Source organism: Diceros bicornis, chromosome 3 (genome assembly GCF_020826845.1).
Source record: "Diceros bicornis minor isolate mBicDic1 chromosome 3, mDicBic1.mat.cur, whole genome shotgun sequence".
NCBI classification, from domain to species: domain Eukaryota; kingdom Metazoa; phylum Chordata; class Mammalia; order Perissodactyla; family Rhinocerotidae; genus Diceros; species Diceros bicornis.
The window spans coordinates 51,248,219-51,392,397 of NC_080742.1; the positions used below are offsets into that span (position 1 = coordinate 51,248,219).

The window sequence follows — 144,179 nt, forward strand, 5'->3', positions numbered from 1 at the left end:
TATCTTAGATAAATTATTAATTTTATTATTATAATAAAGATTTTTCACATAGTTTGTCTTCTATTGACAGTAATGATCTAAAGAATGAAAAATAAGATGTACCTATAGTCAAAACGAACAAAATTTGAATATATTTTTATCAAAAGTTTCAGGGTTTTCCAAAAGTTATGCTTCTTCTAAAACATTCAATATCGCCTATTAAAATTAAAAAGCAAAAATAAATATATTTAATAAACAAAATTTGTTAAATTATTTCAATAAACAATTTTTAATTAGATTTTTTTGAAAAATTAATGAAATATTACTTAATATTTTCATATAAACAAAATTCTTCACAATTCTAACGTTCAATGTCAATTTACTTGCCAGTATAAAGAATCAGTTTCACATTTCACCCATGTTATGTCTAAACCCACAGAGATAGAAATTTAACAGTACTTTGAATTGTTTAATATTGCAAAAATGTTCTAAGCTGCCATGAGCAATTGCTGCAAATACTTTACCAATTCCCGGTGCCTCCAAAACATGATTTGAAATGTAAAAAGAAGCAAGAAAATGGATGTCTGGTACTACTGAGAAGTGATACCTTGTTATACAAGAATTTATTGCATTCCTGCCATCTGAAAGAAAGGATTTGAGAGGTAATTAATTTGTCTCGTCTGGTACCCGAGCGTTGCTGCTGCTCATGTCCTCTCTTCACTTGGCAGCAGTAAGTCTCTGCTGTTGGCAGTGACATAGCCCCCAAACCTCACTGCAATGGCCTTTGTGCACTGAAATGTGTTACAGTGAAAACTAACTGATGTTTACCCATGTGGCCAAGTTAACTTATTTTGTATAGACCTCAGAATAAAACTCGACCTTGGGGCCAGCCTGTGGCGCATTGGTTAAGTCACGCGCTCTGCTTCGGTGGCCCGCGGTTCGCAGGTTGGGATGCAGGGCGCGCACTGAGGCACTGCTTGTCCAGCCATGCTGTGGCAGCATCCCATATAAAGTAGAGGAAGATGGGCATGGATATTAGCCCAGGGCCAGTCTTCCTCAGCAAAAAGAGGAGAATTGGCATCGGATGTTAGCTCAGGGCCAATCTTCCTCACACACACAAAAAAAAGAATAAAACTTGACCTCACTCTCACTGTAAAAAGTTCAGTGTTACACATAAAGGGCGTCTCCTGGAGGGCTGCAAAGCACTAGTGTCCCCTTAGGGGGCACTATTCACAGAGTAGTAAGTTTTTACTTTTTTTTGTGTGTGTGTGAGGAGGATCGGCCCTGAACGAACATCTGCCAATCCTCCTCTTTTTGCTGAGGAAGACTGGCTCTGGGCTAACATCCATGCCCATCTTCTTCCACTTTATATGGGACGCAGCCACAGCATGGCTTGACAAGTGGTACATCAGTGCGTGCCCGGGATCCGAACCGGCGAACCCCCGGCCGCTGCAGCGGAGCGCGCGCACTTAAGCACTTGCGCCACCAGGCCGGCCCAGTTTTTACATTTTTTTTAATGATAATTTTCCAGCAGATGACAGTAAGTTATCTGGAAGAAAGGGAGCCTTTAAAAAATTCTCAAAAAGATGTCATATGGGCCAGTAGCAGTGCTGGGTCGTTCTTCTCCAGGTAACATCTGTTAAAAGTTTGAGGTTGTCCCTCTTGACCACATATTCACATACATAAATATAAGTACATATAGAAACAGAGCAAGTTTTATAAGTTTAAAACTTCTTTTATATAAGTATAGCACACTACATTATTTTCTATTTTGCTTTTTTCACTAATATGTCTTGAAAATCTTTCGATGTCAATGTACATAGACTTACCTCATTCTTTTGTTTGATGCATAGTATTCCATGCTATGGATGTATTAGAGATTATTTAAACATTCCTGTATTGGTGGATATTGAGCTTGCTGCCAGTTTTTTGCTGTTACCAACAATGCTGCAATACCCATCCTTGTACATATGTATTCTTAGTCACGTGTGTGAGGGTTTCCGTAGGAGAGATGCTGAGATGTGGTATTGCTGGCCTATAGGGTATGCACAATTTTAGTTTTGATAGGATGCTGCCAACTTGCTTTCCAAAAGTGCATTTCCAATTTGTACTCTCATGAGCAGAGCATGAAAATACCTGTCGTCAAATGTGATACTCTCAACCCAAAATTTTTTACTAACCGAACTGTTGAAAAATGGATTCTCCATTTATGGTTCATTAACTATTGATACTTCCTCTTTTGTGACTTGTCTGTTCATATCTTTAGTGCTTGTCTATTGCTTTGTTTATATATTTTTGGATGCACTCTACAATATTTGAAAGGTTCAGAAGGATGTAGAATGAAAAGTAATCCTGCTCCCCCTCTTGCTTCTCCTCACCAAAGTGTATCCCCTCAGAGATATTTCATACTATATACAAGCTGGTTATTTAAAAAAATTTAGGCCCGTACATGTTCATTCACAGAAAATTGTATGAGTGAGTATAAGCATGTCCTCTTCTGCAAGAGTTGTCACTATGAGATTTGGGTATTAGGCAGCTATTTATTCAGGAAAGATGAGATGCGCCCTAGAGACAATAACGTCTAATATTTATGAAGCTCTTTCTTACTCTACTGCAGAACTGGGCTAAGTTATTTGTATACATTGTCTCCTAACTCCAACCCTGTTGGATATGTACTATTTCATAGATAAGAAAACTAAGGCTTGGAGAGATGAAATGAGTTGCCCAAGGTCATCTGGCTGTTAAGCAGAAGCTTTGGGATTAGACTGGAGCTTTAGGCTCTGGAGCCTTAACCACTGCACTCTACTACCTCCACATGGCCATTAACTGTAATGCACCATGATCCAGAACTAGTACCACCGTGCATAACCACGTGTATAAAATAAAGGCTACAGCACATGCAGAGCAGGAACCCCCAGCTGCTCCATCCAAGAGCATAGCTTCTCCACTGGTCTCTTGTTCTTTGGTTGACTGCTGTTGCTAATTATACTATACTGCAATTTATATCAAAGGCTTAGACGTTAGATGACTTGGGACTGGGCTTATGTTCAAGATATGCTCAATAATGCTAAACTTTGTTTTTGGTCAGTTTTAGCCAACCAATTTATTATTTTTAGTTTGTAATAATAAAATAAAATTAGCCATTGAAACCAGTTCTTTTAAAATGCAGTTTTTGATAATGAAAAGGTTTTTTGGTCTTTTCTTTCATTTCCTTTTTTTAAGAGAATGAAGCTATTTTGATAGAGCAGAATAATGGACAGGACATAACCGCAGCATGCATCCTGTGGGTGGGTCTTATGGAATACTAGGCAAGATGCCTGCCTCTCTGCTTGGTGTGTGCTCTGGTCAATTGTTGTGAAAAAATAGGGAAAAGATAAAAAAAAATATATATATATATATATATATCTCTGCCCCGGTTCCTGACACAGAGCTTCTGAAATCCTCATAATTTCCTAAGTGATAAGAACACTAGGAGATCTTTTGTTCTACTATTTGGTCTTGACCCTGGTTCCTGACACAGAGCACCTAAATCCCTTGGAATTTCCAAGATCGTTGGAGCGATCCCTAATGAGGCGACTTTTGGTGGGCTCCTGGATAGCTTCCGGATGGAGGCTGGTCACCAGAAAGACCAAGCCATGATTAGAAGCTTGGAACTTTCCACCTCACCCTCTATCCTCCAGGAAGGGGAGAGGGACTGGAGACTGAATTAACAATTGATCATGCCTGTGTGAAGAAGCTTCCATAAAAATCCTGAAAGTAGGGGTTCAGAGAACTTCTGAGTTGGTGGCACATCTACATGCCGAGAAGGTGGCACACTCCAGCTTCATGGGGACAGAAGCTCCTGTGCTTGGGACCCTTCCAGACCTCACCCTAGGTACCTCTCCATCTGTATCCTTTATCATATCCTTTATTATATAATAAGCTGGTAAATGTAAGTGTTTCCCTGCGTTTTGTGAGCCATTCTAGCAAATTATTATACCCAAGGACGGGGTCATGGGAGCTCCAACCAATAGCTGCTGGATCAGAAGTACAGGTGACAACCTGGAACTTGTGATTGGCATCTGAACTGTGCACAGTCTTGTGGACTGAACACTTAGCCTGTGAGATCTGATGCTAACTCCAGGTAGATAGTGTCAGAACTGAATTGAATCATAGGACAGCCAGCTAGTGTCACAGAACCGCTTGATATGTGGAAAATCCACACTTCTGGTGCCAGAAGTGTTGTGAGTGTGGTAGTAGTGTGAGAGTAAAGCAGAAAGATGGGAGTTTTTTTCTTATACGGTTGTGTAACGACGAGTGAACACATAGCATGTCACGTGGTGATAATTCTCATTATGGACATGTTAGCACTTATTGTAAATATTGGTCTCCTTACCTGCTTTTCTACTTGTGATAAAGCACGAGGATGTATTATTCTTAGTGCTTCACCTTTGAAATAAAAATTTCAACTACTCGTCTTTCAAACTTCTGAATAGTTTAAATTGAAGAAAATCTTAAACTGTTGACAAACTGTTACTATTTACAAATACTTCTCTGAGTAGATTAGGATTTTTCTCAATACTGAATAATCAAATAGAGAAATAGATTGGATGTGGACACTGATAGGACATTCTAACAATCACTCACAAACCCCTGATTTCAAATGTTGGTGTTCAACAAAGCAACTTCCCGTGGTCATGTATTTCTTTATGATAACAAATGTTACAAAATCAAATTCTTTAAATAAATGTATAGTAATAAAACACTGTTTTTCTCTATTTTATAAATGGGGTTCATTTGAAGAAAGGATCCCATTGTTAAAAACATTTGAAAACCACTAAATTGGACCATTGTAAAGAGGCTATTGTAGGATTCTGAGGGAGTTGAGAATTTGGACAGGAGGAAAGCAGAAAGTGAGTAACACCAAGATCTGACCATGAAGAAATGTATGGGACTTGGATTTGAGCGGATTGGAGGAATGCAGCAGGTCAAAGGCAGTGCTGAAGTTAGTAGGTTTGGGGTATTAACTGAGAGAACAGAAGTCCACTAACGAAAGTAAGGAAGATGGAGGGGTAGGTAGATGGATGAGAAGTCTCAACCCCTTTATCTTACAAATAGCTAATCAGGCTCAAAACTTTTCTCTAGTCTTTTTTTGGGAGAGGTGCATAAGAGAGATATTACATTAGATTGACAGTCAAGAATGGTTATTTTTATTCACCTTGATCTGTATGTGTTCGTACTATTGAAAAAAGATTATGATTCTAAGATCAGAAATCGAAAATCCAAATTATTTGTCATTTGTTTAAATTTTTTGCTCACATCCCATTATTGGTTGGTTGATGAATGATAAAAACCATTTTCCGTACATTATGAATATCTGCCGCGACAGTGTTTCTCAAGAAGGCAGGACCATTTATGTAAATTTAAAGATAAAGAGTTTTTGATGTAATGTTATGTAGTATAGTATCAGTTAATTACAATTTCTGAACACCAAGTCCACACAACTTCCTTTTTAAGCGTCTGTGAATTTTGCAATTTTCCCAGGAGATGGAGGATGGACTCAGTGTCTTCTTACTGACTTTTGAGTTAGAGGCAGGGGCTGGAGGTGGCTTTCCTTAATATGACTAACTAAGGAGATGAGGATCAAGTTATAATAAAAAAAGTTATAATAATGTTATAATAAAAAATAAAATTTATTGAGTACTTACTATGTACCCAGCACAGTTCCAAGAGCTTCCCCTGAGTCATTTCATTTAACCCCCTCAACAACCCTATGAGGCTGGTGCTATTATTATTATCCCCCTGTTTAAGATGGGAAAATGAGGCCCAGAGAGTTGAAGTTATTTTCTCAGGATCACATAGTGAGAGGTGGTAAAGCTAGAATTTGAACCCAGTTAACCTGACCCTAGAAACCACCTTTGAGGCAGGATTTGTGTAGGTGAAAGAATTTCCTCTTAAAAGCAATTTTATGGTGATTTTATCAGCAATTTAGGGTTTCTTAAGCACGAGAGAGTCCCAGGTTTTTACCTGCCCACTAATGGTATAAAAGATGGCAATCACTTAGCTTAGCCCCTTGGATTCAGGTTGCACATTACAATTCTTAAAGCCAGAAACACACCCAGCTGCTACACTGCTGGATTGGATTAAAATAATCCATTATTGCTTCATTCTAGTCTGAATTCTTTTCATAGTCTTCCTTTCTGTTAGGGCCATACTCTTAACATATTTAAATGACCTCCTATAGACTACCCAAAGGTTATCAGCTGCTCTGTCCACAGTTTAAGGTCGTGCTCTTGAGGATAATAAATTCAGAAAGATTTTAATTTTGCAGAATCTCTTAGGATCTTAGACACATACCGCATTTTGCTTTCCAGTCAATGCTTTTCTTTGTGGAGCATAAGGACAAGAATTTGAAAAATACACTTTGATTTGATTTTCAAAAGTGAAATTTTCAGAATTTTCAAAAGTGATTCACTTATGTATTATGAGTTGGGTGCAATTTTAGGAAATTAAGTCCCAGGGATTCAAGATTCAGCGATGCAAGTTCCGGATCCAAGATGTTAAGACACAACATTGTAGACTTAGAAGTTTTGTTATGCAAGGCCAAAATTTAGGAGTGGAGGATAGAGAGGTACATTTTCAGGTAGGCCTGGAATGGCCCTGAATGGTAATTGGCAGCCGCCTGTCTATTGGGAAAATTCATCCTTGAAAAATGAAAAAATTAGGCTACGTTTATTATTCTGTCGTGTAATCGTGCATTAGCAGTAAGTGATTATTGCATTTCTCCATACTGTTAAAAAGGAGACAACAGGCCCAAAACCGAGTCACCAAACAGAGACTTAATAACGAACTTAATTATACTTTCTGCCTCTCCCAGGAATAGAAGCTTAAACCAGTCAATCTGGAATTACCTGGTCAGCGCTAGTGAGGTGATCTGCCTGATAGACCCTGCCATCCCCTAAAGGAAAGTGACCTTGCCACCACCAATCCGAATTTTGCTAGTGTGACTTCCTTGTCCCACTCCCTTCTGCCTATAAAAGTCTTTCTTTTGTACAGCCACTCAGAGCTCGTTCTATCTGCTAGATGGGATGCTGCCCGATTCATGAATCATTGAATACAGCCAAACAGATTTTTGAAATTGACTCACTTGAATTTCGTTTTTTAACAATGCAAACAGGTGGGTCAGACTCAGCTCAAGATGCCATTTGGGAAATGGCTTACTGATTCAGGCTCCTTGGAAGATCTCATTTCTTTTCCCCAAACGTTTTATTATGAAAGATTTCAAACATACAGAAAAACTGAAAGATTTTACAGTGCACACCCATATGCCCACCACCTAGATTCTACCATTAATATTCTACTATTCTTGTTGATCACCCTGTCTATCCATCCCTCTCCCGATTCAGCAATCCTCCCCATAACTAAGCGGGCGGGGTTAGCAAGCTCATGGTGGCTTTCTAGGGGTTATTCCAGAGGGTGCCGCTTGCACACCTTCAGCCTCAGCGACCGGGCAAGCGGGGGTATTTCCTCGCTAGCCCGATCTGCGGACGCGGGGGGCGGAATCCGTGCTGCCGAGCGCCCCTCGGCGGTGGCGCCGGAGGTGCGCCTCGTCTTCCGCGGGCGGGAGGGCCGGGCGCGGCCAGCGGCGCGGCCCGCACCTGTGCTGGTTGGTGCGGTGGCGGAAGCAGGAGGCCCGGCGGCGGGCTGAGCGCCGGCGCGGGGCCGCTACGTGCGCGAGGAGCGCGGGGCTGCGCTCGGGTGCGCTCCTGGGCGCTCGCTGCCGCCGCCGCCGCGCCTTTGAGTCAGCAAACTCCGCCGCCTGCCGGTCCGCTGGCCCTGCCCTGCCCGGCCCTGCCCGGAGGAGCCGCCTGTAAGTGACAGGAGACCTGCCGGGGAGGCCTTGCCCACGCCGCCGGAGTGGGGGCCGCGGCCGGGCGGCGAGCCGGCAGCCCTTTCCTTTCCAGGGGCGCGGGGCACTTCCCGCAGCGCCCAGCTCCCTGCGGGCGGGGAAGAGGTTTGGGTCTCCTGGGAGTGGAGCCGGAGCTGCCTCCTTTGCAGCCGAGGTGTGCGGGCGAGGACGGAAGGGACGGGGTGTGCTTGCCGGGGAGGGCAAGGAACGTATTGATCCAGGGGGTCACGGCTAAAAAGACACCGCGGGGAGAGGGTGGGGCAGAGGTGGAATCCTGGATGCCAGGAAAAGTGCTGTGGCACCTTACGCCAGGCCAGGTTTGGGTAGGTATTTTTTTATTCACGGAAGGGTAGCTTTGAGTTTAGAAATCGGGAGGGGTGGGCAGGGGTTTTTTTGTGGGTTTGTGGGATTGAGGGAAAAGGCCCGGGAGAAAATCCACGTTGACTGATTACCAGGTTTGGTGCCACCGGAAAGCAACAGCCTGTTTTTCAGTTCTGATGCATCATATTCTGTAAGATTACACACAGGTTATTGAGGGAATGGTCACAGGGACGGAAGAGCTTGAAAGGAAGGGCTTCTATTTCTGCAAGACACGTTTCCATGTAAGAATAATGGGTTTAGAAATTTAGAGCAGGAAGGAGGCTTTCACGTGATCCCGTAGGACAGGGAAACTAAGGCCCGGGAGGGGAGTCAGTCAGCCAGACGCCCGCAGAAGCAGGCCCAGATTCTGGTGGGCTTCTGACTTCCGCTGCAGAGTTCTCCCCACGGTTGGGGACGTGCGGCGGGGGTGGGCTTGGAATGCAAAACTCCCTCTCCGCGCCTGGGCCTGAGGTGGACGCCAGTGAGAACCGGCAAGCTCTGCTGGGGCTCCTCAGTCCCACAACGGAGGTGAGGTGGGGTGGGGGTCTCCTGCCTCTTCTTCCATCATCCAGGGATGCCTGTTCCTAAGGCCTTTCTATTTTCTTTTTAAGGAATGGCAGATTTAAGATTGACTAATGGGACTGTTTTGAATATACAAAAATAAAATACGTTTAGAAGTAAATACATGAAGGTGTGAGGTAGGGTGATTAGCACTGACTTGTGTTTAACTGCTCATCCTGTTTCTTCTGCCAGTCCATTTCGTTCTCACTTCCGACGTTACTATTTCACCCCTGAGGAAATTGATGTTGCAAGAGTGGGGTCTTGCTCGGATGACACTGCTTCTCGCCAGGGCTGTCTTGTCTGGCAGTCTGCTTCTCTCCCCGCCGCTCTGGGTTGTGGTACCAACTTCCTCTTGTTTTACTTATGGGAAGGCCACCTGGAGCTTGGTATCGAAAAATAGAAATAAACACCTTCATTCTTTTCCATATGAAAGTGTATTAATTAAAGACTAATGTTTGTGTTCTTCTACAGCAATTTTCCATGCCCTTGGAGCACTCTTAGTAGATTTTCTCAGCCTTAGGATCTCTACCTTCATTTTAAAGGGTTCATTCTGTTAATTAAGCTATTGTGGGAAATGGCTTCTCTTTCCTCTTTTGGTGTCTGGTCTGTGAACCACTGGTGAAGGGCTTAGAACTGGTTGGACCACAGTCTAACCTCTGCAGACTTTCATTTCTAAGAGTGGCAAAGAAGGGCTTTTGGCCAAAGTGACGTTGACCTCCATGGGGAATACCGCAAATTTGGGACTATTTTTACTGACCTCTTTCTTTCTCTTGTATGAATAGTGGGTATGAATCAGCTCTTCTGTTCGCTAAGCCCTGTTCAAATAAGAGATTGTACGAGGTAGTGGTTACAACTTCTGGTTTTGGACTTATCAGAGTTGAAATCTTGGCACTGTGATTTGACCTCTTGGCTGAGGTACTGTCAGCAGGGCACTTAACCTCTCTTAAGTCTGATTTATCCTTTATTCAGGAGTAAAAAAAGGTAGTGATAATCATTGTCTGTCAGAATTGTTGGTAATAATAGCCGACGTTTATTGAACACATATTATGAGCTAGGCATTGTGAAAAGAGTTTTTATGTGGCAGTCTCATTAATCCTCCCAACTAACTTATGAAGCAGATCCTATTTACATCTGAGGAAACTAAGGCATCAAGATATTTATGACTTCTCTAAACTCTTCATAATTTTAACCACCCAGCAAATGTGTCTCAGATTTCTAATATAGCTAATAATTATTTAGGGCTTGGTGTGTGCCAGGCCCTGTTTCAAGGACCCTATGGATATTAACAATCCTTGAGATAGGTCCTGTTTTTATCCCCAACCCCCCTTTTTTTAATATACAAATGAAGAAACTGAGGCACAGAGCCTAAGTCAGACAATCTAGTAAATGATGGAGCCAAGATTTGCACTAGGCAGCCTGGCTCTGGAATGGGTACTCTCAGCCACTCCCCTGTGAAGGTGTGTAAAGGGCTCAGCCGGGCGTCAGTCAAGGGCAACTCTGAACTGGCACTTTATTTTGTTTTTCTCTAAGTAGCCACTCCCTCTTTCTGGTCTCTGCAGAGGAAATGCTTTTAGTTCTGTAAATGATGCAACTTTGCTTAGGATTTTGTGATTCTGTATACATTTCTGTTGTATTCTCTTATTTTTAAAAGCTTGTGATAAGTGTCAGTGATCTTGACCCTGGGAATACAGAGGGAGACCTTAGGAAGTCTATGAACCCCCTGAAAATGTATGGTTTCATTCTCATGTGCAAAAGTGCATTGTTCTGAGGGAGAGAGTCCGCAGCTTACTTTAGAGTCACCCACGGTGGAAAGAAAGGTTAGTACTGACTGTTCTATTCCGATAATCTCATTTGACAAATGAGGCAACTGAAGCCCAGTGGAGAGGCAGAATAACTTAATTTGAACTACAGAGCTAATTAGAAGTAGAAAGAGGACTAAAACTCAGGTCTGTTGACTTCCAGACTCATATTCTTTGCATCATACCCCAATATTTCCCTTTGGAATAAGTGGTACCAAGTGAATAAGTTATGAAATGCCAGAAGACTCCCGACTTTCCCACTAGGCTGCCACAGTGTGTGAGAGACCAGCAAAGCTTCCTCGAAGTGCCTGTCAAAATACAACATCCTTTGGCATGTCCTCTTGTTAGCCGAACCACCTTACTATGATTTAGGGTCAGAATCTACAACTCTGAAAGATATGAGCCAGGGGGATAAAAATTGTTTGGGGAGAAAATGAAGAAAGATTCAGAACATTCATTGCTTGCAGCACAAGGGGGCCGTTCACGCCTCTTGGTAGAGTTGTAGTGTTGGAAGGCTTTTGCTGAGACATTTGTAAATTCAAACAAAATTCCTTGAAGTCTGAAATTTCTTGTGTAGTGTATGGATCGCTGGGAAGCCAGGCTACTTCCTGGCCAATGGTGGATACTCCAATGACTAAACAAGACTAATAGGTTATGAGACCTTTATTAGTTTAGGCAGCCTTTTAACTTCGCTTAATTTTTACAAACTGATACAGTTTACCTGGAAAAACAGATTTGTACTAATAGGCATTTCATACATTTTGAAATGTATGAAAATATGTCACTTAAGACTAGGAATAGGAAGTCCAGAAATGGTTCCATTGTAAAGATAGGAATTGAGTGTATGATAAAATTGACTGTGGTAAAGTGTTGGGACAGTTGGCCGTCCACTTAGGAAAAAATGAGACCCATGCTTCACACCATTCACAAAAGTAAATTCCATTTAGATTAAAGTTTAAATGTCAAAACCAAAATTATAGATATTAGAATATGTATACATATATAAGATGGTTTTTAAAAATAACTCTGGAGTAGGCAAGACCTTGCCAAGTTTAATGAAACTCAGAAACCGTAAAGGAAAATAGTGACTGAACTTCATGAAACATTATATTTCTATAAGGAAGGAGATGCCATATACAAAGTTAAAAGGCAGATGGCAAAGTAGTAAAGCAAAGAGTTGCAATATTTATAAGAGACATGAACTCTTAGAAATCAATGGGAAAAAAAAATAGTCCAATGGAAATATGGGCAAAGGCTATTAATAGGTAATTCATATATGTATATAAAAATGCTTGACCTCATTAATAATCAGATAAGTGTGGATTAAAAACAACCATGAGACCATTTTTGCTTAAGCTGATAATATCCAGTGTTGGTAAGGGTGTAGCAAAATAGACTGTCACCATATACTTTTGTAGGGAGTGTAAATTGGTACAGCCTTTTGGAAGAGCACTTTTGGCAGTATTTATAACACTTTTGCGTTCTTTCTGATGCATCAGTTCCATTTCTAGGACTTCATCCCTCAGAAATACTTGCCTACCTGAACAAAGGAGGAAGTTGCTATAAATGGGCTGATATGGAGAATGTCTATTATACATTAATGAAAGCAAAGTGCAAAGCAGTAGGTATAGTAGGGTCTCATTTTCTGGAAAAAAAAAAAGTTTGGAAGGATATGCCCCTAGTTGTAGACAGTCATTACCTTTAGGGAGTGGGGTGAGAAAGGGGATGGTAGTATGGAGGATTTCATCAATAGATTCCTTTTTTTTTAACTTTTAACTTTTGAAATTATTTTAAACTTACAGAAAAAGTACCAAAATAATAAATCTTTTATTTTTAAAAATAATGAGTAGGTAGTACTGAAAAAAAGCAATAATTAAGAATGCCTGTGCTTAAAAAAATGACATAAAATGACTTAAAGTGTTAATAGGGTCCTCCTGCCTGGTAGGGGATGGTCTCTCCTGGCATGGAGGACCCAGTCCTCTGGATTTCCAGTTGAGTATTCCCAGCCACACTTTCCTACTTGTTCCAAAGATTTGCCACAGCGTCCATTCCTGAAAGCAGGAGTAGTATGTAGCAAGAAAATTACTCGGTTTAGAAGTACATTTACCCTAGATGATGTGGTCTTTAAGCGTTGAAAAAAATATCAGCATTCATCTCTCAGTTTTGTTTCCTGGATATGGGGCAAAACTAGTTCTGTTACCCTTTCATTGTATTTTCTCAGCATACCCTGCCCCCACCCGCCCTGGTAAATGTCTAACCTGGGCTTTCTGGCTTTGACAGTCCAGATCCCATATTATGCACCTGTGCAGTTAAAAACTGCACTCATGGGGCCGGCTCCGTGGCTTAGCGGTTAAGTGCACGCGCTCCGCTGCTGGTGGCCCGGGTTCGGATCCCAGGCGCACACCGACACACTGCTTCTCCGGCCATGCTGAGGCCGCGTCCCACATACAGCAACTAGAAGGATGTGCAGCTATGACATACAACTATCTACTGGGGCTTTGGGGGGAAAAAAACAAAACAAAACACTGCACTCAAGAAATATATTCTGTGACTTTAAACCACTAATTCCTTGATGCAGATGTCCAGCTCTCTCTTGTGAGCTTTAGGTTTATACATTTAACGTTTAATTTGACTGTGGCTCCTTGGATGTGGTGTCCCAGACATTTTAAATTAACTTGCCCAGTGTTATTGATCATGCCCTCCCCAGTTTTGTAGGGCCTAACACTTAGGCAGTTTGGGGGCCCTCTTTAAGAAAAAGAACACAGCATTGTGAATGCAAAATGAGGTCAGGACCACAGAGGTAGTCTGTGCAGATGCGAGCTTGGAAACTTGAGCTTCTTTAGCTTCTTAGTCGTTTGTCCTCTGCTCCCCACTCTCCCTCCCAACAGGTTCTCCTCCAGCCCTCCCCATCTGAATAAACTCTTACCCATCCACTCATTTGTCCAGGTCAGAAACCTGGGAGCGATTTCTCGTCTTCATCCCACATCAGTGCCATCTCAAGGACTTGGTTGATTGTCCTATTCTGTCGACCCCCGCAACTCCCCCTTAGCTCAGGTTGCTGTCTTGCACTTTCACATTAGCTTCTGATCAAGTCTCTCTTGTTCCACTTTGCTCCCCTCCAATCCAGTTTCCCAAAGGCAGCCAGAGTAATCTTTTAAAGAACATAAATTGGAACATGTCGGTCCCTCGATTTGCTCAGCCCCACCATGTGGACTGGATTGTCCGTATCAGTGGCTGAGACTGGTGTATGGCCACAAGTGTGGGGTGGATGGGAGAGGGTCAGGGTGGGGGTCACGTGCACGAGTGTGACCTTCTGGGGACCAGTTTGAAAGAAGTGGGGTATATCTGGGGAGGCCCACCTGCATTGTCCACTGCTGCTTGTTTGTTTCAGTCATGGTTGACCACCTTTCACGGGTAGAACGTGGGTGCCGTGAAAGACCTGCGAAGTGCAAGCAAAATGGGGGTGGATGTCCCTTCATTCTTTGCTTTTCAATGCGGTGTTTAGATGTTAAATAGTAAAATCAGACTATGTTCACTAGTTTTGGGGAAGAAAGACACATTTTCTTTTAACCCAGGTGTCACCTGGGAGCCTCTTGTTCCTTAGCGAACTAATTAACCTTGTGAGAACCCACAAGCCCATGGCCCAGGGAATTCCAAAGCCCTCTCAGGCGCTCTGCGAATTCCCTGGGGTGTGGGTGGGGGAGGACTTGGTGCTGTTTTGTTTTACCAGGGTGTCAGCCCTGACATACTGATGGAGAAATCCTCTCATCGATGGAGAAATCCACCCCACCCCATGCTTTGCTGGTTCAGTGGACTTTGCTAGGTTAGTGGAGAAGTCACTGTGTGGGACTCCCAACCTTCCACCCTCCTGGGTCTCTCTCTCCGCCTCTCAGCCCTGCCCCTCCCTCCCTCCTTACTTTCCAATGAGCTCCAGAGTCTTTTCCCTCTATGACTATGGAGACTCCCCCCTTCTTCTCTTAAACTTGCAAACCCAAAGTGTTCAAAGTGCAGAGCAGAACAAGGGGCTTTGTATGTAGGGAGTCTATGCTCCTTACAAATTATAAATACAAACACACAGAAAAGAATTTTCTGTTACATGATAATTATCTTCCCTTTCTTACGGACACAGCAGCCCTTCTTATTGTAGAGAGGTGTTTGGAGGAGCTGGGAAGAAGGCAGTTGTTCCCCCAGCACCCCAGGTCGCTGCCTGGGTTGGGGGGGTGGTATTACCCTAGCTCTGGATTCTGGTGTCTCAGAGCAGAAGACATGGAGCCTTTTTATCAGCTATCTGGGGATGATCAGACTTGGATCTAGGCTCCTTCTACCTAAACATGGAAATTCTTATACCAGGAAATCAATGTAATGGTTCCAAGGAGGGGCAGACCGGATGCTGGCTTTTGCTAGTTGACTCATTTCCCCGACGGTTGGGAAACCTTGAAAAACCGTGACCTCTGTTTTGAGAACTTTGCCAAACTGAGTCTGTCGACAAACATGTGTCACATGCCCTTGGATGACAGTCAGTGCTTTGGGCAAATAGTTTAAGGAATAATAACTGGCATTTTACTCACTTTTTAAAGGACTTTCCATATGTCTTATCCTAGCCTTCCTGGGTCTAGGCCAGGCACTGGACATCCATGGGTAAATGATTTGCCGCAAGGAATGGCCAGGGTGTGCATTTCACAAGCATGGGCTGATTTCAGAGCATATAGGTTTAAAGTATTCTGCTCCCCCGTCAATATTACTATCCCTTCTGACGGAACAGATACTTGAAGAGAAAAAATTTTTTAAAGGAACAAGTGCTCTGTGATCATGAGGATGAGACCTCAGCATTTTTCCTTTCAGGGGTCTTGGAAAAGTCTAGGACAGATAACGAACAGTGACAGTAGCTGACACAGTGAGCTCCAGGGCCATGCCTCTGTGTTTGCTCATTTGGTCTTTACAGCAGATTTATGAAGTAGCCACTTATCCCCTTTTTACAGAGGAGGAAACTGAGGCACTGAGAGGTTAAATAATTTCCCTTGGCAAAGGGCAGAATAAGAATTCCCAGCCAGGCTGTTCGGTGTTGAACAGCTACGCTGCCTTTCCCCTTTACTTCCTGCTTCTTTTAGGAGGCACTCCTTGCTCAAAAGTGAAATCCCCTTTCTTGTTTGTCCCTCAGATTACTTGCCAGTTCTTCATATCTGGACTGATGTCACTTTGGCAGATTTGAACCTGACCAGTAGATCACAATTTCTGGTGTTGCTGTTCTCACAAGTAACTGAAATGGCCTCCCCAGGGGCTGTTCCTAGAGACAGAGGCGGCGAGCTTGGTAGGAAGGGTGTTATTTCCAGTGTGTTGCAAAGCTTTTCCTTTTTGAAAAGGAATTTATCACTCAGTTTCAAAGAAGAACATTTAATGCCGACTTTTGTCTCTAATTTGCATACCTGTACCCTTTTCTTATCTCAGCCCCAAAATGTTCTCCAAATGCCTGAAGACTGGTCCGTGTGGATGTCCTACATCATCCCAGCTTCTTCCCAACTGAACTCACCTTCTTTTTCTCTTACCTCTAAAATCAGGCCCCTCGTTCCAACTTCCTCATTCTGTCGGTGACTCCGTCTTCTTCCAGTCACCCGGCCCGTGAGTCACCCTTGACTCCCTGTTCCCCATCATGTGCTGTGTCCAAATATTTCTCGTTATATATATCTTTTCAAAAGACTTGATTTTTTAGACCAGTTTCACAGCAAAATTGAGGGAAAGTACAGAGAGATCCTATGCACTGCCTGCCTCCCCTCCCCCATGATCAACCTCAGCGTCAGAATGGTACATATGATATTACAGTCAATGAATCTACACTGGCACATCATCATTACCCAAAGTCCACACTACATTAAGGTTCACTCATGGTGTTGTACACTCTATGGGTTTTGACAAATACATGATGTGTCCACCATTTTAGTATCATACAGAATAATTTCACTGCCCCCAAAATGCTCTGTGCTCTGCTTCTCGTTATTTTCAAGTGTGCTTTTTCTGTCCCCCCTGCCCACCTTGAGTGATCTCTTCTGCTGGCTGGTGTATTCCAGCAGCCCCCTGATGAAGCTCACTGCGTATGATTTCTTTCCCTGTCAATCCATCCTCCACCCCATCCCCAGATGAGTCAGCCTTCCACTTACTACCTTCCTGCCTTCCAACAGGATAGAAGTCCATATTATCTCTCCTCTCACCATTCAGAGACTTCCCCATCCTAGAATGCCCATTGGAGCCCTTCCAGACTTACGTCCTTGTGATATTCTGCCAACACAGGCCCTCCACTCCTGGGGGCCTGGACTCCTAGATCTCCTGAAAGTGGTACTTCTTAACTACCCCAGGTTGGTCCTGTTTTCTCTGCTTGTCCTAATACAAGCGTGAAGACTTGTCGAGCCCTACCTTCTCTGTGATGCCTCTCCCTCTCTGTTCTCTTCCTTCCTATAGCCCTGTTATCAGTGCTGTTTCTTTTGGCACATACAGTGAGCTTTGCATTACAAGTGAACTGTTTCATATCCATGTCTGGGCATCCTTAGGTCTTAGAATTCAGAGAGATGTTACTTAACCGTTAAAAAAAATACCCCTCACCAGGACCAAACCTTGAACTATCACACAGTAGGCTCTCAGTCATTACTATTGAATCTAATTGTCATTGTCCTCTACTTATTCTTAGGGGGTATTTTATAGCTAATGACCCTAAAGAGGTCTATCATGTGAATGCACTACACTTCTCTCAGTATTACCTCCTTTCAGAGGATGAGAAAGTCATTTCCAGATGTTTGGATGTTGGCTCTCCCAGGTTCCTGTACAGGCAGAACCCTGCCCCCACCTTACATCCCTAGCATTTGAGACATTAATAACTCAATTTATTGGTTGGCATTTGTCACTTATTGCTGTCTTTTAAGCATTTATTTTTAAGGAGGTAGCTTGGATGCCGTGTTAGATGTAGAGGGTGCCGTGTGGCGGGTAAGAGTGAGGGCTTTCCTGCGTCTGGATGTGTGGCTTCGGATCCTGGCTCCTTCGCTGAGTAGCTGCGTGACCTTGGGTGCTCTTTCCTTACTTGTAAAGTTGGGGTGATAATACTTGGCTTGTGGGGCTATCTTAAGGATTAGGTGAGATAATTCATGTTACAAGCTTCGCACAGTGTCTGGCACATAGTTAACAAAGTTATTTTTAGTTTGATTGCTATTTTTGATTATTAATGGCCTAACTTTCACATTATTCCCCAATCTCATTCTCCGCATTCCAGGGGAGTTAGGTCAGGAGGAAAGATAGAAAACAATAGAGGAAGACACGTGGCCTTCAAGACATTCCATTCTGGGCTGTTGCTGGCTAAAAGCATTCCCGAGGCGAATGATTAACCATGAGTGAGAGGAGGTGGGCTGGCGAGAGGGGCAGGGCACCTTGTTCTTGTGCCCATCCTCCCAGCCCACGTGGTTGGGCTGCTTAGAAGCTTGCTGGTGATGCAGAAATGGAGAAAATTAGCTGGGACTAATGCAATCAAATTTAATTGACCCAATATTTGTTGGGCACTTCCTATATGCCAGGCACTCTGCTAAGTGCTAGGGTTATAAAGCCTGAATGATGTGGACAAGGTCCTTGCCCTCATGGGACTTTTGAGAGGACAGACAATAAACAAGAAAGTAGATTAATAGATAAAAGAATGCAGACTGTGATAAATTCTAAGGAGAAGATAAAAGGATAGAGCATTACTGGGGGAGTTTGCTCTGGTGGGTGGTAAGGGAAGGCCTCTCTGAGGAGGTGGCATTTAAACCAAGACCCGCAGGATGGGAAGGAGCTACCTTGGTGGGTCGGGTGAGGGAGGCGGGGGGAACGTTGGAGGGAACAAGAGGCACAGAAGACCTGAGGTGGGGATTTCAGAACCTCCCTGGTTAGGGTGACTGGACAACGAGATTGTGCAGAAGACTTGCAACAAGGGGTTGGTTGGAGAACCAAAGGAGTGTGATTTATAGGGAATGTGCAAATATAGACCCTCTCCTCTGGAACAGTGGGTTTCCAAAATTTTCTATCATCAATACACTTGAGGGGGTGTGTGATGTACTCCAGGGTTGGGACTGTTGGAGGGTAAGTGATGGGGAAGGCTGGGGTATGTGTGATCTGAAAAGAGCCCTCTGTAATTTGGATATACCTCACCTTCTTCCCCTCCTCAAACTGAGGAGCACTGCTCTTCATGATCCACTCAGAAGCCTTAGGATCTGGAACATTGACATCTCCTACTTTCAATTAAATTATGCAGGGTGTATAGGCACACTGTAGGAACATGGAATTCTATCAATTGGTGAGAACGTTGGCATGAGCATTTGAGGATGAGTCACTGTTTGATTGGATCGCTGTGTGACCCACTTAAATAAATAAATACTGTTTTTTGAATAGAAAAATTATTATTCACATTCCTTTGAAGTTATGTGGAAATGACTTTGGAGATGTTCTTCAAGACTTGAATGCGTGTGGATGTTGTCCTTTTGTTAAGAGAGGCAGTGTCGGGGAGAGGAGAGAACAACTTCTGGCATTCAGGGGGCCTCAGTTTGAGTCTGGAGCACACTGTGTGGCTTTGGGTGGTCATTTAACCTCTCTGTGTATTGGTGTCCTCTTCTGTAAAGTAAGACAAGTCCTGTGCTGCTTGCCTCACCGACTGTCATGCGACAGTGCTTTATAAACTGCAGAGTATCAGAAAATAAAAGTTGCTTTAGAAAACTTAAATTTTGTTTGCATACGTCATAGCCAATAGAACCTTATGGCCAGGATGTAATTCATGACCATAGAAGAGAACTTTTCACTGCTCGTGGGTAACTGGTCTCTAGAATATTCCAAAGGAGTATATTTTTACAATTTTGCTGTAGGAATGGGCTTTCTGGGTATGGTGCAAAACCTGGAAGCCATGAGGAAAAGATTGATACAATTCATTACCTAAAAACAATTGGCATAGCAAAACCCCTGTAAGCAAAACAAAAGACAGATGACAAGCTGGAAAAATATGCTTGTACTTCATGTTGTGTGTTAAGGATTAATTTCTCTAATACATAAAGAACTCCTACAAATCAATAAGGAAAAGAACAAGAACTCTGTAGGAAAATGGTCAAAGGATACGAACAGACAGTCCATATAAAATAAATCAGTGGCTCTTAAACATATGAAAAATACTTGACCTCACACATAATTTTTAAAATACCAATTAAATTACACTGAAATATACTACATTTCACTCATCTGGGATTGGCAAAGATAAAAAATTTTGAAAACTGTCCACATTAGGAAGGATGTGGGAAAACAAACTCACACATACATGCTTGGGAAATGTGTATTAGTTCCCTACGGAGAGCACCTTCCCAATGTCTGTCCGAGTTAAGAATTCACGTGATTTTGCTTGACTCAGAAATTCCACGTATAGAAATTTATCCTTCAGATAAATTCACAGGTATTCACTGAACACTTTATAATAGCAAGAGAGTGTCTATCACCAGGCGCTGGTGAAATGAATTATGCTGTATCTGCACTGTGGAATAGTATACAGCCACAAAAAGAGAATCAGGACAGGGAAAGAGGGGTTTTTATTCCACACTCTTTTGTATTTTTTACATTTTGAAATGTGTTAAATTTTAAAAATTAATAAAAATAAAATACAAAACAAAAAAATAGAAACTAAAATAGTAGTTGAGGTAGGGACTGAACTCAATGCTGTAGATTCATTAGCATTGTGTTTGATCCCCAGATTATTAAACACTTTTATGTGTCCACCATATACTATCTCTATCACAATTTGGGGCTCTTAAAAGGGGGGGCACTTTCCTTCAAGAACTCTTGGTCAGTTTGGTGACACAAGACTAACATACACTACAATCAGAGGCTAGTGGCAGGATGATATAATCAAGCATTTAGGGGCTGGTGCAGCCGAAGTATGATGGGGATTCAGTTCCATACTGAACGCTGTGTGCAAGGTTTATATACAAAGATTGTGGTAGGTAGAATAATGGCCCCCAAAGATGTCCATGTCCTAATTCCTGGAACATGTGGATATGTTTCCTTGCATGGTGAAAAGGACTTTGCAGATGTGATTTAAGTTAAGGGGCTTGAGATGGGGAGATTATTTAGGTGGACCCAATCTAATCACAGGGGTCCTTGAGAGCAGAGAGCCTTTCCTGGCTACAGTCCGAGGGAGATGTGACCACAGAAGAAGGGTCAAAGAGAATGATATGTTGCTGATTTTGAAGATGGAGAAAGGGCCCATGAGCCAAGGAATGCAGGTAGCCTCTAGAAGCTGGAAACGGCAAGGAAACAGATTCTCTTCCAGAGCCTCCAGAAGGAACGCAGCCCTGCAGTCTTTATTTCAGCCTACAGAGATCTGTGTTGGATTCCTGACCTACAGAACTGTAAGATAATAAATTTGTGTTGATTTAAGCCACTGAGTCGATGGCAATTTGTTACACCAGCAATAGAAAACTGATACAAAGATGATGTAGAAATAACCCCGAAGGCTTGCTCTCATGGGCTTTCTAATCTAGGAGGGGAGAGAAGACAACCTAGCAATCAACACACCAAGTGAATTTGGAAAGTGGCGCGGAGATTTGCAAGGACCTGTCCACGCGGGGTCAGGGGAGACTTGGGGAGGAGGCAGCAGTCTGAGTTGTGCTGTGGGAGGCAGTGCAGCTCGCTGGTTGGGAGCAGGGACTCTGGTGCTGATGGTGGGTTTGAATCTTGGCTGGCTCTGCCTCTTACTAGCTGTGGGGCCTTGAGAAAGCCACTTAATCTCTCTGTGCCTCAGTTTTCTAATCTGTAAAGTGGGGATACCAATAATGCCTCCTCAAAGGGCTGTTGTGTAGAGTAAGTCACTACATGTACAGGGCTTAGAGTAGTTCCTGGCCATCCTCAGGGCTATGGGAGTGTTTGCTGTCGAGATGTTGCCCTAATGGATGGGAAAGGCAGAGGGAGGCGGTGGAGCATCCGGGGACAGCAGCTTACTGCATGGGAGAGGAAGAGGAGGTCTCTCACTTGAATGGTGGGAGCACTGGGGTAGTGAGGGGAAGCAGAATAGAAGGCTGTTGAGGAGCTTGGAGCCAGATGATGGTCGACTTGTAGGCTGGACTGAAGAGTGTTGACTTACTGCCCTAGAGGATTCAGCAGGGAGGATGACACTGCATACAGTAAGGGCGCTGATCAGGTTTCTTTAAGTGGGGAGGTGGGTTAAGTTTTTGAGCCCTGACCCCAGAATCTTCTTTCCATTTGCCTTGTCTTCTCCACCCCCTCACCTGAGCAGCCTGACCTCTAACTGAGATGGTCACTCCTCATTCCGCCTCTGTGCTCCCTGTCCACCCTGCAGGCGAGTTTGGATTCAGGGGCTACCACCTAGTACCTTATCAGTACTAGATCACCACAGCTCAGTGTCCCTAGAGAGAGAACACTCTGGTATCTGTAGCTGGCTCTCATGTGTGGACACTCATAGTTACCTGCTTCTTCAAAGCCCGTTTTCAGCCTCTTCTGTGTCCCTTCAGAGAGAGAAGCAGAAACCTCAACTGTGTGGCTCTGGCAGGTCCCCACAGGCTGATGGCTAGGCCCAGGGGGGATCATGGCTTATCCCTGTTGTCTTTCAGAAGCCAGCTGCTTTCCAGCTTTGGCCACTTGGGGTCTGTGGCTTCTCAACATATAGAACTGGTTCTTGAGCAATTGAGCTACCAGAATCTTCTGGGTTCTTGGAGAGAAAGATCTTGAGATAGGGGCCCTTTAAGCAGAAAGGGAATCTGGGTTTTCCAGACCAGCTGCTTCTTCCCTTGTGTTCTCCCTCTGCCTTTTGGAAATCCCTCTTCCCTCACAGCTGCTCAGATCCCTCCTGCTGACTCTGGGATGCCCAGGGCCTCTCAGGGGTCCATCCATTAAATAGGGAACCCTCAGCCAGGCCTTCCCCTCCCCCAAGAGCTTTGTGCTCCTGGCTCTTCTCCTCCTTCTGCCCCTCCTCTTACTTCTGCTTTTATGCCCTAACAATTTAGATGATAGAGTGTCAGTCTTTCAAGGCCTCTTCTCTGCTACATTATCTAAAAGTGAAATTGTGCAAAGGGACAGGTCGGTGATAACGAGTGGATTTATTATAGTCATAGGAGGAAATGCCCAGGCCTGTTTGTCCTTGGGCAAGTCATCCCCTCCGTTAAATGTCTCTTCTCAACTGAGAAACAGAGACCATAATACTTTCCCTGCCTCATAGGGTTGTTGTGACTAGGATATCATTCATTCATTCGTTCATTCATTTATCCATTCATCCTTTACATATTCATTGAGTACCTACATAGTGGCAGGTACTGTGCCAAGCAACCAGTAAAAACTAGTGATAAAACAGACACAGTGCCCGCTCTGCTCTTGTGGGGACAGATAACAAGAAACAAAAGCTTATGTGATGACAGCTTGTGGGTTCATGGTAATGTCTGTGACAGGGCCGAGTTGTGATTTTAAATGGTGGCCTTTGGTTTACCAGGACAGAGGCCTTCCTGGGAAGCAGCAGCCTGGTCTCTTGGTCTCCTTGGTTCTGGGTGGTGGGTGGGGAGATCTGAGAGCACTTTGCTTTTCCTTTCCCTTCGTCACACGGTGGGGGTTCTCTTTCCCCTGCCAGGGCTTACAGCTGGCGTCTGGGTGGTGCTTGTATGCGCACCTGGTCTTTCCCGTCAGTGCTTTCTCAGAATGAGGCCAGGAGGAATCACTCTCCCGACAGGTGAGCGTGGCGCCCAGGTGTGCTCCCTGGACGTGAGGCTGCTGCGCAGTCCCGTGCACAGGAAGGGGGTGAGGAACTTCGGGTTTTGCGGCAAACGACAGAGGCTTTGGTCACTGTTGACTTTATTATAGTCACCAGGAGGAGTAACTGGAGATTTAGGACCATTGTGAAGAAGTTTGAGTTGCTCAAAATTATATTCTGAAGAAACTCGAGATGCCAGTGGTCACGTGTGGCTCTGGCTGTGGATTTACTTCATTTAAAGTGTAGGCCACACATAATCCTTAGAACTTCACTTTAGACGCGTGCAGGGCCCTTGAGATCACTATGGTAGCTTAATGCCTGTTGCTCTCCCTGTGCCATTTTCTAGCTGAGGGAACAGACATGGCCAGCTCTACGCACGGGGGGTAGCTGACTCGGGAACAGAACCTCATTTTCTTCTTTTATACACTATGCGGCATCTCTCAGGGAAGGACGGAACATCTCCATTTAAAAAATCACATGAAGCACACACAGGAATTAAGATGTAGAGGTTGACTGGCAGAAGGTGGAAGAAGCTAGCGGTGTGCGTGTGTGTGTAGAAGAGGCGTGAAGGGCCGTCTATGTTTGCAGCTTTGTAGGGATCCTGGAATTTCTCTCTCTCAGTCCTTTCTATAGGGCTAAGAAGAAAACCACTTAGCAGATATCTGATCATTTTATTTTTATTTATTTATTTATTTTTTAAAGATTTTATTTATTTATTTTTCCCCCAAAGTCCCAGTAGATAGTTGTCTGTCATAGCTGCACATCCTTCTAGTTGCTGTATGTGGGACGCGGCCTCAGCATGGCCGGAGGAGCGGTGTGTCGGTGCGCACCCGGGATCCGCACCCGGGCCGCCGGCAGCAGAGCGTGCGCGCTTAACCGCTAAGCCACGGGACCGGCCCGTATCTGATCATTTTAAAAAAAATTTTATTTTATTGTGGTAAGAACACTTAACATGAGATCTACCCTCTTAACAAATTTTTAGGTATACGATCCAGTATTGTTAACTATAGGTACAGTGTTGTACAGCAGGTCTCTAGAATTTATTCATCTAGTAGATACTTGATCTTGTTAGAACCTGTAAACTGATATCTTTCCTCCTGTTGCACTCGCCTGAAGCACTCTTCTTGGTTAAGAGGTTCCTTAACTGGGCTTTTCACAATTGTTCTGCCAGCCTGGGGGGACCTGCTATATCTGAGACTAGCTGAAAAGAATATTCGGAGGAATTATGTACCTGTAAAGACTGCATGTTAAAAAAGGGTTAAATAGTTTAGGCATTACATGAGTTTGGGGCTCTGCTCAATCAATATGATGGCTGTTTGTTTTTCCCCTTTTCTCCGGAACATTCGTGTAACAAAACCCCCACCACCTGCTTGTCTCCACCTTCTCTCTTCTCTTAAAGCTCATTGTTTACTTGTGGCGTAAAAATAAAAAACATTGTGAAATCGAGCCTGTCATCACACTGATAATCAAATCTTGAGCCCTTAAGAACTTGAATTTTTGACAGGTAGCAAATATAATTTTCTTTTTAAAAAGTTATTTCTTTTTTGTCTTTTTAGACCAAAATAGCTTGCCTATGGATGTGTTTTCAATGGATAGTCCACTCTCATGAAGGACTTGATGCTTCTACTGGGTTAATATTTTTATATTCTGAATGAGTATAATATGGGATGGTGCTCTATGGCTTGTTTAAAATATGTTGCTCTGACGCCCTTGGGCTTTTCCTGTGACAGTGACTTGTGAAGAAGTGCTGAGATTTAACAACTATAGTTTGTTGCGTAGTTTCCCTTATTTCCAATTACTTTCAGTTTCATAGTTGAGTGTTAAGAAAATAGCCTGTGAACAGCATGTGATTCTGCTTAAAGTATTTTAAGAAAAAAGATATTTGAGGAAGGGACTAGAAAGCAGATTAAAATATCAGGAAAAATTATCAAGACAGAAATAATCCATATACAGTGGAAAGAGTCAACCAAAATGAATCGGAAAGGTGATTTATTATTAATAAGTATTAACTGGGTTGATGAAGAGTCTATACTGCCCTCCTTCAGATGCAAAGATGCTGCTGTCTCAGCACGGCAAGGTCGTGTGCTTGAGATCCTCTTCTGGTTCCGAGGAAGACCTTGGCCTCGGCGTTTTCTTGCCCCTCAGAGTGGGCAGCTGGCACTGTGGTGCCCACACGTGGATGAACACTGGGCTGCCTGTGCTTCCTTAGTGCAGTGCCCAAGCGGCTGGGTGATTTCTGAGCGTTTTTTCCCCCATTTATTCATTCAATCAGTGTAAATGTGTACAGAGAACCCATTATGTGACTGGTCCTGTGAGAGAGGCCAGAGATCCTAAATAAACAAGAACTGTGAGGAGCTGTGTGTGCCCAAGCCTAGAGTTTGGTGGGGAGGCAGACATGAATTCAATATTTACATGAATACAGGTACAAATATCACTATGATCAGAACTACAGAGGAAGACGATGGTGCAAGGGAAGAGTAACTAGGGGGATTTGCCCTTTCTGGAGGGAGTTAGGGCAAGTTGCCCTGAGTTAGTGAGATTGGAACCCAGATCTGAAAAGTGAGTAGTGGTTAACTGGTGACAGATGGGTTTGAATTCCAGCATTGCCCTTGGGCAGGTTGGTGACCTTGAGCAAGTTGCTTTAGCTCTCTGAGACTTAGTGTCTTCATCTATAAAATGGGTGGTTGTGAGGATGAAATGAGAAGATGCACAGAATATCCTCAGCACCATGTCAGCACGTAGTTGACACTCGTAAATGGTAGTTGTTTTTACTGCTATCTGTGCTTTCTGTTCATTTTACTGGAAACTTTGAAAAGACACTTATTTAAATCTTTCCTTATTCTGGTTAGCAAGAGCCATTACGTACCTGAGAATAGTTAACTTGGAAAATGGAAGCCTAAAGGGAGATTTAATGATGGTCTCCAAATAGGCCAAGTGTCCTCAGCATCTAAGTTGTGGGAAAGGCTCTCATAACCGTTGGCGTGAAGTCACATTCAGAATGGGGCTGCCTTGGGAGCAGTTGTAATATACTAGGATTTTAAGACACAGGTATTATTAGATCACATCTCCTGCATTTCCCATGGCAGTCAATCATTAATAGCTAGGCTAATGCACATTTTCTGTGTCAACACCATCTTCTATTTGCCCAGTGATTTTTGCTGCAGTGTTTGTAGTTATGTATGGATATTTCTTCTAGCTAAATGTACGGGGATCCCTGTGCATCCTTTGAGAAAGGCAAGTCTTGCTTTTCCCTCTCTGATCTGTGGAGATATACATGTATAAGCAAATATCCAATCCAGCTTTTTGCTGGAGTAATACGATTTTTTTGCACCTTCCATTGTTCTTACATTTTAAAGAAAAATGTACCAAGAGTTCAGCCAGTGGTCATACTTAATTTTTATTGAACACTTGCTAAGTGCTTTAAATACATTATCTGATTTAATCCTCATAGTAACTCTAGGAAATAGGCACTATTAAGAACCTTTTTTTCCCCTACAAGAAAACGGAGACTCAGAGAGATTAAGTAATTTGTCCAAGATCACACAGCTGTGAGTGGCATAGTTGGGGTTTGAACCCAGATGTGAATGGCTTGAAATCTGAGCTCTAAACACATTGATGCTGACTTTCCAGCTAGTTATTGAAGATTATCAAACCCCTGTGTCAGCAAGGTAGGTATGTATCAAAGATTTTTATATTTATACAGTCATGAGAACAGCTTATGAAAAAATTGGTGGCCTCTGAAGAGCATGGGGAAGCTTGTTGAATTTAGATTTATTCACTGAATCAGAAGTAGATATTGTAGCAATGTCTTTCTGGATTATTTGTCTGATTGTTATAAACCTTGGTTTAACAGTATAGACCTTAGGGAACATTAGTTTATATCAACACAAAATTAAATATGCTTATGAGTGTTAGGAGTTAATACTTCAAAAACATTTGTACTTCTTCCTCATTCTTACCGTTTCTGTACCTCAATTCCTATGTTAATAATTTTACCATCTTCAAGTCAAATGTTGTTCACTGCCTTAAATCTATTGGAGAACTGCTTCAATCCATTTGGAAGCAAGGGGAGGATGAATTATAAATAAATGATATATTCAGAGATGGGCGTAGACAAAATGGGTGGCATTGGAAAGACACATCCGTGAGACCTTGGGCCAATAAAGCTGTTGCCTGTCAGTACCTGGTACCACCCCGCACTTACATGGAGCCTGTTGGGCTGGGCTGGGCTGCGCTTGCTTTGGAACCATCTGGATTTGCTCTGCAGTTCTTGTTTTGTTTTTCTGCTAATGCAAATCCTGCTTCAAAAATTAAGTGTTGTTTTTGACTGATCAGAACTGAATAAAAATAGAACCTGATGTGTCACCTAAGGGCGGGTGAAACATCCAACAATGCTAGAGAGAGGAAGTCGAGCGTTTGCTGCTCCAGGCCTGGTTTCCTTTCCTAGGAATTGGTTTCTCCTGATTCAGCAAAAGAGGAATAAAGATGACTGTGGGGCTTTTGCTTATTTTATGTATTTATATTTGTTATATGTATTTACATATTTATTTTATCTATATTTTCAAATTGCAAAAGTAATATATTAAAAAAAATAAAAGTCGTTAACAATCCAGGAGTTATAAGTAAAAAAACTGAAGCCTCCCTCCCCCACCCCAATTGCATTCACTTTGGCGTGTATCCTTCTGGAATCTTTTTCTATGCATCTCCAAGCATATAAATGTATACACATGTCTGTACACACTTGAACAACAGAGTCACACTACAGACTGTTCTGCAATTTGTTATTTCTCCTCTGTGTATCGTGGACATCCCCCCATCTCAGCACTTACAGATTTCCCTCTTTTTGAACAACAAGGTATTCCATGAATGCGTCTTACTTTACTTAATCATTCCCTTACAAATGGGCGTTCGGGTTGTCTCAACTTTTTTCAGTTATAAACAGGGCTACAGCGAGCAGCCTCACACACGTGGCTTTGCACCTGGGTGCTGGTCTTTCTCAAGGAGCCCTTCCTAGAAGTGGCGATGCAGGGCGGAAGGGTGTGCGAGGTTCAGACTTGGGAGTCAGTGACCCTGTATTCCTGTGAGGGCTGAGGTGTGAACACTGGCCTGACTCAGGTGGAAGGAGTCTTGTTGCTGTTTTCTGTTTCCACGGGGTGGGCAGAGCAGCAACAGCCCAAGCCACGTGCCCAGAGAGAGCTGGTTCCTGGGCACGATGATCCTCCCAGCTCTCTCACCCTCTTCACATTGCCGAAGGCCACAATTTTTAAATCTTGACTTTTGCTTCAATCCGGATGTACTCACAGAGAACTCGAATATGTCAAGTCTGCTCCTAGAATAAAGCCCCTCTTGGTTTCTTTTCCACTCTCTAACCGCCTGCACTTGTTTTCCTTCTTGGTATTTTGTTAATCTTTGGACTTTAAATCGCTGACAAGATCACAAGATTGGCTTTCTTTGAAAAAGACTCCCACTGGCTTTGTTTAATTTGCTCAGTTTTGTGACTCCTTCCCCCTGAGCCCTTTCCTGGCCAAACTGCCTTGGCCAGGTTCCTTTCCAGGTGTGCCGCAGACCTGAGAAGTCACGGATTCAGGACTGACAGCTTCCCCCAAGGTTTTGTTGAGGCGGGAAATGAATCCTGTACCAGGAGGTAGTGAGTGAGGCCGGCTCACCGTTGGGCACCCTCGTGACTTCATTGTCCTCTACTTCTCTGTGTCAGCAACCACTTACGTTAAGGGGCAGAACAAGCGACTTAAATCTCTCAGCTATAGTTTACCAAGTAGTTTTCATATTGGGCTCTGACACGTCTTAGGGGAGGGGTTATTTTGTCATATGTGTTTGCTCATGTCCCTCTCCCTCCACTTCATCTCCCATCTCCTCTCCCTACCACGGCCGACGTCTAATTGATTGATCTCGCCTCTTTCCCATAGAGCCGGACCAGAGCTTGAGATCTTTCTTAAACACTCCAGGCAGCAGGTACTCCTAGAGTAGAGTTAGTACAACTGTTGGCCTAGTAAAACCTTCAAGGGCCACACTTGAGAAGGAGTGTGGGAAATGCAGAGATGAGTGGTACCCAGATTTGTGGAACTCTTGGATTACTAAAATTTAAAAAAGAAAATTGGGATCTTGTACAGGATTGTTGACTTTTTGTTTTTTATATAAAAGACATACAAACCTCCCCCAAACCTATCAGATACAATCCTTGTCATTGTATAAAAGAGAGTATTTTGATACCTTCAAAGTAAGACACATATAATTTAAGAATAAAGGAGAGTTCTTTAAATTGAAAGATTTTAGCTTTATAAAAATGCATTGTTTTCTTTTTCCCATTTTGTTGTGGACCATTAAAAACTTGGTTATGGACCTAAGTGCCATTTAGGGACCTCTGTTGTAAATATTAGACTGCTAGAGGTTTTTTCTTTATATTTTGGGGGGGTCCTACAGAGCAAGAAGTTAATTCCTTTAATGTAGGTGATGTTGCTTATTAGAGTTGATGATGTGTACTTGGATGAACATTTTATTTTCTTATTTTCACATAATAGTACTAGTTGATCATTTTGCAGAATAATAGAAAAGGTTTTATAAAACTTTGAGGATTAAATAAAGATCTGTTCTCGTAGTGACTCTCCTGTCCTCTCTTCATTCATTCATTCCAGTTATTTGTTGTCTGTCTGCTAGTAGGTGCTGGGCACTGGGGTGTAGCAGTGAACTGGTCAGAGTCTCTGTCCTCTTAGAGCTCACATTACAGGGAAAAAAATACATATAAACAAATAAATAATGTAGAATCAGATTGTGTTAAGTGCCATAAAGAAAATAAAATAGTGTAATTGGAAAGAGAATGACTTAGGGGTGGAAACTTTAGTTACAGTATTGTAGCAGAGATAACTTTGGTGACATTTGAGCTGAGTACACAGCCTGAAAAGATCTAGGGAAAGACAATCTAGAGAAAGGGAATAGTAGTGCAGAGGCCCTGGGATGGAATGAAGTTGGTGTGTAGGACAGATAGAGAGAAGGCCAGGTGGCAGAGCATAAAGAGGAGAGTGGAAGGAGGTGAAGCAGGAAGGTAGGCTGGGACCAGACCACATGGGGCTTATAAGTCGCGGCAAAGGATCTGGAGTTTATTCTTATTGCAGTGGGAAGCCATGGGAGGATTTTATGCACGACAGATGTTTTTTGTATTTTTCTGAATTTTTGTATTGAGACCATCACTCTGGATGTATGGAGAATGCATTGTATGGGGCAAGAATGGAAAGTCATTTGGGAGGCTGTGTCAGCAGCCTAGCTGAGAGATGATGGTGACCAAACTAGGGTTTACCAGCACAGATGGTGAGGAGATCTAGGATACATTAGGACGTAGTGCAAACAAGATGTGTATCTCTATACAGCTCCTGCTGTGGTACCTGGAGATAGTGGATGCTCAATAAATATTTGTTAAAGGGAAGAGTGAAGAAGTTAGTTGGTCTAGAAGGGAATAGGAGACTACCCTGTTCATAAAAATGATATTTTTAAAATTTTCTCCTAATTATTATTTTTTACCTCTTCCTCACTTAGGTTGGAGTTTCTCTTGAGGTTTATACACAGGTCCTCAAAGTACCCCACAAATTCATTTCCTTTAAAACTATCTTGAAGCAACCTAAATGTTCAACACTCGAGGAAAGCTAACATCTGCTCAGTGGAATGTGATGACCTATTATCTAGAAACATAGAATGATATTTTTTTGTAATGAAAATTGAAGAAGATATAGGCTTGTGGAAACACTTATGATTATAGCGATAAAAAATGTACACATGAGAAAAAGACAGCAAAGAAATACACCAAATTGTGATAATGATTGTTTATAGTGGTGGATTATGGGTAGGGTGACCAGAAATAATTTATCATTTAAACCATGAGGCTTTTAAATGCTCTTAAAGTGTTTGTGTGTGTGTGCGTGTATATGTGTGTGCTATTAATAATTACAACATGACAAGTATATAAACCAGGACTGTTCTGAGCAACACAGGCTATATGGTCACCCTAGTTATGGATAATATTTTCACTTTTTTGTTTTTCAAACTCCCGAATTTTATTATTTTAAATTTAATTTAAATAAAAAATATGTGAAAAGAATTATTTTGCTTTAGAATATTTACTTTCAGAGGTCAGAGAACATTTCTTTGGGCTCTTTCATTTAGTACTTAGGTTTCTCTTGCTTAGGTCTCTCCCCTTGACCATGGGCAATGACCATGTTGGTCTCCTTCAAGCTGGGAGGCCTTGAAGTTGTGATCATTGTTCCCCCCCTAGATTCTCATGAAGGAAGGAACTAGAATAGCACTTACAGATTCCAAGATGACCTTTTCCTGCAACTGATGAGATTAGGATCCTGGTCAGTTCAAAATGACCTAAGGGCTTGTTTCAGTTGCTGCTTGACGGGCCTGTTCTCCTTTTCCTTTCCCAAAGCAGTATTAGAGTTAAAGGTTAGTTTTCTAGATCTGCCTTTTAATTTTTTTCTCCGAAAGTTTTCCTAATATAAATTTGTATTTGACTGACGTGTGCGTGACCTCACAGTAGTGAGGTGTAAAGATGGCAATTTATTGGCTCACACTTGAAGTACTATGAAAGGAAATTAGAGATTTAAAAAAATGTGTTATCTGTAATCTTTTCAAACTAAAACTGTGTCAAAAATAAATGCCAAGAGGTCACGGTGCCGATATTTATCTCCAGGAACTGTGGAGGAGGTTGTACTGACTAGTTAACAGTAAGACCTTGAACAAATCAGTTATTCCTTTGCCTTTTAGCTTTTCCACCTTCACACGCAAGAGAACTAAGTATCTTGGTTAAGAAAACAGAGTGAACAGGCTCCTCCAGCTGTTCACTACCTTGTGAAAGATGGAGGTAGTTTACGTATCAAACAAGGCAGGCCTCTGGCCCTGGACCAGGTAACAGGAAGCCGTGTGTCTGATCCCATCTTTTCTCCGGAGTCTCACTTTCCACTCTCTCTATCCCAGCCACAACGACCCACTTCCTCGTCCCAAACATGACTTGTGTCTTCTTGCCTCCTTGCATGTAATCATACTGTTCCCTCCACCTGGAACCTACCTCTGCCATCTTACCTCCATCGTTAAGGCAATACAATGTGAGGCTAAAGGGATGACCAGCATGGACACTGGAGTGAGACTGCCTGGGTTCAAATCCCAATTCTGTCACTTAGTAGCTGTATGACCTTTGACAAATTACTTGTTAACGTCTTACTGCCTGTTTCTTAACTGTAAAATAGGGATAATATTTATACCTACCTCATAGAATTTTTATGAGGATACATGTAAAGATCTTAGAATAGTGACTGTTCGTCAGAAGCACTCTGTGTTGGTTATTATTATCTTTTGACTGTCCTGTAAGCCTGTGTCCACTGACCAACATGGGATTTGGGGCCTGCAGACCTAGGTTTGAATCTGAACCCTGCACTTAGGAGTTGGGTGACCTTGGATGGTTATTTAACTTCTTTGAATGTCAGTTTCCTGACCTGGAGCACAATGTATCACATTATATATATGTGTGAACCAAGTGTGATATGTCTGGGTTAGTACCTGACAACTGGAAGACACTCAACAAGTGTTAGTTTCCGTCCCCCTCCCCCGTAACACTCTATCACCTGATGCCTTGCACCTGCTTGGTTGCATCTCCTCCATTAGACTATATAGTCCTTAGTTTTCTTTGTTTCTACACAACATGCATTTATTCTTTTGTTTATTCATGATTTCGTCACTCATTTGTTCACTCAATCATTTTATTCATTCATGCACTCTCTGTCTCTCGTTTATTCAAAAATCATTTATGAGCACTTCCTAAGTGTGTTGGGTGCTGGGAGTCTACCATTATTCCAGCTAGAGTCCAGGAAAGAATGACAAGAGCCTGAATTAGGCCAGTGACATTGGAGGCTGAGAGAAGGCAATGGACTTAGGAGGCATTCAGAGAGAGGACTGTCAAGGCTTGCTGGCCAATTGGATTTGGAGAGTAAGGGAAAGGAAGCAATCAAAGACAGTTTGTTGGATTCTCACTTCAGTCACCGTGTGGATGTTGACACCGTTAATTAAAATGGACAACACAGGAGGTGGTAGAATTGGCCAGGTTGTGGAAGGGCAGGGAAAAGGTGTTGTGTAACAACCAGCCTGGATTGGACACAGTAAGTTTGAGGTGCCTGCTGAATATCTGGATGGAGATGCCCACTAGGAGGAGGCTAGGCTGGCCTCAAAGGCGGTTCTGATTCTGGACTCCCTTGCATGTGATATGGGAGTGGTAGCCGAGAATGAGTGTAGAGTGGACGAAAAGAGAGCTGTCAGTGGCCCGTTGGGGAACTGCCCCGATTAAAGCAGAAGGTGACAATGAGTCTGTGGTTTCTGCTGGGACACCACGCGTGGTGCCTCACCATGGAAATTGCTCATGCCCCCTACCAAGAACATGCCACTCACTGTCTGTGCACTTCAAGGCCAGCCCTTGGGGTGTAAGTGCAGAAGTGGGGAGAAGAATGCTTTTCAGTGGGCGCTGTGGGCCTTACCATGTCACCTGCAGGCTCCGAGCTGCCTCGAGTGTCTGTCTCCTTCCCCTGCAACATGTCTCACAGAATCCTTCTTGAATAGGTGTATGGCCCCTCTCTTCTAGCAACCACGTATCATCACTTTCTCTTTCCTCCATTGGATAAGTACAAATGAGGAAGCATAACAACAACCACTTCCCCTCATCCAGCCTGCTGCTACTGCTGTGTCTGAGCCACCATCACCTCTGGCCTGCATTATGTCAGTAGCCTCCTAACAGGTCTCCCTGCTTCTACTCTGGCCCCCTACAATCTCTTCCCCACTCAGCAACCAGAGAGATCCTGTGAAAACCTAAGTCAAATTATGTCATTCATCTGAAAATGCTCCAATGGCTTCCAGATTCTTCACTGTGGTCCACAGGTCCCACATGACCAGGCCCCTGCCTCCCTCTCTGAGCTCATCTCCCTCATCCACCACACTCCAGCTGCACTGGCTTCCTTGGGTTCCCCAGATATACCAAGCTTGTTTCGCCTTGGGGCTTTGGCACCGGCTGTTCAGTCTTCCTGGAGTGCACTTTCCCCAGACTGCCATGTCACTGGCTCCCTCTTGACTTTCAGGTTTGGCTCAGATGTCACCTCCTCAGAGAAGCCTTCCCTGACCACCCGAATGTGAAGTAGTCCCCACCGTCACTCTCGATCACATCATCCTGTTTTGCTTTATTCGTTAAGCTTGTGCATTATCTTGTCCATTTATTTGCTTAGATGTTTACTTTCTGTCTCCTTCCACTATGATGTAAGTCAAACCAGAGACCTGTGAGCTTGTTTGTTGGGGAAGGAGGAAGGGACTAGTGAAAAGGAAGAAGTTAGGATTATTAAAGGGCTGGGATAATCAATGGACCAAGGTCTTGGAGGAGGTAGGGGACATAAGATCCTAAAGATAGGGGGAAAGCAAAGGGGAAAAGCGAAGATGCTTTTCTTTGAGACTGAGGGAAGTGGGTGAATGTATGGGTAGATTTCAAGGGGGCACAGAACCAAGATGAAGAATGTAAACTTGACGGTCTTTCTATTTTGATGAAGTCGGAGATAGAGTTATCAGATGACAGAGGGGGAGCAGACGGGGAGGAGGTAGGAGACTGGAGGTGAGAGGTAAAGATCTGAAGCTACTAGGATGAGTGGAAAGATTCCTGAACCCTGGTGGCCCCACTGAAGCTGGAACTCATAACGTGATGATGGAGCCAGTCATAGAAATGACAAGATTTCCTTCAGTGGTGGGCAGGACAAGAGAGGAAAAGGAGGAGATAGAGGTTAGGTTGATCTGTATCTGGGGACTGACAGAAGCAGCTGGTGTCTCAATGGAGCAGGAAACTAAGGGTGCTGGAGGGAGAGTGTTTGAATGGTAGAAGGAAGTGCAGTCCAGAGGGAGAATAAGAAGGGTAGGATCAAAGTTCTTGTGGCTTTTCATTCAAGTGGAAGCAGATTGAGTGAGAATGAGGAAGTGAGAAAAGGAAGAGTAGGCTACAGTAGTCTGAGGGGACTTTTAGTTTTACATTTCAAAGAAGAGTTCCTGGTTGGGATGTGGCCACATGGTAAACACATGTTGGTAAACAAAGGGTTAGATCACCGGAATGAAGGAGATAGGCTAAGACAAGACCCCTGGAGTGTTAGGTCTTTACTCATGAATAAGGTCCTCCTTGGAGAGATCAGGAAAAAATGGGGAAGAACGTGGGGAGGTCCCTAAAAATGTAGACATGAGGAGCAGGAACCTGGAGAGAAGGCAGTCATACCAGGAAGTGAGGAGGAGGGAGTTGATCACATTCCTAGGTTCTAGGTACTTCTCGGTAGGTTATTGTCTGGAGATAATAGTGACCAGGGAAGTTTGGTTTTCTCCTGGTTGTGAGAAATGGGAATGCTGAGGAGATGAGCAGCTTTGACTTGGATGGGTTACGAAGGAAGGAAGGAGTGGAGAAGCCTGGGTCTAGCTAAGATAAAGCTGCTGAGATGGCTGCAGATGTGGGGCGTTTGCTGGCTCTAGGCTGAGAGTTCCTGAGGCGTAGTGGAAGGAAGGGTTAGAAGAGGAGATGGCAGAGGAAGCTGGGGTCAGAGTCAGGTAGAGATGAGAGAACCCCAGGGGATGGATGATGCTTGGACGGCCTTCAGCTTGGCAGACATTGTGGTTTGCAGGATGAGGGACACTAGGGCTATGAATGAAATGGGTCAGGCTCAGAGTTTCCGGTAGCACTTTTTTTGAAAAACAACTTTATTGAGAAATCCACATACTGTACAATTTACCCTATTAAAATGTACTATTCAGTGGTTTTAGTGTATTCACAGATATATGCAACCATCACCACAATCGATTTTAGAGTATTTTAATTTCCTTGTTTCATTGCCCTTTAGCTGTCACTCCCATATACCCCTAACCTCCACCCCTCTACCTGCCTTACCCAAGCCCTAAGCAACCAGTACAGTCTTGCATCACTTGATGACAGGATACGTTCTGAGAAATGTCTTGTTGTGCAAACATCATAGAGTGTACTTACACAAACCTAGATGGTATAGCCTGCTACACACCTAGGCTACATGGTACTAATCTTACAGGACCACCGTCGTATATGCAGTCTGTCGTTGACTGAAATGTCGTTACGCAGCACATGACTGTAATCTATTTTCAGTCTTTATAGTATAGAGTTCCCTATTCTGGACTTGCATGTGAATGAAGTTGTATAATATGTGGACTTTGTGACTGACTTCTTTCTCTTAGCGTGATGTTTTCAAGGTTCATCCGAGTTGTAGCACGTATCAGTACTCCATTCCTTTTTATTGTTGAATAACATTCCATTGTCTGGATATACCACATTTTGTTTATCCAATATCCAAAGGATAGGCATTTGGGTTGTTTCCACCTTTTGGCTATTATGAATAATACTGATATTTATGTACTAGTTTCTGTGTCACATGTGTTTTCATTTCTTTTGGGTATATACCTAAAAGTGGAATACCTGGGTCAAATGGTAAGTCTTTGTTTAATCGTTTGTGAACCTGCCAGACTGTTTTCCCAAGTGGCTGCACTATTTTATATTTCCACCAGCAGTGTATGAGGGTTCCAATTTCTCCACATCCTTGTCAACACTTGTTATTATCTGACTTTTTTTAAATTGATGTCTTAATAGTTTATAACATTGTGAAATTTTTGTTGTACACTTTTGTTTGTCGATCACCATATTATCTGACTTTTTGATTCTAGCCAACATATTGGGAATGAAGTGGTATCTCATTGTGATTTTGATTTGCTTTCCCCTGATGACTAATGATGTCAAGCATCTTTTCATGTGCCTATTTCCCCTTTATATATCTTCCTTGGAGGAATGTCTAGTCAGGATCCTTTGCCCATTTTTTAATTGAGTTATTACTTTTTACATTATTTTCCCAGCTTTATTGAGGTATAATTGACAAATAAAATTGTAAGATATTTAAAATGTACAATGTGGTGATTTGATATACATATGCATTGTGAAAGGATTCTCCCATGGAGTTAATTAACACATCTGTCACCTCAGTTATTTGCCTCTTTTTTCTTTTGGTGAGAACATTTAAGTTCTACTCTCAGAAAATTTCAACTATACAATACAGTGTTACCAACTATAGTCACCATGTTGTACATTAGGTCCTTGAGTCTTTTTATTATTGAGTTGTAAGAGTTCTTAATATATTCTAGATACAAGTCCCTTATCAGGTATATGATTTCCAATTATTTTCTCCCATTCTGTGCTCTGTCTTTTCACTTTCTTGATGGTGTCCTTTGAAGCACAAAAGTTTTTAATTTTCGTGAAGTCTAACATCTATTTTTTCCTTTTGTTGCTTATGCTTTTGGTGTTATATTTAAGAATCCTTTGCTAAATCCAAGGCCATGAAGATTTGCCTCTATGTTTTCTTCTAAGAATTTCATTGTTTTTGCTCTTGCATTTAGGTCTTTGATCTATTTTTAGTTAATTTTTATATATGCCATAAAATAGGGTCCAACTTCATGCTTTTGCATGCGGCTATCCAGTTGTCCCAGCACCATTGTTGAAAAGACTATTCTCTTCCTATTGAATGTTTTTGGCACCCTTGTTAAAAATCAGTTGACCGTAGATGTATGGGTTTATTTCTGGACTGTCAATTCTATTCTTTTGATTTATTTGTTTAACCTTGTGCCAGTCCCACACTGTCTTGAGTACTGTTGCTTTGTAATAGGTTTTGAAATCAAGAAGTCCTCCTACTTTGTTCTTCTTTTTCAGGATAGTTTTGACTATTCTGGGTCCCTTGCAATTAGATATGAATTTTAGAATCGGCTTGTGAATTTATACAAAGAAGTCAGCTGGGATTGTGATAGAGATTGCGTTAAATCTGTAGATCAGTTTGGGGAGAACTGCCATTTTAACAATGTTGAGTCTTCTGATTCATTAACATGGGATGTTTTTCCATATATGTAGATCTTCTTTAATTTCTTTCAACAATGTTTTGTAGTTTTCAGAATATATGTTTTGTACTTCTTTTATTAAATTTAATGCCAGGTATTTTATTCTTCTGATGCTATCCTTCAGGTAGTGTTTTGATGGGCAGTCATGGTAGGACTTTTGCAAAGTCCTTTTACCGGGGGAGGGGTAAAGTAAGCGGAGAGTTGAAAAAAATATCTCTCCAGTTGTTGGCAGGAGAGAAGAGCAGGGCATTTTCTGCTGTTCTTCAGGAGGCTGTGTTCTCAGGTCTTTCACAATGCTGTGGCAGGGCAGTGAAGGATATATCAGCCTCTAAAGAACTCTATATCCCCAAGTACTAGTGGTTTTCCCTCTTTCCCATCCTAATCAAAACTGTGTGTAGAGAGAAGTCAAGATGGTGGCGTAGGTAGACTCTGAACTCCCTTCCTCCCATGGACACAGCCAATTTACAACTACTCTTAGAAAAATTGCCCCTGAGAGAGAACTGAAAACTGGATAAGGGGAACCCCTGCAACAAACGACAATCCTAATTGAGGTGGAAGAGGCAGAAATTCTCTTCTGGAGAGAAAAAAACACCACCTTCACAAGCCGCAGTGCTTCACGGCCGCCAGGGAGCAGCCCAAAGGTATGCAGCCCTCCCTGGAGGAGTGGGGCCCTGAGCCAGGGACCGTGCCCGCTATAGGCATTTTTTGGACTCGGCACAACCAAGATGAGTAGCATAATATCTAGTTTTGCTGGATGCTAACAACGTCTGGGAATACTCCCAGAAAAGCTGGGACACAAAAAATTAAAGCTGGCTCTTAAAGGGCCCACAGGCAAACTCACCCATTTCGGAAAGCAGCCTAAAATCACCAGAAAGAAAGGTGCACAGGGGCTGGCCTGGTGGCGCAAGCAGTTAAGTGCGCGTGCTCCGCTGCGGTGGCCCAGGGTTCCCCGGTTCAGATCCCAGGCACGCACCGACGCACCGCTTGTCAGGCCATGCTGTGGCGGCGTCCCATATAAAGTGGAGGAAGATGGGCACGGATGTTAGCCCAGGGCCAGTCTTCCTCAGCAAAAAGAGGAGGATTGGCGGATGTTAGCTCAGGGCTGATCTTCCTCACAAAAAAAAAAAAAAGAAAGATGCACAGTCCTTTGGTGAAAAGAGACTCACCTGATAGGCTCTGGGTGCATCTCAGTGCGAGGTGACACCTCTCCAGGGACTGGGACATTGACGGCGGCCATTGTTGTGGCCTGGTGTGGGCGTGCTGACACAGACGCTGGCAGACACCATTGGAGTTCTCCCTGGGGCCTGCTAGCCCAGGTTCTGCCCCACCCACTAGAGCACTGATTTAATCCAGCTCAGCCAGGGCAAGCAGCCCACCCTAGGGACTGGCCCCAGCCAACAACAAGCCCTCAGGAAACTTGTGGGCCTGCTAAGCAAGCTGCCTGGATTCTCTGCACTCTGGCAAGTGGGTCCACCTCTTTGGGGTAGGGCGTGTGCAAGGAGCGGGTGGAGAGTGTGGGGCATTGGTGGAGTGTGTGGGGCTCCTGCCTTGGAGTGACTAGGTCCACTCCAGGGGTTCGGGGCACACTCATGGGGCAGGACTGTGTGGACTATGTGTGTGGCCCTGTGTGCGGCAGGGCTTGTCAGCTGCAGAAGACTTGTGCTTCTCAAAGAGCCACATAGGGGATTGGCCCCATCTTCCAAAGCCTGAAACAATTGGGTGCTCCTGTGCCTGAAGCCAGCCCCACCCAGCTGCAATCCTCAGAGAGCTGACAAGAGCCTTACGGGCTGGAGGCTTATAGCAATTGTAAGCCCCTGAGCCTAAAAACCAGCCACACTGGTGGCTTACTCGCTTAATAGAAAAACTGCAACAGGAATGTGCTATTAGATCTTGCAGCCAACTGTGCTGGGGCTCCCCACACCCGATAAAAAGACTGAAGGGCCCACAACAACTACATGGAGCTGAGCATTACAACCAGCCAAACAGGGGGACAGATCAGCCTCCCTGGGCACCTATGGCAAGAGCAACCCTGCCACAACAGAAGGACACACGCAGCCCACACGGGTCACTCCTGGAACATTTGGATCTGGTGACGAGAGGGAAGCACACTGCTGGGCCTCATAAGGCATCACTTATATAAGGTCACCTCTCCAAGATCAGGAGACATAGCTGACCTACCTAATACATAGACACAAGCACAGGGAAAGAAGCAAAATGAGGAGGGAAAGGAATACGTTCCAAGTAAGGGAACAGGACAAAACCCCAGAAAAGGAACTAAATGAAACAGAAATGAGCAATCTATCCGACAGAGAGTTCAAAGAGTCATAAGGATGCTCACTGATCTTGGGGGAAGAATGGATGAACTCAGTGACAACGTCAACAAAGAAATGGAAGATATAAAAAAGAACCAATCAGAAATGAAGTATACAATACTGGAAATGAAAAATTCACTAGAGGGACTTAAAAGCAGGGTAGAGGATATAGAAGAACGGATCAGTGAGCTGGATGAAAGACTAGAGGAAATCACCCAAGCTGAACAGATAAAAAAAAAAAGTTAAAAAGCATAAGGACAGTCTAAGGGACCTCTGGGACAATATCAGGCGCACTAACATCCGTGTTATAGGTGTCCCAGAAGGAGAAGAAAGAGACAAAGGGGCAGAGAATCTATTTGAAGAAGGAATAGCTGAAAACTTCCCTCACCTAAGAAAGGAAACAGACATCCACATACAGGAAGCACAGAGAGCACCAAACAAGATAAACCCAAAGAGGCCCACACCAAGACACATCATAATTAAAATGTCCAGAATTAAAGATAAACAGAGAATCCTAAAAGCCACAAGAGAAAGACAACAAGTTACATACAAAGGAAACCCCATAAGGCTTTTGGCTGACTTCTCAGCAGAAACCTTACAGGCTAGAAGAGAGTGGCATGATATATTTAAAGTACTAAAAGGAAAAACCTACAGTCAAGAATACTCTACCCAGCAAGGTTATCATTCAGAATGGAAGGGGAGATAAAGAGTTTCCAGGAGAAGCAAGAATTAAAGGAGTTTATCACCAAGAAACCAGTCCTACAAGAAATGCTAAAGGGACTTATTGAAGGGGGAAAGAGAAGACCACAAATAGGAAAAATTATCTATTTCCATGATAAGAGCGTAATGGGTACAAACACACAAAAAAGAGGTTAGATATGATATCAAAAACATAAAATGTGGGAAGAGAGGAGTAAAAGAGTAGAGCTTTCAGATAGCGGTCAAGCTAAAGAGACCATCAACTTAATATAGATTGCTATATACGTAGGTTACTATATATGAACCTCATGGTAATCACAAACCAGAAACCTATAATAAATACACAAAAAACTAAGAGAAAGTAACCCAAGCATAATACTAAAGAAAGCTATCAAACCACAAGGGAAGAGAGCAAGAGAAGAAGAAAGGAACAGAGAAGAACAGCTAAAACACCAAGAAAAAAAGTAAAAAAAGTCAGTAAGTACATACTTATCAATAGCTACTTTAAATGTCACTGGACTAAATGCTCCAATTGAAAGGCATAGGGTGGCTGATTGGATAAAAAAACAAGACCCATATGTATGCTGCATACAAGAGACACAATTCAGACCTGAAGATACTCACAAACTGAAAGTGAAGGGATGGAAAAAGATACTCCATGCAAATGGCAATGGACAGAAAGCTGGAGTAGCAATACTCATATCAGACAAAATAGACTTAAAATGAAGACCGTAATAAAGAGACAAAGAAGGGCACGGCATAATGATCACGGGAACAATCCAACAAGAGGATATAACACTCGTAAATATTTATGCACCCAATGTAGGAGCACGTAATATATAAAGCAGTTATTAACAGACATAAAAGGAGACATAGACAGTAACACAATAATAGTAGGAGACTTTAACACTCCACTTATACCAGTGGATAGATCATCCAAACAGAAGATCAATAAGGAAACATAGGCCTTAAACAACACACTAGAACTGATGGACTTAGTAGGTATATACAGAACATTCCATCCAAAAACCGAAGAATATACATTCTTTTCAAATGCACATGGAACATTCTCCAGGGTTGATCACATATTAGGCCGCAAAACAAGTCTCCATAAGTTTAAGAAAATTGAAATAATACCAAGCATCTTTTCTGACCACAACAGTGTGAAATTAGAAATCAACTATAGGAAGAAAACCAGAAAAGCCACAAATATGTGGAGATTAAACAAAATGCTACTGAACAACGATTGGGTCAATTAAGAAATCAAAGGAGAAATAAAAAAATACCTGGAGACAAATGAAAATGAAAATACAACATGCCAGAATTTATGGGATACAGCAAAAGCAGTTCTAAGAGGAAAATTTATAGCAATGCAGGCCCATTTCAACAACAAGAAAAATCTCAAATAATCCAACAGTGCACCTAAAGGAACTGGAAAAAGAAGAACAAACAAAGCCTAAAATCAGTAAAAGGAGGGAAATAATAAAAATCAGAGCAGAAATAAATGAAATAGAGACTAAAAAACAAATAGAAAAAATTAATGAAACCAAGAGCTGGTTCTTTGAAAAGATAAACAAAATTGACAAAACTTTAGCTAGACTCACCAACAAAAAAAGAGAGAAGGCTCAAATAAGTAAAATCAGAAATGGAAGATGAGAAATTACATTGGACACTTCAGGAGTACAAAAGATTATAAGAGAATACTACGAATAGCTATATGCCAACAAATTGGATAGTGTAGAAGAAATGGATAAATTCTTAGAATCATAAAACCTTCCAAAATTGAATCAAGAAGAAATAGAGAATTTGAATAGACCAATCACCAGTAAGGAGATCGAAACAGTAATCAAAAACCTCCCCAAAAAGAAAAGTTTAGGACCAGACAGCTTCCCTGGTGAATTCTACCATTCAAAGAAGACTTAATACCTATCTCTATCAAACTCTTCCAAAAAATTGAAGAGGAGGGAAAGCTTCCTAACTCATTCTATGAAGCCAGCATTAGCCTGATACCAAAACCAGACAAGGACAACACAAAAAAAGAAAGTTACAGGCTAATGTCACTGATGAACATCGATACAAAAATCCTCAACAAAATACTAGTAAATTGCATACAACAATGCATTAAAAAGATCATACAGCGTGATCAGGTGGGATTTATTCCAGGGATGCAGGGATGGTTCAACATCTGCAAATCAATCAACGTGATACACCACGTTAATAAAATGAAGAATAAAAATCACATGATCATCTCAATAGATGCAGAGAAAGCATTTGACAAGATACAGCATCCATTTATGGTAAAAACTCTGAATAGAATGGGTATAGAATGAAAGTAATAAATGTAATAAATGCCATATGTGACAAACCCACAGCTAATATCATCCTCAGTGGTGAAAAATTGAAAGCTGTCCCTCTAAGAACAGGAATCAGACAAGGATGTCCCCTTTCACCACTCCTATTCAACATAGTATTGGAAGTCCTAGCCAGAGGAATCAGGCAAGAAAAAGAAATAAAAGGGATCCAAATTGGAAAGGAAGAAGTGAAACTGTCACTGTTTGCAGATGACATGATTTTATATATAGAAAACCCTAAAGAATCCACCAAAAAACTTTTAGAAATTATAAATGAATAAGGTAAAGTTGCAGGATACAAAATCAACATACAAAAATCAGTTGCGCTTCTATACACTAAGAACGATGCAGCAGAAAGAGAAATTAAGAATACAATCCCTTTTACAATTGCAACAAAAAGAATAAAATACCTAAGAGTAAACTTAACCAAAGAGGTGAAAGATCTGTACACTGAAAACTGTAAAACATTGCTGAAAGAAATTGAAGGCAACACAAAATGGAAAGATATTCCATGCTCTTGGATTGGAAGAAAACTGTGTGTAGTGGTGGGGGAGGGGGAAGGGCAGGAAGTGAGTAGCTGAAACTAGATAGCTCTTGGTTAACAGGAATGCAATCTGATTGGACTAATTTACACTAATACTTAAATTACTAATACCCTTCCCCCAACTTCTGAGATTTATCTGCTTTTCTAAAAGAGGGAAAGGAGTAGCCCAGATGCATCACTGGCTAAGAGAACCTTAGTAGCATAAAAAGGGAAGGAGACCTTTGGGGAAGTGCGCAAAATATTTTTGGATTTGATCTGGGAGGTTAGGGTTGTTTTGCAGAGAGAGGATGTCACAAGTTAGGAAATCCAGTATTACCTGTGTGCCTGCTCCAGTGGTCAGCTCCTCTCTCCTACATCTGCTTTTTATAGGTTTTTTCCTTCAATTCTGTTTATTCTAGTCATGTTTTGCTATCCCCCGGTGTCTCTCCTTAGTGTGTGCATGAAGGGAGGTAGAGGGCAGGTCCAACATGCACATGCCTGTGTGTCCATAGCATCTCTAAGTCTAAGGTAGCACTTTTCCTAAATGCCACCAAAATAGTTGTGAGGTTAAAATTCTCTATATTTTTTTCTTGTTCCTGGATTTTAAACTCTAAATTTGGCCTAGCATCATATTCATGACCATAAATGGAACCCACATGTTGCAGAGATTAGTAAGTTAGTGGTTTCATTGTTTTATGTACTATGAACTAGTATTTTTTTAGATTGCTAATACACTTTAAATAGAAATCTTATCCTCTTCAATATGTTTTTTTCTTTTGTGATAAATGATGGAAAAACTTAAATGGTAACTTTGTGTCTCCAACTTTAACTGAATTTCAGATTTCTCCTTGTTTTTCCATTTTGGTTTGCCTTTTATAAGTCCTAAGATCAGACTGAGGAAGAACAGCTTGGGCCTGGTTTACAGATGGTTCTGCACACTCTGCTGGCCCCCCTCAAAAGTGCATGGCTGCCCTACTTCAGTCCAGTTTTCATGGTTTGGTGCAGCTCTTTTTTTTTCTTTTTGGTTGAGCTCTTTTGATTGCCCAAGTTGGGATCTCCCTCAAGCTACCTTGAGTAAAGTGGTGCATGGTGTAAAGATATATGCACCCCTATGTTCCTTGCAGCATTATTCACAATAGCCAAGACTTGAAAGCAACCTAGGTGCCCATCAAGGGATGAATGGATAAAGAAAATGTGGTATATATACACAATGGAAAACTACTCAGCGATAAAAAAGGATGAAGTCTTGCCACTTGTGACAACATGGATGGACCTTGAGGGTATTATGCTAAGTGAAATAAGTCAGAGGGAGAAAGTCAAATAGCATATGATCTCACTCATAAGTAGAAGATAAAAACAACAACAAACAAACACATAGAGACAGATTGGATTGGTGGTTATGGGAGGGGAAGAGGGGAGAGAGGAGGGCGTAAAGAGTGATTAGGCACATGTGTATGGTGGTGGATTGTAATTAGTCTTTGGGTGGTGAACATGATGTAATCTACACAGAAATCGAAATATAATGATGTACACCTGAAATTTATATAATGTTATAAATGTTACTGCAATAAAAAAAGAGTCTAAATAGTAAAAAAAAAAAAAAAAAAAAAAAAAGGCTCCAGGCAGCCCTGCAGACTTCAGCAGCTGAAACCAGCTCCTATAATTCTGGTGGCCAGTTTCTTTAAATCTCTCAGGATCTTTTATCTACATCATGGCTTATTTTAAGTATAAGCTCTGGTCCCTCAGAACTCCAGCTGTGACATCATTATACCTCCCCTTTCTCTTTGATCATTCCCTAGCCCCAGGTCCCAGAGAACTGCCAAGTCTTGGGGGTGTTTCCTAGTCCAAATACGCGGAGGGAGCCAGGGCCCAGCCCTTCCATCTTTACACACTGTGCTGTACCTTAGGCACCTGACTAACCTGTGGATTGGCTTCCCTGAAGTCAGATGCCCATCACTGATGCTGTCACCTCTGTCTGAGGAGCAACCCCCGCCCCCGCCGCCCCCCGCCCCAGGTGATACCAAGCGGGGCTACCTGCAGAGCTGCCCTCCAGCAGGACCGTGGCGGGGAGCTTTCTCCTAGAGGAGATTTGGGAGGGCCATGGTCCCCCTGCAGACCTGCCCAATGCAGTGCAAAGGACTTAAGTAGTACCGAGAGCAGGTATGAGAAAAACTGGCACTAAAGTAAACTTTGAATTTAAAATAATCTCGCTGATGGCATATCTTTATGAGATGAGGGTAAGAAGTCAGTGATTTTTTAAATAGGAAAATTGCTGAACATCATGGGAGGAAATGAAATAAACACAGACAGTGAAATTGACTTAGCTGTTGTTTTGTTTGGAGGGGAGAATAATAAAAGTAATTGAGTACATTGTTTTACTTTCTTTTTAAAAATATATGGGTTTCTGACTTTAACAAATGCCTTGTAAACTTTTGGAAAAATACAGAAAAGAAGGAATAAAACCAGCCAGAATCCCACCACTCAGAAATGACCCCTGTTAACTTGTCATATGTAGGCTCCAGTTCTTAAATAAATAAGTAAAGAAATAAAAACACACACAAAAAAATCACTTAATACTTCTTGAACAGTCCCTATCATTTAATATTCTTCAGTAACATAATTTGCAATGGCTATAAGGAGGTCTATTATGCAGCTCTACCATAATTCATTTTTTTTTTTTTTTGTGAGGAAGATTGGCCCTGAGCTAACATCTGCCAATCCTCCTCGTTTGCTGAGGAAGACTGGCCCTGGGCTAACATCTGTGCCCATCTTCCTCCACTTTATATGGGACACCGCCACAGAATGGCTTGACAAGCCATTGCGTCGGTGCGTGCCCGGGATCCGAATTGGGGAACCCTGGGCCGCTGCAGCGGAGCATGTGCACTTAACCGCTTGCGCCACCGGGCCGGCCCCCATAATTCATTTTTTTAATCTACTAATTATGGAAATTTAGGTTTCCATTTTATTTGATTAAAAAAAAAACTGCATTGTGAACATTCTTTCATACAAAAATTTTTTGCACACGTCTGACTAATTAAGTTGATTTCCCAAATATGGAATGATTGAGTCAAGGAACAGAAGCAATTTAAAATGCTTTTGAAACATATAGACGAACTGTCTTTCAGAAATATTGACATTGCTCACATTCCTACCAGCAGCATTCAGTCCATTCCTCATGATTCTTGCCAGCAGTGGATATTATCATTAAAGAAAAATTCTAGCTTAATAGACTAAAATATGGTATTTTATTTTTATTTGCACTTCTGTTTATAGCAAGGTTAAACATTTTAAATAGATTATTGATCTTTTTTCAAATTTTTATTTTTAATTGTGGTAAGAAACATAAAATTTACCATTTGCCCATTTTAAGTGTACAGTTCAATAGTGTTAAATGTATTCACATTGTTGCGTAACAGATCTCCAGATCTTTTTCATCTGGCAAAACTGAAACTCTATACCCATTAAACAAGAACTCTCTATCTCCCCTTCCACTTAGCCCCTGGCAACCACTATTCTTTCTGTTTCTATGAGTTTGACTACCTTAGAAACGTCATGTGAGTAAGTGAAATCATCAAGTATTTGTCTTTTGTGACTGGATTACTTCACTTAACATAATGTCCTCAAGGTTCATCCATGTTGTAGCATGTGTCAGAAATTCCTTTGTTTTTAAGGCTGAGTAATATTCCTTTGTAGATACATACCACATTTTGCTTATTCATTCATCTGTTGATAGACAGTTGGGTTGCTTCTATCTCTTGGCTATTGTGAATAATGCTGCTATGAACATGGATGTACAAATATCTCTCTGAGATCCTGCTTTCAATTCTTTTGGATATATACCCAGAAGTGGGATTACTGGATCATACAATAGTTCTATTTTTGATTTTTGAGGAAACTCCATACTGTTTTCCACAGCAGCTGCACCATTTTACATTCCCACCGGCACAGGGGTTCCAGTTTCTCTGTATCCTCACCGATATTTGTTTTCTGTTTTTTTAGTTGTAGCCATGAGGCAATAACTCAATGTGGTTTTGATTTGCATTTCCTTAATAATTAGTGATATTGAGCATCTGTTCATATACTTGTTGGCCATTTGTATATGATCTTTTTTTTTTTTTTTTGCGAGGAAGATCAACCCTGAGCTAACATCCATGCCAATCTTCCTCTTTTTTTTGCAGAGAGAGACTAGCCCTGGGCTAACATCTGTGCCCATCTTCCTCCAGTTTATATGGGACTCCGCCACAGCATGGCCTGACAAGCGGTGCCTCAATGCGCGCCTGGGATCCGAACCCGGGCTGCCAGCAGCGGAGCATGCACACTTAACCGCTGTGCCACGGGGCCAGCCCCTGTATATGATCTTTGGAGAAATGTCTATTCAATTTCTTTGCCCATTTTTAAATCAGGTTATTTGGTTTTTTGTTGTTGAGTTTGACCTTTTTTGTTTTTGTTTTATGAGTTGATTATTGATAACCTTTGCTCACTTTTCTACAGGAATATTCTTTGGTACAGATGTGTAAGAACTTGTCATAAATTAAGAAATATTAATGTTTTGTCATATATATTCTAAATATTATTATATGACATTTGTCTTTAAATCCATTTTGAAACACACAGCAAGTTTAAATTTTCATGTGGTCATATCTATCACTATTTTCTCAAAATTTTTTCTATTGTTTTTATGTTTACATGAGGGTCGGGAGATATTTACTAACCATAGTACTGGGACCAGTTCCTCTGGGTGTCCCAGAGGACTCTTTGGGGCCTTCAGTGCCCTAAGGCATTTCACAGCGCAGCACGACAGCCACAGCATAAACTCCCTGGCATGACCAGCCTTTCCCCTGCTAGGCAAGGAGCTGTTGAGACACAGGGGTGGACAGAACACAGCGTCCTCCTCTGTGCACACTGGAGGAGCCACAGCTATAAGACTTGGTGCAGGTGGGAGGAGATTCTCCTCTTAAAGGGGAGGCGATAAGCTTTTGAGAACCTCAAATCAACACAGCTCCTGGGTGCCCCTGGAAGCAGCCACCCCTCTCCTCCCACCTTCTTAGATACCTCTGAGACTGACCCAGGCTATTCAGCCAGCCCCTCAGTTGGGCCCTCTCAAGTGCTCACTGGGGTTCCTACCTCACATCCTTTTTCCCTCAGTACCAAGGCTTTTGTCTAACTTGCTTACAATATAGCCCTCTGTGGAGGCAGAATTGTGATAGGAAAGGAGCTGGGTGACTGATGCCTTTCCCTAAGCACAGTTTTCCCAGAGTGGAGTCTCTTCAACATTAAAAAGGTAATATATTCTCCTGATGGCTCTAAGACTACGGTGAAAATGCATTGGAGGAAGCAGTGTCAAAGCAAGATGGTGAGACATGGAGAGAAACAGAAAGATGGTATCTTGTTTACTTGTTTACTTCCTCCACCCACCCAGCTTGTAGGCCTGTCCCCAGCCTCAAGCCCCCAGCTCTTGGAACCTGGCTACATCTCTAGTAGGGAGAAGAGATTAAGTGTATTTTGTTCGAGGGTTGACTACTCCTAACACAGCAAAGAAAAGAAAGATATAAAAGTTGTTTCCTTATAAAAATACGCTCATCTCTCCTTACTCAAAGAAAGGCCCTACCCTCTGTGGGGTTAGTTATGAATCTACCTACACTTTCTTCTAGGAGCATGTGAGATTTCTCTTGGCTTCTGTGTTGGAAATACAGAAAAACATGTCCATTTGGTTTATAAAATTGCATATTGTTGGGGCCAGCCCCGGGGCCTAGTGGTTAAGTTCGGTGCAGTCTGCTTTGGCGGCCCAGGTTTGGTTCCTGGGCACAGACCTACACCACTCGGCGGCGGCCATGCTGTGGTGGTGACCCACATACAAAACAGAGGAAGATTGGCACCTATGTTAGCTCAGGGTGAATCATCCTCCAGCAAAAATGGGGAAGACTGGCAACAGGTGTTAGCTTAGGGGAAATCTTCCTCAGCAAAAAAAAAAAAAAAGTATATTGTCACAATTGGTCAATAACTGTATAGATTTTCAATAAAACCAGTTTCATTCAGTTTAGGATGTCCTTGTGGCTTTGATGTAAATTCAAATCTCATTTAATGATTAACAAATTTGTTGGGTTAATCAGCCTTTGACACGAGATGGTAGGAAAACCCAAAACTATGCTACTTAAATCTCACCCCCCCCCATTTCCATTTCAAAGAATGATATAAACCATATTTATTCCTTATTTCACCATTGGGAAAAGTATGTAATCCTTTCTCGCCCCACCCACATATATAGTCTGTAAACCCTTGGTCAGTTGTTTGCTTGTCAGAGAGGAGACCACCCAGAGGTGTACAGATCGAGCTTAGCATCGCACAGGTTTTTTCCTGTTGATCTAAGAAAGGGGCTTATTAAGGTATAGAATTGAAAGTGCAATACTTGATTGCTCCATAGCAGGGGTCTGCAAACTACTGCCACCTGTTTTTGTAGGTAAAGTTTTACTGGAACCTAGCCATGTCCCTTCAATTACTGATCATCTGTGGGTGCTTTATCGCTACAAATTGCAGACTTGAGTTGTTGCAGCAGAGACTGTAGGGCCTGCAAAGCCTCAAATATTTACTATCTGGCCCTTTACAGAAAAAATTTGCCGACCTCTTCTCTGTAGAATTCTATCTTAGTTTCACAGACATTTTGTATTTTATAGAAGAAATATGCCAAGGTGGAAAATAGAGGCACTTTTCTCCATAAGTTTCTGGTTCTAGCAAATCATACTCTCAAGGTGGTGATAGAGTTGTGAAGACACCTGCTGAGTCTCTCAGATGAGTCTTTGTAGTTTCCCAGTAGGGGGACAACCTGTATAACTGTCATCTGTGTGTACCCAACTCTAACCTTAACAACAGGTTTGAGAAGTCATCCGTGTTGTTTGGAAGGGTGGTGAGATTTAATAATTCTTGGGAGGAAGGTGAGTGGGAAGGAGAGTAGATCTCAGTGGGTGACCATCCAGGTATGTTGTGGTTCCCCAGTGGTGGGGAGATAAAATGCTCCAAAGACAGCCTTGTTGATGGTCACCTGGAGGCAGATTTCCATACTTGTTGGCATAAAAGTCTTTCAGTGAGGCAAGAATTCTCTGTGTACATTATTATGACAGACACATGGGCTAGTCTGGGGAATTTGGAAATCTCAACAAATCTAACATATTATTAACCCACCAGGAGGGTGTAGTTTTTTTAGGGGGCAATTTCTGATTAGCAGCTTTGGTTTGCTAAATTATAGACAAGTGACCTTTTATCTCAAACCATACTATTGTGCTATCATTTAATTTCCTCATCTCCATTAGTAAATGCCATGGCAAGGTCTAGTACCAAATAACATTTTTTATTGTGTTATAAAAATAGAGTCTCTTCATACATTTGAATCTGCTATTTATTTTACATGACATAAAAATCTTCTGTAATTTATGTTAGAGTCAGTATTTCTTCTGATAGAATTTTGGTGTTTAATTTGTTTTAAACAATTGTTACTTCAAAAAGTATACAATTAATTTGTGTTAACTGGAAAAATTCAAACAATATGGAAGTGTGTGGAGTAAAAAATGAAAGTGTCCCCTCCCCCCATTCCACTATACCAATTTAAAATATTAAAGGTTTACCATGTGGTTCTCTGGGATGTCTTGGAACTGGTTTAAACTTTTCAGTTTCCTACTTTCATGGTTTGACTTGGTCTGTAGCATCTCAGGTAGCCAACACCCTATTAGAATTGCCAAGTCCTTCTGCCTGAGTGGGAAAAGCTCTAGCCCTTTGGGGAGAATAAAGACCCAAACTTTGAACTCTTTGTTCATATCACACAGTCATGGAGGCAGCCTCGGGCAGTGGAAAGAATAGGATTGGGAAGCACACTGGCTTGAGTTGAAACTGGACCTGAGCTCTCTCACTCGCTGTGTGACCTTAGGCAACTTAATCCCTCTGACCTTCTGTTTTCTTACCTATAAAGTGAGGACACTCAAATCTCCCTCACAGGATGGTTGTGAAGTTTAATTACACAAGGAAACACAGATATGCTGTGTTGGAGAAATTCAATCAATTAGGGGAGACAGAGAATATACAAATATTATGATGCAAATGAGGTTAATGTTAACAGGGGACCATACAACACACTGTGCTGTGTTATGGGGCAGAGAGCTGGGGCAGGAGAGGGGAAGTGATTTCTGAGCAGAATCAAGGAGGAGGAGCAGGAGTTTGCAGGGAGATCTGGAAGGGGTGAAGTTATGAGGGCAGACGACCCGCCTGATCAGTGTTTCAGCTGTGTGGAGCAGCATGGTGTGTGTAGGTAGGAAACATGGTCAGAGCCTGAGATGGATGCAACCCACGGTCCAGCTTTCATTGGATGCCGGAATCCCTTCAATAACTGAATTCTTGATCTGCTCCTCCTTCTAGCCTCCGCCCCTTTGCACATGCCAGTCCCTCTGCTTACAATGTCTTTTTCTTTTTGCATTCCTGGCTAAATTACACCATCCTTTAGGCATCAGCTTAAGTGCCACTTTTTCAGTAAAGCCTTCCCTGGCGACACTCTTCCCCTCTCCCTCCCCCTGATTTAGTCTCTCCATTCGTATAACAGGGTGTTGTTTCCTTTCATATCATTTCCACATTATAATTATGAAGTCATCTCACAAGCCCTGAGACTGCTCTACACTCCACTGCATGTCCCATTCCTAGTCCAGCTCATGGCACATCGTGGGAGCTCCATAAATATTTACTGAGTGAATGCACGAATGAATGAATTCCCCCCTCCCCAATTATGACCCCAGACTATCTTTCCAATCAAATCCCCACAGACCCTCTCTGTCTTAGCTTCTTGTGGCTGCCATAAGAAATTACTACAAACTTGGTGGCTTAAAATAACAGAAATTTATTCTCTCACAATTCTGGAGGCCAGAAATCTACAATCAAGGTCCCGGCAGGACTGTGCTCCCTCTGAAAGCTCTAGGGGAGAATCCTTTCTTGTCTTTTCCAGCTACTGGTGGCTCCAAGTGTCCTTGGCTTATGGCTGCATCACTCCAGTCTCTGCCTCTGTCTTCACATGGCCTTCTCTTCTGTGTGTGTGTGTGTTTTCTCCTCTTCTGTCTCTTATGAGGACACTTGTCATTGGATTCAGGGCCCATCTACATGCAAAGACCTTTTTCCAAGTAAGATCACGTTCACAGGTTCCAGAGATTAGGATGTGGACATATCTTTTTGGCAACAATTCAATGCATTCCACCCTCCATGAACCCTTTCCCTCAGCTGATCTGGCTTGGTCACCATCTCTTGACTCTCCATCACGCTTTTTTCTGTCCTCTATGCATGCCATCTGTTCCTCCTCTTTTCGTGAACATTGAAATTCCCCTGTTCTCTGTGGGTCTGCTGCCTACCCCAGGTGAAAGGAACTTCTTTCCCCTTGGAAACCCGCCTGCTGCTCCTGGTGTGGTTCACTCGCCTCCTGTGGGACTTCTTTCCTCTGCCTGTGGTGGGTTTTCTCCTCCCCAACACCATGTAGGACTGGAGGCCAGAGCTAGTGTTCTTGCTTCCTTGTATTCCCTACAATGCCAAGGATGTTAGTAGAGACTCAGGAGATATTTTTGGATGATAATGAATTATCTGGAAAATGGGGTCAGACTTATATTATCAAAATAAAGGCAAATAGTAGTGACCACGCAGCCATAGGCTACTTTTCGGTTGTAGGAGTGCATATGCCGGCATATGGTCAGGGGATTTTAATCTTTTTTGTCAGGGAGCAGGTGTCAACTCCAGAAAGCTTCTGTAATAAATGGGAGTTTAAAGAACAATAGACAACCCCAGGGACATGCAGGGCCTGGAATCAACTGACAGGCTGACTGCTCTGACTGGAAGGTCAGAATCAGGGTCTTGACCTTCATCCCTCTTTTTTTTTTTTAATATTTATTTTTGTGAGGAAGATTAGCCCTGAGCTAACATCCGTTGCCAATCCTCCTCTTTTTGCTGAGAAAGATTGTCTCTGGGATAACATCCGTGCCCATCGTCCTCTACTTTATATGGGATGCCACCACAGCATAGCTTGATAAACGGTGCATTGGTCTCTGCCCGGGATCCGAACCCCCGAACCCTGGGCCGCTGAAGCGGAGCTCGTGAACTTAACCACTACGCCACCAGGCCAGCCCAACCTTCATGCCTCTTGAGGCCACACCACCTCATCTCTGAACTCTGGATTAGTTTAAACGTCACAGGAATGACCTGTTCCTTGAAAGTTGGGGTTGTTGGTAAAACCATCAGGGCTGTTCTCAGTGGTAGATCCCTTTGGCCATCTTTTCCATTCTCTTCATCTCACTGTCAACTAGCATCCCATGCCACCCTTCATGGCCTCTTTGCTCCCCCACATCTCCAGCCTCCTCTGATTCACCAAGGCTCCAATCCCAGCCTAACTCTACCTGTCCTTCCAGTTTGAGGACCTGTCATCATCTAACTGCCCTGGACTTGCCATGTCCCAAACTCCGGTCCCTGGTGAGGACTGATGTTCACCTTGGTCGGGTCATTAGTGGACAGGAGGGAGGGAGGAGCAGAGGTTCACCTTTCAGAGACTGTAGGTGGGTGGGCTCTCTTGGGGAATTTGGGTGGGAGGCCATTAGAGGCATATCTGTTTCAGTATGGAGGTTCCAGATCACCAAGTGTTGGTATCTTATTTTTCAGATTGATCGTGTCCTGTGCTGAAGATGTTTCCAGAACAACAGAAAGAGGTATGTCATCACAAATCCAAAAATAAATAATCCATGCATTCTGACTCACTGCAGATTAGTTCTTCACTCACTAACCATAAATCTGTGGTGGCCATTCAAGATACTGCAGGGCATCCTAGAGGAGGGCTCAGGAAACACCCGCCCTGCTGCCCCTACTGCCCCCATGCCCCCATTCCCCAGCACTTGGCCCTCATTCTTTGGTTCCAATGACTGAGCTGTCTCTCAGCTCACTCCCACCCACTGCTTATAAAACTAGTTTTTTCCATGACTCAGGATTCTCCCAGATTCTGCCTCCCACCCTTTGCTTTGAACAGTCTCCCTCTGGCCTGCCTTCTTGGTTTTTTCCTCTGTTGCCTCATATCTGAAGTCCCCACCTTTGGTAACAACCCAGGGGAACTGTCTGCCATTAGTTTCAGTTTTGCCCTGCTTGTTGCCTCTTGGATCTCTTGGCTTGGTTGCACACAGTCAGGGAAGACTGTCCCTTCCTGAACCCATCCTGGCCTCCCTGGCCTCCAATCCCAGCTTCCTGAGCTTGCATCTGACTGGGAGGACGGTAGGACAACCACCACACCAAACCTTTGCTGAGTGGCCCTCCCTTGGAAGTACCTGTTTGTCCTGCTCTGCCTGTTGTTGTACCACACACATCCTCGCTAAGTGAGCCTAATGAAACTGAACAGCAGCACACGGGCCTTTGTAGGGAGTATGCACACACACGGGCATACACAGACACAGTCACACGGACACACGAACCTTACTTCACCCAGCCCAAGTTTAAAGCACTAAAACAATTCATTTCAGAGAATCCATCCAGAAACTTCTTTGCTAGATCTCACATCCCTTCTTTCAGCCCTGTCTTTGGGTTCGGGTTCTCCTCAGTAGTCCAGCCCACTTCCACCCTTTAATTCCAAGCTGGGCTCCCCCATTTTCAAGTGGAATGTTTTGGTTTGTTTGTTTTTTAACTTTTTAAAATTGAATATAACATAGCCAATGTATTATAAAATGCATTAAGAACCTTAATCTTTGTGTACAGCTCAGTATATTTTCACTATGTATACCTGTGTAACCACCACTTGGATCAAGGTATAGATGTTTCTAGCACCCCAGAAGGTACCCTGTGTCCCTTTCCAGTCAGTCCCCCTAACTTCCCTCCACAGAGATAACCCCACACAATACCAAGACCAGGTATACTTTTTCCCTGTCCCTGTATTGGGACCAAGCTGCTTGCTTCAGGAAATACTTTCTCTGTGAAGTTGGCCAAACTGCAAGCCCCCACAATTGCCCTCACTTCTGACACCAATTACAAGTTCGGGGTTTCCCAAAACCATCCTCAGTTTTGATAATTCACAAGAAAGACTCACAACTCACTGAGAACTATTATACTCACAGTTACAGTTTATTACAGGGAAAGGATACCAATTAGAACCAGCCAAAGGAAGAGACACATAGGGCAGAGTTGGGAGTGGTCCAAATGCGGAGCTTCTGGTGGTACTCTCCTTATGGAGTGGGTGGCCTTACCCTCCCGGCATCAATGTGTGACAGTACGCACAAGAGAGCTTGCCTGAGCCTTTGGTGTCCAGAGTTTTTACTGGGGCTCAGTCCCACACTGCCTGTGTGGCTGACCTTGAGTCTCCATTCCTCCTGGGATTGGGTTAATAACTTTAGTCTCCAGTTCCTCCAGAGGTCACAACTGATGTAGTGTGGCCCTAAGCCGCCATCATATTCACATTAAGAAAGTCCAGTGGCCAAAGCCTGGGCAAAAAGATACTCCTGTCAGGCAGGACATTGCAGGGGCTGCAGCTGAGGGCAGAGGCCAGACCTCCCTTTGGGTAAGGTGAATTCTTCACTACACACCTGCATGAGTCTGACCACCAGGCAGGCTGTGCCAAGGGAGCAGGGTCATGCCAATTGCTGGCACAATTTCAAAGGTATATTTTAAAAGTTGTTCTCTTGAGAGGAATAACTACCAGTGAAAGCAGCAAAGACTTTTTTTTAATTAAAAGAAGCTTTTTTTTTTTCCCTTGATTGGTTTAATCACTTGATTTTTATTATAAACTCATTTCAATTAATAAAAACTAGACACAAATTTTAACGAACTATATAAAGAAAGCATTTTATTGACCTTGTGAAAGTCGTTTATTATAAATAACCATATATGGGCCAGCCCCCGTGGCCTAGTGGTTAAGTTTGGTGCACTCCGCTTCGGCGGCCTGGGTTTGGTTCCCAGGCGTGGACCTACACCACTTGTCTATTAGCAACCATGCTGTGGTGGTGGCTCACATACAAAAAGAGGAGGATTGGCAACAGATGTTAGCTCAAGGTGAATCTTCCTTAGCAAAAAATAAATAAATATATAATAATATTACAACATTAAGGAATTTTAAACTGGAAAGTCCTTCAACTGAAAAGGAAGAAAATACTATGAGGAGATAGAGGTATAATGTTCAGAAATTTACTTTACTCTGTCAGCAAGAAATAAGCATAGCAAGGCTAGATTCTGGATGTACTGTAATAAACTAATGTTCATCACATATCAGTCCATTTTCTGCATGTGGCCAGAATGACCTCCTGGCTTCTAACACATTGCTCTTAGAACAAAGTCGAAAACGTGGTTTCTGAGGCCCTGTATGATCTGACCCTGCTTCTTTCTCCAGGCTCATCTTCTGCCCTTCCCTCCACCCTAGTGCACTTCTCATTCCTTATTTTGGAGCTTATTCCTGAGACTTGAATGCTCTATGGGCTCTGGGCCCCTGGGCTTTCACAGATGGTTTTCCCACTGCCTGGAATAATCTCTCTTCCCCCAGCCTTCACACCACGTTGCTTGGCTAACTCCTCCTTATCCTTCAGGCCTCAGCTTAGAAGTCAAGAAGAGGTTTTCCTAAAGCCTCAATTATAAAAGGTATTTTTATCTCACTGCCTACCCCAACAGCACCCTGTAGTCAACGCCAGTCAGAAGTGGAGGTGGTTTCGGTTGAGCTTTTAAATATCCTAGTGGCTGGTTGTTGTTTAGTGGAAAATATTTCAGGTCCCACTGAACTGCATATGTAAGGGCTGAATGCAATATCACTGGTTGTTCTAGAATCTAGACCAAAGGGGCAGTGTGTGTGTTGTAAGCACTTTCCACTTGGCGCCCAGAGCAGACATTACGAATTAATCATGAGGTTGGCATGTGAATTGAGACCTATGGACCATCCTTGTTCAGGATTCAGATGACCCAGGAGTGACATCTCGGTTCCATCTAACTGGTAGTGCCAGCCCAGAAGTTTGGTAAATCTTTTTTTTTAAAGATTTGGAGGGTGAGGAAACAAATGCAGTCTCTCTTGTTAAAATAGCTTTATTACTGTAATAAATCTAGAGAGAGGAGAACAGGGAGTAAGAGTCTCCCTTGTTAGTTAAACATGTTCCATTTGCACATTGTTTGGAATTCCCAGGAGAGCAGTATCCGAGCTGATGGATCTTCCCCATAAAAAGGCCTTGGCATTGGGCCATTGTAAAATTAAAATGAATTCAGATTCATTCATGCATGCAACTTTAATTTACAATTAAAATATTATGGTTACATATTTTAATAAGAATAATTAGATGGACCCAACTGAATCAACTCTTCTGTTTAATGAGACAGAACCGAGAATCCTAATGAAAAGGCAGGTGGCTGTGACAGGAAACATGTTTCAGACAGTGTCTTTTGTGGAGTCAGGCGTTTTTGTTCTTTTTGTATTCTAATGTCCAGCACGAGCGATTTGATTTTTCTACATTACTAAAGACCCTTGCCTCCAGCCGCACTGAGCTCATCTTCTGTGATGTATGAATAAGCAGTTTTCTCCTGTCAGATAGTCTGTTTCAATCCAGTATTCTAGATTCTCTCGCTTCCAAGGCACGGGGTTTGTTCCTCTGCCCAGGGCTCACTTGGTGTAAATGGGACGGTCCTACCTATGTGATGTGACTGGAAGAGTGGGCTAAAACCTCGCGCGCGCGCGCGTGTGTGTATGTGTGTCGGGCGGGGGTGTTGTATATTTCCCTTGCTCCCCTAGACCATGATGGCTGAATTCTGCCTTTGGAGACATGTACCTTTAGGATAAGGTTTTTTTTCTCCTTCAAAATGTATGTACTTCATACTGGATGTAACAGCAACTACCAATTATTGACACCTTAGTGACAGTAAACCATCAGCTCTAGTGGCAGGGGATACCCTGAGCAGAGCAGACCCACGTGGGCCCTCGAGAGTTCTAGGCACCAGGAGGACCCTGCCACCAAGGGAGGGAGGAGACAGGTCCCTACAGAGAGCAATGGGAGGGATGTGCTGCTATTTTTGAATGTGTTGGCTCTAAGCTTACCACTTACATGTTCAAGATATGCTTATGCCAACTGATGGTAGCATTTTGGGCTTGCTCTAGGAAAGCATGGTTTTAATGTTGGGAAACTGATTAGAAACTGACTAGGCTGGAACCAATGAATATCATTAGGGAATATCCCATAAGCAAGGCTTCCACCTGGTGTCCTATGGTGTTAGGGACTTTGAAGGGAAGTGACAAGACAAGACAAAACACTTTCCCGCTCCCCAAAACTAAATTTGTTGTTCTTCCTTCCTCCTTCCCTCCCTGCCTATGTGATCCGATGTAATAATAGGGGAAACCGGGTATGGGACCTGTGGAAATTCTCTGCTGTCTTCACAATTTTTCTGTATGTTGAAAACTATTCTGAAATAAACAGTTTGTTTTAAAACAAATAACATTGAAATATATATGCTCACATATAAAGATTTCTAAAAGATTGTACAGTGAATAAAGCAAGGTACAAAACAGCATTTATAGCATGTTCCCATTTGTGTTAAAAATTATATATATATGCCAATTATATATATAAAATATATATAAAAGTCCTGGATAGATGGACAAGAAACTGGGAGTCCAGTAGGAGGCGGACTTTATTTTCGTAGTGTACTCCTCTGTATTTGAAATTTTGTCTCTCTCTCTCTTTCTTTAACCGCATGTGTTTTATTTTTATAATAATGAAAAAAATCTTATTTTTTTAAAGGTAGATAAATCTTAGGATATCATTATGTTAATGCTATCAGTACATGTTGAACAAATGGTTAACATTTTCACATCCATGTCTCTGATTTACTTTCACTTTCAAGTGCTGTATCTGTCCCTTTCATAAAGCAGTCTGCTGGAGATGACCTCCCTCCCTCCCTTCCTTCCTCCCTTCTTTTCTTTTACTTTCTCTGGTTTTAACTTTTTATTATGAAAATTTAAACATACACAAAGAAGAGAGAATAATATAAAGAACCAGTATGTACCTAAGGGTTCAAAATTTAACACATTATTAATTCATGACCAAGCTATCTCCCTACCCGCACCCATTTCCTCCTGCTACCACATAGTGAATTATTTTGAAACAAATTCTAGACGTTGTGTAATTTCATCATTAAATATTTCAGTATGCATTTCTAACAAATGACACTTCTTGGAAACAAACCACACTATCACACCTTAAATAATTAACATTAATTCCTTCATACCATCAATGTTCAAGTTTCCCTGATTATATTGAAAAAAAAATTATATATTTGGTTGTTCTAAGGGTGATCCAAATAAGGACCACACATTGCATTTTGTTAATATATTGCTTAAAGTCTCTTATTCTGCCTTTTCTCCTTTTGCAATTTATTTGTTGAAGAAACTGCATCTTTTGTCCTGTAGAGGTTTTCACATTCTGGATTTTGCTGATTGTGTCCTTTTAGCGTAGTTTGACACGGGTTGGCAATTATTTCTTGTTGCAAAAGATGAGTTTTTTCCACTGCATTTCCTAATGTATTATGAGATGCAAAAATGTAACTCTCCTTAATTTTAGACGCTACTTGTGGAAAGAAACTTGTGACATCATGAACTATTATAAGTCATGTAAAAAGTGGGTCTAGTTGAATCTCATCCACAGTTATCTATCCTGAAGAAAAGCTTTCTTAAAAATCATCAGTTGAGGGGCTGGCCTGGTGGCATAGTGGTTAAGTTCGTGTGCTCTGCTTCGGCAGCCTGGGGTTCACAGGTTTGGATCCCGGGTGCAGACCTATGCACCGCTCATCAAGCCATGCTGTGGCAGCATCCTACGTACAAAATAAAGAAAGATTGGCATAGGTGTTAGCTCAGGGCTAATCCTCCTCAGCAAAAAGAGGAGGATTGGCAATGGATGTTAGCTCAGAGCCAGTCTTCCTCACACACAAACACACACACACACACACACACACACAAATCATAGTTAAAAATGCCAGAGCATGGTATTTAAACACACTCTAAGCTAGAAAGTGGCAAGTAACATCACTTGTAGTATGTCTTTTAGGTTATTTGTCATAACTATTATTAGGAAATAAAGGAAGGTTACTTGATGGATTCCTTCTGCTTTTCAAGCTTGTTATTTGTAAAGAATGTAGTGTGTTAAACAGGCTAAATTTAGTTTTGAGACTGTTATGTGGGAGTGCTGAATAGAACCCTAGTGAACAAGATTCTGGTTAAATTCTGCAATCAATAGCTGTCTAGAACATTGCCTAGCAGAGTTGGTGCTCAATATATTTTAATTGAATGAATGAATGACTCTCCAGTTTAAATACATAAATATGTAAAACACTACTTTAGAATAGGGAAAAAAAATGTCCTGAGAAAGTGAGCACAAAATGAAACAAGTTTTCATTTTTGTGATAGAAAATTCTCATCAAGGCTTTAGAAAATTAATACTCACTAACACCTAGAGATTCTGCTTTATTAGCTTTTGTCTCTACTTACTGTAATCTGAGTAAATATTTTAATAATTAGCACACAGTTATGTTTACTGAACTATAGAGATTAAAGCTAAACTATAGTGGAAATTAAAAAAATACATCTATCAAAATGGCTAGAATAAAAAATAGTGATAATAGCACTAGAACCAGTGATGGATGTGTAGTGATGCAACAGTGTGGTGTTAATTTGCGTTTCCCTAATGGCTAATCATGCTGAACATCTTCTCAGGTGTTCGCCTGCCATCTGAATGTCCTCCTTGGTGAAATGTCTCTTCATGTGTTTTGCCTATTTTCTATTTGAATTCTTTGGGTTTTTAAAATGTTGAGCTTTGAGAATGCGTTATATATTCTAGATACAAGTCCTTTGAAGGATGAGTGATTTGCAAATATTTTCTTCCAGTCTATAATTTGTTTTTTCAACCTCTTCACAGGGCTTTTTGCAGAACAAAGGTTTTTAGTTTTAGTGAGGTCCAGTTTATCACTTTTTTCTTACATGGATTGTCCTTTTGGTGTCAAGTCTAAGAACTGTTCGTCTAGTCCTAGATCCCAAAGATTTTCTCCTATATTTTTTCTAAAAGTTTTATGGTTTTATGTTTACATTTAAATCTATGATCCATTTTGAGTTAGTTTTTATATAAGGTGCAAGTTTAGGTCAAAGTTCATCTTTTGGCCCGTGGATCTCCAATTGCTCCAGAACCACTTGTTGAAAAGACTGTACCTCCTCTGTTGAATTGTTTTTATACATTTGTTAAAAATAATTTGGGCATGTTTGTATAGGTCTATTTCTGGGTTTTCTGTGGCATTGATCTGTGTGCCTCCACCAGTACCACACTATCTTGATTACTATAGCTATATAGTAAGCCTTGACATCAGGAAGAGGGATTCTTTACACTTTATTCTTTTTCAAAATTGTTTTGGCTATTCTAGGGTCTTTCCCTTTCCATGTGAATTTTAGAATAAGCTCATCTATGTCTTCAAAATATCTTGCTGGGATTTTTATGGGAATTGCATTAAACCTATAGATCAACTTGGGGAGAATTTATCACTTTACTATGTTGAGTCTTCCAATGCATGAACACAGTATAGACATATATAGACATATACAGAGAAGTATAGTTTCTTAAATTTCTTTCAACAGCATCTTATAATTTTAAGCATACAGAGCCTATACATCCTTTATTTTTGAATCTTCTTTGTAATCAATTGGTTAATTAATTTTCAAACATTTCATGAGCACTTTCTATGTGCTAATACTGTGCCCAGTGCTAGAAATATAAATATAAAATACAAAGCCTTCGAGAGGCTAGTGGGGCAGTTTCAGAAGAACATGTTGTTTGATATTTTTAGCTAATAGCAAAGAAGATAACTTTTTCCCCTCCAAAATAATGCAGTTACAGTAAAATTGAAAATTACCTGAAATTTATTATTGCTAAAAGAACCGCTAGATAGAACATGTTTGAGAGCACACACTTTGCAGCAAGGCAAACCTGAGTTTGAAATCTAGCTCAGCCTAGTGGCCATTTGACTTTGGGCCCATTGCTTAAGCTTTAGAAGCCTTATTTTTCTTATCTGTAAAATGGGATGATATTACTGACCTCTTAGGATTGTGGTAAAGATGAAAAGAAAAAGTGTAAAACGCTTATCACAGTGCCTGGCACATGTCAGTGCCCTGTACAATACAGTTATTTTTATTGTTAATTTCATCTCATATCAGGGCTAAGGAAGAAAAGACAAGGTAGATGGATGAATGGATAAAGGGTGAACCCAGGGTGGGGGTGGGGAGGAAAACAGGATACGTTGAAATCAAAGACTGATTATTATAAGAGAATACAGGAATTAAATTTTAAAAGAGTCTAGCAGTCTCTCTTTCTTCAGAAGCCTGTATTCACATGGAGAACAGTAGGGATCAGTTAGTTTAAATTTTTAATTCTGCTCTGCCTGGCTTCTTCCTTCATACTAGATATAGTCATTAGGCCCTAGAAGTCATTAAAGTGTTTAATAAGGTTATTAAATTGACTAACTGCTGCTGCTGAAGCAATTTTCATAGGAAATCCATATGATTCTAGGTGTGGAACTCAGAGCTGTCCTCTGTGGCTGACAGGCTGTCAACATTCCTTTGAAGGATGGTGGGCAGCATTATGAGGGATGTGTCTAATTAAGAGATTATAGGTGAACCTTGGCTTCCTGGGTGTGCTATTTGTAGCTAAAAGTATGGGGAAACTTCACTAATTCCTACTAATTGCAGGGTGGGGGAGGGGAGGCCCATCTGAATTATAGAATATTTTAAAATAAATGTACTTTTATTACTTTCAAGTACATATTTTAACTCCAACTAGGCAAACAAATTGTTGTCTGGTATAAGTCTTAGGGGACCCAAGTTATTGAAGCTATCAGAGTGATTTTCAATTATTTCTATGTAAATAGGTGCTTCTGGAGTTCTTTAGGGTGCTCGAAAATAGTTTGTTCTCATAGATCTTAAATGTTGTTCTCGTAGCCATATGCTGTTAATTGGCACATCTTTAGAGGAAGGGGTTTGTTAAATTAAGATAAACTTTAGACCAGCTGCTAAATAACTTATCGTTAATTCATGAAGTCTAAGAACCCAAGTGGATGAGGTTTTTATTTCAGTTGAAGTTTGATCTTGTTTTTTCCCTGAAAGCAGTTCATTCATTCCTGCAGGCATTCATTTATTCATTAAGTGACATTAATGGAATGCATTGATGTGCCAGTAACTCAAGTCATACAAGACAGCCTAAGCTACCCGAAAGGAGCTTGGCATCTGGTAGAGGAGGCCTACAGGTAATTACAGTACAGTAAGACATGGCGAGTGGGGACGATACCCAAGGTCTGCCCAGAGGCATTAGGGGCCTGGACAAGGGTCAAATTAATCAGACTGGCTGAATTTGAGGATTTCCAGAGGGATTCCAGAAGGATTTCCAGAGACCGAGTTACATTTTGAAAAATGAATTGGAGGTAGCAGAAAATAAAAGAAAGAAGACAACAGCAAAGAAGAGAAAAGCAGAAAGTGGAGTGAGGACAGCAGTCCAGGCAGAGAGAACAGCATGTTCAAGGGCACGGAGGTGTGAAATGGCCTGTTGTGCATGGGGACCTAAGCTTAGCCTTTGGAGATAAGTAGCATGAAAATCATGAAAGGCTATATTGTGCTAGCTAGGGAGTTTGAACTTGATCTTGAAGGTTATGGGGCGAGTTTTTAAGGATTTTCAGCAGGAAAATTACATCATCAGATGTGTGCTTTGGAGCCATTCTTGTCTTAGTGTGGGGGATGAATTGGATACAGGCCCAGAGATCAATTCGCAGCCCTTGCATTAATGTTGGGCAAGTGGTCCTTGAAGCAAAGCAGTAGCAAAGGGAATAGAGTTGTGGGTGGTTCACAGGAGGGTGGATCTGGAGGACGTGGTCACTGTGGATTTGGGAGGTGAGTCAAAGACAGAAGTCTGGAGTAACTGGATTTCTGGCTGGGTTGTTGGGGATGAGACGGGGAGCAGGGTGATGTGGGAGGGATATGGACTCTGTGTGCTTGTGGGACTTCCAAGTGGAGCTTTCTAGGCAAGAGCCTCGATTTGTGGAGAGATGCCTGGACTGGGATGGAGAGGGAGTCATCAGTTCATTCTGGGTGCTTGAAACCGTATGTTTGCATGAGGTTACCCTTGAATTCTAACAGGGTGTGAAGAACAGCAGCCTGGGATGGCTTTCAGGGCCACGGCAACATTTGAGAGAACAAGAGGGAAGAAAGTTCGCCATCCACAAAAATAGTGACAGTTAGCACTCCAACCAAGTTAAAGATTTTTCAAGATTGAAAAAACATTTGGAGTCTTAGCACCATAGTTAATTTTGAGCGTGGATTTAAAATGCATTGCTGTGTTCTTAGAAGACATTTTTTTTTCCAGCATGGTTTTAGAAAGGTATTCAAAAAACACTTCCCTATGTAAAGATTAGACTTAATAAGTCATAATAATGGGAGAGTCCAAGAATTCCAACCCATTGAGATGAAGAAGAGATTCTTTACTGTAGTTTGTCATTATGCTTTTACAAATATTATGAAGGCCTTGCTCTGAGAAAGTACTGTGAAATCTTTAGGTCACTCTGTCTTTTGCTGAAAAATTACAGTGTTAGAGTGTTTGCTACTGGGTTCTTAAATTAATAATTTGTACTTTAAAACAAGATAGATAGTTGTTTTAGCTTTTCTTAATTGCTTATTGCTGATGTCTGTGGAAAGACTTCAGTGCTTTCGGTTTATAAGCATTTCTCTTTCTATGTAATAATACTTTACACTCATGTAGCACTTAAAAATTTCCCAGTGCTCTCACCAGTATTTTATAATTTGATCCTCCTAACAAAGAGCTGAGATAGGTTGCAGGCATTATTCTCATTTTCCAGATGTGGAAAGAGAGGTTCAATGAATAAGTTCACAATTTAGGAAGTGGGTGAGCCAGAATTTACCCCTGTTCTTGTGACCATGATTTCAGTGCTCTTTTCATGGAAAGGGCCATGTTACTCAAAGCTTATATATTAACAGTTGGGCAATAGCAAACAAAATAGAAAGAAAAAGCCCTGATTTTTTCCAGAACTATTTGTCATTACTACCATCATCAATTAACAGTATGTTGAATGATCAGGGGGTATGTGACACTGTGGTAACTTATAGTTTTAGTTCAGAAACATTTTTATTAAATCACAAGTTTGTAGCAAATTGACAAATGTGTTTCCTTATCTTTTCATTTTTATTTAATCTGTGTAAAGCCCCATTATTTCAGTAACAGGTGCATGTCTTCTACTGTTAATATGGGACATTAAGCTATTGGAAATATTTAATTTCCCTTTTGGTATAATGAAGAACTTATGCCTCTCCAGTGGAAAAATGGAGCTGCCAGCACCCTGGGAGAGAGTGTGGCTTACATGTGACCTGATGACTAGGAGCCTTCTGGCTTAAGGGGGGGCAGGATAACCTTGTCAGCTGTTGTCAACATTCCACCTTGCTCAGTGTAGGCTCAGCTGACTTCTCCATTAGGCACATGCCCAGGGCCCACACTCCTTTGAGGGGCCCATGAAAATGTTTTAATTTCTTTTAAAATAGGAAAAATATAATGAACTGAACTTTTAGGTCAAATAAAAGATTTTAATATATAATATTAATATATTCATCTTTACACGAGCACAGTCATAAAGTATGATTTTTATTTATTTATTTATTTATTTTGGTGAGGAAGATTGGCCCTGAGCTAACATCTGTTGCCGTTCCTCTTCTTTTTGCTGAGGAAGGTTGTCGCTGAGCTAACGTCTGTGCCAGTCTTCCTCCATTTTGTATGTGGGATGCCGCCACAGCATGGCTTGATGAGCATTGAGTAGGTCTGTGCCCGCCTGGGTTCCAAACCTACAAACCCTGGGCTGCCGAAGCGGAGCACGTGAACTTAACCACTGTGCCACCGGGCCAGTCCCTTTAATATTTTTTTTTTGTGAAAGAAAAGGCCCATGAAGGCAAAAGTACCCAGGGCCTATGAAAGTCAGAATGCAGCTCTGAGGGTGTTGGGGGATTTGCTGGGAGACATGTGGTCTACTCTGGACTCTGGTCTTCTCTCCTATTTCTAACCTGTTTCTCCTTCTGTTCATTGATTCAATGATGATGATTCATTCCTTCTAAGAACTGTGGATGTATCAAAAGTACTCTAGGAATATGAGTTTCACACAGACTGACAGGAGACTGAGGTGAAATGTGTACAGACTAAGCCTGGGTTTTGTTTCAGTTTCCATCTCCGGGCAGGATCTACTGCCCTGACTCAGTCACGCTATAGGTGATGAGGGGCTATTACAGATACTTTGCTTTAACAATTGTTTTTATAGTCCCTCTTATAATTTAGAACGTGCTTTGAGAAATAATGGGCAAAACCTTTAGAGCATTGCTATATTGTTATGTTGTTTTTATTGTCTCTGTGTCATCTCAATGACTTTAAAAATACATAATGAAAAGATTTTAAAATAAGACTGTTTGGAACATTAACTCATCATGCCTATAAGCTGAGGGCAAGCAGTGGGGCAGAAGTCTCAAACGCAAGAACAAAGTGTACATTGCCTTAGAAGGTGAAAGTTGATAGATGGCAAAAGTTATTTTCAGAGGGCCACCGCCTGGTGGTCCCGGTTCGGATCCCGGGCGTGCACTGACGCATCACTTGGCAAGCCATGGTGTGGTGGCGTCCCATATAAAGTGGAGGAAGATGGGCGTGGATGTTAGCCCAGAGCCAGTCTTCCTCAGCAAAAAAAGAGGAGGATTGGCAGATGTTGGCATAGGGCTGATCTTCCTCACACACAAAAAAATTATTTTCAGGGAATGTGGACTATTTTTCTCCTTTTTTTTAATCCTCTGTACTGAAAATTCTCACTGTATTATCTGTATAACAGAATGGAGATGGTCTGTCCAGAAAACCCTACAATTTTTCTTCCGCTGCTTCTGCTCTAGAGCATTGACAGCCTGCATCTCAGATGTGCCAAAGCAAAGCAGTAAGAAATGCCTAAAATTTCAGCCTTGAAGCCCCCTTTTTTTTAAACAAAAAGTTAATATATTTAAAATTAAATTCAATTAGTAAATTTATAATCAAAGTGAATAAATTACACTAAAATTTATCATGGCAAACATAATACTTTTTTGTTGTACATGTTTTCAGATTTTTAGTAAAGAGCACTTTTTTTGAAAGTATTGTAATTTTACCCCGTTATTTCCATTATTATTATCTTTAAAAAGGAACAAAATTATTGACTATGTATTTTTATTTAACATCTCTAACTTTTACCTATAACATGAGGTTACTATGAAGATGAAATGATTTACTGTATGGGAAAGTATATTTTAAAAATAGAAAAAGTATTGTGTAAAAGGTGTTCATCTTTCTATTAATAAGTTATTACTGCTTACTCTCATGAAGCTGGGGTGCATATACAAAGTCATTTTCAACTCTCATTGCTTGCTTTTCACATGACTTTTGCTACTCTTTCTTATTTGTGTTCTAGGAAGTGATTTATCAGGTAGGGTCTATAGTTTTAATTTAGAGAGGTGAAGAAGGTAAGAAATTACTGTTTTTAAAATTTGAGAAAAATGGGAACCTATTTTTCACAATTAAAAATCAAAAATCGGTTTTGGTGTATACTATCTTATTGTCTTCCCATAACTTCTATAACTATCTAAAAGTGTACCCAGCTTGGTTTTGCATTATTTTAAAAATTCCATTTGTGGCAAAAGTGTTTCTTGAACTTCCTGTGGTACATGATTCATTAACTTTACTTCTTGTTTTTTAAAGGATTACAACCACATTGGTTAAAGCTCGTTTCAGTTTTGATTTAGTACAGTAATTTTTCTCAGCTCTTTGTAGCCCTACTTGCAATTCTGAAGCACATTTCTTTGTTTACCATGCCCTTGCAGGAATTTGTAAGTGTCTGGGTTCGAGATCCTAGGATTCAGAAGGAGGACTTTTGGCATTCCTATATTGACTATGAGATATGTATTCATGTAAGTATGCAGTCAGTAGTCCAGAGAAATCATAGTAATTTTTAGGTAGCATACATCTGATGGCACACTGATATACTTAAAATTGAAATTTGTATAACTTTTCCTAATTCAAAGAACTGAATTTGAATGATTACAACTAATGCTTGTATCTTAAATGAAGTAGTAGGATGGTTCCTAAAGTTGAAAAATTACTTATTTGAATTCCTTATTGCACCTTTGTTAATATTAATATTTTAATGTTTATTGCCTTCATGTATGGAGATCTAAAATTCACAGTTAAGGAGTATTTATAGCTCATTAACGGTATTTCTTTATGATCTGTTATAGCGTATTTCTGGATAATATACTGCCTGGTAAATCTTAAGTTTTGAGAGGACGTAGAGTTCTCTGGAAAAGAGATGCACAATGTTTTATGTGTAGAATAAGAAAGTAGGGAATGAATATGTGCAATTATTTTGCCTTAGTCTAGATTATGAGTAATTAACATAAGTAAATAACTAGAAACAATGTACTTTATTTGGAAATCATACTGTGCCACAATCTCTTTAACAACGTCCTGTGGTGTGTGACCTTCTATGATCATCTTGAACAAAGGTCAGCAAGCTTTTTCTGTCAAGGGCCAGGTGCTAAATGTCTTCAACTTTGTGGGCTTTGTGTAGTCTCTCTTGAAACTATTCAATTCTGCCATTGTAGGATGAGAGCAGCCATAAACAATACATAAATGAATGAGTGTAATTGTGTTCCAATAAAACTTTATTTGCGAAGACAGGTGGCAGGCTGGATTTGGCCCACAGATTATAGTTAATTGGCCCTTGATCATGAAGCTAGTCACTTTTCCCATCTGATTTAGTCCAGACTTCTCCTGGGAGCATAGCAACAGGCTCAGATTTTATCTATGACTACGTAGCACAAGTGAAGTAAAATTTAGCCGCCTTTAATCTTCCCATGTAAATAGCTAAATTGGTGTATTGGATACCAAATCACCAGCCATAAAACTTTTCTTTTTCTCTTTTTTTTCCTTTTTTCTTTCAAGGCTGCCCAACTTAGAAAATAAAGTAAAAACTCCAAACTGCTTTTTTGTTGATTGTGTTGATGGCCATTACCAGGGTATGCCTTGTATTTTGGTTTTACTCATAGTCACACCAGATAATGCATTCTGTGTGGAAAATTATAACACGAGTATGTAAGACTAAGCATTTGAAAATGAAATGAAATTCTTTAGTAGCCTTTTAACTTCCTCTAAAAAATTTGTGGGTCGTTATTACACACTTTATGGTAGGCATGAAATTTAATTCACCTCAGGGAGTTAATGAAAGCATCCGTTTTTTTCTGCTACCTAAATAGATGATGTGAATTCAGAAATGTCCATCTCGAGCCAGAAGTGATGGTTCCACAAATATTATTTGGTGGTGTTCTGGTGTTTCTCTGAAATGCTAATAAATTGACAATGAATAAATCTTGGCTTGGTAGATAGCAGGAACAAGCAAATAGATTTAGAGGAACTTAATAAATTAGTGATCCTAGTGTATTCTGATCCTGCAGAGGCTTCCACCTGTTGCTGTATGATTAGGACTGGATGGGGGGACTGGAGAGTTCTAGTAAGCCTCGCTTAGATGCTATACCCATAGAGCTTTTCAGGTAGAGAAGCTGGTGTTTAACCTGTTTACATTAACCTCAAGGGAAATGATATCAGTTGACTCTAAATCTTAGGATTTACTTGGAATTTTAAACTAGTGGACTATAGAGGTGGGTAGTCGATCATATATACTCTCCTGAACTTATCTTGCAGATGAAGGACTTAGAGATAGACCTTTGTCTGGTGTATGTACCAGATGGATCTCCAGTTACTGACATCTGCAATGATTCTGAACAGAGAAATGAAAGGGAGTTGAAATTGACCTAGTCTGTGCCTGAGGCGTCAGGAGTCCCTGCAGTGGCCTGGTACTCTCTGGGGAGAGAAACTGAGAGGATACCTGCCCAAGCCTCGTTAGGGCACCAGTTCTGGTGTAAATGGCCTGCTGTCTTAGTCCCCAAGGATCACATTAGAGTGAGGTCCTCATGTGCTTTGAAATCCACACACAGAATGTTATTGTGCCACAAACTCCATCCACTGCATTTTGCTGCAATATCATCAAAGATGATGGGATTTAGATAAATAGCTACTTTGGGGCAAGTCTCTTAACCTCTCTGTATCCTGAGGTTTTCTGAACTTTATAAAGTTCAGGAATACCAGGAACTGAGCCATATATTTCATGGGAACAGTTTGAGAACTAATGCACATAATCATTTACATTTCCCAAGGAAAACAACTGCTAGGTGCTTATTAAGTGGTTGGAATAATAACAAGTTTTGAAATAATATAAATTTTGGGGGCAAAGAAATTTCTCATTGACAATGTAAAGATTATGAAATAGAACTTTGAAATAAATATAGAGAATAGAGGTATTCTTACAAAGCAAATAGACAAATATTTGCCAGTCTCTTGTTTTACCCAAAGGAGAAACACACGTATTTATCAGCTTGTGTTTACCCAAAAGAGAGGCATTGCCATTTTGCTTAGGATGGAGACTCTGTAGGTGGCTTTTTCCAAGTCTGCCTTACGGTAGCTGGAAGGAAACCAACATCTAGTAACTGATAATATTAATAGATAGCATTTGCTAAGTGCTTATTATCAATCTTTACAACCACCCTGTGAAAAAGGTATGTATTGTTTCATCCCTGTTTTACCATTCAGGAAACTGGAGTGTAGGTGACTTGCCCTATACCAGAGCCAGGACTGGAATTTGGGTCCCCTACATGGATGCTTGTCCCTGTGCACTGCACACCTCTCTCTAACTTGGATCACACTTGCTCGAATGTCCAGTAGAGAAGGGAAATGCTGTTCTCTTTAAAAGTGATTTCAGGATTCCTAGTGATTTGTGTGATCTATAATGATGGCCATATGGAGGGCATGATGGCTTCTGTGATGTCACATCAAGGGCCACGAGAAGGTGTCTCTAATCCACAAAGGCTTCTCCAGCTACATGGATGGATAGATGGTATGAAAATGCAGTGGATGACCCTGAGTTCTTATTGGTCAGTTATGCTTCAGGATTTGTTTAATTTTTGTAATCTGTCTTTGAAAGCAGTGCTAATAGGTAAGCAGGAGGCTACTTCAGGGCTCAGGGAATGGCTGGGTCATGACTTGCCCCAAGACAACACTATTCATTTATGTCATTCCAGCTGTCATCAGGGCTATTATGTTGGTGGGTTATGTGCAAGATTTGAATCAGGCATAAATGCAAATGTATTTTTTAAAATCCTTTTTAAAATAAATACTGCAGTATATAGCAAGTTATAGATATAAGAAAAGCATTTTTCCTTAAGTGAGGCTTATATTTTTCTTGTTCTCTACACAGACCAATAGCATGTGTTTTACAATGAAAACATCCTGTGTACGAAGAAGATATAGAGAATTTGTGTGGCTGAGGCAGAGACTTCAAAGTAATGCATTGCTGGTGTAAGTGATTTAAAGAGTATATCGAGGAGACTGTATTATTATATTCAATATTTAACAATTTGATATGCATTAAGATATATAAAATATGAAGGATTTTATAAGCTTTCTTCTTGATTGCAATGCATAGCTTTAGTTAGTTTTGTGGCTACTGCCTCTGAATTCAATATCACTTGAATTCCACCAACTTTTATGAGGATTGATTATGAAAGGCCACAAAAAATATTTAAAATGGGTTTTTCTTTAAGTTGATTTTCTCATACCCTTATTATATAATATGTAATATATATAATATATATAACTATAATAGTTGTATGATAATTATTATGCATAATTTGCTTTCACTTTGAGGGATTTCTGTAATTAAACTACCTTGATTTCATGAGTAAAAAATTTTTTTTTTCTTTCTCCTAAGACAACTGCCAGAACTTCCATCTAAAAACTTATTTTTCAACATGAACAATCGCCAGCATGTCGATCAGCGTCGCCAGGGTTTGGAAGATTTCCTCAGAAAGTAAGTGTGCAGAAACTCTTGTAGCCAGACAGATGTGAGAACAGTGCTTTGCAGGAGTTGAGTGTCCTATGATGATGTGGGGGAGGACAGTACTATTTCTGAAACGCTAATAATTGGCTCCAGAGCTAAGCGCAGTAGTAGTTCATTCCCTGGATTAGAGCACCATCTTGTGGTTCACATCATATGGTGCATATTTGGGACCAAATCTTCTAGAAAGAAAACAATGAACTAATTGAATCAGATAATAAATATATGGTCCCTTAAGCAGTAAAACAGAGCCAAATTACTTGGGAGTTTAGCTGACAAAAGTAAAATTTTCCAGGAAACAAATGTACTTTATTAAAAAAGAACTTCTTAAAAATTATCTTTATTTACAACGTTTAGGATTGACAGACCAAAATCAGCTCTACAATGGGCTGTGAAACCCTTCTGGGCTCCTCTAAATGAATAGTTTAACTCTTATTTTTTGGAGGGAATGTTTATAAGGGAGTATTTAGTGGTGTGTGAATAGTCTCAGTGGGTTATTAACTCTTGATTACATGGTGATGGTAGGTCCTGCAGTTAAAGCGACTTGAATTCACACTACTATAATTTCTCTTTTTTCCACTCTGGAATGCTAGAATACCCATCCCATGGGCCAGCACATTGGTTTGCACGCAGACTACGAGGCCAGACTGCCTGGGTTCAAACCCTGGCTCTGCTGCTTATTAGCTGGGAGCTTGGGCAAGTCTTTTGCCTCCTCGGTGCCTGTGTTTTCTCATCTATAAAATGGAGTTAATAATAGTACCTACTTATAAGGTTGTTGAGAGGGTTAAATGAGTTAACGAATGTAAAGCACTCACAACAGTCGGGCACATAATATGTGGTATCTAAGTATTGGCCATTATTGTTTTAATACACTTCAACATGAAATAGCTTTGAGCTAATTTTTCTAACTTCCAATTTTATAGATAAGGAAATAGGCTGAGTCATATGACTACTAGTTAGTGGCAGGGTCCAGTCTCCTGAACTCTCTTTCTTTTTCTACCAGCTTCAGGATCTGAAGTAATCTCCTTTCGAGTTCACTTAGAGCTGGCCTGAAATAATATACTGCCTTCTCCCCATATGGCTCACTCATAAAGGGCTTGGGTATTAAGTATGCACATGAATATTAATATTTATTTCTGTTAGATTGATATAGTGCCTTTCCTTTGAATGGGTCATGGAGACATGCAGAAACATCCAAGATTATAAATTGAGGGAGGGCTGGGAAAGAAAAAGAAGCCAGAGGAATAAAAATGACAAGAGACCAGAAGAACTGATTAACCGAGCCAAGTCCTCGGAAAACATACAGTGGTATTCTTTTGGCTATCACAGGCCTGACAGAACAAAGGACAGGGCAAGTTTGTTCCGCCCTCTCCCTTCGGGAAAGGGATTTTAATTGTTGTCTCCGTGAGACCCAGGTGGCTGATGGCCTCTGCCTTAAGATGCGGTCCCTGCAGTCCAAGTTTGCCGAGTGGCCTGTCACTCCAGATGCTGCTCGGGACGCTGCAGACTGGCCATCGCCAGCGAGGCCTGGACAAGGACAGCCAAATCCCACAGTCCCTGTCAGCACAAGGGACTGCTTGTCTTCTGTAGAAAGTCTCCTTGTTTGAGGTCAAAGGACGGCACGTGTCTCTGTATTTATGTTGCTAGTTAAGTGTAAGCATGCGTTTTTGACCAGGACTCACTCCATTGTTCTGAGCATAATCTTTCCTTCCATGGTTGATCTACCAATTTAGTGACTGAGTGAGCGCTGTCTGGCTGCAGTGGGGTTGTGCTTGCCCTCGGTGATTTTTGCACGCTGTGTCGTTTGGTTGTTTGCTGATTGAATGTGATGCAGATGTCATGGTGGAAGGTGTCCTGATCAGGAGCTCGAGGGGCTGGGTTCCAGGTCTCGCATGAATGTTGGCTCCTGATTTTTTTCTGGCTATATGACCTTGGAAAAGTCACTTAATTCCTTTGAGCCTTGGTTTGCTATAAAAAGTGAGATAATGTAACACAGGCATTGCTGACCTCACTGGGTGGTTGTGTAGTTCAGATGATGCATCAGAAAGGACTCTGGAAACCTGTTTATTAAGTGACTACTTTGGGCCAGGCTAGGTACTGGGGATATAGGACTGCACAAAATGGACACAAATCCTTGTCCTCTTCAAGCTTCCATTCTAGTGGGGAAGCACTATATACATATCAGGGGATGGGTAGATTCATTAAAATTGGATCTGGATTATCATCCAGAAGTCAAATCAGAGAACAGACACCAAGTTCTCTTGTGATGTTATTTGTTCCACTATGGTATGTGAACATTAGTCTCCAAGTTGATGAGTTTCACATTAAAAATGAAATCTAGTGCTTCTATGTGGTTTAAACCTGAAAGATGCAAGGAGTCCAATAGCACATGGTTAGATTCAGGCCTGACCTAAATGACCTCAATACTGTGGCCCCTCCTGGCCTTCCCCACCCTCCTTTCTGTGTCCCTCAGATTCTGGTGCATAGCTCTCCTGTTCTTTGTCCAGTTTGTGTAGGAGTAGCAACCTTCCATGACTTTGCCCCTGGGGTCCCTCCAGCCCAAGTCCACTTTGGGAAACCGGATGCGACGTGCAACTTGGCCATCTCGACACTGTGTCCTGACCCCAGCTTGATGTCCTCTGTGGCCCCACTGGTTACCCATTAAGTAGGGCCACCATCAATAGCCCGTCTCTTGTTTGTTTGTAGAGCACTTTAGGAACTGGAGAGGGAAAACACCACAGCATTAAAATGTGAAATATGCTTGTGTTGTAGATTTTTAGCAAGTATTTTAAAAATATGGTTTTTATGTAAGTTTTGAAGTTATGAACCAAGAGTACTATATATGGTCAAACTCTTTGAAACCAAAATGCTGCTGTCTCTGTGCATGTGTGTGTGTATAGAATATAAATATAATATGTTTTCTTCCATTTTTAGGTCATTTGTGAAATAATACATATTTAATAGCAAAGTACATATCCAGGCCAATCTTCATAGAGGATTAGAAAGTTGTTTCTTTGACTAGGTGCCAAATAAGAATAATTTATACCATTTATTGAACACTTACTATATGTTTAGATTTTTACATGTTTTACCTCAATACCTATAACAATATTAGGAGATGGGTATCATCTCAATTTTATAGACAAGGAGATTATAGGAAAAGTGGAGGCACTATATTAATCCCAGGAACTGGCAAGTTTATAATTAGCAGAACTCTTAAATGCTGGCTAAATTCGGTCAGTAAGATTGTGAGATTTTTGTAATCTCTCTTTTGGATTTTACCCCTGGCTAATTATAAATAGTAAGTCACTTCTATTAATAGTTATGGAAAAAGCAAGTTATAGACTAAAATTATAAAGTCTGGTGGTAAGTCTCCAACTATGAAAATGGTATTCCTACTGATTTTTTACATTTGATTGATATCTCAAGTGGGAGCCAGCTTTCCTTCTTTACCGAATACATCCCATTAATATAACTACATTTACCTTACAGTGTAGACTTTTGTATCATAGTTTTGTATTTCTTAAAAATTTAAGGAATATTATAGTTTTACAAAAGGATACCATGGAAACACTATAGCTAGTTTTATACACACACACACACACACGCGCGCACACAAACAATTTTTATAAGTCTTTGTGTTCAATAGAGGGCACCATAGCACAGATCCTGAATGTCTTCAATGAAGATTTGTAGGTTTTATTTTTTTCTCATGCTAAGAGATAAACGGGCTGAATTAAATTTTTTTTCCTACATCAAGCTGCTAAGCTTCCACACGCTATGCAGATGTGTATATATACTGTTATATTGGGTTCAGTAGACCCAGGGCATCCTCAGTTAGGATTAAATGGTTTTGCATAGCTATATATTGTTCTTAACTGAACCAATATATAATACATCTAATAAAATCATGTTGAGGAGAACCAGATTTTCAACTGTATCCAATTAAAGGGAAAACAGGCTTGGCTTTGTTTAGTTTAAAGTTGTTATGGGGAAAGGAATAACTTTTGAGTCATGTTGTAAATATCTTCTCAGAAATTCCTTTAAAATTCTAGAGGCTATTTTTTCTTCCTTTTATAAAGACTTGAAAATTGTATACATTTATGTTTATGGAAGCTTATAAAAATGACATTTTATTGACTGTTTTACAAAGTACTCTTTATATTAAGTTTGAAGTTGATTTTCTGCTATTAGATTTGTTTGTGGAAAACGTGGCACAAATATGACTAAGGTAAAAATAGGATGTCATATTATGATGAGGGCAGTCACAACACTCTCTGATATATAGTAAACTGGATATTACTTTAAATGAACTAGTTATACTCACCTAACCAGATGGGAAAGCACTATAAAAATTTTGTATTTTTAATTTTGGAATGAAATATCTGACTGAAAATAAAAATCATCAATACATTAAAAAATTATTTTTGCTTATTTAAAACTCATACCCATGGAGCACGGTGGCTCCAAATTTAGTCAGGCACAAGGAATTCCAAAAACCAAAACTGTGCCTAGAGATGTCCTGTTTGAACTCTGGGCCTGTGTGTCTGTTCAGATGTTCCCTCCCCAGCCACATCTTTTGCCCGCTTCAGAACTGTGAGCGGGGTGTGCTGGGCTCCCTCTCGCTTTTCACCTGCGTGTCCTCCAGATGGCAGTATTAAGCAGAAAAGAAAACACTGGGAAATAATGAGTCTAACGTAGAGTAAAATTGGAAATTGAATTATAGCTCAAGAAAAAGAACAGTAGCCTTGAGGTCCCGATCAACCTGGACTCTGATCACTTTTGTTTGCTGTACCCATGTGTTAGGTTACTAGCAAGTTAATAACCACGCGTGAGCAGTTCAAGGCTCAGTAGAATTGCTTCAGACATGAAATAAAGCTAAAATGAATTTGTGTCCAATATCATTGGCATTAGTGCTCATTACTTTTGTGGTGTAATGCCTCGAACCATCTAAAATCAATTTTAAAGATTACCCATTATTTTATAAAGAAAATAAAACACATTTCCCACAGAAACAAAGCAGTAAGTATAATCCCATGAACAGTTACTTGTGCCACGGCTGGCAGGAAACCACTGACAGAAGGACACAGGAAACACTCCGCTCAAACTTCACAGCGAATGCAAGTTAATATTAATGGGTCGTTGCCATATAAATCTTCTCTTGATTTGAAGTATTTAAAACAAGAGTGGTAAACATTTGTAAATGTAGAAAATAAATCTCAAAGAGTACTAAAAGGGATTTACTACTTGACTACTTGTACTTGGTAAATTAATCTTTATCATGTGGTATGGTCATCTTCTGGGAGAACCTGGGGCAGAGGACACGGAGGGAGAGGAAGTATTTAGCTGTTTTGGTTGAGATTTTGCCTTTTAAAAAGCACAAAGGTTTTATTTTTCCTTTTAGTAGGCCAGTAAAGAATATTTACTCAAACTACATTTGTAAGCCTATTGAAGCAAAAGGGACAGCTAAATTTTGGTTTTGATGCTGTGTATCTTTAGATGTTTGCCTTCTTGAAGAAATAATTCTGTTTTATTTTGAAGAAAAAGGAAATATTCTAATGACTGTGGATTTTAAGTAAATTGATATGAATGGCCAAGAGAGATTTACTTTTCTAATTACCTGTTAAAAATGCAGACTATAAGGGAAAGTTCATTTGGTCTGAAATACATAATCTTTTTTTCATAGATCTCTATAGGAAAATCCCCTGTTGGGCAAAATTATACTTGGGTTTTAGTGTTTTAGTTTAGTTTTGTCCCCTACGTCTGGTCTTAGTGTCTCATGTTATATCATTATTGAACTATTAATAGAGACTAAATTATCATACATCAAAATCTTGGTTAAAAAGATAAAAGTTTTTATTTAACTATAAGGGTGTACTTTGACTTAATTTCCTGTTCTCAGACATGCATTTCAGAAAAAAAAACACATTCACTGATAATATGAATTTGAGCATATGTAGATTTTGCTCCAGGGTAAATTTTAATCCTCCATGTAGTTCTCATGCGCTAGTTGAAATCTGTACTCTTTGTAAACTTTGATCTTTAATGTGGGAAGGCTAGTATATACTTATCACAAAATTATGGTATTTTAGTTATATATGGTAAAATTGGTTGGGAGCAATTTTATTTGGTGGCTCATTTTAACAACGTAGATACACAGTGCTGCTGGCGATTTTGGAGAAATTTCTAGTCAATCTTAGGTATTCAAAAAAAGCCACTTCTCAGCTGAGCCCTTGTAAACGTGTACATAATAAGCATGCTTGTAAAGTTTTAAGATGTAAAACATGCTGAGAAATGTATTGACTTTTTAATATAATTTTTAATAGCAGTTGAAAGTTTTGATGTTTCATGACAGCCTAGCCAATAAAGATCACAGAACTGACATGCTGGTTGGCAGTAAATTTTTTTTAAGTAGAATAAATTTCGATGACTATATAAGCAAAATATTTCCATAATTAATCCACATGGTCATAACAGATGGTTAAATTGAAGAAATGTCCTTGAAGTTATTCTTTTAGCAGATGTTCTTAACTATTAGCTTCATGTTTTTACTCACCTAAATTTCCAAATAATTGAATAAAAGTTAACATATGCTTTCATCTCTTTAATAAGCAGAGTCCATAATTGATGCAAAGTTTGCTATAGTGGAGAAATTACTTTGGTGACACAGTTCTAATATTTTTCTCTCTCCTACCCTATAATTGCCCATCCCCATTCACCGATTATTTCCCCTTGTTTCTTTGACATAGGGTCCTGCAGAACGCACTTTTACTTTCAGACAGCAGGCTTCACCTCTTCTTGCAGAGCCGTCTGAATTCAGAAGACATTGAGGCGTGCGTTTCTGGGCAGACCAAGTATTCTGTAGAAGAAGCAATTCACAAGTTTGCCTTGATGAACAGACGTTTCCCTGAAGAAGATGAAGAAGGAAAAAAAGAAAATGATATAGATTATGATTCCGAAAGGTATTTCCTTGCATTTTGATTTAACGTCTAAGTATTTATATAACACAGAGTGCATCTATGCATGTGTATAGATATATACACACACTTCACTTTTTTGTTGATGTAATACTAAGATAATGAAAAAATTAATTGACTGAGATTTTATTGAGCTGTGACAGCTCATCATAGTAGTCTTCACACACACCTCCACACTGAATTAATGAATGCAGTAGAAATTCAATTATCTGCATTCTGATTATGTGACTTTCATTTAGTCAGACTTGAATTATTCGCGTTTAAATTATCTAGCTAAAAAAATATCCAACTGCACTCCAAACGGCTAATTAAAAGTCCAAATTTCCTGTCTCTCTTTGTGACTGGAGATAATTAAAGTTCTCCTCTGTTACTCAGGCTTTGAGTGTGTTGTGAAAACCAATTTCCTCTTTTTATTATTTTCTCCTCTCTTCTTTTCCAGTTCATCCTCTGGGTTTGGACATAGTAGTGATGACAGCAGTTCACATGGATGTAAAATGAGCCCAGCTCCGCAAGAATCCTGAAAAATAATTCTAATGTTACCATCTTAGGAATAGCAAATTATGTCCAGTCATAGAGAAGAAAGCTTGCCAATAATATACTCTTACCTAAAGCTCACTGTCATAATACTGGGTATTTAAATTCTTAAAGATGTTGGGTTGTGTATTAGTGGTATTTTTATGTTGTCTTATTTTGGCTAAGCTTCTGTAAAAAGCTAAAAGCCTGTGAATGCAATACTCTCCTTTATAGGCGAACGTTAGTGGTAAAACAAGAGCCTGCCCTCAAATGAAATGATTTATATGTTTAAAAAGACCTAGTTGGTTTTATTGAATTTTAAAAGATAGCTAAATAGGTAGCATTTAAAATCCAGATAGAGCATTCCTTCTCATATCAATGGGGCAGTGTTACCCTAAATGCAGCATGTATGATCTTAACCACTATGAAGATTGACAGCGTGGACCAGACTGCCTCTTTCAGACATGCGGCTGGTATTTTGTGGGTTCCTCCCCTGGACTGGGAAAATGCTTTGCTTTTGGGTGTTTGAAATATTGTAAGAGTGTTTAACCTTTCCAGTATTCTATTTCACACTTAGATGGAAAATGTATCTTATGAATAGAGACATGTTAAAATAATGTTCACATCTTAGGAAAAACAGAAATACTGTTAGTAATTGTGCTTATATTTGCAATATATAGATTCAGAAATACATTTTCATCATCCAAAATCAGCTTTAACACATGGTTTCTGGAAACAGATAGTTTATTTTCATTATCACTGTGTAATTAGCATTACAGGTTAATGATTTACTTTCTGACTAAATGTGCAATTTCTTATCCCTAGATAACTTTCGTTGTCAGTGGTGGTTACTTGTTACTTATCTTTGAATTAGAAGTAGGATCTTATAAAAATTAATAAACTTGACCAGTAAATGTTCCCATAATTGACAAAAGGATATCAACTTACTAATTTCAGAATTAATTATTCATTTTTAAAAAGCCCTTTCTTTTTAGGCATCTGCCTGAGGATTGGTATAATTTAATAAAATGTCTTTTTTTTTTAGTGGCCCCAAAATGAAATGTCTTAGATAATCTACATTGAACTTCAAATTTCAGATGAGGGAGCATTTTCTAGAGATAATTATCCAAGTTTCTTCCTTGTTGAATGGTACAAAATAGCTCTGAAACTAAGAGGAAGATATTTTTACATAACTGGGATAACTTGTTGCTTTAATTGTTACCTCACCTCACTTTATTTTAACTAGGAGTTTAAAAGTTATTTTAAGTCTTTGAAATGCTTGTAACTGAGAACCAACAGAAAAAAATTAAATTTAGAATAAGAACGATTTCCTTAATTTCTCCTTCTTGTTTTTTGTTTGGTCTAAAACATTACTGAACTTTTGTAAATATTTTTATTTAATGTATCTTGGGTCTTGTTACTTTATCATCTGACTTATTATTTTAATATAGGAAAAAAAAGATTAGTAATTTCTTTTGCTCTTGCTCACATGTAAATTATGCCATCCAGCCATTTAAGAGCCAACTCGGCAATATGTATTTGAATTCACATTATTTCTGTTTTATAGCAGTTTTGAAAAGCATATATTGTGCCACTGATTGTCATATTATTTTTAAGTGATGTAACACAGCCATCAAAACTGATGTCAAGTAATGCCTAATACTATGATATGTAAACTTCACGAGATCATTGTTTTCACATTAAATATGAAAAAATCAACTTCAGTTTGCTGGATCACTTATTTTATACAAGCAAATATATTTCTTCTGATTTAGACCTAAATTCAGTGTGTTCTTGAATGATCAGTAATATTTAATGGAGAACTTTGGTGAAATTTGGTTCAGTATTCACTATAGTTGTATATACATTTAAGGCTTTTATCCTTGGTTTGGTTGTTTTTATACCTAAGCACTGGCTTCTTAAAACTGATTTCCTGCAGCTGAGATATTTAGATGAACTTCAGCCTTCGATGACTTTCTTGCTTTGTTCAAGCCTCTTATTTCTCTCTGACACTTTTTTATAAAGCTTTCTTTAGGAAAAGAAAATAATTACTTAAGTAACTAAACTAAATAGAATAGATGTTTATTTAAAACTATTTTTAATGTAACTTAAAGAATTCTAATCCTGGATGCTTTATGATTCACATACAACAAAACTGTATTTCCCTGGCTAATTATGAAAGGGTAAAGTCTTCCCCTATAAAGCCAGTTTATGTGTTTTGTTTGAGCACTGGTTTTATATATAACCTGTTACTTAGGGCTTCTTTTAAAGTCTCACTTGGAAGAAAGTGATTTAAATTCCAGTTAAAATTTCAAGTTTTAAAAATTACTAAGGAAGAACAGAAATGTTTATCTTTAAGTAGTTATGTCCCTTAAGATATTAAATATCTTGCAGGAGCTTTTGAAGCTTAGTTCACATTTTATTGAATAATCAAATACAAACAAATGATAGGCAATAACCTTACTATATAGTAAGGTAAAAGAATAAAATTTCTTTTATGGCTATTCAGAATTTAAACAAATTAATTTAGCCTAGCCACAATAACTGTTATATCCAACAGTAAACTGAATGTTGTTTTGAACTGTTTTTTTGGTGCCTTAAGGATTCATCATTATTGAGCTACTGTGGTACAAATAAAGTTTTCAGTATTTCAGCTATAAAGGAAGACCCTTTTCCACAAAAGTCCTCTATAATTTTAAGACAAAAATAACAAAAGCTTATTCTAAATAGTTTTCCTTTTAATATTTAAATTACTTAGTTGGTATCCTATAAATACAATGCAGCATTTTTTCAATGGAGGAAACGATTTCAATACAGTTTTCTGCTTTTGTTTGGAATATAGACCTTTTCTTTATTATATATAAACAGTTTCAAATACAAAATGCTGTCTGAAATTAGTTATTGTAATTTGACATTCAAAGCATAGATATAATTTTCTTTGCAAATAAAGGTCATAAGAAGTTAATACATTTTCAGAGTGGAGTTCAAAAATTTTAGAAGGATGTAAATAAGCAACAATTTCTTTTAAATTTGAAATATTTACAAAGGGTTTTGGCTCTCTTTGCTATATGCATCTCAAAAACGAGTCACCATTGTCCCTTTAAGTCAGACACAACTGCTCTTCACTCTTGCTGGAAACTTTTCTACATCATTGTTATGAACAGTGCATTGGACACTAATTTTTTTTAGCGGCGCAAACTCTGGTAGTTAATGACCCTTTTCTCCTCCAAAATTCCAAAGACTTCTTTTCAAAAGATAAAGAGGAAAAGAGAAAAAAAAAATTAAGCTACAGTTTTCTGCTGAATTTAAACTCTGGTCTCAAGACCCTATGCAAGTAGCTTATGCTCAAGAGGAAAATACCCTTTCTCCCCCGACGAGAAGTGCAGATTCATCCCAAACCCCGCACCGCTTGTCTCTGCTGCTAGAGGCACAGCACGGGCATAACTTGTGGTGGTGGTGTTGCTAGCTTCTTACCTCTGGGCCTTCTTGATAGCTTTGCCCCCCACCCCACTGGCGGCGGCGCTCCCGCGGCTGCACCCTCGGCCGCCCGTTGGCTGCGGCGCCCCGGCGGCTCGCGCACACTCCGCCGCGCCGCGTCCCGCACACGCGCGCTCCCGCCTCCTCCCGCCCCGGCAGCTCCGCCGGCGGCGGCGACTGGGTGACAGGTAGCGAGCCAGCCGGCCTCGGTCCGGTAACCCATGGCAACCGCCCTGGTAACCCATAGCAACTGCGCTGCGGAAAGAAAGGGAGGAAAAACCGGGTGGAGGGGGGCGGTGGATGGTGAGCGGGAACAACAACCGCAAAAGACAGCGATTTACAGCACAGAGCCGCAGCGCCCTCTCCCCTGCCCCACCTGCTTCAAACGTGGGCACCGCGGGGCCCGCTGCCCAGCGTTAACATGACAACTCTGGCTGCCTGAAACATAATAATAAAACATAATAATGCAGATGGGCCTTGGGTGGTGGGTTTGGTGTGGGAGGGAGCCTGCAAGACCGATGACCCTCCGGGCCTCCGGGTTAGGTCGTTTCCACGGGCCCCGCTGGGTTTGTGAGCGCGCGTGGAGCCGGGAGCCCGCGGCTCCTGTTGGTTTTCAGGACGGCCGGTCAGGGTCGGCCGCGCCGGAGCCGGGGGAGGAGGCGGCGGCGGCGGCGATCCCCAGCCTAGGGCTGGACCCGAGTCTTTGTTATGCAGATACTCGCGCGGCGCTGCGGCGCCCGGCCCCGCCGCCCGGGCCTGGGTGTGGCTGAGGCCTGCAGGGGCCCCGCGAGCGCCCCGAGGTTGCGGCGGCGCTGGGGCGAAACCCACGCGTTCCAGATGTTTCATCTGCGCACGCACGGCACACATTAGTTGACCCCCTTTCCCTCTAGTCGCCCCAAGACCCTAAAACCTGTCGGGCGGACGCGCCGTCGCCTTAACCTGCCTCCTCCCGTTTGGAGAAGGAGGGGACAGTCGCTCCTGGTGGTGGGACTGGGCCGCTGGGGTAGAAGCGTGTGCTGCGGGTTCAGAAACGGCCCTGGGTCAGGGTTTCAGTGTGCGTTTGAGGGGTGGGGGACGGGCGAGAAGAGACAAGTCCCCCACCACATTAGGCTGGGGGCTCGGAAGTGGAGCTGTGTTCTTTGCCCTGGAAAAAAGAAACGCGTGGCCGGTGGCATACCGAGTGCAAAGCCGCGGGAGGACAGAGGGGGGCGTTGCCGGGCCGGCGCGGCGGCTGCTGCTACCCGCCTGAGAACGCGCCGCCTTGGGTCTAGCTAGTTGTCTGCGAGGTGGCGTGGTGTTAGGGCTCCCAGGTGGAAAGACCCTGCGCCTCACATAGATTTCACTCTGTGCTTAGGAGCATCATCTGCTCTCTTCTGTCTTCGCAGAATCTCCAGCCCGCAATAAGATGATGCAGGAGACACAAAAGGGAGCTGGTTCCATTCGATACAGAGCACCTAGGTATTTAAGTCCACACCATAAGGTATGTGGCGGGGTGAAGAGAGACCGCCGTAGGAATCTGGAAGCCTACAGTTCTAGGTCTAATTCTAACTAGCTGTGACTCCGAGCACATTTTGATGTTTTAAAAAGGAAGAGGTTTGACCTGGATGATTTTTGAAGTCCTTTGAGATCTTAATCCTCAATTATTCTCCCTCTGTAGATGTGTACCGGTTACAAGTCCAAATAGCAAAGCCATCAGCAACGTTGCTTTTGAAGGCAAAGACCCACACAAGAATAACGCACACATTTGTACAATATATGTTCCTGAAGAGGTGGTTAGATCAACAGTGTTTTATATATCTAATACTTTTACTGGTAGACAAAAGGGAAACTGGCTATGGAAAAAATCCTATTTTAATCCTTTCATAAAGAAAAGAATATTCTAAATATTTAGTTTTGCTGCCACCGATCTTAGGGAAACTTGGTTTATTTTCACAAATATCAACGTTCTGGTTCCGCTGCCTCCTGGACACCTGGTCCAGAGGAGACTGTGTGAACCGTTAGAGGTAAAACGTAGGTACTTGCCTGCCCTGGCATCCATTCAGTACACTCCCAGCCCTCTGCATGGTGGTGTACTGGGAGCCCTGTGCTTTAATTTAATTTTTTTTAACAAAAGCAATTACAGAAAAGTGCAAATTTAACGTGTGACATTTAACATTTTGCCATGGCAGGCAGCCTCCACTTAAATGGGGCCTTTCTGCGCAACAACAGGAGCCAAAAGGCCTTGTGTCATGGAGTAATGTAAGACACAATCTGGGCTGCAAACGCACAATGAATCGGGAAGGATTTATGTAATTAATTGACCAGTCTTAACCTGTTATCGTGATGTAAGGAATTTGGAACTCATTAATTTGGGCTCTGACAGATTTCATATTAGAGCTGGCAAATATGGATTGAGCCTCTTATTCTTGTAGCAGCTGGAATTTCCATGACAGTGAGGATTAGTGAAGAAGACCTATTGCTGGAGTCAAACTGCCTCTTTGTAATCAGTAGCCCTGCTCTGCATTAAAGGGATAATGAAAAAAAAAAAGGAGAAAGCATATTACCTGGCTAAAGCAGTGAAAGGGGCTTGTGCGCACTCTGCTAGTATGTGTGTTGAGCTCAAGCATTTGCAGTTGAGTGAAAACATTAATTTCAATCATAAAGTTAGGTGTTTTCTCAAACACCTTGAGAGAATGGGAAGGTAGAAGGGTCTCAGGGTCAGGTTTGGTATTGTTATCAAAGTGAAAAGGCGTTAAAAGATGGAGCCGTTGAATTCCCTCTATGTGCACGTAGAGACTGTATGAAGAAGGAAAGAGAAGTCTTACGAGGGGCACATGGCATTTCTTGTAACGTCACATCCACAAATGAGCAATTCAGAGCCTTGAAGGAGAGACTGGCTTTCTCAGGAGCCACTTAGTGTCTCCTGGTCCGAGCTCCTGTGTGGACACCACGAAACCCAAGACTCACATCATGAGCATTTCGTCGATAATCTAATTTGTGTCCTCTCACAGTGTATGATGTTTAATAAATCACCCATTTGGAAATGTCTAGTTTCTTCTTTGAGATTTTAAGAAAACCCAGTAAAACTCTAACTTGCATGTTTCCCCCCTTGACAATCAGAAAATTGCTAGATTGAAAAAAAGGGCCCAAGATGAAACTAAATGCTTTTTCTTTTCCTTCCTCTCACAATAGGTTTCTCTGATTGCTGTGCTGTGTGATAAGGCTAATATAACAACTGCCATAAGGATCATTAATACAGAAGATAAGCAAAGTTGCACATTTAAAACATTTTCAGGGTATCATTTGCCTCCTTCTGCTGATAAAGAGGCCTTTGGTAACAAATGCAGAATACAGGCACCGAATATTTAACTTTTTAGACAGAAAGCCCCATTGATCTTTCCTAATATGTTATTATTCATAAATACTCTGCAAAGTTGGGAATTGACTGCTCTTGAAATATATTTTTTAATTTGTATATTACCTTTAAAAAATTTCCAGTCAAGCATAACAAATTTTAATATAACAAATATTGTTATAATATAAATCTTTGCAAAAACAAAAAGATTTCCAATCCCCTCCCCCTGACCTTTTTTTTTTTTGCTGTCTTGATTCCAACCAAATTCCAAAGTAAAGAATTTTCTTTGTAGTTAGTGATGATGGGATTTGATCTAGCAATGAAATACTTGGTACAAAGATTTGTTTTGTGATTATCTTGTTAACGAGTGATTTCTTCAGCTTTGGTTCCATTTAAATGAATGCATAAAGATAAACGCTAGAAATTTGCATCAATGTATTAATGTTATCCTTCACGTTGAGAGCAAAAAGAGAGTTAGTGGTTGTTATTGTTATTGTTATTTCAGTGGGAAGGCTGTGAAGATAAACAACTGATATCAGCAAGACTTGGCTAACTAGTGTAAACCATGACAAGAGCAATTAATAGTGTATATAAACACACTTCAAATTTGTATACACTATCTCAGCTCTCACCTAGGGATTTCTTTGTATTTTTTTAAAGGGTAATTTGTAAGTTGACAATTACAAGGTTATCAACTCATGCGCTGTATGTACTGTTTATATATTGGAGGTATGGAATGGACATATTGAAGTGTGATTTCCCAGAGAGAGTGTTGACGGGAGGAAAGTCTGGTGACCTGGGTTATGGGTCCGCCACTAGCACACACCCAAGGCTGCGACCAGCCTCTCTGGACTGCAGTTTCCTCATCAGTCCAATAAGAAGATTGAATACAGAATGTTTTTAAAGGTGTTCATAAGTGTTACTAAAAAGAAAAGGGGAGGTAGGGTGTGGTCAATTACTTTTCAGACGCATTGAGTTCAACAAAATTTAATGTTAATTTTCTGCAGGACTTAGTGCCTTTCATATGTTAATATACACTGTGAATCCTTAAGTGAGTGTGTGTGTGTGAGAGAGAGAGAAAGTACTGTATGCAGTTTTCTTAAACTGATTCCAGCAAAACAATAAAAAATTCTATGATCTTTTCAATCTGTAATACTTTGGATTCCTTCCCAGAATGATTAAGGGACACTTGCATTTGCCCTAGTTGTTCTTGAGGTCTGGGTGTGAGGAATGTGTGGACATCACTAAATGAGGATTCCCCTTCAGAGACCAGGTTCTGCAAAGAGGCAGGGAGTATGGTGCTAAGTTTAAATCTTAGTTTCACTGCTTAAAGAGGAGTGCCCCAGGTCACTCAGCCTTCTGGAGTTTGTTTCTTCATTTACAACATGAAGATAATAACACAACATGAGGGCATGTTCCCTCTTCTTGGAAGAGTCTTCCTTTCCCCATCTCGATGCCTCCTTGCTTGGCTAACTCCTACTAGTTATTCAGGACGCTGATGAAATGTCTCCTCGCGCTGATGCCTGCTCTGACCACACCCGCTACAAGTCAGTGTTTCCATGGCACGACCCACCTCACATTCCCACATGCCTTTCTGGCAGCACTCATCCCCCTGCCCTGCAGGGTTGGTTACCCATCTGTCTGTCCCTCTCTTCAGGCAGTAGCCCCTGGAGGGCGAGAACTGCATTTCATTTACAACCTCCCCCACCAAGCACCACCCCACAGTGTAATATGGAGCACATTCTAGCCAATGATGAATTACTGTCATATGGAGGCAAAAGACCCACAGACCCTTCAGAAATCCCCTTTCCTGTGGCAGAACCAGCAAAAGTGGCAGAAGAGTGTAGGGAATGGTAGTAGGTCATTCAGAGATGTTTGCCTTGAACTTGAAAACTTTGGTCGTCCTGAGAGTGAACGAGAAAACCCTGTTACAGTGCCTCGTTTCCCATTTCTCTTTGCCAATAGACCTTGAAATGGTAATATAATCGTCCATTCGTGAGGTCTACGCGGCAGTCATTAAATGCTTTGCGCGAGATTACGCAGAGACCGTTCAATGAAATATTTTGGTGAAATTTTTCTTTTGGTGAACTTGTTTCTGATGACACTGTGCCTAGCACAGTGTGTCTATAGTAGAGTGACATTCGATAAATGATTGATGATTAAGTTGAAATATTTGACTATATGGACAGGCTAGCATTTTCTCTAAATGCTGCTATGTCCTATAATCCCGTATAAAGCTGAAGCCCAGTCTGACTTTTAAAAAGTAGTTGAAAAGTAATTTAAAGTTTTACCAAGTTCTCTAAAAAAACACCAAAGGAGTCTAAGTTTAACCCCCAAAACTTGCTTAAAAGCCTCCGTCGTCTTCTCTCTCTCCCTCTCTCTCTGTCTCTCTTTCTCTAAATATGTATATATACACCTCACATTCCTTGGCAGCTTTTTTTCAAACTCCTAACAACTTTAGCCTCTTTCCAAACTTCCAAATCCCAGCCCACGCTGGCTCTTGTCTTTCTCCCCCTTCTCTCTAACTTTGCTTATCTATTCCTTGCTCTTCACCCAGTACCTCTCGGTGTAAATCGGTCAAGACAGTCTCCGATTGTCTCGGTTCCTGCCCACACCAACTCCAGCCTGTGCAGCCAGGGCTCAGGAACTAGTCCGGCACAGCCAGAATTCTCCCGAGTGGGGGCGGGAGGGGAATGAGGAGGGTGGAGTGTGGCGTGTGCTGGGGGCGGAGGGTGGGAGCAGGTTGGCAGTACTCACAGGTTATTATTTTTCCTGGTGCAAAAGTGAACAGAGTGAAACCTGCCGTCGAACCCTGCAAATAGATCTTCCTGAAACTCCTAGTTTTGTTTAATTTCAATTAATAATGAGCACTGGTTTGCATCCCATTTTTGCTTTTGTTTTTGTAGTTCATCCTCTGACCTTTGGGGGACCTCACCTAAAGCCATTGTGTGAAAATCAGCCTTATTTCTAAGGATTATTGGAGAAAGTGTCTGTGACCTCCTTTGGTGATCCGTTACAAGGATTAACAACTCCTTTTAGAAAATTATTTTAGTCCACGTGCCTCATGTAACATGTTAAGCCCAATGTATGGCCAGATCACTTAGGCCGCAGGGTGGGTGTGTGGGAAGCCTGGTGTGAGGCCACAGGGAAGGGGTGAAGCTCTGCTGGACTGGGGAGCCTATGCCCTCTGCACACACCGAAACTCAGAAGTCCTGGAAGCACCGTGTTGGACTGCGCCAGACCTGGAGTGGGGAAGACGAAACAGGTCGCCGGCTTAGAGGCAGCCTACAGGGTGGTTTAGAACACAACCATATTTTATGAGAAAAAAACTAAATTTTTTCTTAAGTTTTTATTTGCTACTTGAAATGTTCTCAACATTGCTATTTCATCCTAAGTTTTGCTGTAATAATTTATGGTTCTTTTCTGAATCAAGTTTGTCCATAACTATGTTAAATCGTAGACGTCTAAACTCAAAAGTGATATTTTTTTCTAAGGATTTTGACAGTGAGTTGTATTGCGAGTAATTTATTTTAAGGTTGTTTTCATACCGTCTAGGTGTTTGAGTAGCTTGTGGTTCAGCCTGAGGAATAAAAATGTAATCATAGTAAACATGTGTTGAGTTCTATCACTCTGCTGACCTGTAGGAGAGGTGAAGGCAGGGAAGATGATACTGTTCGTTAGAATAAAGGAGACTGTTTTGAAATAGAATGTAAGTAAAGAAGGAGCTGGGGTTATGTAAAGAACTCTGTAATTATAACAAAGAGACCCCAAAATGCAGTGGCTCACACGAGTGAGAAATCAAGTTCTCTTGCAGTAACTCTCCTGGAGCCCTGCTCCAGGAAGTCATTTGGGGACCCAGGCTAGTGGGGTGGCTCTGCCAGCCTCAACATGTTCTTCCCAAGGTTGCTCCAGTCATTCCTATTTCCAGCTAGGAAGAAGGAAAGGAGAGAACACAACCCGGGCAAGCACCTTTTAATTTATTTTTCAATAGAAAATTCCAAACTCATCCATACAAATGTAGGGACAATGTATTATAATATATCCTCATGTGCCCATCACTCAGCTTAAAGATATCTTCACGTCGCAAAACTTAGATCATTATATCCCCCAAATATGCCCTCCTTCTTTGCTGGATTATTTTAAATCAAGTCGCAGACATCTTTAAGAAGATGATCTAGAAGCTGCACGCATCACTACATCACTTAGTAAGAACTCAGTCACATGGCTACATCTAGCTTCGAGCAAGGTGGGCAGTCTCTAACTGGGCAGCTGCAGGCCCGGGAAGGAGGAGAGATTACAGGATTTGAGGGGAGTCCTTGAGAAAAGCCACAGAGATTGAAATTAAATTCCTTAAGAAAGGACTAAGGACATTTCTACACTGCAGTAAAATCCAAATGATGACAACTGCATACTGATACCTTGTGAAAGGATACAGTGAGTCTTATGCACTTAAATTTTCGACAAATACAACATTTGCTAAACAAAAACAAAACAGCAAAATGACGTGGCTTGCAAAGGCACCGCAGAACCTTGATCTTTTTCTCACCTGTGTAAAATTAGCTGAGAGAATGATTTTAGAGGAGAGTCAATATATGTGTAAATCATGAAGCTGCGTTATTTGCTTCTGCCATTGGAATCCTGTCTTTTAAGGTGTTGAGGCGTATGTCTGTTTGAGATTTTATGTATTTTCATGTAAAAAGAGAACAAGACACCACAGAACTTAAAATGAGCAAAAGAAGAACTAGTTTAATGAATCAGTTCCTGTCAAGAAACATTTATCGAACATACACTATACTCAGAGGATTGTCCTGGGTCCTCCAGGAGATACAATGACAACAAACACATAGTCCATGCTCTCAGGGGCTCTCCATCTGAGGGCATCTAACCATAATACAAGACAGAATGAATCAGGTGCCATAGTTGAGGGTAGAAGACATCCATTGATTTACCTGCCCACTGTCCATTCTCTTCCTGCAAGTCTTTTGATGTTCTTTAGGGGCCATCCCTCTTCATTCTCAGATCCCAGTGGAGCTGATTCAACCTCCATGGCCAGGTTTCTTTACCTGTAAAATGGGTATAATACTGACCCTACCTCGAAGTGTAATTTTGAGGATGAAGTAAATTGCCGTATGTGAAAGGGCATGTATATGTGTGAATTATTACCATTATTACCGATTTGCAGTGAGTAGAATGAATATATAAGAATAAAGAAAGTCATGAAAATTTCTATAACCATTATTATTTGGGCATAATTGACTTCAGGACGGAATAAAATACATGATGATTCCTACTGTCATTTTCAAACGCCATGCGTATTCATTTGAAAGTGAGCACTTTGTATTTACGAATTCGAATTTGGGGCATTTTCTTCATCATGCCTGTTTCTGGTTTTCCATGCCCCTTCTTGCCCAGGCTGTTTATGCAAATGCACAACCCTGAAGCCAAGAGGCAACATTTCAGTCCTCTGACAATTGGGCTGGAGAGCTGCATGCAGCCATTCCCTTCCCCAACCCCTCCCTGGGTATCTTGTTTTTCACCCTCTGTAGCCACGAGGTTGCATATCTGGTGTCTTTCTAGAAAAATCACTCATTATATTTATGCATTAGCCTTTTATGTAGTAGGTTTTGAGTTAGATTTAGTCCCAGTGGCTGAAAGTTCAACGTTTCCTGAATATTTTCCTCCAAAACCACAACCGTATTTGGCAGCAGAGAAGCTGAGGGATGAATAGGCTTCCATGTTGCTTGGTTATAGATAGGGAGATGCTGGCAGGAATTTGCAAGCATTTGCATATACACAATTGTCTGTCTGATGTTTGCTGCCATGCTTGCTCTCCTCCTCTGCTCCCTGTTCTCTTTGTGCGGTGAATTACTAATACAAATACAGATAATGAAATTTCTGATCCCAGCCTGCAAAGCAGACACACATTTTGGAAGGTATCTGGGGAAAATGGATAGGTTCTCTTGATCTTGTTGCTTTCTCCAGACAAGAAAATGGAGAGGAAAAAGTAATTACAGGGACTTGTCTTTGAAGGTAGAATGAGTGGCACTGATAGGATTTCTTTTCAGAGAATCTTGTAGAGATGCTATTTTCTTGTTAATACCAATAGGTATTTCCCTGGAAATAGAGTTTACTTATTAAAATGTGTGTTCAGCAGATGGGACATTGTCCACAGGAAGCAGAACAAGTTCCGTTCTCGTGGCTTCAGAACAGAGTGGGTCTAGGGGCAGGTGAAATTTGCCAGCAGGATGGAGGCATTCCCCAGGGAAGCCGTGATAGTGCAAATCCTAGAAGCAAGAGCAAAGTGAGTTTGCCCCTGGAAGCATCCTTTGGTAAATCACTCCTTCCTCGTATTCAAGAACCACCAGTTTCTTAAAGCAGAAGCGTGATTTTGTTGGGCAGCTGGAGGTGGTGGCTCAGCGGCCCTGATTAGGTTGCAGTAACATCAGGATGCTCAGCTTACCTGACTCCAGAATGTGTTCCTATTAGCTATTAGAAAGTTCGCTGGAGAAAAAAGCTGAAAAGCAACTTTAATTGGAAACTTTTTAGGGTAACAAACATTTTCTTATGTGTATCCCTGCATCGGACCATAAGCTAATACCCCGGTAAGTGAGCAACTGAAATTAAGCTCACATTTCCTTAAACAAACAATTGAATAAACAATGAAGTTTTTTTTAAATTTTTTTTTTAATTTTATTTATTTATTTTCTCCCCCAAAGCGCCAGTAGACAGTTGTATGTCATAGCTGCACATCCCTCCAGTTGCTGCATGTGGGACGCGGCCCCAGCATGGCCAGAGAAGCGGTGCATCAGTGCGCACCTGGGATCCGAACCCCGGCCGCCAGCAGCAGAGCGCCCGCACCCAACCGCCAAGCCACGGGGCCGGCCCAACAATGAAGTTTTAATTGTCAGTGTACTATATAATTTATGGCATAACATGATCAACTTTGGTTCCAAAAATGCATGTCAACTCTTTATTTTTTTTTCAATAAACTTTAATTTTACCTATTGTTGACCTTTTATCATATGTCATGTAGTAAACGCCGGTAGTGTTTGTCTGAACAGTTTTCTAAACAACCCAAGTTTGTCCTGACAGCTTGTATGAAAAGAACAAACATTTGCTTTATATTTCATGTAAATACGTGCATGCTGTCAAACGAGATGGGCTTAAAGAAGCTAAGATTTTGTCTTTCATAGCTCACTAAGGGACAGCTAATCTATATCAGAAATAATTTTAGATGTAGAACTGCAGTGTGGAAAATATAGACCTCCCACTGGTTGAAATGACATCAGTAGAAAAAAAATGTAGCTGAAAAAGGTTGTGAAACGTTTATTTTGTCATGTAGCTTAAAATATGTTGGGAATAGACTATAATAAGAGAGAAATGTTTTAGAAGACTGTTCTAACAGCTATTACTCTATTGGAAATTAGTTTAGTGGTATTATAACACTTTAAATAGACATATATGAAATGATATAACTTTACATTAGAACATGGTTGAGTAAAAAACAGCCATAGTTTTATTCTAGATAAATATTATAGATTCATTCTTTGAAATTACTGGTATTAAAGAACTCATTGGATGATAGCTGGGTTCTTTGCTTTCTTTCAGGTCTTTGGTGGTAGAGCCTTTGTAGCCCATAATGAAGTAAGTAGAGGTACACTGTTATAGCTGCCATTTTGTGGTGGAAAGTTAATGAAATAAAATTTCCCTTAAAAACGAAAGCAATGTTCATCCTAATGGTGCTGTTGGACTAGACACTGTGGAGTTGTAAGCTAATCTGTGAAATTCATTTGCAGATATAATGGATACCAATCTGAATATGAAATATTCATTATGTACAATATTGGTTCTGTTTGGATTCATGCTGTCTGCCATTTTAGGTGGGCTATGGACTGATTTTCCCCTCTGACTCATTTCCTGATTCACGATGCCTACTGTGCAATATTACTGGGATATTTCAGCATGGAGCTACTGTACCAGTGTGACTGTTGTCCCCACTTTCCTTTATATAATGAAGAATTAACTGTTCGGGTACTGCCGTCTGCCTTATACAACACACTTTATAACACTGAGGAGAATTTTAATAAGACCTCCAAGGGGTCTGCTGCCATTTTTAGAGGGAAGGTTTCCTGCAAAGGAAGTGCGTGGAAATTCCCAAGAGAAAGCTGTTGAAAACACTCCCACCGAGGGGAACTGGTGTCATCCCATTTTATTGTCTACCTGTCACCACAGCCCTCGCGTGATTCTGACAGGCTGCTCTTTCTCTTGTAGCCAGTGTTGCTTAATGTCATTTTCTTGGTTGAACATCTTTATTTCTGACTTGTTACAAACCATTAACTAGTTTCCAGGTTTCAGTGTCCCGGCTACTTTTGACTAGTAAGTCATTTGGCATAACAGCGTTTCCCTTTATCTTCTTGCTAAAGAAAATGTCTACATGAAATGATCAACGTTCCAATTTTTATGAATCCTAGCAGATAGGAAGTGCTTGTCATCGGATGCGAGGCATCTTTTCTGAAAGCATATTCTAGTTCACATAATAGAACTTGACAGACACACTAGGTAACCATTACATTGTTTGTAGAAGACTTCAAACAATTTAGGTGAAAAGCAAAGAATTTTACAAATACACTTACTTGTGATGGTTTCAAATAAACATAACATTGTTTTTAATTAGATTTCCTAGATGAAATGTTTTCAAACATAAAATTCTTTGAATATATTTTGAAAAGCATTCAGTAGTTTAACAGTTGTCAATCTCTATAAACACTTTTAAAGTGTTAGTTTTATGTAGCATTGCTAAAATGAAGACTGACTGCCTTGGACATTGATGTTAAAAATAATATATACAGATGTGTGGCTTGATGACGTGTTGCTAAACCATTAAAAACAACTTAGACTTCAGTTTGCTTTTGCATAAAGCTACTCACACATGAAATTAATGTAACTAAAAATTCAGATAATCTTTTCCTAAATTACTCCATATTATTAAAGTTTTAAAAGTATACTTAAAAATGCACTTAAATGTTATGAGAAAATCTATTAATAAAATGGTATAATATTTAAATCCTAAATAGGAATATTTATTGATTCTTGCCTAATTAATGGATTAAGAATACTTAAAAAATCAGTTACTGACCTAGCAATTCTACTTCTAGGACTGAGTGAAAAAAGCAAATTGCAGCACAGTCTGTAGAGTGTGATACCATTTTTGAGGGTGGGAGGACTCTCGTCCCACCTCCTCTATCTTAGTATGAGTATAGAACCCAGTCTGGAAGGATACACACCTGACAACCTCTGGGTGTGAAGGAATGGGGGAAATAAGAAGAAACATCTGATCTTTTGCTTTAAAAATCTCCATGTTATTTGAATTTAGATTCTCTAATGTTTATAGACACTATGAGTTAACTTGACAATCTGATTAAATAATTTAAAAAGGAAATCTCATGTCCTAGAAAGATAGGATGAAAAGAGATAAATATAGCTACTTGAAATTTCTAACAAAGAAGCATGGCTTCCTTCCATTCACTTAACTCTGGCACTTGGAGCGTTTGTGTCTCTCTATGTATTTTAACGACAGAACCTCAAAATCTGGGTGCACATGCTATCAGCGCTGAGTGTATGTCATTCCAGGCAATGGTCCTCAGTTGGTTTCTTGGTGCTGTATTTCAAGTCAGCTCATAAATTATTAATAGTACATGTGTAGGTCAGAGACACACTAACCCTGACAATCATTCTATAATATTATCTCTTTAGCATTAGAAAAGAAGAGAAGGGAGTAATCAATATGCAGCATCAGAGGTACATTTCACAGAGATATGGTATATGCACTCAGAAAAAAAGAGTCAGATCTTTACAAAAACCTGTCAGCCTGGCATTAATCTTGTATTATGAATAATGTGGCTATCTATGAATCTTTAATATTTTTTAAATGATGAAATTGTATGGTATGCTCTACCAAAGCAAATTTGATAAAGTATGAGAATAGTTTGATCAATGAAGATGTTGATATACACAAATAAAAAAATTTAAACCTAGCTCATTAAAGCAGAAAAGCAACAGCTATACTTTGACCTCAGGGTAAATTTTCAGCCCCAATAAATTTAGTTCTAGCATGATCCATAATGCCTAGAAATCATTCTTTAAACAAGTTATAAAATAATAGTTTGGTTAAATCCGTCATCCCACTAGACAAGAAGCTCTGGTAATATACTACTAGCAACCAATATGTGCCAGCTTTTAGCTTATAATAAAAACCATATTTGAAAATTCCTAACAACCACACAGATTAATGTTTCATGTATAGGAATATGAGAATTCTTATATATGAATTTCTCAAGCAGTGCTTGAGAAAGATTACAAATCCAATGGCTTGTTAGAAATACTGTTATATTCATTTTTTTTTTTTCCATGAAGTAATCCTGGAATAATTTGTTCCAGGTTTAATTTTCAGTGAAAGTAAGAAAAGTGGATCAAGAACTTTGCTTATGAAATTTGCCTAATGAAGAAATTTTAATCAGTGCTTGTTGAACCGAAGATAAAAATATAGTTTGTTTCTACAGATTTTAGAATTAAAATGTATGTGATTGTTAATATTTGATTCTTGTTTAATTATTTATGATATCAAGGAATGAATCTGTCAAGTAAATAATGAAATGCGTACATGCAGCATATGTAATTAGGTTAGGTGCATAAATCCAAAGTGTTCACTTTATAGTTGTCAGTGTAAAATTTATTAATAATGAGAAATGTTAAGTGAAGAAAATTCTTAACACAGTCTACCTCATTAGTGTGGATTATAGGGATTGCTGGTTGAAGAAGAGGAGGACGAGGAGGAGGAGGGAGAGGAGAAGTCAGGCTTCATTTTCCTAGTTGTGCTTAATTGTTTAAAAATATTGGTGAATTAGAGCACATTTTCATTTCTCCTGTTTGGAAATATATGATTTGAGCAAATGACTTGTAGGTTTGAATGAATGCTGCAAATGGAATCATTCCATATTGAAAAAATACAGGTTCCAGGGTTTCTAAATCCAAACAATTATTTAATGAAGAAAATTCAACTAACACTTGAGAAGTAGAAACCTACTTTTATGATTGAACCGTCAGTTTCTCATCTTAAAATTTGGCTTTAAATTGGCTGTGATGGTGAAAAGATGGCAAGCAGTGCATTACCAGCTGCACTCTTCCATTTTTCACTTTCTGCACTAGCTGGATGGGAGGGGAGGGGAGAAACATCTTGTCAAGTACATTCCTTATGCCCTGGGTTTACCTAGGCTGCAGGGACATGTAACAAAACAGGAATTTGAGCAGACCTTAGATACATGGGAGTGGGGCTGAAGGGTCCATAGCGCTAGGTGGGATCTCTGGATATGATGGGCTATGATGGGTTAGAGGACATGCTCTCTGTCCCTGAGGATATAATGAGAACCCTGCCCCTGCAGGGACCTGGCTGAGTGGGCACCACCAACACGGTATTAAGGAATTTGACTTGATAACCTGGTTAGAGTTAGTTCCGTCCTTAATGTTAATCATTAATAGCATTGTGTGGTGTAAAGGGCAATCAACCAGAAAACAAGATAATGAGATCCCACACTACCACTAACTAGCCTGGAAACTTCCAGAAAGTTCTTTAAACTCTAGGGCTTCACTTTCTTCACCTATCAAATTAGAGGTTGTAATTCTGGTTTTAACGGTCTACGATTCACGGAGATGATGTTGAAATACTTCAGATTTTGTGCAAGCAGTTCCATGAGCTTCTTGAAAAAAGGGGGGGAGAGAGGTAGTATTATAGGCACATTCATCATCTGACTGGGTATTGTTACAGAGGCAGTTATACATTTATTAGAAGATGGTAGATATAATCACAAACGGAAGTGCATGTATTATTTTAGTAAGTGACAGGAATTTAACTATAGCCACCACTTAAGAACTTCCTTGCCTCACATATATAAAAGTTAAAGAGAACTAGAAGTCCTATTTAGGATAGGGAAGTGACATTACAAAACAAAGAATGTATGTTGCAATTTTCCTACCTGCCCTGATTAAAAGAGGAGAATCGTTATTTAATACTTTTATCTTCAAAAGCTCCTGTGATTTACCGGTTTTCAAAAGGGTAATATTCTGATAGTGAATAATCGTTATCAAATTACTTGCTAAATTAAAGGAATTATTTGCTATCCTTCTGATCTTAATTCTCAGATGCCTACAAACTAAAGAATTTAGGGCAAAAATGGCTTAATTCAGTCAAGCATTAATATTGTTAAAGGAAAACTCCTAAGTGCACTCCATAATATAGCTAGTTATTTAAAAGAAAACAAAGCAAAAGAGAAAACATGATTTTATCGCCTCCTAAGAAAATTACCAGTTGAATTCACCCAATCAATTTACTATTGACTGAATCAGTATACATCATTTTTAACACATATTTTGTAGAAAAGACCAATCCAAGAATAATCTAAATATGACTAGTTTTGACTTTCAAATGATAAACCATCATAAGTTGTAGAGAGACGCTTTTAGTTGCCTACCCAACAATCCTCCCTTCTTCCTTGGGAATCCTCCCAGCCCAGATTCTTGAGAAAAATAATTGTTTTTTTAAGCCAGTAAGCTTTGGGATTCTTTGTATGCAGGAATAGACGACTGGGAGACTGGCTAAAATTCAGCTTTTGTTCTGATATTGCCTGTCCTATCCTCTGCCTCCCCCAACTCCCAGCCCACAATATAACTCAGGGGTAAATCTTGATTAGTTATCAGTGATGATCGTCTCATCTCCTTTGCCAGTGAAAATTTAGAGATAAGCACGTGACCCAGTTCTGGCGAATGAAATATGAGAAAAGATCTTCTGAGAAGTCTTCTGGTATAATTTCCCCGCTCATAAGAAGATATTTAAGGTAAGAATAGTCCCACTTTTTTTGGCTGGACTTTACTATGTCTTTAGGTGATACCTGGAACTATGGCAGCCATTTTGAGACCTTGAAGAGAACTAGCTAAAGACAAGGTCAACAAGCTGTGGATGGCAGAGTGGAAAGATGAGAAGAACCTGGGTCCTTGACAACATTAAACATTATTGAGCCACTGAATGAATCAACCCCAGCACCTGCTACCTTGAGACTTTCAACATGAGATACTACATTTTCCTCGACGTTTAAGCTAGTTGAGACAGCTTTTCTATTACTTAGATCAAAGTTAGCCTACCAAAAATGAGAGCATAAGAAGCTTTTTTATCACATCTAAGAGAACAGCTCATCCTTAAGTTGGGAGTGAGGTTTATACATTCTGCTGATAATATTTATGACCCATTTTACTTCTTTGCATGATAATATTTAAGCCCTTCACTATTTGGACATGTGCATTATTTTAAGAATACTGGGTGTCAGTAAACACAAAACATATGCTAAATATTAATGAGAACAAATACTAGAGAACTCAATATTTTGTGTCACTGAATGTGAGGAATGGGACAGGCTTCTTGGAAGAGGTGGTATTTAATCAGTGGTATTTGAAAAGTTGGAGAAGTTCAAGGGCATTCTAGAGAGTGTGGGCACCCAACATGCTGAAATATATGTTATGGGGGAGGAAATGCAATAGTCTGATTTTGGGGTATAGAATGGTAGACAGATAAGGCTGGAGCTGGTTAGGTACAGTTTCTGGAGTGTCTTAAATGTCTTGCTAAGGAGTTTGGGCTTCCTTTCCTCAGCGGTGGGAAACATTAGAAATATTTGAGCTGTTCACCACTTATTGACTCTGGATGAATTGTTAAAGCATATAGTATATATTTTATATAGTTTTTTGCATATTTTAATGAAAACTGTGCATGACTTGAATGAAACAATAAAAAGCAATTTTCCATTCTAATTTGGATTCTATGTTTTAAAGCAGTCGCCAAGGGAAACTAGTAAGTGACTGGTTAAGTACCCATTGTTTTCCAAAAAGTTCAAAATCAGATGCAAGTTCTCCAGAGAGACTACTTGAAGGCCAGTAACAACATTTCAAAGGCAGTCGAGCTCAGACACTGGGGTGTGCACGTGCACAGCAGTTAGATGGGGGATCTGATGCTCTGGGAGGGAAGAGCTGCATTGCCTGTGTAGGAAGAGACGTCTTGATGGAAAAGGGAGTTGGGGAAAAGCTGCTGAGAGCCTTGAGACTCATTGAGGTTGGAGGTGAGGGCCCAGGAGGAGAAGCCACCCGGGAGCAGACGCTCTTCAGTCATTTTTCTGATGAAGAAACAAAAACAGAGCAGGGAAGAGACATGACCAAATTTCTGGAGTTTTCATTTGTTCAATTCTTTATATTTTCTCTTGTTTTGAAAAGGAATTAACCTTAAATGTAACCCTGAATAAACATGAGGCGGCATGATCTCACTGCTGATAGAGACAGGACTAGGAAGCGACGTTCCTGAACTTTAGCCTGCACATTAAGCGCACTAACTCTTGCAAATCTATCTCCGCAAAAAGTAGCTTTACTGGCTGGCTCCTCCCTGGTTACCAGGTGGTGGACACCATCAGACTTCACACAGTGCCAAGATACCATCCAGCAGAAGAAATGCGAATCCTTTCCGTGTGTCCCCTTTTTAGAGCAAGGGAGCATTTCCCAGAACCCCCCATCGTGCTGGCCAGGACTGTTCACATGCTGTTTTCTGAACCAAGCCCTGGACACAAGGAGGGGGTGAACATAATAGATTTGGACTATTTAGGATTAACTTTTGGGCCACAGGGGAGAGGGAGGAATGGGTTGGGTTGGGGCGGGGGTAGAAGGAAGGGGGTGCAGGACAGCAGCCTGAGCTGCAAGAAAGGCCCAGAAAATTGCCGAATGTTTGAGAGCACAGGCCCCGGGGGGAGGCAGGCCTGCTTTCTCATCCGTGCTCCACCCCTTCCTAGCTGGGTTACCCTGGCTTTGCTAAGCCTCAGTTTCCAGGACAGCGATAGGGTCGTTGTGGCGAAAATAACCAAGATAAAAGTTGGTATAATGTTTTGTGCATAATAAGCCCTCAGCAGATGTTTACTATTATTGTTGTGGCTGCTACTGCTGTTGTTATTAATAAAAATGACCAAGCTCCTGCACTTGAGGGGTTTGCAGGAGTCCACATGTAATAACTGGAGCTGTCACACGGCAGGAGGCGACTTCATGCCAGGGACTGAGTCCTCCCCGCTCTCTCTGCGCCAAAGGAAAAAGAGAGGGTCTGGGAAGACTGCTTTTCCTTCTGCACGCGGCTTGCCTCTGCTCCCGTTTGGACTGCTCAGCTAGGCCAGAGATCTGGGAGGGCGTTCTGCACAGTCACCCAGCATAGTCCTGGTGGCGGCTGGACGCGAAGGCCTGGGGAGCAGGGAGCAGCCCACCCCCTCGCTTGCTTGCTCAATAGGCGAACGTGGGGCGCTAAGGATGCTTTCCTCCAATTTAATCGCCATGGGCGGAGGAGTCCAGGACCAGTGGGGTTCAGCCTCTTTCATCAGGGTTCAAAGTTATGTATCCTACCCATAGTATTTTCCTGACATTTCCATACATTAATTAGATGATAGTTAAGAGGCAGGGCATTTACTTAACATTCGCAAGCAAATCTTAGTAGATATGCAGTTCCCAGCCGCCCCCACCCCCATTTCATTTTCCAAACCGGGCTCCACTCGGGCCCTCGGAGCCGGCGTCGGGCCGGGTCCCGGCGGCGCGGGGCGCGGGGGGGGGGGGCGCGGGCCCTGCCGCGGGGCCGTTCATGACGCCGGGCGGCGGGGCTCCCGGGGCCCCCGCCCGCAGCCGGCGGCAGAGCGGAGGCAGGCGGCTGAGACGGGCAAGCCATTTGCATTTGCCGGCAGTCATTTTTATACGCGGAGGTAATGAAGTTGTCAGCGGCGCCCCGAGTGTGGCAGAGCCTGATATTCAAATAGCCCTGCCCGATTCGCCCGCCTCCCTCCCGGCCCCCGCCCCGGGCCGTCCCGCGGATGCCCAGATGAGCGCGCGGCGCCCCCTTTCCTCCTGGCGGCCGCGGGCGCTTTGTCTGCCGCGCTCCCCGCCCCGCAGCCGCATCCCACTCTCCGCCTCGCCCTGCTCTCTTCCCTTTCTTCCCCCGCGTCTTTGTCTCTGTCTCCCTCTCCTCGCACCCCCTCCTTCTTTGTGTCTCTGGGAGGACTCGGCCTCAGATATCAGCAACCCTACCCGGATTGACCGCCAGGGACCCCGAGCCCCGAGACGCACGGCCCGCTGCCCCGCTGACACCACGGTTGGGGAAGACGCCACCGCCCGCACCCGTAGCGCCGCTCCCGCTCTCTTTCCCTCCCCCGCAGCCCCTTGCTCTCCCCTTCATCTCCACCTCCAAGAAGGAGGACCTCGTACTACCATTATCACTGGCCTGAAGTGGTTTTCTCCCCTTTCTGAATGCACGTTTTGGTGGTCCTTTTTATGATTACAAAACCCAAAACATATCCACCCACTCCGGCGGCCAAGAAAGGGCAGGTCAGCAGGTGCAGCCTTGGCAAGGAGATGAGGTGGAAAGCTAGGCACACACCTGCTTTGAGATGGTCAGTTGACAGAGGACCGCGGACATTTAAGCTACCGGCCTTCATTTTCCTAGGCCTCTTTAGTTGTGCTGGCCACCGGGGCAGCCACTGGCCCCGTGTGGCTACTGAGCACCCAAAATGTGGCCAGTCCAAATTGAGATGTGCTGGATTGAAAAGACTCTGCATGAAAAAAAGAATGTAAACTGTCTCAATCATTTTAAGATATTGATTGGATATTGAAATGGTAATACTTTGGATGTATTGGGTGAAATAAAATATATTTTTAAAATCTATTAGGTCTGTTTCTTTTTTCCTTTCAAAAAAATGTGGCTACAAAGAACATTTAAAATGACATATGTGGCTCACATTCTATTTCTGCTGGACAGTGCTGGTCTAGAGGCCGGAGACCCAAGGAGCTTTCCTCTAACCCTGTCACCTTACACTGCAGGTGCTTAGGAACAGGGCAGGGAAAGACAGAAGGTTCTCGGATTTTAAGCATCGAATGCCCAGAAAGATAATTAGGAAGTATTTGGGATTATACTGAAAACTTGGACAACACCGAGTAGAAACAGTGGCTTCAATTCCCTTTGTTCGTGGTAAAGGAAGCCTCATGTTCCCACTATAGTCGTGCTACAATTCCATGGACCAACTGTCCATGTGCGAAGTTGGGCCTCTAGGAGTGTTTTGTGCCTTTTAGGAGTTATTTGTCGCACACTAAACTTGCTGACATGCCGTTTAGAAGAGTGAATACTGTGTATGCACTGTAACAACTATTTCATAAGTATTTTCGGTGTACATTGTTCCTTAGCACGCACAGGCCCCGGAGTAAGGGCTCCCGGAGTATGCATTGACACGATGCACTGCAAATGAGCCAGGCCTGGGGGAGTCCCCGAGTGTGCATTGATTCCATACACAGCCGTGGCTCCTACAGGGCTTTTATGGCTCAGCTTGCCAATGATCCGTGCATTAAAGACTCCCTGAATACACATTGACACGATAGACTGGAGTTGTTGGGGTCTACCGTGGCAATGATCCGGGGATAACGGCAGTGTCTGATGCACTTTCATTGAGATTGGAGTGCCTGTGGTCCCAATGGCAGACCCAGAACTGCCCCAGTTAAGTCCCACTATGACTCCTGGTGCAGAGGGCATGAGTCCTTTGATCTCCTACATCGTGACACTGTGGCATTGCTAATGTTTGTTGCTGTTTTAACTGATGCAATTGAGTTAGCATTTTTTTTCCAAAAGTAGTTTTTGTAATTCAATACCTGGACTGGGGAGTCCATGTACTGATGGTTTCATCTGGTTAATAATAGCTAAAGACCTTGGAAAGGTCATATTTAAAGTGAGAAAGTGGTTTAGAGAGAATAAGTTTGGGAGATGCATATGAGTTTGAGAGAGTTAATCTGGAATAAATAACCTCAGCCCTGAGAAAACCTAGTTGGCTAAACTGAAATAGATAAAACAAGAAGGTGGTGAGAAGATGGAAGACACTTTTAGAAATCATAAAAGTAATATATTCAATAGTAAAATAATTCAAACACTGCATAAGTGTATGAAATAAAAAATAAAATTCTCCTGTCCCTTCCTCTCTTCTTTCATCCACTGTTACAATCTCTGTTAACATTTTTTGTATATTCTTTTAGTAATTTTTATATATCTACAAATATATGTATTTTTTCTTTGTTTACACAGATGGGATAATACCAAACATTACTCTTCAATGCCTTGTATTTTGAATTAATAACATATCGAACATCTCTCCTTTGCAGCACATTTAGATCTGTTGCATCCTTTATAATGATTGCATGGAATCCCAAGGTCTGAATGTAACAATTTTTAAATTTATGCTGTTTCAACCATTGCTGCAATGAACATACTTATACATTTGCAGATTTGTGCAAATATGTTCATAGGATAAATTTTTAGTAGTGGAAATGCTGGGACAAAGAGATGTACATTTAAAATGTTGATAACAAATTGCCAATATCGATCACCAGAATAATTGTACTGCCTTACACTCCAACTACCAGTATGTGTGCCAATTTTCCCACTCCAGGCCAACACAGCGTTTATCATGGAAGACACTTCTAATGTGTGTGAGTGAATTTTCCTCCCATGTTTTCCTCACAGCTTTATGGTGAGAGCCCAGCCCCAGGGGCTGTGATAAATGCAGTGAAGTGTGGAAGTCAGACTACAAAGTAGGAAGTCCTGTTAGTCAAGATAAAAAACGATTGCTCCATAAAACACTGAGATCAGTTGAATTTTGGTAATAGCCTATCAACATGGGAGAATTGGAATTAAATCACATTAATTCATCATTCAGCAAATATTTGTTGAGAAGTTATAAGTGATGTCTCTGCTGAATTGTAAGCCCCTCTAGAGCAAAAGCTTTGTCTTTTTATCTTTGTGGCTTCCACAGAATTACGGAACGGGACCTGGCCTAAAGTTGTTTTCATTGTTGTTATTGTTTATTTGCTTGTTTAAACAATTTAATTTGTTTTAATTTGTCCATTATATACCTCTACCTGAAGCTGGGGATTCAAGATGGCTGACGTTTAATCCTTGCTCCCAGCAGCTCATGTGGGAGAGACCTGGGGATGTAAACCAGGCTGAAAATTCACGTAGTATGGGCAGAGTGAACAATGAGCGACTAACTGTGATGGAGTAAATAGTTTCTCCAAAGTTTGGTATTTGAGCTCGGTCTTGGAAGATGGTTAGGGAACGGTTTCCAGACCAACAAGGAAGGACTTCTACACAGAGGAAACCACAATAAAGGGACGGAGCTTTGTGGCATGCAGGTGTGAATGGCTCCCAGGGGTGTGTGTTGGGAAGGAAGGGGAGCAGAAGGGGAGGCACCACCTAATTATGAGGAGGCACTGAGTCAGGCATCCTGGAGCATCAAGGGAGTGAGGTATAGGGAAGGAGTAGGGTTCTTATTCCGGATCTATATCTGAACTGTAGTGGGGCGTTTGGAAGTCATGGAAATCCTGTAGCTTTAAATGCCTCATTTGTAAAAGGAGACATATGGGCTAGATAATTTCCAATATTTTTATCAGATCTAAAATTCTATGGCCCTTGACCTGGAGGACTTGAACTTGCCTGCAAGAAATTTATCTTTTGTTGTGTGTGCCAAGGAGCACTGTGTGATATCTCGGGGTGTTCCTTTAAGATGGTAGTAAGTGACTGGTTATAATCTACAAACTACCATGGCCACTTATGGTGAGCTCAAAGACTACATACACTTTTTGGCCAAAAAAAAAAGATGCTAATGAGAATGAAGAAGAAAACAAAACAACAGCAAGCAGTATAAATCTTTTGATAATTCTTCTTCATATGCAATTAAATCCTGTCTTCACTGACAGTTGAACAGACACTGCTTAAATGGTTTCTCTGAAGTATATTGCAGAGTTGGATGTCAAGTGTCCTGTTTCTTGGGACTCACATGCTGAATGAATTTCATCGGATTTGATAAGCATGCCATCCACGTCCTCATCTGTGGCAGAGGGAAACATTTTGACTGAGGCAATGTCTAAAGACAGAGAGAGCCCTGGGGCCTATTGATTAGAGACCTCCCTCCAAGCCGACACCAGTACCCTTTGAGAATTATCACCCAGACCATCTTCCCCAAAAGAATGAGGAACTTGGTTTAAGTCTGTGCTGACTTCCAGATGAACTTGATGTAATTCCCCCAATTTTTAGGGTCACGGTTTTCCAAGTTGTATTTGAGGCTTATCTAAAAGCAAACAAAATAAACACCAGCAGACTTCCCATAGGACCAAACACATGCCACAATAACATCTCTTGCGACCAGTAACTTGGCTAAGATCAGGAGTTTGGGGAAGCTATTGAATTATTGAAGGAGGATGTCTTGCCAGCCCTACTGGTCACTGTTCAGAATCTTGAATTTTACGAATGAAAACAAGAAGTCTCAGAGGCTCTGCTGGACCCTCACAGAATGAGCCATCTTCCCCACACGTTGATATTGGGGATTTCCAAAATATCCCATGAGATCATCTTGTATGTGGAATCCATGGCATCAACCTTTAAGAGGGACTCCTGTTGGAACCAAATTTGATATTTTCATTGGCATGGAGCAAGGCCGGGGCACTGAAAATAAATTTCTAATTTTCTCAGAAATCAAACAGCAGGACAAGGTTGTTGAGAATATGAAGAGAGAGAATTCTTGCTACCTAGGCAAGTAGGCGATAATCCCAAATCATTGTCAGGGATTTGAACAGTAATCCTTGTAATCATTGAACAGTAATCCTTGTTCAGACAGTAGAGTCTTTCATCAGTGATCCACCCCCAGATTCAAGGAGGAGAGTAAAGATGGTTTTGGAAGAACGGTCACTGCGAGTGTGTTCCTTAACCAATATGAGGTAGAACAACTGGCAGAGCATGTCATATAATTATCGGGTGTCAGGAAGCTTCCATATTTTTATACCAGGGAAGACCAAGAGGTCCAAAGTACCCATCTGGGGGCCATGAGCAACAGATGAAATTAATGCTAGTTGTTAGTCCCTGACTGGTAAGACATCACCCTAAAATTTTTTCGTGGTCATTTACCAAGATTATTGAGACTAACTTCATAGTAGTTGTATAGTTGTTATTTCTGGAGCTATGTTGTGATTGTGAAGTTTGTCTCCTTCTTGGGGAAACTTGGGAAAGAACAAAATTATGTCACTCAGAATTAGTGTCTAAAAATTCTCATGTGCTTATGATCTAGCAAAGTAACTAGATCATATCTAGCTTCTCAAGAGGAGCTAATCAAATAATGAGTGAGGAAGGAAGGAAAGAAGGAAGGAGCCAGTGTTAGATAAATAATAAAAAGGTAACAGACTTGTTTTTATTTGATATGATAATGCCTATGTATGGAAAAGAGAAATGGGGACTGGCCTGGTGGCGTGCACGTGCTCCACTTCGATGGCCCTGGGTTCGCAGGTTTGGATTCCGGGAGCAGACTGATGCACTGCTTGTCAAGCCATGCTGTGGCGGCATCCCATATAAAGTAGAGGAAGATAGGCACGGATGTTAGCCCAGGGCCGGTCTTCCTCCGAAAAAAGAAAAATAAGAAAATAAAAAGAGAATAAAATCACAACTCTTGTACAAATATTAAAAAAAAAAAAGAAGAAGAGAGAAATGACTGCAAGCCTAAACATGTGGGTGGTAGGACCTAACTACTTGTCACTAAAAATTGAAAAAAGAGAAAAAACAATTAGAAAAAATGATCAATTTCTAAGGCCTTCACATCCTTTGAAAACCTCAATTATAGGAAGATCTCTCAAAGTAGACTGCATTTAAATCTAGAAATATCATCAATTGACTTGAAATCTTGAGTTTCTAATCCAACAAGATAGCTTTGAACAAGTCACACACACCTAGTGAACTGTACTAGTGTCTCAATACTTAAAGCTTCTGAAGCTCCTTCTTTTTTTTTTTTGGAAGTTTGTTTTTTTGTGAGGAAGATCAGCCCTGAGCTAACATCCATGCTAATCCTCCTCCTTTTTGCTGAGGAAGACTGGCTCTGAGCTAAGATCTATTGCCAATCTTCCTCCTTTTTTTCCTTCCCCAAAGCCCCAGTAGATAGTTGTATGTCAGTTGCACATCCTGCTAGTTGCTGTATGTGGGACGCAGCCTCAGCATGGCCGGAGAAGCGGTGCGTCAGTGCGCGCCCGGGATCCAAACCCAGGCACCAGTAGCGGAGCGCGTGCACTTAACCACCAAGCCACGGGGCAGGCCCTGAAGCTCCTAACACTGAAGTGAAAACTGAGGAGGGAAAGAAGAGCCAATGGAAACTTGCACAGGTTATTCTAAGTTTATGAAAAAATCAGAGTGTCAAGATGAAGCAGGAAAGTTCTAATAAAGAATCAGAATTTTTTTCACCTTATAAAACATATGTGGCATCTTCAGTAAATGAAATTCAGACTGCACACAGAAGATTGAATTCCTGTAAGAGTCATTTAACTGCCGAAGACAGAGCCTCTGTACTTCACATCACAGATCGGCAGACAATTTAGTGTCATACCCAGAATTGTTTTCCTGGAATAAAATGTAAGAGATCTTGAGGATAAAACCTAGATAATAAGTTTCATTTGGCCCTAACATTTTAACATCAGCTCTTAAGCGGCCACCAAAGCTACAGACAGAGGAAGCAATTCTTCAATGGCTGATGTAGCTGCTTTAAGAAGCACTGAATATTTCTACATCTCCTGGTAAATTCAAAGATAGTCTCCCGGTGTACTTTTTTGCAGGTTAAAATGTTCTGTGACTGGATATGCTACTACAATAGTTTTCAAAGTGAGGTTAGCAGGTGAGACACCTCAAGAGGCTTGTTAAATTTTAAAGGCAAATTCCTTTACTCCTGAAATCAGCAATAAAACCTTGCTGGGTGATTCTTAAGCGCATCCAACTTTGAGACCCCCTGTGGTTAGGGTTGCAATGATGTGATCTAAAGTTATTGGTTGGTTCCTTTAAAATTTGGCAGTTATAGGCTGGAGGAAATAGGCATGGTTAAACAAATATTTCTCTTAGAAATAAAAACAGCTTTATTATTTTTCTCAGTAGAAATACGGGATATGCTCACTGTAAAAAAGTCAAATAACGTTGGAAAATATAAAGAAGAAAGTATTTTGTATACTTTTCTTAGATTAGTGATATTAATTCTTTAAAAATCATATTTGCTGCAAATATTTATCTGTTTGTCATTTGTCTTTTTTTTGTTTTTTTTAATTACAGAGGTTTTACATTTTTTTATGAAACAAAATTTACCAGATTTTCTCCTTTCATTTCTGGCCTTTGACTCATGATAAGAAAGACTGCCATTTTCCCTGGATAATAAAAATCATCTATCTTTTCCTCTATTACTTTTATGGTTCCAATTTTTACATTTAAGTTGTTGACCTCTCTGGAATTTAACTCCGTATAAAGAACGAAGCTGGGATCAAGCTCTATTTATTTTTTTCCAAACGGCTAGCTAGATTTTTGAAGATCATTTCTTGAATAATTTATCTTATTCCCACTGATATAAAACGCTACTTTTATTATGTGCTAAGTGTCCATATATACTTTCTGGGCTCCACCGTGGTCATTTGATCACTCTGTGTTTTTCTGTGCCAAGACCACACATTTTAATATCTCGTTACTATTCATTGTTAGAATTTTCCTGGCTATTCTTGAATGTTTATTCTTCCAGATGAACTTTAGAATCATTTTTCAAAGTTTCAAAGAAAATCCCATTGGGATTTTTATTAGCATTGCTTTTAATTTATAGATTAATTTAGGAGGAGAATTGGCTTCTTCACAATTCTGAGTCTTATGTGAGAACGAGACATGATTTCCCAGTTGCTCAAGCCTTTATTTGAATGTCCCTCTGTGTGTGTGTGTGTGTATCACAAATAGATTTTGCCTGTTTCTTGTAAAGTTTGTTTCTGGGTACTTAACGGGGTTTTATGATTAACCATGTGGTTCTTAGGTATGTGCTTAAACAGGCTACCCTCTGGCCTAGACTGTAAGCTTGGAGCTGGACTGCTGTGTTTTGGGGAGTCAGTATGCAACGGAAGCCTGTGTTTTGGAGACAAACCCAAGTGGATCTTTGATAAAAGTTCCAGTTTGCCATGAGGCTTTGTATAGATTCTCCTCTCTAAGCATCTTTCCCCATCTGTAAAACAGGAAACCGTGCAGGAATTGGTAAGCATCAGCGATGATACTTGAATCACCTAATATAGGGCTTAGCACTTAGTGAGTCCACAGATATGGGAGCTGTTTGAGGGCCAGGCTAAGAGTTCGTTTCAAAACTCCTTACAGGGTTGAAATTCCTTGAAGCTTTCAAAAACATATTCGTATCCAGCAGATTTTTAAAAAATGTGCTTAATAAAAGCACTGTTTTAATAGCCTTCCCTGCCCCTCTGGCTTCCCAGGATAGTGTATTTGATGTGAATAAGAGATCTTATCCAATGACTGTCTGGTTCTGAGCACCATCACTGCTGAAAGGTTTAGTCCCAGCCATATCACAATGGGAGGCCTGGTTCTTTCTTCTTACACTGTTAATTAATGGTCACTTGGGGAATTGGGGGAGGGTCTTCAATGTGTTAATGGCTTAGAAAAATACATCTGAGGTACACAGACCATTTGGAGTACCCAGTTAAGAATGATTTGCCACATATAAGAGAGCTTAAAGAAGGCTTTCACAAACGTGGGCATTCAGCTAAACCAACAGTTAGCCCCACATTCTTAATGGCATAATCACCAACATAACCGATTCAGTGTAATGGCCTTTTAATACTGAAACAATTACTTTGGATAATAAAATAACACTTTTAATTTGCTTGACACCAAATTCAACCTATGTGGATCATCTGATGGTGAGGTGAGGGGAAAGGGAGTCTGTTGAGTTCTAAACACATTATAAAGCGATAACACATAATGTTCATAATGCACTCCAGGTGTGAGATGCTTTAAATGGCTTAGCGGAAAAATAAAACGATTATCAGAATATACTATTGCGTTGGAATTTACCAAATGCTTCATAATTTATGTTTTGATTTCCACAAGTTTCCTTAGGAAGAAATATTTAAACCTTGAATTTGATGCACTTTGATTAAATTTATTCATTTTGAACACCTACTGTGGGAAGTGCTAATGGGAGATATAATCAATCAGCAAATTTTTGTTGAGTAAAAAATAATGCTGTGTCCAGGGAGAAATGTAAAGTCAATTCATTGCCCTGCTATAGTAATATCTTTATATCTATCTTTTGGATATTGTAAACCATTTTTTTTTCTTTTTTTGCTGAGGAAGATTTGCCCTGAGCTAACATCTGTGGCCAATCTTCCTCTATTTTGTATGTGGGTCACCACCACAGCATGGCTGACGAGTGGTGTAGGTCTGTGCCCAGAATTCAAACCTGCAAACCCGAACTTACCCACTACGCCATGGGGCCGGCCCCTGTAAACTGTTTTTATTCTGTGTTTTTTTTCAATTGTTTAAATTTTCATCAGTGTTTTCAAATTCTTTTGGGACATAGGTGACTTTTAAATTTAAATAGTTCAAAAGGCTCCACATATATACCTCCTAAGTGAGTGGCCAAGGCAGCTACCTATATTTTTGGTCTCATGGTTTGTTGGTGTAGGCAAGAACTCTTGTTATTCATTTGGAATGAGAAGAACTGGGACCAAGCTTGTGGGACACATGCCATATGATATCAGGGATTCCAATCAGCCTCATCTGTTGCCTGATTTCAAAGTAATATTCTCATTGCATAGCTGATTGAAATCTGACAATTAATTTCTTTTAGCTAATTATGTCTCCCATTAAAAGGCAAATACTCCCTGGGAAATATTAGAAGTTACTAGTCATTTACACCTTAGTGAGAAGGGATTTATAACAGCTTTCTTAAAATAAGTTAAGGAGATATTAATAAGTATGCTAAGGAAAAAACTGATGCTAGCCACTAGCTAAAATAATCTACCAAATTACAATTAAGGACAAGACAGTTTATCAAGTCCTTTCTTGATAGCAGATTTTGATATTTTAGAGATGGGATCATATTGTATATATAATTTTGTATGTTAATCTTGTTTTCTATTTAACATTATATCTATCTCTCCAATGGCTATATACTATTCCAATGAAAGGCTTCACCACAATTATTTTTCTGTTCTTCTACTATCAGATAATTCATCTTATTGGTTTATAATATGCAAGATTCTTTTAGGTCTGTGAACTACCTTTTTATAAATGTCTTTGCTTCTTTTTTTTCCCTCTTTCATTTGGATATATATATATTTTTTTAGTGAGGAAGATTGGCCCTGGGCTAACATCTGTGCCAATCTTCCTCTATTTTGTGTGTGGGTCGCCACCACAAGCATGGCTGACCAGTGGTGTAGGTCTGTGCTGGGGATCTGAACCCGCAAACCCGGGCTGCTTGAGCACAGCATGCCAAACTTAACCTCTACACCAAGGGGCTGGCTCCTCGTTTGGATTTTTAAATGCTGGGCTTTCCTTCTCCGAGATGTACCTGTACATACAAACACTAATCATTGTTCAGCGACCCTCTTGCCTTTTCAGGATCAGGCGGCTGCATGTTAAGTGTCCTAGATCAGTGCTGGGCAAAGTGTGGGCTGTGGACCAGTGCCTGTCTGTGAACTGGTTGCTACTGGTCCACAATGAGACAAACACAGAAACTGGGAGGAAGTGTTTAGAACTAAAACCTTCACAGCGATGTGACATTGCTACACCATCCAAGAAGTAGTCAGAGGATGGTCTTATAGGATATCGAGCAGGCTGGGTTATGACTCTTATGTGGTGGGACTCTGTAGGCATCTTAGAGCTTTTATCAGTCCATGGCAAATTGGACCAAACACACAAACATGCAAACAAATCAGTCCTTCCCTTGGATAGGCTGAGAAGCACTGTGCTAGATCAGAGTGGAGAATGCAAGCACGCAGGGCCTCAAAACTCCATAAACCCTCACAGAAGGGAGTATAAACACTAGTTAAAAGACAGCCTTGGTTTGAATCCCGGTTCTGCCCCTTATTCATTCGGATACCTTTGAGAAATTACTAAAAACCTCTGTGCCTTGGTTTCCTCATCAGTGAAAACAAGAATAGAATTCTTGTATAGAATTAACTTCATAATGTGATCCTACAGAGAAAGGACTCAGCACACTGCTGGGCATGTAACAAATTCTCAATAAATGGAAGCCACCATCATTACGTCACTAAATAGCACCCCAAGCAGAGGTTTTTGGAAAGATTCCTTTGTGCGTTATTCTTGCAAAACATGGAGCTCTGCAGTGAAGCAGCGTCCCTCCCCCTTTTTGTCAGCCTATCTGCCATCCAGGAGCTGTTTGTGTTTATCTTCCACAGAGGGCGGAGCCACATCCCTTGCAGGACAGCCTGCATCAGAGTTGACAGGACAGGAAATCACAGACCCTTCAGGGCACTCATCTCCGCTCCTTCCTGCACTGTCACCAACTCCTCAGAAGCTCTGAGTGTTTATCTCACAGTTGCCTGATGTCCATCTGTTCAGGAGTGTCCTGAATTTTCCTGCCTTGTCCTGTTTACAGTCCTCACAGGGCAGACAATGGTGCCCACATGCCAGCACACCAGGATCTGGTGGGTCTCTGGTTCTGCTACTGCTGTTGACCCACTCGATACCCTGCGGGCTTGATGTTGCGGGAGAGCTGAAAGAGTGTCAGAGTTGGTGCTGAAGGTCTGGATTCTTATCCTGGCTCTGCCACTTATGATCTCTGAGCCCCAGCGTCCTCATCTGTAAAATGGGGCCGTAACACCAGCCTCACATGCAGCCGTGGTGACTGAATAAGACAGTCTTTGAAAAGTGTTCTGATGCACGATAAATGCAACCTTCCTCCCATCCTTCCAGCATTGGATGCCTTCTCTCTTTCCACTTTGTGCTGTGCTAAGTGTGTACAGCATCGCACAAAGCGAATTCCCCACTGGAACATATACCTGGGGATAGTGGATGCTCAATTAATGTTGAACAAATAATAAAAGTGAATTATACAGTCACATTTCCTGCTGTCTCCTTTAGGATACTCTCAGCTCTGAGCAACAGAAAACCCTGACTCAACTTGCTAAACCAATGAGGACATCTATTATTTCACACAACCAGAAGTTTGGAAGGAGAGAGGTTCTATGGTTGGTTAATTTGATGGCTCACTAATGTCATGCCTGGCCCAGAGCCTTCTCATCTTTCTGCTCTGTCATTTTCAGGCTAGCTGAACTCATAGTCATAAATGGCTGCTGCCGTTCCAGGCATCACATCTAGTCATAGTAACATCCAACAGAAATGGAGAAAGCCTCTCTTTTCCTTGTATATCTTTTCATACAGAATCCCAGAAACCCTCCAGCTGACTTTTGCTGGAGACCCTCCAGCTGACATTTGCTCACTTGCACACACCTAAACCAATCACTGGCTTGGATCAGTTAGGATTAATCCTGGGTTATGTGTGGGAGAGGTAGATATCTGAACAGATTCTGGCCTTTGCCAAAAGGAAGAACAGAGGGCAGCCAACTGTGTCGGATATACCTAGTCTCAGGAAAAAAAGAATGATTCAGTAAAAATTAATTAAACAAGTACATGAACAAGTAAGTGTTTCTGTTATATGCAAATTAAGGGCTGGGGATAATAAGTGAAGAGAAAATTGCATTTTGAGAGTTAGAAGAATGTACTCTACTCAGCTGCCTGATTCAAGTACAAATACGTTTAGGGTTGCCAACTGGCTGGGTCAAAGGGGGTGCTTAAATACAAGTTGGAGTAGAGTAAGATGTATTTTGCAGTGTTGCAACGTCTCATGGATTAGGTTAGAGATTCAGACCCACTGTTATTGTTGCAGTATAATCTCACGAATGCATCCTCCAGTAATTCAAAGCGTGCACCAGTTCACTTGGCCTGGCTAATATTTATTCTGGTATTTTCAAGGGAGAAATGGTTTGCAAAGGAAATGAATAGTCCAAGTAGGAGTTTAGGGAGTTTGTTAACAAATTATTTTTAATATTCTGGCATATAAAACCTATTATGCAAATAATATATATTTGTTTGTTTAAGCAGGTCCCTGGAACCTACACTTGACACGCGTAATGGCTTGTGGTTGAAGCACTATATGCATTTGGAATTAACCAAATCAGTACATTCTAAAATACTTTGTAATGCAAATTCCCTTAATTCATTGCCCTCCCTACGGTGAGATTGGATTTGTGAGGTTTTCTTGAGGTACTTAGTGGTAATCAGACCACAGGAAGAGAGCTCTTGTTTCTGGTGCTGCTACTGTGATGAGGGTAAGCTGTAGGCCCATATTTAGTGGGAGCCATATAGGGCACAGGAGCCAAGTGTAAAAGCCTGGGCAGCTGGACCACCAGTGTTCAAATCCCAGTTTGGCTACTTGTTATCTGTGTGAGCTCAGATGAGTTATACTATCTCTCCGTGTCTTGGTTTTTCCATCTGTCAAATGGGAATGAATAATAGTAGTGCCTACCTTATAGCGTTGTTGAGATGAATACACTAGTTATCATATATAAAGTTCTTATAACAGTGTGTGGCTTATAGTAAGTATTATAAAAATGTTTGCTATTTATTATCATATATTGACTATATGAATTCAATATGAATAGATTGAATCGTATATATTGTGATTTAAAGGATAATGTTTGACCAGTTACAAGTCACTTTCTTTCCAGGTCCCTTGAAATGCAACATTTTGCATTTCAAGTGCAGGGGCAAATTTTGTCTCTGATAGAGCAGCCATATTATAGCTGGGTAGTGCTTCTATGGGTTGCAACAGATTTTAATAAAATTAAATACTCATTTCCCTCTCAAGCAGTTTTATTCCAATCCAACAATTTTATTCCAATGTATACTGATGGGCATTCTCACTTTTGCCTCCCACTGAGTTCAACATAGCAGACGTTGAATATATACTTCCAGCACTGAACTAAGATGAAAATTCTTGTTTAGGTTTGAACCTAGTTGACTTACTTTTGTTATCCGTTTAGAAATTGTCATTACTTTGCCATGAGAGCCAGAAAAAAATGCATTGAAAAGCAACCTATTTAGACATTTTAAAGTAAAATTTTTCTGGATGAATTATCCCAATAGAGGTTAGGATGTGTCTGAATTTGCCAATGAATTGAGTCATCCTCTACTTGTGTTCATGGGTATGGGACTTCAAAACTCTGCTAAGGCTGTTGATCTAATGTGGGCATGTGAGTCACACGTTGAATTATTATCCATATAGTTCTGAGTGGCTTGAAGCTTATGGGGAGTGCAGAGATGCTTTATCTCCTATATTGAAGCTGGGAGTGAAGGGAAAGCAATTGACTTCTTGTCGGTTCCTGGAATTCTTTCTACCCATCCATGCAGCAGAGCATTGTCTCATCTTAGGTTCTGGCTTAGTCTGCAACAGGAAATCAGTCACACATACAACACCGTTTATGGTGCTCCTACACTGAACTTTCTGGGAAAAGCAAGGAGCTTAGAGTCTTAGGAAGATACTGGGATGGAGGCTCATTTCCAGCTCAACATGGCTCTCTGGCTATCTATGAATCAATCCTTTTCTTGACCCTTTCCAGGGTGAATTTTAAAGCAAACTCCCCTTAAAGCCCTGCTTCCACATTACAGTGCCCCCAAATTCTGATTCTATATTCCTGTCTGTTGTAGACCTTCCATGCTTTTCTATGGTGCTTATCACAAAATTAGTTGTCCTTTGTGTTTCTTTTCCTGAATGTTTGTAGAAGTGAGTCAGATATCTCTTATAATATGTGAGGAGCTTGGAGGAAAATGCTGCTATTTTAGGAGCTAGCCAGGAATTCCTTTCAGGGAGGACACTGTCTACCACCTTAATGGAAACATTTGGCTATGAAGATAGGAGGAGATAGTCTGGGCAGCCTGGAGCTAGAATAAGAAGTAGCAAATTGCTCTGTGGAGGAAGTTTACAGGAATTTGGGAATGGGGGAAAGCAAAGGAGAAAAAAGAGAAGAGAGAGATGAAGTAAGGCAGAAAGCAAGATGGTGGCAAGTGAAGGGAACTGATGAAAGACTTTTAAGGAAATGGAAAGTCTGCTCCACACAAATACTTTATTGGAGTGGTGTTTTGGCAGAAATCAAGTAAAAGGAGTTAACTTCAAAATTTAGGTTGGCATGGGGCAGCCATAGGAGATGAGACACAGTGAGATCAAGAATTCAGCCCAAAGAAGTCACTGGAAACAGAGAAGTGACTATGGGAATATAAGCTTTCAGGAATTCTCAGAAATCTAGGGGAGAACATTGGACTTCCCACAGGATGTGGGATAGAGACTTGAGCCAGTTTTTATTTAAATTTCAAAGAAGGGAGTGAACTCAGCTGACAGCCTTGTTACATCTGTACCAGGGACAAAAAGTGTTTTTGAGTTCAAGAATTTTTGGAATACTGCTATAGAGATGAATGAAACCTTAAAGTAAATTGTATGACTTATGTGTCTCATAAAAAGAAAAGCATATCAGTAGCATTTTAAAGAGTTATTTTAAAGGATTTATTTATTCTAATGGATAGAGATTGTCTTCAGATAATATAAATATTACAAAGATTTAGTGAAGTTATCTGAAGCCATGTAGACATTAATTAGAGTTCTATAATTAGAATTGTAGTTCTAGAAGCTTCCTACTGCAAAATAGAGGACAATATTTCAATATTTCAGGTTTACTGTACTGTTAGAACACAGTACCTGATGCATTTTCGTATACCATGGCTTTAATAATTCTTTCTAAATAACCATTTTGATAGATATTTAATAGTTTTTTAATTAATGTTGGAGTAAAACCCATTTCTATTTGTGCTCATCCCAGTCCCTCTTCTCTCACAAGTGAACAGTCTGTCTGCTTCCTGTGCACAGAGCCACCCAAACCAATGATGACACAGAATCCAATCAGAAAAGCAGCATAAAGATGAAAGGTCTTACCAATGAGAAGTGAACTTGCTAAAGTACACCTTTCAATGAATTTGGACAAAACTGAAAAATGTTGTTGATATCAGATCCTTAGGCTGATTACTGAAGCGTTCGATTTTTCAGTATGTCAATTCATCACTGTCTACCTGGTTATATTTAACACTTTCTCCTGTTTCCAGCGTGTCTGCTGAGATAGGCAATCGCTGTCACATGATATCTGCCTCTCAGGAAGGTCAGTAGACCATTTGGGAGGCCGCGGTTTCTGTCCCCCAGCTGCCTCAATTCTTTCTCAGGTATTGCTGACAGTGGATGGAGCCTCAGTGTCTTGCAAGATCTAAAATATTAATAAGATTAAGGCTTTTATCCTTCAAACAGTTTAGCCTTTCCTTTTAGAGGCTCTGCAAAATGTCTAATCTGTTAATTGATAACACTGGCTCTCCAGGAAGACCTGCTACCACTTACAGATACCAAAACACCACTTGCTACCAGTGTCCTTCCTTTCCACTCCGTGGAAGTGCTGGTTCACATTTTAAATCACTCTCATCTTTCAGAGACACTTGGATGAGTTTAATTCCATTTCGACATGAGAGGTCTTGGGGTGCATTTTAATAAATATTTGATGGGAATTCTAGCCTTGGGGGTCATTCTTATTTACAAAATTAGAGATGGTGTCTCTGAGGCAAGCTTAACTTCGTGGAAGGAGCAGTGTTTATAAATGCACACAGCATTCTCGTGCGAGTGTTCCCTCTACTTTTCAGAACACAGTAGTCATCCACAGTTCCATTTTTAGAAGCAGTGATTAAATTGCAGAGCACTGCTGTGTGATACCAATTAAAATAACCATTGCCTATTCAACAGTCTTTTTTTATGGAAAGCAAAATTCACTTTTCTGCATATATCCTACAGAAAATACATATATCATATAGTGTGTAATTTAGATCGTTTTAAAGGACAGTAACGGCATTAGTTTAGCTATCCCATTCTAGTAGGGCAATGAGCATCAATTTTGCTAATTAAGAATTTTAAGCTCTGTAAATTTATAGTACAATTATGATGTACTTCATACGGAAGAGGGTCTTTACCCCATGCCACCATTAGCAAAACAACCACTTTTATTATTTGCTGACAATTTCAAAGGCAGATGAATTTTGGAGGAGGAGTTACCATTTCTTCTTGTGCATTGAAATTTTTCATTGAATGTCAATTGTTTGTCAGCAGAATGCAACCATGAAGACTTTTGACTTAAATCTTTCCTTCTTTTTCTTTTTTTTTTAAAGAAAAAGCCAATTCATCAGGTAGGAAAGGAATGCCTTTTGCAGTCTTAGGTCCTGCCAGAGACAAATGACTGTAAAAATTTAAAATCAATCATTAACAGATTAGCTGTTGGTCCAAAGTAAATAGCAATCAGCTTCTCAGGCATCAGGCAGAGCGAGGTAAAGGGGAGCGTTATTAAAAATGAGGATGCTGTCTGGGGCTCTGCTTGTGGGGTAGCGCACAAGGAGGCTGTTTCTTTGTGACTCTAATTACAAATAAAAAACAAGGTAGCTGGCTGAGTAAATCGAGTCCCTGGTTGTGTTAAACAGAGTCCTGTGGTTTTCTGTTCTGCTTTGGCTTTATTCACCTTGATTAGCATGGAAGTTGGCTGTGCACCCTGGTTGTTCTCTTCTTTGCCTTCTAAGCAAGATCTGTCAATTGCTGCTCGTTGACTCTGCAAAGCAGCCCGGAAATTGCGGCTGAGACTCCTTAGTTTCAGAACCTAGACCTTTCTTACCCCTTTGCACACTTAGTTCACATCTCATTATTGGTTAGCTTGAGGTTGGGAAGCGAGGGGACGGTTCATTAGCTGCTTCCCTCTAGTTTTAGGTGTGTGAGCAAATGCAGTAATACTTGTTGCAAGCAAGATCCATCGATGGATACTAAAATCAGCAGGTGAAGGTCTGAGGAGAAACAGGATATTTGTATAGTCTCAAAATCTCTCTCTCAAGATATTTATTAATTACAAAGGAAAAACAGTAACTTTACAGTAGTGAAACCCAGCAGGTACCCCCTTAACCAAGTGATCAGGGTTAACATCACTAGTAACAAGACAGTTCCCCCTACTCCCCTACCCGCATGATACACTGAGAAGGAGACAACATCATTTCTGTAGCATTGTTACTAAAAGTGCATAACCTCACTCCAATTACGAAAAAACATCAGACAAACCCATTCTGAAAAATAGCTAATCAGTAATCTTCAAAAGCGTCAAGGACATGAATGTCAAGGAAGACTGAGGAACTGCCATGGATTTGAAGATGCGAAGGACACAAAACACTGTGGGATTCTGGATTGGATCCTAGAACAGAAAAAGGATATTAGTAGAAAACTGATGAAATCCAAATAAATGTTAGCATTAGGGGAAGCTGGGCGAAGGGGATATGGGAACTATCTGTACTATTTTTGCAACTTTTCTGTAAGTCTAGAGTTATTTCAAAATAAAAAGTTAAATTAAAAAAAAGGAATGATGCACTGAAAGAAAATAAAAAAGTTGCATGAGCTCCAGAAGCTTCCGCTGCAGAACCCAGCTTGTAGTCTGGACCACTTTTAGCTTTTGTTCACAGATGTGCTTTATTTTAGCCAAAGCTGGAGTACCATTGCTTTCCATGGGAAAAAGTAAAACAGCACTCTTCGTGTAGGGCCCTTCTTCGCAATAAGGTTATCGCGTCGTTGGTAGGTGCATTTGCTAGGGAAGGCAAGGGCAATCCCAGTTGGATTCCGCAACTTGTGTGACTTGGATTTCCAGTTTGTGTGAATTATATCATGTTGTTTATTCTCGTGGATCTGCAGGCTGGCTGGAGGTGGCTCTGCTTCATCCTGTGGGTCTGGGTCCGCTTCCGCTTGGAGCAAGGGGCTAACTGGGATGGCAGGGTGATGGCAGAAGCACAGGGAGCAACCCCCAGCACACAAACACATTTTAAGCTCAGTTTGTGTCCCATCTAACCTCCTCTTTGGTCAAAGCAATTCTCTTGGCCACACCCAAAGTCAAGGAGTAGAGAAGTACACCTTCGCATGGAGGTTGGGGGGATAAAGTACATATTTTTGATAATATATCTAATCAACCATAATACTTCTGGCCTTTGCTGTCTCCACACATGGCTACTCTGGCCTGCTCTGAGGAGCCCTCTTCCCTTGCTTAAGTGCGGATACTGAAAGATTGGCCTGCCCTTACCGATGTGATCAGTTTTCATGGGTGCTATGACTGCTTGGTGGTCTCCCCAGAAGTGAAAATGCTCCTTCCATTATGTTACAGTAAGAGTGGGGTCCCACAACATTGTTAAAGAAATGTGTTGAGCCCCCATCTCAGTTCCTACGCAGGTATGGAGACACTGTCAGGTTAGCTGGGTCAGGGGCTCCTGGTACCAGGCACCATCAGTTATCCAGGATCACCACTCATATGTGGCTCTCAGACCCTCTTCTCAGACTGGCTTACCCTCAGACCTCATCCCACACAGTGAGTTCTCTCCTGCAATCTCTCCACCCTTTCCCATAACCTGGCTTCTGACATCTTCCCCTCTCAACATATACACAAAATTGTCTGACCAACATTTTTTTTGTGTGAGGAAGATTGGCCCTGAGCTAATACCTGTTGCCAATCTTCCTCTTTTTACTGAGGAAGAGTGGCCCTGAGCTAACATCTGTGCCCATCCTCTTCTATTTAGTATGTGGGATGCCACCACAGCATGGCTTGATGAGCAGTGTAGATCCACACCCAGGATTGGAACCTGCGAACCCAGGTCGCCAAAGTGGAGTGCGCCAAACTTAACCACTGCACCACTGGGCTGGCCCCTGACCAACGATTTTTGTCTGACCACAAACAGTTCAAGTTGGTTGGCTTGTTTTTTTGGTTTTCCCCATAATATTCCTCAGCTCCCCTAAATCAGTGGATGCAGGTAGTTATTTGTCAGGAGCCTTAGTCTTCTGTCCCAGCCTACTAACATCTCGAAGCAGAGAGAATATCTTACTTATCTTCTACCCATTGCAGTGAGTTACATGTGACCCCAAGTACTTTAAATTATCAAAAGGCATTTGTTCAAAGGAGCTAAACTTCTAAATCTTTCATAATCTGACCCAACCTTATTTCCCTTGATTTTCCAACGTTTTTTATCCACTTAATCTGGTCACTTTTCTCATTGGCCCACGGTCATGTACTGCTCCTAACCACTGTCTTGCCTTCTCAGGGCTGGGGTGCCATCTCTCTCTGTCCTCCATTCAAATCCTGCCTACCCTTCAGGGCTCACCCAGAACCCATCTACTTTCCCCAGTAGCTCTTGTCTTAGGTGAGTTTTCCATTTTTCTAAGCTTTGAAGCACATGTAGTCTTAACTACAATTTGACCTTTAGTTATTCTTTTATTTTGTTTTCTAATTGCATACATAATGTAACAACATAAATTATCTTAAGTAACTAGTTGGATTGTAACGTCTCTGTGTTCAGAGCCATGCCCAAGACTGCTTCTGTATCCTCCCTGACCAGGAATATGATTTTTAAGCAGTAGGAGTTCAAGAAATTCATGCTCAGTTTCAAAATTTAAATCACAAAATAAATCTTTTGCTTTCTTCTAAATTAAATAACAACAACAAAAAAAGCTAAGAAGGAAAGAGAATCCGAAAAGAGCAGAAGAAATAATCTCAATGCGGATATAAAATATTTTTAAAGAAATGGTAGCTATAAATTAGAAAGAAATTGGTACTTCAAAAAGGAAGAGAACATCACTTACAAGGAAAAAGTTATTCTGGATTTATTTTTGTCAGATGATGAATCAATACTAACTATTCCAAACTCTTATCTAAATGCAATAATAGCTCTATTTTCCCAGTAGTTTGTAGCTGAGTGAGGGCAGACATCATTTATCTCCCTTCATTTTATAGGAAGATAGGAAATAGAGGGTCAGAGCATGTATGTGCTTTGCCCAACGTCCCCAGCTGCTAAATGACAGAGCCAGGCCCTAGCTGCCTTCTGGCTTCAAGCTCAGGGTTCTTGTCACCACCCATGCTACAAGTCTCTGCTCCTTGAGGATGGATCCCTCCCTTTGCTTTCCTGGGGTAATTGTGGGCTTTTGTAAAAGATCTATCACTCTGAAGATGAATTGATCTATCACGTAAACATTTAAGGAAAAGAGAGGAACTAAGTTGGAATGTAAGTGGATTCTGGTGTGAGTGGCCGCCTGGCATTATAACTGATGACATAATTACTTCTCATAACATGGAGCACCAATCACGGAGTGGATGTACTAGACAGAGGCTCTTAAGTATTTACAGGTACGGATAAAGTGACCGTCCTTCATTAATAAAGGTAGGAGCTGGAGTCTGCCTTCCACTGTTAACTGGGGCAGTAAGTAGGGTCGTAAATTTCTGGCCAGTCTGACATTCAGGTCCTCTGTCACATTGGCAATCTGCCTTTCCTGCCTTTTGTCCCCCCACTTCTCTTTACTCAGCTTACCACCTGGCTAAATTGGGATACTCAGGGTTCTCCAAACACAGTCCCCCTTTATTCTGTCTCCCTGAGTTTACATACCTCCAGTGACTTCCCGCTCTAAGATCCAGACTAAATGCCACGTCTTCCAGGAAGCTGCCCTGCTCTCCCATCAGGAAGTTGGCTCCCTGCTTCTAAACCCCCAGCACCTTCTTTCTCTGCATTTTTCTTATGGAGATCGTCATGCATCGCCTTTATTATAGTAACTGTGCTTCTCTTTCTCTCCTTTGTGACTGCAAAACCTTCAAAGGTTTATCAGACCCTAGCATTGTGCCTGACACATGGCAATCTTCAGTATAAATACTACTTGGGAAACTGACTGACTGAACAAATGAACGAATATCTTATCCAGCCTGATGGTTGGGGAGGTTTTCATGCATCTTTGAATCCATGACAGCATCGTACTCAGTGCCTTCCATACAGCAGATGCTCAATGTGTTTTGTTGAAAGGAAAAAGTATGTGTGGATGCACAAAGGAATAAAGAATGGATGAATAAATAAATGATTGGATAAATGTCTGGGATACTGAGGTGGAAAATCAAGGTGAACACAAGTCATGCCAGATATCAGAGTTCCTTAAAAAGGATTAATGACATTTGGAACAAACATGTAGCATTCTGGATGTCAGAAGAAATCTTTTGAAATTTCTGCTGTTATTCAAAGTATAAGAATAAGAAACACGAATGCCTTTTTTCCCCCTAGTGATGGTAATATTAAGTGCAGTAAACCAATATTCTATATTCTGTGCTATTTTTCAAGTGAAACATACTGGTATTTTTCAGTATCCTAATATTTGCATTATTTAAATATGGCATTTAAAAATATGAAGTCAGAATCACTTATATCTTGCAGCACATCTGGTGAGTTTACACACAGCATTAAGATTTCATCCAGGCTCACACCTGTGCTCTGCTGACAGCCCTTCCAGAGTATCTTCTTGCCTTACTTCTCACTTCCTGGGTTGATAGTGAGGTTGGCATCTTGTTTCTGGGTCATTTGTACCCCCCAGTGCCAACCACAGTGCCTGGCCCCTGATAGAAGGTGGGAGACAGAACACCTGAGGGCTGACCCTGGTCCTGTCTCAGGTGGAACAGACGGTGATGATAACCATATCTCATCTTTTTATGAAACGCTGATATCTTGGAATTTATTCCACTGAATGTATGTTGCAATATTTTAATGCAAACATTTCATATTATCATTGCAATCATTACTCCTCTCTTTTTAGAATCTGAAAAAAAACACAAAGAAACAAAACAATTTCACTCAGAATATGCTCTTTTTCCTTTTTCCAAAAACGTCCCTATGTTAGCAATTAAGAACATCACATGGAAGAGAAAAATTAACCAGATTGAAGGATACATTTACTAAGCCCTCGAAAATGCCCTGCCATTATATCTTAAGGTTCATTAGGTAGAAACAGGATCTTTAAAGCACTGGGTGTTGCACCTGTTTCCCATGGATATTTATTTATTTACACAGTTGTACCAGATGTGGGAGTGACTTAGGGTTGGAGATCCTGTTCCTTCCCTTTAGGTAGAAACAGGATCTTTAAAGCACTGGGTGTTGCACCTGTTTCCCATGGATATTTATTTATTTACACAGTTGTACCAGATGTGGGAGTGACTTAGGGTTGGAGATCCTGTTCCTTCCCTTTTGAGAGACTTCACCCAGGTGGTCAGCACATCTACCTGTCTTCTATAGTGTGTTGACATTAGAGCAGCCTTGTCCAATAGAACTTTCTAAGATAGTGGTAACATTCTATGTCTGCACTGTCCAGTATGGCAGCCACTAGCCACGTGTGGCCCCTGAGCACTTGAAATGTGCCAGTGTGACTGAGGAACTGAATTTTTAATTTTATTTAAAATTAATTAAAATGTGCATAGCCACATGTGGCTAGTGCCTATAGGATTGGACAGGTCAGATTTAGAGCCTCGTGGCCTCTGTCACCCTTGGCCCTGAGAAAGGCGTCAGAGAGAAGGGATCTTCTCCTGTAGTGGGGCAGCCTGGATAACTCTCGGGGTTTGAAGGCCACTTCCCTCCACTCCTTAAGGCCTTCCCCACCAGCTCAGAGGAGGGAAGAGAGTAAGAAGGAAGAGCCAGGATTTTGTTCATATTTCTAAATTCAGTCTCTTTTGTCCAGCTTTTTATTTAAAGGCCACATGCTAAATACCAGTAACAAGCTGGGATCATAACAGTTCTCTCTATGTTGTTTTCAAAATTATTGTTTGCAGCTTCTTTAACTCTCCATGATGATGATGAGTCTGCAGAGAATCTTTTTGCAAAGAACTATTATTAAGCAAAGATTTCTTTGTCAATTCCTGGTATCCAAATGAGATGCCTTCCACCACACAGCCCTTATCCCGCTCTGCTCATATACACAGTTCTGTTGGGAGAGCCTTTTTTTTTTTTTGGTGAGTTGCCACCACTTTGTTCTATGGGGTCGAGCATGTTCATTCTCACATTGTAACGTGTGCCATCTCTGCCTGACCTTTATTACTGCCCTAAAACAGAACAACCAGCTACCCTGCTCATAAAGATTCTTGTTAATGAGGCCCACGCAGGTAAGCAAGGTCTTCACATGAAGAAATAAACCCACTAAATAAAAATTCTATGATGAGATGAGGCTGGGAGAAAAGGCATACTTTTTTTTTGAGGGGATGTAGGGAGATGCCTTGGGGCCTCTCATAAAAACTTTATTCTCATGCACAAAGATGGAAATTAGAATGAAAAATAAGGAGAATTTAGTTTAGAGCAGCCATTTTAAATTTGTGCTGCTTCCAGGTCCCTTAGCAGAAAGCCAGCCATTTCCACGGAAGCACAGCGGCGTCATTTCATTGCCCTTCTGCTCAAGAGTAACAACCCACAGCCCTCCTGCCCCACCTTCCGATGCCACACACGCATCCAGCCTCCACTTGCCACCCGCACGGGCACTCACCGGCAGCGGCGACGTCCGGGAGGACAGCGTCGCCGCCGTCGCTCGTTTTCGGGGAAGAGGTGGTGGTAATTACCAGCACATGATTATTTTATTTTGCCTGAATTATTTATAATGGAAGGAAGCAGTTTAGAGGGGAGGGGGTGTTAGGGAGTGTGTTCAACCCCACTCGCATTGATTCTACCCAGAGCGAGAAGAGCAAACCTATCAAGCAGAAAAATCACTTCCTTTTTCTTCCTCTCTTTCTTCTCCCACGCCCGAGTCTAGAAATAAATAAATGATGCAAAGAGAAGCCCTGGGTGCTGCGGCGAGGGGCCCGGGCTGGGTGTCCTCGGACTTGGTGAACTGGTCCCATTATGGCAGGTGAGTGCCGCCCGGGGCGTTCATTGGTTCCGGTTCCCTTCTCTCTCCTCAGTTCTCATCTTGCATGTTAGTGCATAATGAACACGACGTATGGGTTTAAATCCCATTTAGAGGATGTTCAATTACGGGACCTGTAATCAGGAGAGTTGGGTTTTAATCCCAAAGGTGCCATCCCTTAGTGTCTTTTAAATTTAAGATTCATAGCTCTCTGACTTCCAAAAGGACTGTGGATGGTTTATAGAGGCAAACATAATGTATGAGGAGACCTTTGGGGATAAAGCAGAATAGAAGCCACCTGAAGGAAGCAGAGCGGCTATAACATTAGGGCGGTAGGATTGTGGTTGTTTTGTGCTTCCATTTCTTCTTTGCAAAATAGGGGAAGCAAAACCACCTCCTGCCTTGTGAGGCTATAAGTAAGGCAATGTTTGTGAGAAGAGGCATCCGTATCATTTTGGCATGATAGTGCCTTCCTATATTAAGAAAACAAAAAGATGTCAATAGAGGCAGAGCACCCTCCTGATCCGACCCCACTGTACACCCCTAAAGAGAAATCCTCACAGAAGAGTGCCCTGGCACACCGAAAAGGAGAAACAGAGGCCATTTTAAATTTGTGCTGCCACAAATGTGTACGGGAACCCACCTGAGAGAAATGGGGTGGGACTGTAACGAAGGTAGTGGTTTTATTTTTTTTATTGAAGAACTTTTGAATAAAATGTTAAAATACTTACAAATTCATAATACGAGTTAAAAAACTTTGCAATAACATGTCTACATATCTACCCACCCAAATTAAGAAATACTACATTATTACTACCACCGAAACTCCCAGTAACACTCTCCTTACTCCCGGAGGTAACTGCCATCATGATTTTGTGCATATCATTCTCCTGCTTTTTAAAGACAAGTCTTCTATGTGTTTAAACCATATGTAAATGGAATCATACTGATATATTCTTCTATGAATTGCTTTTTTCACTCAATATTATATTTGTGAGATTCATCCAAGTTGATACATGTAACATACTTTATTCATATTTGCTACTGTTTGTTATTCTGTTGTATGAATACTCTAGGGTTTATTTATCCATTCTCTTGTTGATGACCATCTGAATGTCTCCATTTTTTTTGGTGTTACAAACTGCAATGTCACGAATATTCTAATCCAATCTAGTCTTTTGGTGCACAGGTCTAAGAATTTCTCCATTGTTGGGGGCCAGCCCGGAGGCATAGTGGTTGAGTTCACGCGTTCTGCTCCAGTGGCCTGGGGTTCTCCGGTTCCGATCCTGGGCGCAGATCTACGGTTGCTCATCAAGTCGTGCGGTGGCGGAATCCCATATACAAAATAGAGGAAGATGGGCATGGATGTGAGCTCAGGGCCAATCTTCCTCAAGCAAAAAGAGAAAGATTGGCAACAGATGTTAGCTCAGGGCCAATCTTCCTCACCAAAAAAAAAAAAAACCACAACAAAAAAAGAATTTCTCCATTGTATATGCCTGAGAGTAGCATTGCTAAGTCGTAGGGAATAAGCATCTTTGACTTTGTTCGATCATGCCAAGAGCCTAGTGGTTGTCCACTCCCAACAGCAGTGTTTGAGAAGGAACTTAAGAATTCAAATCAACTATGGGCTGATTCAGGTGCCCTCAAATATCTGAGTTAAGAGGAAAGAGAGACTGCATGCCTAAGAGGAATCCACAGGTGATGATGTTGGTAGTGATGATGGTGATGACATGAGGTGGACAGCAAACCTTGATATATTGCTTATTATGTGCCAAGCATTGTTCTGAACACTTAGATGTATGGACTCATGCCATCTTTACAATTACTCTAATAGGTATGTACTGTTATCCTCACCTACAGGTAAAGAAACTGAGGCACAGAGAGGTTAAGTAACTTGCCCAAGTTATGGCTGATAAATGTAGGATCTGGCATTTGAACTGTTGCTCTGAATCCTTTGCCTCATTTTAACCATTAACCTATGAGTTCATGCTAAATGAGCCAGTAGTAAGGCTCATTGAGCCAATACAGCTTCATGATTGACCAGTGATTGGCTACCCTGCCATTCGAGGGGTAGAACTTACATTTCCAATCATACTCCTTATTACACACCACCTTTCATAGTTCTCCTCACTGAAAGTTTTGTCTGTATTTAGACTTCATCAGAATTTGATTGTTGAAAAGCAAGAGAAAAGCATTCTTTCTTGGGTAGTATGGAATTTGGCTGACCTCTTTGGCTAATGTAAGAACAAATGTGAGAAGGAACTCTTAAATCAAAACACCTCAAATCCTAACCTAATATAGCCTACCTGAAGTCAATGCCACGGTTATTGGCACTTGACTAGACAAGGAGAGAAATAATTGTTCCTACCGGCCCATCTTCAGGTAGCCTGATGATAGGTACTGTAGTTTACGTGGCAAAGTGATGGGGGAGGATATTGACTATTTCAAAGGCAGCTCAAAATGGCTAAAATATGACATAACAATACTGTCATAAGGCATATAGGCATTGCTATTTTTTGTCATGAAAACATCAGCAGAAATGAAAACCATACATAAATTCATACCTCTAAATCAATAAAGCTATATTTTTTTGGTCCAAATTATTCAGGTTAGTCTTTTACATGGTATCTTCAACCCTCAACTTTCCACTTCCCTTTCTCTGTACACAGACATTTGAACAGGGTAGAAAAGTGGTATTGCTGGGGCCAGCCCGGTGGCGCAAGCGGTTAAGTGTACGCACTCTGCTGCGGCGGCCTGGGGTTTGCTGGTTCAGATCCCGGGTGCATACCGATGCACCGCTTGGCAAGCCATGCTGTGGTGGCATCCCATGTAAAGTGGAGGAAGATGGGCACGGATGTTAGTCCAGGGCCGGTCTTCCTCAGCAAAAAAAGAGGAGGATTGGCAGATGTTAGCACAGGGCTGATCTTCCTCACACACACACAAAAAAAGTGGTATTGCTAAAACTTAATACCTGGACTATTTCTTTATGATCTATCTTTAAAAGTAAACACATTTTCAAATTAATATGATTAATAGCAATGTTCTCAAGATAATAATTTCTTTTTTGTTTGTTTAAAATGGGAACGTTCACATGAAAACCCAATACAAGGGCCAAATCATTAATCTCTTTCTAAGCCGTAGTAGGCATATTTCATGTTGAAATATGCCATTTTATGTTGAGAGAAAAAAAGAGGAAGTCTTTAAAGATTTGGCCTATGGAGTAAATTTCAAAATGGGAAACAACACTGGTCCTGTAATGAGATGTAAATCATAACACCAACATTTATCTTCTCTCGGTGAGTTCAATTCCCCAAGCAGTATAGATACAAAAAGAAAATATTGGAACTGAGAGCGATAAAGTGAATACAGCAGGCTCTACATGTATCAATGACAATTCCTTCACAAAATGAGAGTGAGTGGCAGGCCTATCTAAGATATATTCCCCTTTTCTGAAAACATCTGAGACTTTTTGACTTTTACCAATGTATTTACTATCTTGAATCTCACCAGTAGGAGGATCACTGGGCTTTGGGACAGGCCCCTTTAAAAAGGCAAATGTCTTGGGGAGTGTCAAGAAGCAATGGGCCACTCATATGTGAGTATGAATTGGAGCAATGAGATGGTTTTCCTTTTGGCAGCCAGCTGGGAGGGTCTACACTGAGCAGTTCAGAGTTCTGAATTTGGGGACTGAATAATTGGGAGGAGAGAAGTGAGGGATGAGTGAGGCACAGACGTCAGGGTTTAGGGCAGCTGTGAAGATGCAGAGCACTTGGGAAGAGACGTGAACATTGTTGAGAAGGGGGTGAAGAAAGTGAACTGGGAAGACAAACTTGGTTTACTTCAAAAATGTGTCAGCATCATATACCTGATTCTGTGCCACTCTTGTTACTCCTCTGAGCATTAAATCAGTTTTGTTTGGCTAATATGATAAACTACAATTTAAATTTTGTTTTTATGGAAAAATGCATTCAGAATGTAGTAGATTGAATGCTCTAGTTCTTCACCCTCTTGCTTTAGCCTCATGTGGGTGGAGTGTATTTTTCTACCCCTTGACTTTGGGCTCGTCCATGAGACATGTTTTGGCCAACCATGTGGACAAAAGTGTGCCAATTCTGACTCTGGGCCTCAGAGGCTTTGTCTTATTCTGCTTGCCCTCTTGTGCCCTTTTGTATTTCTGTTCTCTCTATGAGATTATCTTCCCATGGGTAGCTGCTACCCATTTAGATGACCTGCAACTTGAAGCAGAGCCACGGAACCGAGCGCCAGCATAAATGAGCTGATGTCCAGCTGACCTGCAGATATGTCAGAATAAATGATAGTTGTTTTAAATCACTGAGTTTTGGGATGGTTTGTTACATAGCATCTTTGTGGCAATAGCTAACTGAAACACAGAGTTCTAAAGAACCCTCTCACAAGTGAATTTTTGGGGTGTAACTCTTTAGTAAGTTGGGATTTTCCTACATTGCAACAAGATCACTATTCTCTTTTTAATGAGAATTTTGTCTATTTTTTATTTAGTTGCAGCCCAGTGATAGAACAAGAGCACAATGTGTTGCCTGATAAGACAAAGGTCAACAGTATGCTGTGCACCTACAGATAAGCACTAATAGCTGTTGGGTATAGCAGTGGTTTTCAAATGACTCTATGACGTTCTAGGGCCTCCAGGGACTTATAAAGGCTGCCTTAGAGTGGGAGTTCCCTCTTTTCCTCCTTCACTTAACTTCAACTGTAGTAGAGCTAATTTTATTTGTTTTGCATACTAGGCTTTTTTGTAAGAGCTTTTCTAATTAAAAGGCTGTGATAAATGTGAACATCCCCAATGAAATCTTCACTTTTCTTGGGTCTCAAGGTCTTTCACACCTGTACACGCTGTTCCTTCTGCATAGACGGCTTTGAGAAGTCAGCTCTCTCTCAGCTTCTCTGTAGAGAGCTCCTGTTCATTCTTCAATACTCATGGTGATTTAAAAATATGTCCATGAGTTCTTTGACACTTCTTCCTTCAAAAGATGGGGTCTAATTACCATCCCCTTAAGTGTGAGCTGTACGTAGTAACTTTTAACAAATAGAATATGCAGAAAGTGATGGTGTGTGATGTCCAAGATTAGGACCTCTCTGTCTCTGTCTCTGTGTCTCTCTCAGTTCACTCATTCTTGGGAAAGCCAGCTGACATTTCATGAGAACACTCAGGCAGCCCCATGGAGAAGCCCCTGAGAGGAACTGAGTGAGGCCTCCGTCCAACAGCCATAGGAGGGATCTTGATTGCAACCTCATGAGAAACCTTGAGCTAGCTCTCGAATTCTTGACTCACAGAAACGGAGAGAAAAAAAAGTGCTTGTTTTAAGCTGCTATGTTTTGAGCTATTTTGTTATGCAGCAATCTATATCTAATATGATAAACAACTAAAAAGATTCTTTTCTATGATACTCTCCTGAAATGGCTAAGTGTAAAAAATTTTCTTCTTTCTCATAGCCTTTAATATATACCTTGTTTGCAGAATTTATTCCATTGCATTATCTATTTACATATCTGTCTCCTGCATTAGGCTATGATATGTTTGCATTCTCAGATGCTTGGCACAGTTTTTGGCATCTTATATATTGGATAAAGGATTAAAAAATAGTCACAGCCCAAATCTGAAAAAAATTGCTCAGAGAATAAGACAAAGAATAAAAAAGTCATCTCTGTCTCTGCCACAATAATTCTCAGTTTTGACCAGAGATGATAAATAAGTGGAAAAATCCTCAAATGGAGTCAATACTGTATTTTTTCACGACTTGTGAGCCTATAGAGCAGTCGTCTGTGCTGTTGTTTTAGCAAATGGTGTACGTTCCTGCTCGGATGGTACGTCTAGAGTCACGGGGTCTGTAAAAGGCCAGGATCAGTGTTTTGACTAGGCTTATAGGTGAACGAGTTAGAAATCTATCACCATCCATGATGAGCCTTGGATTTATGACTTTGACCAAGTGTAAATAGAAGGTATATAACTTTCCAAGCTACAGGGGGTATTTGTTTTCTTCAGAAGCCAGAGCTATGTAGTCAAATCAAAACTGTGGAAGTGGTATCTGGTTAATTCCATGTGGGCCCAGTGATTTGGAAGGAGTTGTCAGTAACTGAATTCTTATGCCAGACTACACAGGCCCTGAACAATTATGTATTTAAAATTGAGATTAATGATGATGATGATTTGTGTTTTTATTTTAATGATCATCTAAATATTAGTAGAAGAATATTCTGGATCATCTAGAGGTCAATCTAATAACTTAGAACTGCCGTGTAATTTCAGGTCCCAAGTTTATGATTCAACAGGGTTCAACGGTGCCTCACGTGATAGGGTTTAGCTTCTAATGCACTGTTTCTCAGACTGAGGTCTGTGGGCTTGTAATTTCAGAGATCCACAAGTTCTTACATTTGGGAAACAGTGATAGAGATAATAAATGCTTCCTCTGAGGAGGGATTCTTGATTTTTCACCTGGGTAGTCAAGGGAAGGTTTTATGAGGGAGCCGGCCCTCAAGGATAGGCCTAATATGCTTTCTCTTAACAAATGACATCAAGTGTCCATTTAAACTATGTGCTTGAGAAAATACCCCACTTCTGGGGGCCATCATTACTTCCTGGTTATTCTTTGAGAGCTTCTATGTGTTAGTTATATTTAATTACAGTGTGGCCCAGAGAGAAGATGGAATAGATGTGCAGAGGGAGGCGTGGAGAAAAGGAGAGGGTGGGGCTTGAACAGGGAGTAAGAACCAGTTCAGGTTAGCTGAAGTGCAGGCAAATGCAGGCTACAGAGGGACATAGGGTGTAACTGGCAAAAGCTGGCAAAAGCCTCTTGTAAAAGCCAAGGCGTAAGAGTATGTATTTTTTCTGTAAATAGGCAACGAAGGAGGAGTTTGTGCAGTATTTTTGCAGGAGTGGTCACTTTATATTGATGGGGATGACTGATAATACTGCAACTAATGCAAATTTATGAGTATACTGTTGAATAACCATCTCAGCATCATTTTTTTTTTTTTAGAACTCTTGATTATTGGTGAAGCTTTTAGGCATGTGGAGGTTTTTCAATTCATGTGTCATCTTTGATCTTTGTAGAAGACATAGAAGACATGTTTTGAGTATGTGCCTTGCTCCTGCTGAAGGGGTGGCCCTGGGCAGTCATGTTTAAATTGCATAACCATGCCCACTCTTTCCCCTACGCCAGCTGGTTAAATCCAACTGGGCACCTGACTGTGGGAGAACCAACCTGTTGCCTGGGATAAGCTAATCAGGCTGTCCAACGGGAATTTGAAATTTGGACATGGAGAGATTGAGTTAATAAGATGAGAATGGTGCCAGAACTGGAATGTCGCGCCAAGTTAAGCCCTGTGTGGAAAGCGGAGGAAACGTTGAAAGAGAGAGGTAAAGAAAGAAGAAGAAAAGTGCAGCAGAGATGAAATACACGTAGAGAGGATAACCCTGGTTTCTGGTTTTCCAATTCCAGTTCTAGCTCCCATTTGGCTTGCATGTAATTTGTTTCCTGTCTATGTTTCCAATCCTTTTCAGGATTGCCTGTTGTATCTTTACAACAAAATCCTGTACACTTAAATTAACTGGAGTGGGTTACTCTTTCTTGCATCCACATATAACACTTTTAAAATGATGCTGATTTTTCAAATGAAGCCATTGGTTCCCAAGAGACCATCAGGCTGAAGGGATTAAGGTCAGCTCACCAGTTTAGGTGCTAAATCAGCTTCCACTCATGAAACAAGAGGAAGACATGGATGGCTTCAGTTTATTAGTGACAACTCTGAGAAACAAGTCGGCAAGTGCAACTTGACCACTGCTTGATGAGATTCCACCTCCTGATGTGGCCAAGAATGGACCAAAGACCTCAGCAATCACTATGGTCTACACTGACCATAGCCAAGAACATTTTGACAAAAATCTGAGATGAGTAACCACAGTGACAGTGTATACATATTTTTTACCCTTAAACCACAGTGACAATGTATACATATTTTTTACCCTTAATTTTCCATTCTTCTTTGTAACAAAATCTCATAGCTGAAGAAGAGTCACTGCTGTTCTTTCAAGTGTCTGATGAAATCTAAAGCTCTCTCTTTATACTAACTGCAAGATTTAATCAGGAGTGGGTAATATGAATGTATTACTGTAACAAATTTCAAGTATTGCAACCTACAGAGGTTGTCAGTAACTGAATTTCTGGGGTATGCAACTTGTAATTGAAGATCTTTACATTTTAGTTCCACCTGTCATTTTTCTAATTCTATTCAAAGAATGTCTATTAAAATAATGCCTTTTCTCTGTCTATCAAAAGCTGTGCTTTAGTAGAAATATATATCATTGGAATTTAGTAATTCCAACATGCTGGTAATTTGGAAAGCTTGATATTTTTCGGGGTTGTTGAAACTGTAGGAAGGACTTTCATCCTGATAAGTAATAAATTTAGTAAATATGAGGTAGCAATGAGAAATATTTTTTAGTCAATTTCCTTTAAGATGCTGAGAATCTTCTTTAGACATACATGCAGCTGGAAATATCAGGGGACAAACCAACAGGGGATGGAGCCCCAGGGAATCTTCTTTGCATTTTTTCCTTGAAGAAGCTTTACTCTTCTGCTCTTCATCTATCCATTTGTGGGAATTCTATTCTTCAAGTATGGGGGCTAATGGCAGCATAATGAAGTCTTGTTTATCCTTTCTCTTTGATTTCTTTGAGCATGGAAATTTTACAAGGAACAACCAAACTGCACCACAAAATGATATTGATATTATGGGATTGCATCGATAGCATTGGCTGTTTCATTTCCATTCACTTATCAGACATATTTACTTCTCAGATATTTCCTTAACCGGAATTGACTGTACTATAATTGCCTATTTCTTTGGTCCATTGGCTGTTAACCTTGAAGTGACTGGGGTAGAGCTGGCGAGGCCTTCCCTGTCAGGCCTGACCTCTCACTATGCTGGAGAGAGCGCTGCCATGACAACGGCGACAGATGTCAGCTAAGCAATGTGCACCCTAGAAAGACTCCTGTATTGAGAAAATCGATCTTGTAATGGTGCCACGGAGCACATTCGCTGAACTGCCAAGTGTTCTAGGCTTAATCATTTATTTCATCTAGCAGAGAGAAGAAAACATAAAAGAAATGAAATGAATTTGACCTCTGTCTTTTGAGTGACTTTAGTGCTAGGCTGAATTCTAGCAAGTGCCTCTTATGAATTTTAAAAAATTACATTAGGAATAACATTTTGAAGTGAAATGACTCTTGTAATGCCAACCCTCCAGAAACATGTTATTTCAAATGTCAGATACATAATAGTCATTTGCTATTTTCTGTGTATGTCCAGGGGTGAGCTCCATCTTGGGTATGTTTCAGGCAAATTACTATAAAGGAACCAGGAATGAAGCAGACCAGAGCGTGCTGCGTGGGCTTTCTTCTGTTTTCTTAGCATAAAATGACTTCCTTTGTGCTGTTATCACAGAGTTTAGTGAGTAGCATAAATGTCGTTTCATATTGACAGCTTCGAACCTCTCTCAATTTTACAGTCTTCCAATAGTGTGTTCCTGTCTCTGTCTCCAGAGCGGAGTTTGTCTCCCTGACAGTTAATCCTGGGACAGCCTTCCATCGCCTTGATAGGCTTGTCATTCATGCCTTGACACCTCTCATTCATCTGCGTTTGGCCTGCTGGATATGCAAATGATCGGAGGACTGAAAACCATAATCCCTCAGTGGTGATGGCCAGTATGTCACTGTCACTATTCTTGGAACAAGCTATTTTGTTAGTAGCCAGGGAACGGTGGGAGACTAAGCCAAGGGGACACGGAATGCACTTATGACCTTTTTTTGGCTTAGATCCGAACTAGGTTTTTAAAAAAGCAACCCCCTCAAACCAAGACAAACACCCAAAGCCTAAAGATTGTAGACAAATCTCTCTGATAACCTTGCCCATATAAATAAATATCATTGAGAGTGAATATAGAGAAAAGGATCTCTTACGATTTTCAATGCGATATGTCTGTCTCTTGTGCTGTGGGATATTTTATTGCATTTTTGCCCTGAAGTGGAGCTGACGGGAGCCAAGCTTGTAATTTAAATCAATAAGAACCCTTTACCATGGCCATAAAATACTTGGCTAAACCTTTGAAGTGGCCACAGTTGAATGCACAGTGAACACAGTATAAATGTTCCTTAAGATGTATTGTATGAGACCACTACTAAAACAGCATTCAAAGGAACCGGCCTTACGCATCCTTTGTGACCGATGGACGAGGGTCCCGACTGCTTTTGATCATTTACACGCACTGTTCGCATCGTCACTTGAAGTCGCTCCAAACAAGCCCTCTTAATTGGCACATCACCCCAGCCGCAGCCTTCTGCTTTCTCTTCAGACCTTTTCACTATCTCTTTGGCAGGGTTTCTGGGATCTGGGTCCCCTTCTAAACTAATAATCTACTTCTGATGTGCTGTTGTGTTGATTGCTCCCGTTCTTTTCCACCATAGCTGGGAAAACAGAACAAAGGCCGATTGTTCATACCCATCCAGGGAGTGCAGCCCGGGCAGTTAAACAGAGCTACTGGGCAGTGTTCTTTGTTTAGCACCGAAGGCCGAGGCTGCAGCTTCCCTGTTAGTTTCTCACCCAGTCTAGACTGTCAGCTCCTTGAAAGCAGGACTGTTTCTTACCTTTCGGTGTTTCCTACCTAGGATCTCGCAGTGGGAGGCCTCCAGTTGGCTAGACTGTGGTGTGGTAACATGCAAACCTCAAAATCTCAGCGATTTAATGCAGTGAAAGTTCACTTCTTGTCTATGTAAAGTAAGATGCTTGTTCGTCTTGCATCCCTTTTTCATCTTCCAGCTGTGGTCTCAGGAGCAGGTGGCCTTCAGTGAGACCCTAACAGGGGAAGAGAGGAAGAGATGGAGGAGGCAGACTGGCTTTTGACTGCCTAAGCCTGGAAAGGACCCACAGAACTTTCCCCACAGCCCATAGGCTAGAACTAGTCACATGGCCTCCTAGCGGCAAGGGAGGCTGGAAAACGGAAGAGAGCATGTGGATTTTTGGTGAGAGTGAATTGTCTCTATCGCAAGGAGCTAAATGATGTTTGTTGAAGCCACTTCTTACTCCATATGCATATTGCTTCATGAATCTCAACATGAGAGAATGCCCAGGGCTGGATGCCTTCTGTCATTTGTACAGAATAAGAAAATGACAACCAGATTATTTCCTTTCCATTTTTTTGCTGTGCTGCTGGATTTATTTCCTACACAGCTGGAACCTTCTCTCCAGTTAACAGCAAGACCCCAGTGGGCTGACTGACCACTGTTCAAGGAGTTTGGCTTCTGGCTATGGAAGTTGGAATTGAAGGCACAGGGAATCATCTCCTGTCTATATCTGAAGATGTTATTGCTCTACCCGGTCCAGGGACTGGCTCTGGGTGCTGTAAGTTGGGGATGCTCACAGAATAGAGTGGGACACTGATTGGGATCCACACAGTTAACATAGTAATAACAAGAAAGACAACCATGGTACATCAGGCCACTGCAAGAAAAGAAGGGCACAACTCTACATTATGGTGGGAAGTTTCTGCCTCATGCAAGCTTTAAAATGTTTTATATAAGGAAAGAACATCACTAACTAAACAGAAAATGTGTGCTTCAGCCAGGTACACATTCCTTTGTGCGTGCTATGCTACTGTCCTCACTCAAATTTAGTGACTGAGCAGGTGCTATAGATATTTGCCTGTAGGTAAATGGTCTATATGAATAGGTGTTACAGACCTCCCTACTTGCCCAGTTCTGCCTTCCTCCCACCCCTTTTCTCCACTACTTTTTGCTGTAGGCTTATTACAGGGGCCACACTGTAAAAATGCCATTTCTTATCCAGGATGCAGAATGTGCCAATTAAAACTGATATGAGTGAGAAAACAAGCTCCAAATGCCTCTTCAGCCATTGTTTTGGGTGTGAATTTCATTCATTCATTTTTTCCCAACAGATACGTATTGAACATGTGTAAGCCCTGTGTGCAGAGGGGGATGCCAAAGAGCATGAAGTTGTGACCCAGCTGAGTAGCTGTCTGCTTGGATCCTATGGGTGCAAGGAGCAGAGGTCCCTCAAGCTAGTTCAAGCAAAGAGGAATCCAATGGCAGGGATTCACCTGGACTGACAACGGAAAAAGGGGCCTCAGGATCAACTTGGGCCAGAATGAGGCAGAGCTGCCCACCTGGGGCAGGAACCAGAAGCTGTCAGGAGCCAAGTTGTCCCAGGTCAAGGAATCCCCATCTCTCTCCAGGGCCACAGGATCTGTCTTTCATTGTGTCTCTGCTTCTCTCTGTGCCTTTGCTCCATTCTCTCTCTCTCCGCTGACTGGCTTCATCTGCTACCTCATGGTGTTTGTTCTCTCCTAGTGTCAGATTGCATGTGGCTTTGGCTTGACATGGCCCTGGCTGGACCTCATGGTACTCTTTGAAATTCTGGCTGGTCTCATGGAATTCCTTAGTTCAAATCCCTGAGGGAGACATTTTGATTGATCCATCTTTTCCTCTCCACTATGTCTTGGGTTCCATGCTGTGGGTCATTGGGAAACTTTTAGGTTGGCACTTGTTGAGTTTGGTGAACACTCCTGCTTCAGTCAGTCATGATGGATTGGGGGTGGGGGCTTATTGTGTTGTACAATACATGGCCACCTGGGTGACAAGTGCTGTGAGTGGGGCAGGTTCCTTAGAAGAGGCTGTGGCACTGCAGCCTTACTGAGGCTAAGAGATGAAGGGACTCAACCATGCAGAGCCACCTCAGGGGTGCTGGTCTGAGAGTCTCCTAGAATAACAGGCAGTCATTGAAGGGCATTAAGTGGAGGGTGATCTGACTCTATTTGCCTCTTTAAAAGGTCCCTGTGGCTGTGTCCTGGAGAATGAGCTGGAGGGGCACATTAATGCAAACAGGAAAACCAGTTAGGATTGTTGTAGAGAGACGATAGGGTGACTGCAGAGACAAGAAGGACAGGGTGGATTAGTCTGTGTGTTTGGCAGTGAATGGTAGCCACCTTCTGGATGGCCATATGCAGTATCCTCTCCCCCTGGAGATCTGGGCCCAGTCACACTGGTCCCCTTTTAGTTCCTCAAATTTGCCCAGCCCATTTTCTCCTCAGGGCCTTTGCACTCGCTGTGCCCTTTGCTGGAACATTCCCCTCTCCTCCGGCTAAACCTATGTATCTTTCAGTCTCAGCTTCAATGTCACTTCCTCAGAAAGCCTTCTCAGATACCCCTCCCCACACAAAATAAGTGAGACTCCTAGTTCTCAATTAGTTATTTAATATCTATTTCTTCCATTCAAATGAAAGTCTCTTGAGTTCAAGGATTGTGTTTGTCTTAACCACATTAAAAAAATCCCCTGCACCAATATGCTACCTGTTACATAGTGGGGCCTTAATAGATATTTTTGAATGAAATATGCTGGCATTTTCTCACACTGTACTCTTCAATCCTCCTTATAGTCTTACAACCCCATTTTATGGATGAATAAATTGATGCTCAGAGAAGACAACGCAAGAAAGTGGCAGACCCAGGATTTGAAGCTAAGTCTGTTTACCACCAAAGCCCTCACAAGCCTTAGGTGGTTTTATTCAAACATCCTAATTCAGATTAGGCCAAAGCCAGGACACTATGAATTCATTTTGTTTCACTTGCTCCAGCCTACTGAGATCAATTTAATTCACTTAGTATTTATGGGGTGCCATGAACTCGATTCACTATGTTAAATAGGAGGGCAAGAAGGGACAAGCTGGACTTCAGGGAAGTGCCAGTAGTAAGCTGGACATAGAGGAGAAGGAGCTGGGTGCTTCCCAGAGGAGCAGCCTGGCAAAGGCCCAGGTCACTGAGTCATTAAGAAGGGCCTTTTGGGGTGGCAAGGGCCTGCTGTCCCCTACCCTGCTGAGACAGGTAAACATTCAGGCGGGCTGCTTCATGGAAAGCACTTGGCTTTGGAGCCACCCTCTGCCACTTTCTAGCTGAGCGACACTGGGTCAGCTACCTGCACTCTCCAAATCCCTGCCTCATCATCTGTGAAATGAAAGTAATGATATGGACTTTGCAGGGAGGCCTGAAGATTTTATGAAAAAATGCATTTAAAGCACCAGGCTCATTGTCTGGCATATGGTATTAACTAATATTTCTGACCTTCCTTTACCAGTGAGCCTCTGGGCAAGCATCCTGTCTGTGCCTACAGGCAGACCGGCCCGGGAGGGGGTCACCAAGAAGCATTCTGTCACGGGGGATCCAGAAAGTCAGTGGTCAAGAATATTGGGAACAGTAACATGAAGACACCCCACTTTTATTTTTTTCCTTTTTTTAATTGTTGACGTGAAATTTACATAAATTAACCATTTTAAAGTGTACAATTCAGTGGCATTTAGTACATTCACAATATTGTGCAACTACCACTTGTATCAAGTTCCAAAGTATCTTCATCACCCCCAAAAGAAACCCTGTACCTGTTAAGCAGTCCTTCCCCCATTCCTTCCACCCCTCAGCCCCTGGCAACCATCAATTTGCATTCTGTATCTATGGATTTACCTATTCTGGATATTTCATGTAAATAAAATCATAAGCTATGGGATCTTTTGTGTCTGGCTTCTTTCACTCAGCATAATGGTTTTGGGGTTCATCCGTGTTGTAGTGTGTATCAGAATTTCATTATTTTTTATGGCTGAATAATATTCATTGTATATACATATCACGTGTTATTTACTCATTCATCTGTTGATGGATATTTGGGTTGTTTCCACCTTTTGGCTATTGTGAATAATACTGCTATGAACATTCATGAACAACTATTTGTTTGAGTCCCTGTTTTCAGTTCTCTTGGGTATATATCTAGGCATTGAATTGCTGGGTCATATGGTAGTTTTGTTTAGCTTTTCAAGAAACAAGCAAACTGTTTTCCAAAGTGGCTGCACCCTTTTACATTTCCACCAACAGCGCACAGGAGTTCCAGTTTCTCTACAGCGTCGCCAACACCTGTTTTCTGGTTTTTTGGATTGGAGCCATCCTAGCGGGTGTGAAGTGGTGTCTCACTGGGGTTTTGATTTGTAGTTTCCCCATCCTTATTTTCTAAATGTGGAGGAGTTGCTGGGTCTTCCCGGCTTCTTTGAATCCTCAGACCATCCCTGATGGCTAACGTGTTAAAGAGGCTTCCATGGGGACAGATGTCCACTCATACGCCTCTAGTTGGATTTAAATTAGTACAAACTCAGTGGAATGCCATTTGGCAACACTCCTCATGGAAATTACAGATGTACACATCCTTTGACCAGCAGTTCCAAGTCTAAGGCTCTGTCTTATAGATATAATCCTGTGGGAACAAAATGATGTATGTATAAGATTATTCACTGTAATGTTATTTATAATAGCAACAGATGGGAAACAAGCTAAAGGCCCCTCACTAGGGGACTGGTTAAACAAATTTTGGCACAACCATACAATGGGATATTGGACAGCTGTAAAAAGATGGAGGCACCTCTTTGTGTGCTGAGACAGAAGGAATTCCAAGACATATTGTCAAGTGAAAAACAAATCAAGATGTAGAACAGTGTATACATAGGCTACCCATCACATAAAATTTGGAGAAAAGAATATGTGTGTGTGTATATGTGTGTGTGTGTGTGTGTGTGTGTGTGTGTGTGTGTGTTTGCATATTCATGAAATACCTCTGGGGAGAGGAAATTTATGTCGGGGGACAAGAGTGGGAAGGACAATTTTTGCTGCCTATCATCTTGTGCCTTTGGAATTGCAAACTCTGTGAATATATTTCCTTTTCAAAAAATAAATTAATTAAATTAAAATTAAGACAACTCATGAACACCTGAAGATCTCACTAGTTTGGGCTCTGATAGTTCTGATTTTATGGTCATTTTGACATGGACTCTAATAGTAAGATTTTCTGTGCAAACCAATGCCA

General features: G+C 41.2%; 1 protein-coding gene across 5 annotated transcripts; it reads left to right on the forward strand.

Annotated features, from left to right (window-relative positions):
• Positions 1-7,710: 7,710 nt before the first annotated feature.
• SNX10 (sorting nexin 10) lies at positions 7,711-82,415 on the forward strand. Of its 5 annotated transcripts, none has more exons than XM_058527466.1 (7): positions 7,711-7,828; positions 54,838-54,884; positions 69,083-69,169; positions 72,568-72,668; positions 73,081-73,179; positions 79,956-80,168; positions 80,623-82,415. In XM_058527466.1, exons 2-7 carry the CDS (start codon positions 54,861-54,863, stop codon positions 80,702-80,704), a joined length of 606 nt encoding a protein of 201 aa, XP_058383449.1. In that variant the 5' UTR covers positions 7,711-7,828; positions 54,838-54,860; the 3' UTR covers positions 80,705-82,415. The 5 variants fall into 5 exon arrangements, with proteins under 5 accessions (XP_058383449.1, XP_058383455.1, XP_058383469.1 ...); XM_058527472.1 differs by lacking the exon at positions 7,711-7,828 and adding an exon at positions 7,894-8,021; XM_058527486.1 differs by lacking the exon at positions 7,711-7,828 and adding an exon at positions 8,172-8,190.
• The last annotated feature ends 61,764 nt before the right edge of the window (positions 82,416-144,179 follow it).

Bases quoted from the DNA above. Each gene is read 5' to 3' on its own strand.
- SNX10 (XM_058527466.1), top strand. From the start codon at position 54,861: ATGTTTCCAGAACAACAGAAAGAG. The intron at 69,170-72,567 runs GTAAGTATGCAG...TTCTCTACACAG, and splicing joins ACTATGAGATATGTATTCAT to ACCAATAGCATGTGTTTTAC. The intron at 73,180-79,955 runs GTAAGTGTGCAG...TCTTTGACATAG, and splicing joins TTGGAAGATTTCCTCAGAAA to GGTCCTGCAGAACGCACTTT.